This window comes from Electrona antarctica, assembly GCF_951216825.1.
Source record: "Electrona antarctica genome assembly, chromosome: 2".
In the NCBI taxonomy this organism is placed as follows: domain Eukaryota; kingdom Metazoa; phylum Chordata; class Actinopteri; order Myctophiformes; family Myctophidae; genus Electrona; species Electrona antarctica.
This window is the reverse complement of record NC_136807.1, coordinates 47,606,223-47,750,401: the sequence shown is the minus strand read 5'-3', so window position 1 is coordinate 47,750,401 and position 144,179 is coordinate 47,606,223. Positions and strand designations below refer to the sequence as shown.

General features: G+C 43.0%; 5 protein-coding genes across 5 annotated transcripts; 1 reads left to right on the top strand and 4 right to left on the bottom strand.

Annotated features, from left to right (window-relative positions):
- Nucleotides 1–25,829: 25,829 nt before the first annotated feature.
- LOC306933636 (uncharacterized protein) lies at nucleotides 25,830–37,855 on the bottom strand (the record flags this gene model as incomplete). The annotated part of the gene is made up of 3 exons (XM_079515952.1): nucleotides 25,830–25,836; nucleotides 31,986–32,557; nucleotides 37,322–37,855. The coding sequence occupies 3 exons, from the start codon at nucleotides 37,853–37,855 to the stop codon at nucleotides 25,830–25,832; spliced, it is 1,113 nt and encodes a 370-aa protein (XP_079372078.1).
- Nucleotides 37,856–39,010: 1,155 nt separating this feature from the next.
- LOC306933625 (uncharacterized protein) lies at nucleotides 39,011–65,017 on the bottom strand (the record flags this gene model as incomplete). The annotated part of the gene is made up of 4 exons (XM_079515942.1): nucleotides 39,011–39,017; nucleotides 53,949–54,145; nucleotides 59,309–59,779; nucleotides 64,505–65,017. The coding sequence occupies 4 exons, from the start codon at nucleotides 65,015–65,017 to the stop codon at nucleotides 39,011–39,013; spliced, it is 1,188 nt and encodes a 395-aa protein (XP_079372068.1).
- Nucleotides 65,018–66,172: 1,155 nt separating this feature from the next.
- Nucleotides 66,173–70,271, bottom strand: LOC306933614 (histone H1-like; the record flags this gene model as incomplete). The annotated part of the gene is made up of 2 exons (XM_079515932.1): nucleotides 66,173–66,179; nucleotides 69,700–70,271. 2 exons carry the CDS (start codon nucleotides 70,269–70,271, stop codon nucleotides 66,173–66,175), a joined length of 579 nt encoding a protein of 192 aa, XP_079372058.1.
- A 1,166-nt stretch (nucleotides 70,272–71,437) lies between these two features.
- LOC306933611 (uncharacterized protein) lies at nucleotides 71,438–82,542 on the bottom strand (the record flags this gene model as incomplete). Its single annotated transcript, XM_079515925.1, has 4 exons — nucleotides 71,438–71,476; nucleotides 74,956–75,137; nucleotides 80,114–80,654; nucleotides 82,249–82,542. 4 exons carry the CDS (start codon nucleotides 82,540–82,542, stop codon nucleotides 71,438–71,440), a joined length of 1,056 nt encoding a protein of 351 aa, XP_079372051.1.
- Nucleotides 82,543–101,522: 18,980 nt separating this feature from the next.
- Nucleotides 101,523–113,420, top strand: ddx20 (DEAD (Asp-Glu-Ala-Asp) box polypeptide 20). The gene is made up of 12 exons (XM_079490295.1): nucleotides 101,523–101,808; nucleotides 102,741–102,835; nucleotides 105,180–105,348; nucleotides 105,957–106,071; nucleotides 106,200–106,342; nucleotides 106,599–106,737; nucleotides 107,131–107,189; nucleotides 107,516–107,598; nucleotides 108,443–108,548; nucleotides 110,079–110,180; nucleotides 111,106–111,305; nucleotides 111,825–113,420. Exons 1-12 carry the CDS (start codon nucleotides 101,610–101,612, stop codon nucleotides 112,917–112,919), a joined length of 2,505 nt encoding a protein of 834 aa, XP_079346421.1. The 5' UTR covers nucleotides 101,523–101,609; the 3' UTR covers nucleotides 112,920–113,420.
- Nucleotides 113,421–144,179: the final 30,759 nt, after the last annotated feature.

Sequence of the window (144,179 nt, the reverse complement as noted above, 5' to 3'; positions counted from 1 at the left end):
CCAAACACAATGATGTCATCCAAGTAAACTAAACACGTAGTCCACTGTAAATCAGCAAGGATTAGGTCCATTAACCTCTGAAAAGTGCTAGGTGCATTACAAAGGCCAAAACTCAAAACATTAAACTCGAACAATCCCTGACGGGTGGCAAAGGCAGTCTTAGCTCGATCCTCTGGCTCTACCTCCACCTGCCAATAACCGCTAGCCAAATCCAAAGTAGAAAACCAACGAGCATGTGACAGACTATCTAGGGCATCATCAATCCTAGGCAGGGGATATGCATCTTTTTTAGTAACCTCGTTGAGTTTCCTATAATCAACACAGAACCGGAGGCCACCCCCCTTCTTTTTCACAAGCACAACTGGGGCTGCCCATGGACTACAGGAAGGACGGATTATCCCATTAGCCAACATGTGTGTCAAATTATTTGTTACTTCCTGCTGTAAGTGAAGGGGAACCCGTCGAGGATGCAACTTAATGGGTTGTGCATTCCCAGTGTCAATTTTATGTGATGTTAAATGTGTTCTGCCCAAATCTGCATCTCCCCGACTGAACACATCCATGTATTTGTGGAAATACTGCCTAATTGCTCTCATCTCATCTGGGGCAAAACCTCTCTCCCCTACCCCAAAATGATCCATAAGTGTGTTAACAGTCCAAGGTGGCAATAAGGTTCCTCCCTCCCCGTCCTCACACTGCTCTGTCGTCTCTTCTCCCACTTCAATGTCAGTAAACAGTGTGCCTATTTTCATGCCGCTCTTTAGTGGTAGGCCGTCATTAGTTACATTAATAACTCGCACTGGTAGTTTACCCTGCTGTACACTGCAAACCACTCTGGCTACCAAAACATCACTCTGTTTAGAAATGGAGGTGGACGGTTCTAACATCGCTTCTGCATAATCCCCCCACCCACTCTGGACCTGTCCCCAAACAATGGCCTCACTGCGGGGGGGTACCACTGTATCTGTGTAGACAACAACTATCTGGGGCTCTAATGAGGGATTAAGATCAACCAAGGGAAATTGTTTGCCCATTATCTGACACCGTTTCTTCCCCAGATCAACAACAGCCCCATACTTGGCTAGAAAATCAAAGCCGAGCAAAACCTCTGTGGAGGGGATATCAGAGACTAGAAACTCAGCGACAAGTGCAAGTGAATCGAATTGACATACAGTCTGCCAGGACCCCAAAATATGCATCCCCCCACCATTGGCTGCTGTAGCTCTGCCAATATAATTAGCTAGGTCACTTCCTCCACTTGTAACAGAAAGCCACAGTTGCTTAGGAATAATGGAGCATGAGGCTCCTGTATCAACCAACACATAACAATCCAACCCACCTATTTTAGCTTTCAAATATCCAGAACCACCAGGGGCCACGGTTGACATAGAATCGGGGGCGGGCATTGGGCCCTCTGTGCACACCCCCTCTAGTTTCCCTGTAAATAAGGACAGTCCCGTCGAATGTGGCGAGTACACCCACACTCCCAGCATCCCTTGTTCCGCTCAGCTTCCCGTTTGAATAGGGAGGGTGCTTGAACTGAGCGTCCATAAGGAACCGATACCGCTGGTGTGGTTGTAGGAGCAATTTTACTTGGGTGGCCTATTGCCTGTACTGTCGATTGCAGGGATTTGACTTCTTGTCGTAGGCCCTCTACCACCCCAAGCAGGGATTCTATCCGCTCGTCACTGGTAGATTTATCAACAACCCCGCGCACCTTAGCATCAGTCATTGGGCCCCCTCCCTCTAGACCCCTAATGAGTTCAAGCTCTGCAGCCAGGTTAATTGCTTCCTCCAATGTGGCTGGTTTGGCACTGCGGAGGTTAATACGCAAATCCCCATTTCCCACATGTGCAATAAAATGATCTTTTGCCAACACATCCTGGGTATTAAGATCTATTGTAGGGTATGCTTTAGTGACCAACCGGCGAAGTGCAATGCCAAATTCTCTTACAGTCTCATTATGTAACCTCCTACGTGACGAGAAGCTGGCCCTGTTCCAGTCCTCACTATCACATGGGTCTAAACATCTCCCCATTGCAGTCTTTAACGAGGCATAATTAGCTTTAGCTGCTGCAGACAACCCGCTATACACTTCCCGAGCTCGGCCAGATAAAAGTAGACTCATAAACTTTAATCTCAGAGATTCATCCCAATTATTAACATCAGCTGCCATTTCGAACTGTTCAGCCCAATCAGCCCATTCTCGCCCCGTGCCCGTGAATGTTTCTGGCATAAAGACTGGCCGTGGAGTTGCAGCTAAATTGTTAACCCGGCCAACACCGTTGTTACTGGGGCCCGCTTCATGATCAGAGACTGACATTTCGATAGATCCCACCACTGCCACCAGTGTAATAAATGTGAGTTCTATCGTCCCCCAAACTGTAGGGGTAAACATCAGCCCTGGAAGCACCACAGACAAGGATGTACAAATGAGCGACCTTTATTATAATGCTCGACAAGTACATAGAATTAGTATAGTATGCGGAATAAGTATGAATTACAGTATATTAACATAACAACACCAGTAAAACCAGGTATAAACTACAGGCCTATATAAATACAATGTCTCTTAAATAATCAGTGCAACATACAGGAAATACACAATACAATGTCTCTTAAATAATCAGTGCATCCATGCCGGCAATACACGATACAATGTCTCTTAAATAATCAGTGCATCCATGCCGGCAATACACGATACAATGTCTCTTTATTCGGGTACTTAACTCGCCGTGGTGGCGGACCCTCCCCCGGGGTCTTTGCTTGTGACGCCGTCCAACTCCCCGGGGAGCTGCGTGTCGGACGACGTGACGTGCGGACAGTTAACCAGTCCTTCTCAGATCGCAGTACTGCGGAGGAGCAATGTGAGCACACACTCTCTAAGCCCCCTCTATCTAACTACAGGAGACCGCAGGTGTAGTCTCCCCTCCTGCTGACTTCAGACAACTAGCTCCCCCTCACTACCTGTCTTCACCGCCGGCAAGACTAATACTTGCGAACGGCCACCTCCCGCACCCAGAGTGCCGCTTCACAAGACGTGGGCTCCAACGACGCACAAACGTCTAAGTGTCACTTTTATACTGGCGTCCTATAGTCACCACCTGAATTCAATGCATGCAATCACTGTCCCCGTTCGTTTAACACGCCTGCCTGCGTGGCGTCATTGATGCGTCCGTGTTCACACGCACGCACATCACAATATGAACAAATGAGTGTGTGTGTGTGTGTGTGTGTGTGTGTGTGTGTGTGTGTGTGTGTGTGTGTGTGTGTGTGTGTGTGTGTGTGTGTGTGTGTGCGTGCGTGCGTGCGTGTATGCATTGATGTAGGCCTATGTATGTGTAAAAGGACCCCCCCTAAAATGAGAAGCTGCATCTCATGCAGAACATTGGGCCACACAACTAATAGTCTTCACGCAATGTCACCCAACACAAGACATTTTGTAAGATGTGTTTATCACTCTTCTACAGTATATAGAAAAACACCAACCTGGGTGTGCTTTTCATTAAAAGCAAATGGCCCATTGATTGATGGCTTCACAAATATTGATGTCAATATTTATTAGGGGTGGGGGGGATTTGCAAAATGTTCTAACTGAATGTATTGATTTGATTACGTGAGTAACTTTGATGTATTAATCTGATGACATGTATTCATTATCTGATGTAATGTAATGCCATGCATTGAATATTGTGTTGTACTGTTTTGGATCAGAGCAATGAGAGCATCATAGATAGGTCAGCAGCAGAAATTATGTTTGCAATACATAATATTAGCAATGAATATTTTAGAAAGGGTCCATATTTTTGCTCGTAAGGCAAAAAAAATGTATACGAAAATGTATTAATATAAAGCCATAAGCTTCCAGTGCCAACATGTGACCATGACGTAAAAAGTGAGGATACTCTTATAAAATAATGTGGTCGGCTCTTAAAAGAGCCTTTTGTGGGTATAAAGATGGAGCAGGCAGTTTACTTCTTTTTGCATTGTATGTACCCTAACCCTATGATGACTGATTATTATCAGAGCTTTCACGTTTTGATTTAACCAAAAACTAACAGACCTTTGAATAAAACTAATTCAATATCGAAAATGTATATGGAGAAACACGGTCCTCGTCCATTTTTTTCAGCAGGTAATCGATCCGCTCCGGGCCGGGCATCTCCTCTGGACAAACATACCACCCGACGGCGCGCTTTGAGTCGGGCGGGGAGAGCTGTTTCTCGGGAGAGAAACAGTTCAGTTTGTCATCACGGTCCAGGATGGAACCGGGCCGCTCTGTGGAGACACGTTCCACGGGGAGACGCGGGCAGAGAGGAGACTCCACGACCACCACACCGGTCAGGCCGGTCATCTCCCGCACCAGGCGCTGGAAGAGCAGCTTGCGGATACGCAGGATCTCCCTCAGAGCCACTGTACCTGGACGGTAACGGTGAGGTTTCTTCACTCCACCGGTTGCCGGCGCGCTCTTACGAGCTGCCTTGGTGGCGAGCTGTTTCCTGGGCGCTTTGCCGCCGGTGGACATACGAGCGGTCTGCTTCTTAGTTCTTGCCATTGTATCTTGTCTTGTTCTCTTCCAAAGAAGTTGAGAATAGAATGCTTATTGCAGCCGCAAACTTCTGCTTTTATTTGCGCTTCTGAGACGCCGTTGTTCTCTGATTGGTCAGTGGTGAGTCCAGGCGATACCCACTCATTAATACCCACTCATCAAAATAATGAAGAGAGCGATTACATTTCAGGACCGCCTAAAATAAAGGTGGTCAATCATAGAGAAAACCTACAGGGATGCCCCCTATGTCAGCTGGTCCAGGGACTATATGCCAGGCGGTAAACCCATTGGATTTAACCAGATTATAAGAAAACAAAAAGAAAGCTATACCTGACGACTGGAAAGAGACTACCAAAAAACATAGCTAAATGGAATGCTATCTATCACTAAAAAGATAATATACATGGCTGAATACCTGAGCACGGTTTGTGTTCCTGTATGCTTTCCGTGTGTGGACATACATAAATTGTTACGTTAAACTGTGTGTGCGTGTGTGTGTGAGTGTGTGTGTGTGTGTGTGTGTGTGTGTGTGTGTGTGTGTGTGTGTGTGTGTGTGTGTGTGTGTGTGTGTGTGTGTGTGTGTGTGTGTGTGTGTGTGTGTGTTAGAGAGAGAGGGGGGGGGAGTGGGAATGTCTCTCTCTCTCTCTCTCTCTCTCTCTCTCTCTCTCGCGACCCTTGATACAATAATAATCAATGTGTTGCGTGCCCTGGCCGTGATAATAAAGTACAAATAAAAACGAGATGATCACCTTTAGGGTAAACATATATGCCCGCCCCTATCCAACCAATCTATAAGTCTACATAAAGTGCTATCTAAGGGGGTAGTGTAAGTGCTACGGGCCATGATGGAGTCTGAAAAGGTGGGTTTTCAGACTATAGCGGAATATTGGGAGTGAGGCTGCAGTTCTGATTGTAATGGGAAGTGCATTCCATAGTTTTGGAACACCATTGCTTGATGTTCTGTGTAAAGCACATTTAATTGACTTGTTGAAATAAAATGGCTTTGCCTTTCATAGTAGCGTGCCCCCCCTCATAGTGTTATTTAGAACAAAAGGAGTCATGCAGAACATTGGGCCACACAACTAATAGTCTTCACGCAATGTCACCCAACACAAGACATTTTGTAAGATGTGTTTATCACTCTTCTACAGTATATAGAAAAACACCAACCTGGGTGTACATGCTTTTCATTAAAAGCAAATGGCCCATTGATTGATGGCTTCAAAAATATTGATGTCAATATGTATTAGGGGTGGGGGGGATTTGCAAAATGTTCTAACTGAATGTATTGATTTGATTACGTGACTAATAAAATGGCTTTGCCTTTCATAGCGTGCCCCCTCATAAGGCAAAAAAAATGTATACGAAAATGTATTAATATAAAGCCATAAGCTTCCAGTGCCAACATGTGACCATGACGTAAAAAGTGAGGATAGTATACTCTTATAAAATAATGTGGTCGGCTCTTAAAAGAGCCTTTTGTGGGTATAAAGATGGAGCAGGCAGTTTACTTCTTTTTGGGAGCGGCCTTCTTTGCTGCCTTGGGTTTGGCAACCTTCTTGGCTGGAGCTTGGACTTATATCGTGTTATGTAGACAACACTAGATTCGAATTGCATTGTATGTACCCTAACCCTATGATGACTGATTATTATCAGAGCTTTCACGTTTTGATTTAACCAAAAACGAACAGACCTTTGAATAAAACTAAAACAATATCGAAAATGTATATGGAGAAACACGGTCCTCGTCCATTCCACTGTTACGTTCTTAGCTTACGCATTTACTACTTTCTATGTGTAGCGGGGAAAATAGGTTAGATATATAAGGTGGGCTCCAAAGCCTTTCCCTGTCACGGTCGTTCTCTGGAGTGTGTATCTGTGCATGTAGCCTCTTAACTCAAACTAGGTTCAGCACAAGTCCCCTCCCTTTCTATATCTAACAGGATAGGTGAGACGCCCCTACTCCAAAGTAAGTGCCCAACCAACCACATGAACTGAGTGATCAAATGAATTTATTCACTGAAATAAACTCGGATCACTCTTTTTAAATGTGAATTAAATGGTAAGTAGCTTTCCCCAAAAACATGAATAAAAATAAAATAATAAAACAATAAACAATTTGAAATGTTGTCTTCACTCCTATTCTAAGTGAACCCAGTATGTAATGTCCAATTCCAAAGTTGCAATTACCAGAATGAATAGGCTAATCGTAGTTCACCTTCACAGTTCAATTTCAATAAACCCAAATGAATAATTGTAATTCACCTTCTTCACAGTTGAGTTCACACTATGACACAAGATAATATTCGACAATTCACATTATCCAACGTTTCCCTTATTTACTATTCTAACACAAAAATGAGTCACAAAATAGTTTCAGAAATAGTCCAGAAATAATCATAAAAATAGAGTTCCAAAAATAGAGTCCCAAAATAGAGTCCAAAAATAGATTATATCCACAAAAGAACTTCAACCGTAGTTTAACGATATGACCTTATTTTCCAGAGTTTGTCACTCTGCTATCAAGTTCAGTAGAACTAAATTAACATACCTCTGTCCCATGGAAAACAAAAGAGAATACCAGTCTGCTGGAGGAGCAGGGATAGATGAGATGAGTCATGAGGAGGTTGCAGTCTGGATGGCAGGGAAACCTTTTGTTCAATTCCCCAGCTGATATCTCACGACAACGGTCTGCCTGTCAATCACGGTCACACACTCGCCTGACGTGAAGACCTCACTTTAGAACTCCTGCCTGGTCCGCAACGAACACCATTCACCTCCTCCTCACGTGACCAATGTCTCTGTATCAGACGCACGTTCTGAATGTTTTTCCCGAAAACTTCTTCCGACTGCAATCTTAGTCTCACACGCGATACGGCCACACCGTGACAAAACTCTTATTAATTAAAGCTGAAAACGTCAATCAGCTCTCAAATTAGTTGTCTCCACTTGTTCTTACGACAGTCACCAAACAGTCTCTCGCGCTGTCTTTGGATACGAGCCCGCTCCAAAACAAACACCGCGACGCAAATGTATTATTATATTATCACCTGCACTCGTCGGTAAAGCGCATCACCGCCCGTCTGTCATTTATCAGCTCAACCTCTCGCCTGTATACTGTCACACTTTTTGAGAGGTATCTCACTGTAGACAGCAAATAATTAGCAGCTTTTCTGCGACAGATAAAACGTGGTGATCCTCTCCTCTCTCTTCCTCCTTCCTCTCTACCTGTCTGTGCACACCTCTTCCTGTCTTCCTCCCATCTGACAGGTCCGTCTGTCGTAACACTGCCCTCTCAGGACAATGCAAGTTTTCAGAATAAAAGCTTGTAAGAATACTTGTACCCCCTTACATTCCCCCCTGCTAAACCCTGCCATACCAGCAACATCTCCAGGGGACTCATCTCTGAAACACAAGAGAACAACATGTCAGCATGTGCATCTTTACATGAACATCCAAATCACATTTTGTTTTGATACAGCTTTCAAATCACAAAAGAAAATCATCCCTGTACCTCACAGGAAGTATACCCCTAGTCTCTCTTCGAGGGCGCCTAGATTGAGATGCATTCCCACCCTCCATATCTGATGCATAAGTGTCTCTGATTGCAGGTGTATTTTCCCCATCAGCGTCTGATACATCTGTGGCCCCTAACTCTTGCTCATCGACTGCTCCTAGGGTGTCAGTGTTCTCTTGCACATCAACTGCTCCTAGGGTGTCAGCATTCTCTAAGTCTAGTTCATCCAATTCCCCATGCCCTGCCCTTGTCTCTGTACTGGCCGTGGCTGGAGTGTAGATAAAACTTGTGCCGTCATTAGTGTCAGTTCCTAAGCGTACTGTGGGCCTGAGTGTACCTGTCTGCTGTCTTTGGGGTGACTGAAAAGTGCAGTGTCTCAACTGTTCCCTGTGTACAACCTTGTCCTGACCTCCCTTCTCTGGTCTGATAGTAAATACAGGTGTGTCTGAATGGTTCTGTTTTACGACTATGTAAGTTATCGACTCCCATTTGTCCTGTATCTTATTCCTGCCCCTATGCTTGTGGTTGCGTAACAACACACGGTCACCAGGTCTGAGTAGAGCCCCGTGGGATTTGCGGTCATAGGTTCTCTTCCGTCTTCTTGAGGTCTCCTGTGCCGTTGAACTGGCAATCTCCACAGCTGTTCTCAGGCGCTCGTGGTGGTCCTTCACCCAATCATCCAAGTTGTCTGCATCACTTTCATTTAGATCCTTTCCACCAAGGAGGTCCATGGGCAGTCTTGCATCTCTGCCGAACATTAGATAGAAAGGTGAATAGCCCGTGGATGAGTGTACGTGACTATTATAAGCCATGACTAGCTCTGGCAGATGTGTCTTCCAGGCCCTCTTCTTCTCAGGTGGCAACGCCCTCAACATGTCATGCATTGTTCTGTTGAATCTCTCGCACTGAGCGTTGCCCTGGGGGTGATAAGGGCTTGTGCGGCTTTTTGCTATGCCATAGACTTTGCAGAGCTCCTTTATCACATTGGCTTCAAAACACCGTCCCTGATCAGAATGCAGACGAGCAGGGCATCCATAGTAACTGAACCAGTGTTTCACCAAAGCATTGGCTGTCGTACTGGCCGTCTGGTTCTTTGTAGGAACAGCGACTGTAAACCTGGTAAACATATCGGTGAGAACCAGCACATTCTCATAGCCTTCTGCCGACCTCTCCAGCAAGGTATAGTCCATTGCAAGGACTTCAAGGGGAGCGGCAACATTACTGCATGTCATAGGGGCTCGGGTCTTTGGGAAAACGTCTCTGGCCAAAGTACACCGCTTGCACTGCTCAATCCATGTCTGAACATCTCTGGTCATTGTTGACCAATAATAACTTCGTCTTAAAAGAGCAAGTGTGCTTCTCTCTCTGAAATGTCCCCCGTGCTCATGCTGGCTTTCATACACCTCTTGGCGCAGGGATTCTGGAACCACCAACTGATAAATTTCTTCTCCATCCCGTGGGTCATAGATATGTCGAAACAGGGCACCTTGACGTATCTTCAGTCGTTCCCACTGTCTGGAGAGACGTTTCAGCTCAGGATCCATGCCACTCCGTTTGTCAGGGCATAGTCTGGTCTTTGACAGCACGGCGCGGTAGACAGGCCCAATGACTGGGTCGTTCCTTTGTTGTTCCCCAACGTCATCCCAGCTATAGCCTCCAACGGATTTCTTCATGTTTGCCCGTAGCATGACTTGTACAGCCTGTTCAACAGGTTCTTTTTCCTCGTTCAAGGCGGCTGGCCACAAGCATGCCCGCACTTCTTCTGAATTAATTTGAATGAAATCTTTGCCAGTGTCTGCTTCCTCTGGTTCTTCCTGACAGGGAATCCTTGAGAGGACGTCCGCATTTGTATTCAGCCGTCCTGGTTTGTAGCAAACCTCAAAGTGGTACTCTGCCAACTGTGCAACCCACCGCTGTTCAACAGCTCCAAGGTTAGCGGTCTCCAAGTAGCGTAGTGGGTTATGATCGGTGATGACTGTAAACTTGGAAAACATGAGGTACTCCCGAAATTTTTCCGTAGCAGCCCATTTCAGTGCAAGGAGTTCCAGTTTGAATGCACTATAGTTTTTGTCATTCCTTTCCGACCCTCTCAAGCCCCGACTCGCATATGCTATAACGCGTTCAACTCCGCCCTGTTTCTGGCTAAGTACAGCCCCCAATCCACGAAGACTGCCATCTGTTGTCAGGATAAAGGGAAGGCTGAAATCAGGATATGCAAGAACTGGTGGAGACATCAAGCAGTGCTTAAGTTCATCCAATGCGGCCTGGCATTCCTCCGTCCAATTCAAGGGTTCAGAGGGTCTTCCTTTATTTCCTTTTCCAACCAGCGCGTGCAGTGGTCTTGCGAGGTGTGCGAAACGTGGCACAAAACGCCTGTAGTAGCTCATAAACCCAAGAGTCTGTCTCACGTCCCTCACGTTCTTGGGTGTAGGCCAGGTGTGTAACACTTGGACTTTGTCCCCATCCACCTGGATGCCTTTAGCAGAGATCACATGGCCCAAGAACTTCACCTCTGACCGTAGAAGGGAACATTTGCTGGGTTTCAGTTTCAAACCGTGCTTCCTCAACCGACTGAAGACCAGTTCCAGTCTCTCACAGTGACTATCAAAGTCTTGGGAGAACACTATGATGTCGTCAAGATAAACGAGAAGGAGGTCAAAGTTCAAGTCGCCAAGTGCCACTCCCATTAATCGCTGAAAAGTGGCCGGAGCGTTACATAGGCCGAACGGCATCCGTGTCCACTCAAACAGTCCGAATGGCGTGGTGACTGCAGTCTTCTCTATATCCTCCTTGCTCATGGCCACCTGGAAGTAGCCTGCCGTTAAATCCAATGTTGAAAAGACTTGGGCTTTGCCCAAGGCGTCCAATGACTCTTCTATTCGTGGCAGTGGATAGGCATCTTTGCGTGTCACCTGATTTAATCTTCTATAGTCACAGCAGAAACGCACGGTTCCATCTTTCTTGATGACTATCACTGCAGGTGAAGCCCATGGACTACAACTCTCCTTGAGAACCCCTTGACTGACCAGATCTTGGACATGCCTTTTGAACTCTTGGAAGACCTGTGGTGGGACTCTACGATGTCTCTGTTTGATTGGAGCTGCATCTCCAGTCGGAATGTTATGAGACACTGTTGCTGTGTAGCCATAGTCCTGTCCATCCTTTGAGAACACATCCCTGTACTTTGTCAGAAGTTCACTAAGTCGTTGGCAGTGCGTTGGCGTGAGCATGTCTGTGTTTACTTGGACCGGGACAGACAATGGTTCCAGCTGGCATTCCTCCGCCTCACTCTCGTTTGACTTTAGCCCTTTTACATGCAACACGCCCTCATCTTCCTCAAACTCCACGACTTCTCCTGGGAGAACTTCCTTTGGATGGCATATAGTGGCTACTCGGGACCTTGGCATCAACTTTACGCTTTTCTTCCCAGTATTCATGATTCGGACAGGAATTTTTCCACCTGTCGTCCTTGCGAGGACATTGGCTACCAGGACCCCTCTGGGGAGACTTGCATTTGACGTAGCCTCAACAAGCACATGGCATTTCAGTTTAGCCGACATCCTGCTGTGTCCTTCGACGACTATTTCACTTAATGGAGGGATGGTTACCGCCTTCCTGCCAGCCAGTTTGACAAAGCCAATCCTACCATCAGGGCCTGAGCACCCTGCTTCTTTCCTTACTCTGGCCAACACCCGACGAATGCTGGCTTCTAGGGGTGTGCATCTCTCCCTTACAAGACGATTCGATACGTATCGATACGCATGGGCTACGATGCGATTCGGGGTCGATACATTTTATATACAGAACGATTCGATTCGATTCGATTCAGTCCAAATCGATACGATTTCGATTTTGTGGAACTTCATGGAATTTGATGCGATGCGATTCGATTCGATACGATACGTTGCGATCTGACACATTTAACCTTCTATAGATTTTTTATTTGAAGCTAGATCTATAAAGAATAGGGTTGGGACTTAATTAAAAAACATCTAATTAATTGGAGGCGTTGTGATTGATTAATTAATCTCAATTAATCACATTTTAATCGCATATCAATAGGCCTATTTGACCTGAGCAGTGAGCTTTTTTTTCAAATGGATTTGGATATGAGTGAATCAATGAATAGTGACTACATAAGCATAGGCAATAAAACAAGTAGTAATAATAATAGTGATAATAATATTATTTATATGCTTCTCTGAGTACTTAAAGACACTTTTCAAGGGGAACATGAGAAAACAAATAAAAACAACTTTATTAGAGAAAAACTAAGACTATGGAATAAAATAAATGAAAGCTATAGCAATATTCCAGAGGTGGGTTTGAATTTATAGGTGGTGGCATGTCTCTGAGTTTTGGAAGTGCATAGTTTGACAGGTCTGACTGCCTGCTGTGGACAGTGAAACCCTGACCATTAAACACGGGCAGACGCAACGATACAGTCTATCATTCATTGTTAAAGCTCCAAATGATATTCCCATTCGTCTTTGTGTCTGCCCGTGTAAACGCAGCAGCGAGTGTGAGGGGTTGGGGAACGGATGGAAAGTATAGTGTTATTAAGGAGGACTCCTTCTAACTATATGGAAGTTAAACTAACGTTAGCTCCCATGCTAGCTACTAGCTAGTAGCTTCCCTCGTCAGACAACAGAACACCACCACAGATCGGGTGGAAGCTGTTGATATCACTGCTTGTGCCCGTGGATGGGAAATAAGATTTAAAAGGCTATGGAAGCGTGGATGAAAGCACAGATGTGTGCAATAAAGTTGTGTCGGATCTGCCTGTGCACCCCGTCTGCTGCTCGTGTGTTGTGACTGTCGCTGGTGCAAAGTTAAAGAGCGTCATAAGCATGCGCCCTTCCTGCGCTGGAAGTAGCAGATCTACAAGTTATCTACCCGTCGCAATGCACAGCGCTGTGGGCTTGTACATCTGTGTTTTTCCCGCAGTTAGTTGAATTATATCGATTCACAACTTTAGGATCGATCCAACGTCCGATCCAGACGCTAATTTGACCGATCCAGACACACGTGCATCGATGTAGTCGTATCGTTAATGTTAAAATCGATTATCGATTCATATCGATATTTTTTGACACCACTACTGGCTTCCCCTTCTAGTGGGATGTATTTGTCCATCTTTTTGAGCTCGTCGTTAGTCATGTAGCGTGCCTCAAACTCCTCAATCACATTCATTCCTACAATGCCTGGGAGCCCATTCATCTTTTTCACGTCCGGGTGGTCATCAGTGAGCACTAGGATGCACCTTCTTCCAATTGTCTTTCCTAGGCATTCCACTTCTGCTTCTATACATCCGAGCAGAGGAATGTCCAGTCCATTTGCTGCAGTGAGTTCAACCCAACTAGCAGACATCATCTCCTTTTCTCCAAAATGTTCCCTGAAATGGGACTCGGTAATAGTAGTCACCATTGAGCCTGTGTCCCATAGACATGTGGTTTTCACACCGGCTATTGTCAATTCCACGGTCCGGCAGCTGCCAAAAGCACTTCTCTGCAGTGTTTCATCCACTTCATTAACGATAAACTCTGCTGTTTGGCTCCCAATGTAGGGTTTATGGCCGTCTGGCTGCTTCTCTGCAGAATTGTTTCCTGCTGGCTCTGTTGCTCCCGAATAATGCATGGGCGGCCCATTTGTGGCTCTTGCATCTCCTTTAGAAGGGCAGCGTCTGCTTGTATGTCCTGCTTCTCCGCAGGTGTAGCAAATATATCTCCCTCTATCATCTTTCAGTGGTGCTCTTCTTGGAGACTCATTTTGCTGCCCTTTAATCCTTTCTTGGTTGTGAAATGCTTGGTATAGCTCTTCCTGACGAGCGGCTATCTTCTTTATCTCATCGTGAAGCATTTCCATTGTCAATTTCGATTCTGGCTTCTCTGCCGCTGCAGCAGCATTTACTACACCTCGAGCACGAGCACTGGTCCCGGTGGCACCAGTTTGGACTTCTTCCTCTTCAGACCAGGTAATGGCTTCTAGCATTAGCTCAATAAATGTCAAGCCTCTTTCCTCCTTGGCTCTCTTTTTCATTTCACGTCTCAAGAAATCATCTCTGAGACCCAACACCAGCTGTTCTTTAAGGGCATTGTCAGCGTCAGGGACACGGCTTGGATCTTTATGCTGGATTTGACTCAGTTTCCCTTGGAGGTCATATGCATAAGAGCGTATAGTTTCTCCCTGCATCTGCCTTCTTTCATAAAACTCCTTGAGCTTTGTACCAATGGGGACCTTATCACCGTAAGTATGTAAAAGAACAGTGAATATATCTTTAACACAGCGTTCTTTCCCTTCCAGCATGAACTTCACTGTGGCTTTAGCTTCATCTTTCAGATGCTGTTTGACAAGTTCAATGCAGTCCAAGTCTGATGCTTTTGTGACTTGGATAGCAGACTTCATTGCTGCCACCCATTCTTCGACACTTAGGTCATTGGGCTTGCTTTTGCCTCCGCTAAAATCTTGGAGTTTGCGTTCTCTTTCAATATAGATGGCAGGTGGGGCCTTTAAGGCAGCAGTTTGTTGATCCAAAACAGCTTTTGCCAGTGACAGAGCATCTCTTTGGTCTGTCCGGGACTGTTGCAGGGCTTCTGCCTGCTGGTCGAGCCTTATCTGTAGCTCAGCAAAATCCTTTTTTAGGTCTTCCAGTTCCGTCATCTTTAGGCTGGCAGACCTGGGACCTCTACACTGTAACTATAATTAAATAAGTAAGATCCTGTTCGTGAGACGCCAAATTATGTAGCGGGGAAAATAGGTTAGATATATAAGGTGGGCTCCAAAGCCTTTCCCTGTCACGGTCGTTCTCTGGAGTGTGTATCTGTGCATGTAGCCTCTTAACTCAAACTAGGTTCAGCACAAGTCCCCTCCCTTTCTATATCTAACAGGATAGGTGAGACGCCCCTACTCCAAAGTAAGTGCCCAACCAACCACATGAACTGAGTGATCAAATGAATTTATTCACTGAAATAAACTCGGATCACTCTTTTTAAATGTGAATTAAATGGTAAGTAGCTTTCCCCAAAAACATGAATAAAAATAAAATAATAAAACAATAAACAATTTGAAATGTTGTCTTCACTCCTATTCTAAGTGAACCCAGTATGTAATGTCCAATTCCAAAGTTGCAATTACCAGAATGAATAGGCTAATCGTAGTTCACCTTCACAGTTCAATTTCAATAAACCCAAATGAATAATTGTAATTCATCTTCTTCACAGTTGAGTTCACACTATGACACAAGATGATATTCGACAATTCACATTATCCAACGTTTCCCTTATTTACTATTCTAACACAAAAATGAGTCACAAAATAGTTTCAGAAATAGTCCAGAAATAATCATAAAAATAGAGTTCCAAAAATAGAGTCCCAAAATAGAGTCCAAAAATAGATTATATCCACAAAAGAACTTCAACCGTAGTTTAACGATATGACCTTATTTTCCAGAGTTTGTCACTCTGCTATCAAGTTCAGTAGAACTAAATTAACATACCTCTGTCCCATGGAAAACAAAAGAGAATACCAGTCTGCTGGAAGAGCAGGGATAGATGAGATGAGTCATGAGGAGGTTGCAGTCTGGATGGCAGGGAAACCTTTTGTTCAATTCCCCAGCTGATATCTCACGACAACGGTCTGCCTGTCAATCACGGTCACACACTCGCCTGACGTGAAGACCTCACTTTAGAACTCCTGCCTGGTCCGCAACGAACACCATTCACCTCCTCCTCACGTGACCAATGTCTCTGTATCAGACGCACGTTCTGAATGTTTTTCCCGAAAACTTCTTCCGACTGCAATCTTAGTCTCACACGCGATACGGCCACACCGTGACAAAACTCTTATTAATTAAAGCTGAAAACGTCAATCAGCTCTCAAATTAGTTGTCTCCACTTGTTCTTACGACAGTCACCAAACAGTCTCTCGCGCTGTCTTTGGATACGAGCCCGCTCCAAAACAAACACCGCGACGCAAATGTATTATTATATTATCACCTGCACTCGTCGGTAAAGCGCATCACCGCCCGTCTGTCATTTATCAGCTCAACCTCTCGCCTGTATACTGTCACACTTTTTGAGAGGTATCTCACTGTAGACAGCAAATAATTAGCAGCTTTTCTGCGACAGATAAAACGTGGTGATCCTCTCCTCTCTCTTCCTCCTTCCTCTCTACCTGTCTGTGCACACCTCTTCCTGTCTTCCTCCCATCTGACAGGTCCGTCTGTCGTAACACTGCCCTCTCAGGACAATGCAAGTTTTCAGAATAAAAGCTTGTAAGAATACTTGTACCCCCTTACATATGTATGTGATGTATTGCCATGCTTTTTGTAAATTTAATGTAAATCGCTCGCTCTGTACATTTGCTTTGCAGCATGGCACATAATGAAGTATCTTAGCTTGGCTAAGAAGCTCGCTGCTGCGGGCTTCTTAGCCACTTTCTTGGGGCTCTTGGCGGCCTTCTTCGGGCTTTTAGCTGCTACTTTCTTGGCGGCAGGCTTCTTGGCTTTCTTGGGTGATTTCTTGGCGGCTGCGGGCTTCTTTGCTGCCACCTTCTTGGGCTTCTTAGCTGCTGCGGGTTTCTTGACTGAAGCAGGCTTCTTTGCTTTAACTGCTTTCTTAGCAATAGGTTTCTTTACCTTCACCGCTTCTGCCTTGTTCATCTTGAAAGAGCCAGAAGCCCCGGTGCCTTTGAGCTGGACCAGGGTGCCTTTAGCGACCAGGCTCTTGACGGCGATCTTAACGCGGGACTTGTTCTTCTCAACATCGTAGCCGCCGGCAGCCAGAGCCTTCTTGACCGCAGCCAGGGACACACCGCTCCGCTCCTTGGAGGCGGACACGGCCTTGACGACCAGCTCAGCGACGCTGGGGCCGGTGTTCTTGGGTCGGGGTGGTGCCTTCTTCTTGGCGGCCTTGGCCAGTGACGGAGCTGGTGCTGGTGCGACTTCTGCCATTATTGTCTCGGATAGTAGATTGCTGTTCCTTCTCTCAAGTAAACTCTCACAGACTGATGCTGAACGCTCTGAAGGGGCTGGACTTAAACACCACATGAGAACCATGTAGAGTCAACACACAAAGGCCCTCTTCTCTCTTGTGCCACTTGTGTTTTCTCCTCGATTAAAACAAGTTATAACAAACTACTGTGTATATTATTTAATGCGACAAAGAGCTGACACACATGTGCCTTTCTATCATGAATGTATATCTAAGATGAAAGCAGTGCACTCCTTTTTAGTAATAACCTCAAAACATCACCTGTCTAGAGTCAGATCAAAGTGTTGCCTTTGTCATTTTTCTTCTAAAATATTGTAAACTATGTTCTAATAACAACAATACTCACAATCAATTTAGTAGACATTCCTGGTGACGTGATACCATAAACTATGATTTTGTTATGTCATCCGTTTTGCTATAAATATAATGTTTTCTGAACGCAGTAAACACACTCCTGTTCAAGGAAAGCATGATGGTGGAGTTGATCCCAACTTCCAATGACAGAATGCCAGCTGTTGGAAAACTTGGTTAATTTTAATTTGGACAAATAACTCACTGTGATCAGAAAACTAAGAGTGTTTAAATCTTCTATAAACTGTATGTATATTTGATTATGGAGACACTTCTCAGGTAGGCCTAGATACTTCTAGCCTGGTTAATAAACCAGACCGAATCAGCCGTTGGCAAAAAAAGAAAAGCCTGCCAGTGTTGTGTGATATTAGTCTGGCTTATTAGCCAGGCTAAGAAAGGGGAGGCATTGTTTCATTGTATTGAACTCAACAAGATGCTTCACACCAAAACCAGCAGTTGTTCACACTTCATCGTCCTGGAATGGGTGCGGAATGAGACTCTTCTGTACCAAGCAAGTCTAGAGTTTTGGTTTAAATCTAATCTACATGTCTAGTATCAGTGGCTTCTCAAAGCGCGTGGGGGTTGAGGACGCTGTCATTGTACAGCTGCACAACTCCTGAATCCAGTCACCAGGAGTTAATCTGCAATAAAATGTAGTCCAATCTCCCATTTGATGCCCCGTACTGAGTTCAAAGGTTATCTAAAGTCCAATAAACATAACTCATGGGACCTTAAAGAAATTTAATTTTTTAATGATTACCACCGGGATACATATCCCAAAACGAATGGGTCAGCGTGATATGAACAAATGAGTGTGTGTGTGTGTGTGTGTGTGTGTGTGTGTGTGTGTGTGTGTGTGTGTGTGTGTGTGTGTGTGTGTGTGTGTGTGTGTGTGTGTGTGTGTGTGTGTGTGTGTGTGTGTGTGTGTGTGTGTGTGTGTGTGTGTGCGTGCGTGCGTGCGTGCGTGCGTGCGTGTATGCATTGATGTAGGCCTATGTATGTGTAAAAGGACCCCCCCTAAAATGAGAAGCTGCATCTCATGCAGAACATTGGGCCACACAACTAATAGTCTTCACGCAATGTCACCCAACACAAGACATTTTGTAAGATGTGTTTATCACTCTTCTACAGTATATAGAAAAACACCAACCTGGGTGTGCTTTTCATTAAAAGCAAATGGCCCATTGATTGATGGCTTCACAAATATTGATGTCAATATTTATTAGGGGTGGGGGGGATTTGCAAAATGTTCTAACTGAATGTATTGATTTGATTACGTGAGTAACTTTGATGTATTAATCTGATGACATGTATTCATTATCTGATGTAATGTAATGCCATGCATTGAATATTGTGTTGTACTGTTTTGGATCAGAGCAATGAGAGCATCATAGATAGGTCAGCAGCAGAAATTATGTTTGCAATACATAATATTAGCAATGAATATTTTAGAAAGGGTCCATATTTTTGCTCGTAAGGCAAAAAAAATGTATACGAAAATGTATTAATATAAAGCCATAAGCTTCCAGTGCCAACATGTGACCATGACGTAAAAAGTGAGGATACTCTTATAAAATAATGTGGTCGGCTCTTAAAAGAGCCTTTTGTGGGTATAAAGATGGAGCAGGCAGTTTACTTCTTTTTGCATTGTATGTACCCTAACCCTATGATGACTGATTATTATCAGAGCTTTCACGTTTTGATTTAACCAAAAACTAACAGACCTTTGAATAAAACTAATTCAATATCGAAAATGTATATGGAGAAACACGGTCCTCGTCCATTTTTTTCAGCAGGTAATCGATCCGCTCCGGGCCGGGCATCTCCTCTGGACAAACATACCACCCGACGGCGCGCTTTGAGTCGGGCGGGGAGAGCTGTTTCTCTGGAGAGAAACAGTTCAGTTTGTCATCACGGTCCAGGATGGAACCGGGCCGCTCTGTGGAGACACGTTCCACGGGGAGACGCGGGCAGAGAGGAGACTCCACGACCACCACACCGGTCAGGCCGGTCATCTCCCGCACCAGGCGCTGGAAGAGCAGCTTGCGGATAAGCAGGATCTCCCTCAGAGCCACTGTACCTGGACGGTAACGGTGAGGTTTCTTCACTCCACCGGTTGCCGGCGCGCTCTTACGAGCTGCCTTGGTGGCGAGCTGTTTCCTGGGCGCTTTGCCGCCGGTGGACATACGAGCGGTCTGCTTCTTAGTTCTTGCCATTGTATCTTGTCTTGTTCTCTTCCAAAGAAGTTGAGAATAGAATGCTTATTGCAGCCGCAAACTTCTGCTTTTATTTGCGCTTCTGAGACGCCGTTGTTCTCTGATTGGTCAGTGGTGAGTCCAGGCGATACCCACTCATTAATACCCACTCATCAAAATAATGAAGAGAGCGATTACATTTCAGGACCGCCTAAAATAAAGGTGGTCAATCATAGAGAAAACCTACAGGGATGCCCCCTATGTCAGCTGGTCCAGGGACTATATGCCAGGCGGTAAACCCATTGGATTTAACCAGATTATAAGAAAACAAAAAGAAAGCTATACCTGACGACTGGAAAGAGACTACCAAAAAACATAGCTAAATGGAATGCTATCTATCACTAAAAAGATAATATACATGGCTGAATACCTGAGCACGGTTTGTGTTCCTGTATGCTTTCCGTGTGTGGACATACATAAATTGTTACGTTAAACTGTGTGTGCGTGTGTGTGTGTGTGTGTGTGTGTGTGTGTGTGTGTGTGTGTGTGTGTGTGTGTGTGTGTGTGTGTGTGTGTGTGTGTGTGTGTGTGTGTGTGTGTGTGTTAGAGAGAGAGGGGGGGGGAGTGGGAATGTCTCTCTCTCTCTCTCTCTCTCTCTCTCTCTCTCTCTCGCGACCCTTGATACAATAATAATCAATGTGTTGCGTGCCCTGGCCGTGATAATAAAGTACAAATAAAAACGAGATGATCACCTTTAGGGTAAACATATATGCCCGCCCCTATCCAACCAATCTATAAGTCTACATAAAGTGCTATCTAAGGGGGTAGTGTAAGTGCTACGGGCCATGATGGAGTCTGAAAAGGTGGGTTTTCAGACTATAGCGGAATATTGGGAGTGAGGCTGCAGTTCTGATTGTAATGGGAAGTGCATTCCATAGTTTTGGAACACCATTGCTTGATGTTCTGTGTAAAGCACATTTAATTGACTTGTTGAAATAAAATGGCTTTGCCTTTCATAGTAGCGTGCCCCCCCTCATAGTGTTATTTAGAACAAAAGGAGTCATGCAGAACATTGGGCCATCTGCAATAAAATGTAGTCCAATCTCCCATTTGATGCCCCGTACTGAGTTCAAAGGTTATCTAAAGTCCAATAAACATAACTCATGGGACCTTAAAGAAATTTAATTTTTTAATGATTACCACCGGGATACATATCCCAAAACGAATGGGTCAGCGTGATATGAACAAATGAGTGTGTGTGTGTGTGTGTGTGTGTGTGTGTGTGTGTGTGTGTGTGTGTGTGTGTGTGTGTGTGTGTGTGTGTGTGTGTGTGTGTGTGTGTGTGTGTGTGTGTGTGTGCGTGCGTGCGTGCGTGTATGCATTGATGTAGGCCTATGTATGTGTAAAAGGACCCCCCCCTAAAATGAGAAGCTGCATCTCATGCAGAACATTGGGCCACACAACTAATAGTCTTCACGCAATGTCACCCAACACAAGACATTTTGTAAGATGTGTTTATCACTCTTCTACAGTATATAGAAAAACACCAACCTGGGTGTGCTTTTCATTAAAAGCAAATGGCCCATTGATTGATGGCTTCACAAATATTGATGTCAATATTTATTAGGGGTGGGGGGGATTTGCAAAATGTTCTAACTGAATGTATTGATTTGATTACGTGAGTAACTTTGATGTATTAATCTGATGACATGTATTCATTATCTGATGTAATGTAATGCCATGCATTGAATATTGTGTTGTACTGTTTTGGATCAGAGCAATGAGAGCATCATAGATAGGTCAGCAGCAGAAATTATGTTTGCAATACATAATATTAGCAATGAATATTTTAGAAAGGGTCCATATTTTTGCTCGTAAGGCAAAAAAAATGTATACGAAAATGTATTAATATAAAGCCATAAGCTTCCAGTGCCAACATGTGACCATGACGTAAAAAGTGAGGATACTCTTATAAAATAATGTGGTCGGCTCTTAAAAGAGCCTTTTGTGGGTATAAAGATGGAGCAGGCAGTTTACTTCTTTTTGCATTGTATGTACCCTAACCCTATGATGACTGATTATTATCAGAGCTTTCACGTTTTGATTTAACCAAAAACTAACAGACCTTTGAATAAAACTAATTCAATATCGAAAATGTATATGGAGAAACACGGTCCTCGTCCATTTTTTTCAGCAGGTAATCGATCCGCTCCGGGCCGGGCATCTCCTCTGGACAAACATACCACCCGACGGCGCGCTTTGAGTCGGGCGGGGAGAGCTGTTTCTCGGGAGAGAAACAGTTCAGTTTGTCATCACGGTCCAGGATGGAACCGGGCCGCTCTGTGGAGACACGTTCCACGGGGAGACGCGGGCAGAGAGGAGACTCCACGACCACCACACCGGTCAGGCCGGTCATCTCCCGCACCAGGCGCTGGAAGAGCAGCTTGCGGATACGCAGGATCTCCCTCAGAGCCACTGTACCTGGACGGTAACGGTGAGGTTTCTTCACTCCACCGGTTGCCGGCGCGCTCTTACGAGCTGCCTTGGTGGCGAGCTGTTTCCTGGGCGCTTTGCCGCCGGTGGACATACGAGCGGTCTGCTTCTTAGTTCTTGCCATTGTATCTTGTCTTGTTCTCTTCCAAAGAAGTTGAGAATAGAATGCTTATTGCAGCCGCAAACTTCTGCTTTTATTTGCGCTTCTGAGACGCCGTTGTTCTCTGATTGGTCAGTGGTGAGTCCAGGCGATACCCACTCATTAATACCCACTCATCAAAATAATGAAGAGAGCGATTACATTTCAGGACCGCCTAAAATAAAGGTGGTCAATCATAGAGAAAACCTACAGGGATGCCCCCTATGTCAGCTGGTCCAGGGACTATATGCCAGGCGGTAAACCCATTGGATTTAACCAGATTATAAGAAAACAAAAAGAAAGCTATACCTGACGACTGGAAAGAGACTACCAAAAAACATAGCTAAATGGAATGCTATCTATCACTAAAAAGATAATATACATGGCTGAATACCTGAGCACGGTTTGTGTTCCTGTATGCTTTCCGTGTGTGGACATACATAAATTGTTACGTTAAACTGTGTGTGCGTGTGTGTGTGTGTGTGTGTGTGTGTGTGTGTGTGTGTGTGTGTGTGTGTGTGTGTGTGTGTGTGTGTGTGTGTGTGTGTGTGTGTGTGTGTGTGTGTGTGTGTGTGTGTGTGTGTGTTAGAGAGAGAGGGGGGGGGGAGTGGGAATGTCTCTCTCTCTCTCTCTCTCTCTCTCTCTCTCTCTCGCGACCCTTGATACAATAATAATCAATGTGTTGCGTGCCCTGGCCGTGATAATAAAGTACAAATAAAAACGAGATGATCACCTTTAGGGTAAACATATATGCCCGCCCCTATCCAACCAATCTATAAGTCTACATAAAGTGCTATCTAAGTGCTACGGGCCATGATGGAGTCTGAAAAGGTGGGTTTTCAGACTATAGCGGAATATTGGGAGTGAGGCTGCAGTTCTGATTGTAATGGGAAGTGCATTCCATAGTTTTGGAACACCATTGCTTGATGTTCTGTGTAAAGCACATTTAATTGACTTGTTGAAATAAAATGGCTTTGCCTTTCATAGTAGCGTGCCCCCCCTCATAGTGTTATTTAGAACAAAAGGAGTCATGCAGAACATTGGGCCACACAACTAATAGTCTTCACGCAATGTCACCCAACACAAGACATTTTGTAAGATGTGTTTATCACTCTTCTACAGTATATAGAAAAACACCAACCTGGGTGTACATGCTTTTCATTAAAAGCAAATGGCCCATTGATTGATGGCTTCAAAAATATTGATGTCAATATGTATTAGGGGTGGGGGGGATTTGCAAAATGTTCTAACTGAATGTATTGATTTGATTACGTGACTAATAAAATGGCTTTGCCTTTCATAGCGTGCCCCCTAGTGTTATTTAGAACAAAAGGAGTCATAAGGCAAAAAAAATGTATACGAAAATGTATTAATATAAAGCCATAAGCTTCCAGTGCCAACATGTGACCATGACGTAAAAAGTGAGGATAGTATACTCTTATAAAATAATGTGGTCGGCTCTTAAAAGAGCCTTTTGTGGGTATAAAGATGGAGCAGGCAGTTTACTTCTTTTTGGGAGCGGCCTTCTTTGCTGCCTTGGGTTTGGCAACCTTCTTGGCTGGAGCTTGGACTTATATCGTGTTATGTAGACAACACTAGATTCGAATTGCATTGTATGTACCCTAACCCTATGATGACTGATTATTATCAGAGCTTTCACGTTTTGATTTAACCAAAAACGAACAGACCTTTGAATAAAACTAAAACAATATCGAAAATGTATATGGAGAAACACGGTCCTCGTCCATTCCACTGTTACGTTCTTAGCTTACGCATTTACTACTTTCTATGTATGTGATGTATTGCCATGCTTTTTGTAAATTTAATGTAAATCGCTCGCTCTGTACATTTGCTTTGCAGCATGGCACATAATGAAGTATCTTAGCTTGGCTAAGAAGCCCGCTGCTGCGGGCTTCTTAGCCACTTTCTTGGGGCTCTTGGCGGCCTTCTTCGGGCTTTTAGCTGCTACTTTCTTGGCGGCAGGCTTCTTGGATTTCTTGGGTGATTTCTTGGCGGCTGCGGGCTTCTTTGCTGCCACCTTCTTGGGCTTCTTAGCTGCTGCGGGTTTCTTGACTGAAGCAGGCTTCTTTGCTTTAACTGCTTTCTTAGCAATAGGTTTCTTTACCTTCACCGCTTCTGCCTTGTTCATCTTGAAAGAGCCAGAAGCCCCGGTGCCTTTGAGCTGGACCAGGGTGCCTTTAGCGACCAGGCTCTTGACGGCGATCTTAACGCGGGACTTGTTCTTCTCAACATCGTAGCCGCCGGCAGCCAGAGCCTTCTTGACCGCAGCCAGGGACACACCGCTCCGCTCCTTGGAGGCGGACACGGCCTTGACGACCAGCTCAGCGACGCTGGGGCCGGTGTTCTTGGGTCGGGGTGGTGCCTTCTTCTTGGCGGCCTTGGCCAGTGACGGAGCTGGTGCTGGTGCGACTTCTGCCATTATTGTCTCGGATAGTAGATTGCTGTTCCTTCTCTCAAGTAAACTCTCACAGACTGATGCTGAACGCTCTGAAGGGGCTGGACTTAAACACCACATGAGAACCATGTAGAGTCAACACACAAAGGCCCTCTTCTCTCTTGTGCCACTTGTGTTTTCTCCTCGATTAAAACAAGTTATAACAAACTACTGTGTATATTATTTAATGCGACAAAGAGCTGACACACATGTGCCTTTCTATCATGAATGTATATCTAAGATGAAAGCAGTGCACTCCTTTTTAGTAATAACCTCAAAACATCACCTGTCTAGAGTCAGATCAAAGTGTTGCCTTTGTCATTTTTCTTCTAAAATATTGTAAACTATGTTCTAATAACAACAATACTCACAATCAATTTAGTAGACATTCCTGGTGACGTGATACCATAAACTATGATTTTGTTATGTCATCCGTTTTGCTATAAATATAATGTTTTCTGAACGCAGTAAACACACTCCTGTTCAAGGAAAGCATGATGGTGGAGTTGATCCCAACTTCCAATGACAGAATGCCAGCTGTTGGAAAACTTGGTTAATTTTAATTTGGACAAATAACTCACTGTGATCAGAAAACTAAGAGTGTTTAAATCTTCTATAAACTGTATGTATATTTGATTATGGAGACACTTCTCAGGTAGGCCTAGATACTTCTAGCCTGGTTAATAAACCAGACCGAATCAGCCGTTGGCAAAAAAAGAAAAGCCTGCCAGTGTTGTGTGATATTAGTCTGGCTTATTAGCCAGGCTAAGATACTTCATTATGTGCCATGCTGCAAAGCAAATGTACTCATTGTACTCTGTATAAAATACAAATATATATAGGCATACTTCTTCCCTAGTGCCATTTCACACATTTCCATTACAATTACAATTACAATGTATGCGTTTAGCAGACACTCTTAATCCAGAGCGATTTACATTAAATTTACAAAAAGCATGGCAATACATCACATACATAGAAAGGGGAGGCATTGTTTCATTGTATTGAACTCAACAAGATGCTTCACACCAAAACCAGCAGTTGTTCACACTTCATCGTCCTGGAATGGGTGCGGAATGAGACTCTTCTGTACCAAGCAAGTCTAGAGTTTTGGTTAAAATCTAATCTACATGTCTAGTATCAGTGGCTTCTCAAAGCGCGTGGGGGTTGAGGACGCTGTCATTGTACAGCTGCACAACTCCTGAATCCAGTCACCAGGAGTTAATCTGCAATAAAATGTAGTCCAATCTCCCATTTGATGCCCCGTACTGAGTTCAAAGGTTATCTAAAGTCCAATAAACATAACTCATGGACCTTAAAGAAATTTAATTTTTTAATGATTACCACCGGGATACATATCCCAAAACGAATGGGTCAGCGTGATATGAACAAATGAGTGTGTGTGTGTGTGTGTGTGTGTGTGTGTGTGTGTGTGTGTGTGTGTGTGTGTGTGTGTGTGTGTGTGTGTGTGTGTGTGTGTGTGTGTGTGTGTGTGTGTGTGTGTGTGTGTGTGTGTGTGCGTGCGTGCGTGCGTGTATGCATTGATGTAGGCCTATGTATGTGTAAAAGGACCCCCCCTAAAATGAGAAGCTGCATCTCATGCAGAACATTGGGCCACACAACTAATAGTCTTCACGCAATGTCACCCAACACAAGACATTTTGTAAGATGTGTTTATCACTCTTCTACAGTATATAGAAAAACACCAACCTGGGTGTGCTTTTCATTAAAAGCAAATGGCCCATTGATTGATGGCTTCACAAATATTGATGTCAATATTTATTAGGGGTGGGGGGGATTTGCAAAATGTTCTAACTGAATGTATTGATTTGATTACGTGAGTAACTTTGATGTATTAATCTGATGACATGTATTCATTATCTGATGTAATGTAATGCCATGCATTGAATATTGTGTTGTACTGTTTTGGATCAGAGCAATGAGAGCATCATAGATAGGTCAGCAGCAGAAATTATGTTTGCAATACATAATATTAGCAATGAATATTTTAGAAAGGGTCCATATTTTTGCTCGTAAGGCAAAAAAAATGTATACGAAAATGTATTAATATAAAGCCATAAGCTTCCAGTGCCAACATGTGACCATGACGTAAAAAGTGAGGATACTCTTATAAAATAATGTGGTCGGCTCTTAAAAGAGCCTTTTGTGGGTATAAAGATGGAGCAGGCAGTTTACTTCTTTTTGCATTGTATGTACCCTAACCCTATGATGACTGATTATTATCAGAGCTTTCACGTTTTGATTTAACCAAAAACTAACAGACCTTTGAATAAAACTAATTCAATATCGAAAATGTATATGGAGAAACACGGTCCTCGTCCATTTTTTTCAGCAGGTAATCGATCCGCTCCGGGCCGGGCATCTCCTCTGGACAAACATACCACCCGACGGCGCGCTTTGAGTCGGGCGGGGAGAGCTGTTTCTCTGGAGAGAAACAGTTCAGTTTGTCATCACGGTCCAGGATGGAACCGGGCCGCTCTGTGGAGACACGTTCCACGGGGAGACGCGGGCAGAGAGGAGACTCCACGACCACCACACCGGTCAGGCCGGTCATCTCCCGCACCAGGCGCTGGAAGAGCAGCTTGCGGATAAGCAGGATCTCCCTCAGAGCCACTGTACCTGGACGGTAACGGTGAGGTTTCTTCACTCCACCGGTTGCCGGCGCGCTCTTACGAGCTGCCTTGGTGGCGAGCTGTTTCCTGGGCGCTTTGCCGCCGGTGGACATACGAGCGGTCTGCTTCTTAGTTCTTGCCATTGTATCTTGTCTTGTTCTCTTCCAAAGAAGTTGAGAATAGAATGCTTATTGCAGCCGCAAACTTCTGCTTTTATTTGCGCTTCTGAGACGCCGTTGTTCTCTGATTGGTCAGTGGTGAGTCCAGGCGATACCCACTCATTAATACCCACTCATCAAAATAATGAAGAGAGCGATTACATTTCAGGACCGCCTAAAATAAAGGTGGTCAATCATAGAGAAAACCTACAGGGATGCCCCCTATGTCAGCTGGTCCAGGGACTATATGCCAGGCGGTAAACCCATTGGATTTAACCAGATTATAAGAAAACAAAAAGAAAGCTATACCTGACGACTGGAAAGAGACTACCAAAAAACATAGCTAAATGGAATGCTATCTATCACTAAAAAGATAATATACATGGCTGAATACCTGAGCACGGTTTGTGTTCCTGTATGCTTTCCGTGTGTGGACATACATAAATTGTTACGTTAAACTGTGTGTGCGTGTGTGTGTGTGTGTGTGTGTGTGTGTGTGTGTGTGTGTGTGTGTGTGTGTGTGTGTGTGTGTGTGTGTGTGTGTGTGTGTGTGTGTGTGTGTGTGTGTGTGTGTGTGTGTGTGTTAGAGAGAGAGGGGGGGGGAGTGGGAATGTCTCTCTCTCTCTCTCTCTCTCTCTCTCTCTCTCTCTCGCGACCCTTGATACAATAATAATCAATGTGTTGCGTGCCCTGGCCGTGATAATAAAGTACAAATAAAAACGAGATGATCACCTTTAGGGTAAACATATATGCCCGCCCCTATCCAACCAATCTATAAGTCTACATAAAGTGCTATCTAAGGGGGTAGTGTAAGTGCTACGGGCCATGATGGAGTCTGAAAAGGTGGGTTTTCAGACTATAGCGGAATATTGGGAGTGAGGCTGCAGTTCTGATTGTAATGGGAAGTGCATTCCATAGTTTTGGAACACCATTGCTTGATGTTCTGTGTAAAGCACATTTAATTGACTTGTTGAAATAAAATGGCTTTGCCTTTCATAGTAGCGTGCCCCCCCTCATAGTGTTATTTAGAACAAAAGGAGTCATGCAGAACATTGGGCCATCTGCAATAAAATGTAGTCCAATCTCCCATTTGATGCCCCGTACTGAGTTCAAAGGTTATCTAAAGTCCAATAAACATAACTCATGGGACCTTAAAGAAATTTAATTTTTTAATGATTACCACCGGGATACATATCCCAAAACGAATGGGTCAGCGTGATATGAACAAATGAGTGTGTGTGTGTGTGTGTGTGTGTGTGTGTGTGTGTGTGTGTGTGTGTGTGTGTGTGTGTGTGTGTGTGTGTGTGTGTGTGTGTGTGTGTGTGTGTGTGTGTGTGTGTGTGTGCGTGCGTGCGTGCGTGTATGCATTGATGTAGGCCTATGTATGTGTAAAAGGACCCCCCCCTAAAATGAGAAGCTGCATCTCATGCAGAACATTGGGCCACACAACTAATAGTCTTCACGCAATGTCACCCAACACAAGACATTTTGTAAGATGTGTTTATCACTCTTCTACAGTATATAGAAAAACACCAACCTGGGTGTGCTTTTCATTAAAAGCAAATGGCCCATTGATTGATGGCTTCACAAATATTGATGTCAATATTTATTAGGGGTGGGGGGGATTTGCAAAATGTTCTAACTGAATGTATTGATTTGATTACGTGAGTAACTTTGATGTATTAATCTGATGACATGTATTCATTATCTGATGTAATGTAATGCCATGCATTGAATATTGTGTTGTACTGTTTTGGATCAGAGCAATGAGAGCATCATAGATAGGTCAGCAGCAGAAATTATGTTTGCAATACATAATATTAGCAATGAATATTTTAGAAAGGGTCCATATTTTTGCTCGTAAGGCAAAAAAAATTTATACGAAAATGTATTAATATAAAGCCATAAGCTTCCAGTGCCAACATGTGACCATGACGTAAAAAGTGAGGATACTCTTATAAAATAATGTGGTCGGCTCTTAAAAGAGCCTTTTGTGGGTATAAAGATGGAGCAGGCAGTTTACTTCTTTTTGCATTGTATGTACCCTAACCCTATGATGACTGATTATTATCAGAGCTTTCACGTTTTGATTTAACCAAAAACTAACAGACCTTTGAATAAAACTAATTCAATATCGAAAATGTATATGGAGAAACACGGTCCTCGTCCATTTTTTTCAGCAGGTAATCGATCCGCTCCGGGCCGGGCATCTCCTCTGGACAAACATACCACCCGACGGCGCGCTTTGAGTCGGGCGGGGAGAGCTGTTTCTCGGGAGAGAAACAGTTCAGTTTGTCATCACGGTCCAGGATGGAACCGGGCCGCTCTGTGGAGACACGTTCCACGGGGAGACGCGGGCAGAGAGGAGACTCCACGACCACCACACCGGTCAGGCCGGTCATCTCCCGCACCAGGCGCTGGAAGAGCAGCTTGCGGATACGCAGGATCTCCCTCAGAGCCACTGTACCTGGACGGTAACGGTGAGGTTTCTTCACTCCACCGGTTGCCGGCGCGCTCTTACGAGCTGCCTTGGTGGCGAGCTGTTTCCTGGGCGCTTTGCCGCCGGTGGACATACGAGCGGTCTGCTTCTTAGTTCTTGCCATTGTATCTTGTCTTGTTCTCTTCCAAAGAAGTTGAGAATAGAATGCTTATTGCAGCCGCAAACTTCTGCTTTTATTTGCGCTTCTGAGACGCCGTTGTTCTCTGATTGGTCAGTGGTGAGTCCAGGCGATACCCACTCATTAATACCCACTCATCAAAATAATGAAGAGAGCGATTACATTTCAGGACCGCCTAAAATAAAGGTGGTCAATCATAGAGAAAACCTACAGGGATGCCCCCTATGTCAGCTGGTCCAGGGACTATATGCCAGGCGGTAAACCCATTGGATTTAACCAGATTATAAGAAAACAAAAAGAAAGCTATACCTGACGACTGGAAAGAGACTACCAAAAAACATAGCTAAATGGAATGCTATCTATCACTAAAAAGATAATATACATGGCTGAATACCTGAGCACGGTTTGTGTTCCTGTATGCTTTCCGTGTGTGGACATACATAAATTGTTACGTTAAACTGTGTGTGCGTGTGTGTGTGTGTGTGTGTGTGTGTGTGTGTGTGTGTGTGTGTGTGTGTGTGTGTGTGTGTGTGTGTGTGTGTGTGTGTGTGTGTGTGTGTGTGTGTGTGTGTGTGTGTGTGTGTGTGTGTGTGTTAGAGAGAGAGGGGGGGGAGTGGGAATGTCTCTCTCTCTCTCTCTCTCTCTCTCTCTCTCTCTCGCGACCCTTGATACAATAATAATCAATGTGTTGCGTGCCCTGGCCGTGATAATAAAGTACAAATAAAAACGAGATGATCACCTTTAGGGTAAACATATATGCCCGCCCCTATCCAACCAATCTATAAGTCTACATAAAGTGCTATCTAAGGGGGTAGTGTAAGTGCTACGGGCCATGATGGAGTCTGAAAAGGTGGGTTTTCAGACTATAGCGGAATATTGGGAGTGAGGCTGCAGTTCTGATTGTAATGGGAAGTGCATTCCATAGTTTTGGAACACCATTGCTTGATGTTCTGTGTAAAGCACATTTAATTGACTTGTTGAAATAAAATGGCTTTGCCTTTCATAGTAGCGTGCCCCCCCTCATAGTGTTATTTAGAACAAAAGGAGTCATGCAGAACATTGGGCCACACAACTAATAGTCTTCACGCAATGTCACCCAACACAAGACATTTTGTAAGATGTGTTTATCACTCTTCTACAGTATATAGAAAAACACCAACCTGGGTGTACATGCTTTTCATTAAAAGCAAATGGCCCATTGATTGATGGCTTCAAAAATATTGATGTCAATATGTATTAGGGGTGGGGGGGATTTGCAAAATGTTCTAACTGAATGTATTGATTTGATTACGTGACTAATAAAATGGCTTTGCCTTTCATAGCGTGCCCCCTAGTGTTATTTAGAACAAAAGGAGTCATAAGGCAAAAAAAATGTATACGAAAATGTATTAATATAAAGCCATAAGCTTCCAGTGCCAACATGTGACCATGACGTAAAAAGTGAGGATAGTATACTCTTATAAAATAATGTGGTCGGCTCTTAAAAGAGCCTTTTGTGGGTATAAAGATGGAGCAGGCAGTTTACTTCTTTTTGGGAGCGGCCTTCTTTGCTGCCTTGGGTTTGGCAACCTTCTTGGCTGGAGCTTGGACTTATATCGTGTTATGTAGACAACACTAGATTCGAATTGCATTGTATGTACCCTAACCCTATGATGACTGATTATTATCAGAGCTTTCACGTTTTGATTTAACCAAAAACGAACAGACCTTTGAATAAAACTAAAACAATATCGAAAATGTATATGGAGAAACACGGTCCTCGTCCATTCCACTGTTACGTTCTTAGCTTACGCATTTACTACTTTCTATGTATGTGATGTATTGCCATGCTTTTTGTAAATTTAATGTAAATCGCTCGCTCTGTACATTTGCTTTGCAGCATGGCACATAATGAAGTATCTTAGCTTGGCTAAGAAGCCCGCTGCTGCGGGCTTCTTAGCCACTTTCTTGGGGCTCTTGGCGGCCTTCTTCGGGCTTTTAGCTGCTACTTTCTTGGCGGCAGGCTTCTTGGATTTCTTGGGTGATTTCTTGGCGGCTGCGGGCTTCTTTGCTGCCACCTTCTTGGGCTTCTTAGCTGCTGCGGGTTTCTTGACTGAAGCAGGCTTCTTTGCTTTAACTGCTTTCTTAGCAATAGGTTTCTTTACCTTCACCGCTTCTGCCTTGTTCATCTTGAAAGAGCCAGAAGCCCCGGTGCCTTTGAGCTGGACCAGGGTGCCTTTAGCGACCAGGCTCTTGACGGCGATCTTAACGCGGGACTTGTTCTTCTCAACATCGTAGCCGCCGGCAGCCAGAGCCTTCTTGACCGCAGCCAGGGACACACCGCTCCGCTCCTTGGAGGCGGACACGGCCTTGACGACCAGCTCAGCGACGCTGGGGCCGGTGTTCTTGGGTCGGGGTGGTGCCTTCTTCTTGGCGGCCTTGGCCAGTGACGGAGCTGGTGCTGGTGCGACTTCTGCCATTATTGTCTCGGATAGTAGATTGCTGTTCCTTCTCTCAAGTAAACTCTCACAGACTGATGCTGAACGCTCTGAAGGGGCTGGACTTAAACACCACATGAGAACCATGTAGAGTCAACACACAAAGGCCCTCTTCTCTCTTGTGCCACTTGTGTTTTCTCCTCGATTAAAACAAGTTATAACAAACTACTGTGTATATTATTTAATGCGACAAAGAGCTGACACACATGTGCCTTTCTATCATGAATGTATATCTAAGATGAAAGCAGTGCACTCCTTTTTAGTAATAACCTCAAAACATCACCTGTCTAGAGTCAGATCAAAGTGTTGCCTTTGTCATTTTTCTTCTAAAATATTGTAAACTATGTTCTAATAACAACAATACTCACAATCAATTTAGTAGACATTCCTGGTGACGTGATACCATAAACTATGATTTTGTTATGTCATCCGTTTTGCTATAAATATAATGTTTTCTGAACGCAGTAAACACACTCCTGTTCAAGGAAAGCATGATGGTGGAGTTGATCCCAACTTCCAATGACAGAATGCCAGCTGTTGGAAAACTTGGTTAATTTTAATTTGGACAAATAACTCACTGTGATCAGAAAACTAAGAGTGTTTAAATCTTCTATAAACTGTATGTATATTTGATTATGGAGACACTTCTCAGGTAGGCCTAGATACTTCTAGCCTGGTTAATAAACCAGACCGAATCAGCCGTTGGCAAAAAAAGAAAAGCCTGCCAGTGTTGTGTGATATTAGTCTGGCTTATTAGCCAGGCTAAGATACTTCATTATGTGCCATGCTGCAAAGCAAATGTACTCATTGTACTCTGTATAAAATACAAATATATATAGGCATACTTCTTCCCTAGTGCCATTTCACACATTTCCATTACAATTACAATTACAATGTATGCGTTTAGCAGACACTCTTAATCCAGAGCGATTTACATTAAATTTACAAAAAGCATGGCAATACATCACATACATAGAAAGGGGAGGCATTGTTTCATTGTATTGAACTCAACAAGATGCTTCACACCAAAACCAGCAGTTGTTCACACTTCATCGTCCTGGAATGGGTGCGGAATGAGACTCTTCTGTACCAAGCAAGTCTAGAGTTTTGGTTAAAATCTAATCTACATGTCTAGTATCAGTGGCTTCTCAAAGCGCGTGGGGGTTGAGGACGCTGTCATTGTACAGCTGCACAACTCCTGAATCCAGTCACCAGGAGTTAATCTGCAATAAAATGTAGTCCAATCTCCCATTTGATGCCCCGTACTGAGTTCAAAGGTTATCTAAAGTCCAATAAACATAACTCATGGACCTTAAAGAAATTAAATTTTTTAATGATTACCACCGGGATACATATCCCAAAACGAATGGGTCAGCGTGATATGAACAAATGAGTGTGTGTGTGTGTGTGTGTGTGTGTGTGTGTGTGTGTGTGTGTGTGTGTGTGTGTGTGTGTGTGTGTGTGTGTGTGTGTGTGTGTGTGTGTGTGTGTGTGTGTGTGTGTGTGTGTGTGTGTGTGTGTGTGTGTGTGCGTGCGTGCGTGTATGCATTGATGTAGGCCTATGTATGTGTAAAAGGACCCCCCCTAAAATGAGAAGCTGCATCTCATGCAGAACATTGGGCCACACAACTAATAGTCTTCACGCAATGTCACCCAACACAAGACATTTTGTAAGATGTGTTTATCACTCTTCTACAGTATATAGAAAAACACCAACCTGGGTGTGCTTTTCATTAAAAGCAAATGGCCCATTGATTGATGGCTTCACAAATATTGATGTCAATATTTATTAGGGGTGGGGGGGATTTGCAAAATGTTCTAACTGAATGTATTGATTTGATTACGTGAGTAACTTTGATGTATTAATCTGATGACATGTATTCATTATCTGATGTAATGTAATGCCATGCATTGAATATTGTGTTGTACTGTTTTGGATCAGAGCAATGAGAGCATCATAGATAGGTCAGCAGCAGAAATTATGTTTGCAATACATAATATTAGCAATGAATATTTTAGAAAGGGTCCATATTTTTGCTCGTAAGGCAAAAAAAATGTATACGAAAATGTATTAATATAAAGCCATAAGCTTCCAGTGCCAACATGTGACCATGACGTAAAAAGTGAGGATACTCTTATAAAATAATGTGGTCGGCTCTTAAAAGAGCCTTTTGTGGGTATAAAGATGGAGCAGGCAGTTTACTTCTTTTTGCATTGTATGTACCCTAACCCTATGATGACTGATTATTATCAGAGCTTTCACGTTTTGATTTAACCAAAAACTAACAGACCTTTGAATAAAACTAATTCAATATCGAAAATGTATATGGAGAAACACGGTCCTCGTCCATTTTTTTCAGCAGGTAATCGATCCGCTCCGGGCCGGGCATCTCCTCTGGACAAACATACCACCCGACGGCGCGCTTTGAGTCGGGCGGGGAGAGCTGTTTCTCGGGAGAGAAACAGTTCAGTTTGTCATCACGGTCCAGGATGGAACCGGGCCGCTCTGTGGAGACACGTTCCACGGGGAGACGCGGGCAGAGAGGAGACTCCACGACCACCACACCGGTCAGGCCGGTCATCTCCCGCACCAGGCGCTGGAAGAGCAGCTTGCGGATACGCAGGATCTCCCTCAGAGCCACTGTACCTGGACGGTAACGGTGAGGTTTCTTCACTCCACCGGTTGCCGGCGCGCTCTTACGAGCTGCCTTGGTGGCGAGCTGTTTCCTGGGCGCTTTGCCGCCGGTGGACATACGAGCGGTCTGCTTCTTAGTTCTTGCCATTGTATCTTGTCTTGTTCTCTTCCAAAGAAGTTGAGAATAGAATGCTTATTGCAGCCGCAAACTTCTGCTTTTATTTGCGCTTCTGAGACGCCGTTGTTCTCTGATTGGTCAGTGGTGAGTCCAGGCGATACCCACTCATTAATACCCACTCATCAAAATAATGAAGAGAGCGATTACATTTCAGGACCGCCTAAAATAAAGGTGGTCAATCATAGAGAAAACCTACAGGGATGCCCCCTATGTCAGCTGGTCCAGGGACTATATGCCAGGCGGTAAACCCATTGGATTTAACCAGATTATAAGAAAACAAAAAGAAAGCTATACCTGACGACTGGAAAGAGACTACCAAAAAACATAGCTAAATGGAATGCTATCTATCACTAAAAAGATAATATACATGGCTGAATACCTGAGCACGGTTTGTGTTCCTGTATGCTTTCCGTGTGTGGACATACATAAATTGTTACGTTAAACTGTGTGTGCGTGTGTGTGTGTGTGTGTGTGTGTGTGTGTGTGTGTGTATGTGTGTGTGTGTGTGTGTGTGTGTGTGTGTGTGTGTGTGTGTGTGTGTGTGTGTGTGTGTGTGTGTGTGTGTGTGTGTGTGTGTGTGTGTGTGTGTGTGTGTGTGTTAGAGAGAGAGGGGGGGGGGGAGTGGGAATGTCTCTCTCTCTCTCTCTCTCTCTCTCTCTCTCTCTCGCGACCCTTGATACAATAATAATCAATGTGTTGCGTGCCCTGGCCGTGATAATAAAGTACAAATAAAAACGAGATGATCACCTTTAGGGTAAACATATATGCCCGCCCCTATCCAACCAATCTATAAGTCTACATAAAGTGCTATCTAAGGGGGTAGTGTAAGTGCTACGGGCCATGATGGAGTCTGAAAAGGTGGGTTTTCAGACTATAGCGGAATATTGGGAGTGAGGCTGCAGTTCTGATTGTAATGGGAAGTGCATTCCATAGTTTTGGAACACCATTGCTTGATGTTCTGTGTAAAGCACATTTAATTGACTTGTTGAAATAAAATGGCTTTGCCTTTCATAGTAGCGTGCCCCCCCTCATAGTGTTATTTAGAACAAAAGGAGTCATGCAGAACATTGGGCCACACAACTAATAGTCTTCACGCAATGTCACCCAACACAAGACATTTTGTAAGATGTGTTTATCACTCTTCTACAGTATATAGAAAAACACCAACCTGGGTGTACATGCTTTTCATTAAAAGCAAATGGCCCATTGATTGATGGCTTCAAAAATATTGATGTCAATATGTATTAGGGGTGGGGGGGATTTGCAAAATGTTCTAACTGAATGTATTGATTTGATTACGTGACTAATAAAATGGCTTTGCCTTTCATAGCGTGCCCCCTAGTGTTATTTAGAACAAAAGGAGTCATAAGGCAAAAAAAATGTATACGAAAATGTATTAATATAAAGCCATAAGCTTCCAGTGCCAACATGTGACCATGACGTAAAAAGTGAGGATAGTATACTCTTATAAAATAATGTGGTCGGCTCTTAAAAGAGCCTTTTGTGGGTATAAAGATGGAGCAGGCAGTTTACTTCTTTTTGGGAGCGGCCTTCTTTGCTGCCTTGGGTTTGGCAACCTTCTTGGCTGGAGCTTGGACTTATATCGTGTTATGTAGACAACACTAGATTCGAATTGCATTGTATGTACCCTAACCCTATGATGACTGATTATTATCAGAGCTTTCACGTTTTGATTTAACCAAAAACGAACAGACCTTTGAATAAAACTAAAACAATATCGAAAATGTATATGGAGAAACACGGTCCTCGTCCATTCCACTGTTACGTTCTTAGCTTACGCATTTACTACTTTCTATGTATGTGATGTATTGCCATGCTTTTTGTAAATTTAATGTAAATCGCTCGCTCTGTACATTTGCTTTGCAGCATGGCACATAATGAAGTATCTTAGCTTGGCTAAGAAGCCCGCTGCTGCGGGCTTCTTAGCCACTTTCTTGGGGCTCTTGGCGGCCTTCTTCGGGCTTTTAGCTGCTACTTTCTTGGCGGCAGGCTTCTTGGCTTTCTTGGGTGATTTCTTGGCGGCTGCGGGCTTCTTTGCTGCCACCTTCTTGGGCTTCTTAGCTGCTGCGGGTTTCTTGACTGAAGCAGGCTTCTTTGCTTTAACTGCTTTCTTAGCAATAGGTTTCTTTACCTTCACCGCTTCTGCCTTGTTCATCTTGAAAGAGCCAGAAGCCCCGGTGCCTTTGAGCTGGACCAGGGTGCCTTTAGCGACCAGGCTCTTGACGGCGATCTTAACGCGGGACTTGTTCTTCTCAACATCGTAGCCGCCGGCAGCCAGAGCCTTCTTGACCGCAGCCAGGGACACACCGCTCCGCTCCTTGGAGGCGGACACGGCCTTGACGACCAGCTCAGCGACGCTGGGGCCGGTGTTCTTGGGTCGGGGTGGTGCCTTCTTCTTGGCGGCCTTGGCCAGTGACGGAGCTGGTGCTGGTGCGACTTCTGCCATTATTGTCTCGGATAGTAGATTGCTGTTCCTTCTCTCAAGTAAACTCTCACAGACTGATGCTGAACGCTCTGAAGGGGCTGGACTTAAACACCACATGAGAACCATGTAGAGTCAACACACAAAGGCCCTCTTCTCTCTTGTGCCACTTGTGTTTTCTCCTCGATTAAAACAAGTTATAACAAACTACTGTGTATATTATTTAATGCGACAAAGAGCTGACACACATGTGCCTTTCTATCATGAATGTATATCTAAGATGAAAGCAGTGCACTCCTTTTTAGTAATAACCTCAAAACATCACCTGTCTAGAGTCAGATCAAAGTGTTGCCTTTGTCATTTTTCTTCTAAAATATTGTAAACTATGTTCTAATAACAACAATACTCACAATCAATTTAGTAGACATTCCTGGTGACGTGATACCATAAACTATGATTTTGTTATGTCATCCGTTTTGCTATAAATATAATGTTTTCTGAACGCAGTAAACACACTCCTGTTCAAGGAAAGCATGATGGTGGAGTTGATCCCAACTTCCAATGACAGAATGCCAGCTGTTGGAAAACTTGGTTAATTTTAATTTGGACAAATAACTCACTGTGATCAGAAAACTAAGAGTGTTTAAATCTTCTATAAACTGTATGTATATTTGATTATGGAGACACTTCTCAGGTAGGCCTAGATACTTCTAGCCTGGTTAATAAACCAGACCGAATCAGCCGTTGGCAAAAAAAGAAAAGCCTGCCAGTGTTGTGTGATATTAGTCTGGCTTATTAGCCAGGCTAAGATACTTCATTATGTGCCATGCTGCAAAGCAAATGTACTCATTGTACTCTGTATAAAATACAAATATATATAGGCATACTTCTTCCCTAGTGCCATTTCACACATTTCCATTACAATTACAATTACAATGTATGCGTTTAGCAGACACTCTTAATCCAGAGCGATTTACATTAAATTTACAAAAAGCATGGCAATACATCACATACATAGAAAGGGGAGGCATTGTTTCATTGTATTGAACTCAACAAGATGCTTCACACCAAAACCAGCAGTTGTTCACACTTCATCGTCCTGGAATGGGTGCGGAATGAGACTCTTCTGTACCAAGCAAGTCTAGAGTTTTGGTTAAAATCTAATCTACATGTCTAGTATCAGTGGCTTCTCAAAGCGCGTGGGGGTTGAGGACGCTGTCATTGTACAGCTGCACAACTCCTGAATCCAGTCACCAGGAGTTAATCTGCAATAAAATGTAGTCCAATCTCCCATTTGATGCCCCGTACTGAGTTCAAAGGTTATCTAAAGTCCAATAAACATAACTCATGGACCTTAAAGAAATTTAATTTTTTAATGATTACCACCGGGATACATATCCCAAAACGAATGGGTCAGCGTGATATGAACAAATGAGTGTGTGTGTGTGTGTGTGTGTGTGTGTGTGTGTGTGTGTGTGTGTGTGTGTGTGTGTGTGTGTGTGCACTGGTTTTTATATCTTTGTGGGGACACAAATCTGTTTACACAGTCACGTCATGGGGACCAGTTACGGTATGGGGACAAAAAACCTAGTCCCCATGAGGGAAACCGTTAAAAAACCAACCCAGGAGATGCTTTATATGTGCCTGTGAGGTTTTTAGCCTTGGCCCATAAGGGACGTTTTTTGATCATCGTGTGTGTGTAAGTGGTGCTCAGTATCTCCCCCTAAGGGTTTTAGCTGCTATTGCACTCATTACATTCTCACACACACTTTTGTGGCCGCACCCACATCATTATGTGGCCCCACCCACCCTGTTCCCCACAAGGAGGGATTATACCATCAAATTGAGTGTTAACAGAACAGGAGATTCCAGAACAAGGCAGTGAAGATGGAAGCAAAAGCAAAACACAAGGTAAGCTATTTTTTTCTGAATGAACAATTAATAAAAACAGTGCTCAACCACAGATATTTGAAAGATCACTATAACCAGTATTTGACCATAACATTTTGTGAATTAGCTCTGATTATTAAGATAGCTCAGTTAGCTAAGTTAGCTCATAACATTTTGTGAATTAGCTCTGATTATTAAGCTAGCTCAGTTAGCTAAGTTAGCTCAAATGGCTCACATGGGCTGAAGACAGTTTAGATCAGTTAGAGGGATTGCTTTTCCTGTACTTTCAGGTTAGTAATGACCTTAAAACTACTGTTTTGTAACACAAATAATTTTGTGATGAAGTTAAGATACTTAGCTTCAGTTTAGCTTCAGATATAAGGATGATGTTGTTTGGTGGTAATTTCATGTAATGTAATCCAATGTGGGCTCCTGAAACGTTTTTTTTTGCTATTATTTTCTGTGAAAATAGTCAGAATGGGTATACAATTTCGTTTTTGTGTTAGGACTTTCTACTGTATAAAGTATATATGTTGAGTTTGGTCCAGTTTGTAGTGTTGTAGCATTAGCTTCCTTTAGCTGCTGTCTTTCTGTGTAGCACTGTAGCAGTGCAGCCAGTGACTCTGCAATGATGTGATATTAAAGAAAATGGTAATAGGCAGAATAATTGAAACATTAGAAGACGTCCCCATGATGCACATTAGCACGGGGTCCCCAATATGCATGTTTTAAGATGTGTGTGTGTGTGTGTATTTATGCAAGCTTGAAGGCAAAATAATTGAAACTTCAGAAGACGTCCCCGTGATGCACATTTAGCACGGAGTCCCCAAGATGCATGTTTTAAGATGTGTGTGTGTGTTTGTTTGTGTGTGTATTTATATGTCCCCGTGATGCACATTAGCTTAAAGTGTGTTAAATGTCCCCATATATCACAAAACTGAAAGTGTGTTCTAAATACCTACTATCTATCTACTATTTAGTATGACTGTCCGTTCTCTCACACACTCACTCTGTATAATTATGTCAATTTAAAGGGTAAGACCACTTTTGTAGAGGTTTGGGATGTGTAGTTACCTTGCCATGATGTAACTCCAAATGTGGACAAGAAATCAAAAATAATTTCTCCAGTGATTAGAAATTGATAATTCAAAATATGCTCCTCATTGACTTACATTGTACGCTGAAACAGCTCTCAAAGTCACTCTTTTAGTACGTAAACAAACACAAACAAAGTTGTTTCAGACAATATAGAGCAACACCAAAACTCATGTGGTTTTATTTCTTCATAAAAATGGTAACTTCCTGTTGATTTTACTATATGAAGATCTGGATCCGGATCCATGGATCCAATCCGGGTTTTCTTCTGAATAAAAATGGACAAATCAACAGGAAGTTACCATTTTTATGAAGAAATAAAACCACATGAGTTTTGGTGTTGCTCTATATTGTCTGAAACAACTTTGTTTGTGTTTGTTTACGTACTAAAAGAGTGACTTTGAGAGCTGTTTCAGCGTACAATGTAAGTCAATGAGGAGCATATTTTGAATTATCAATTTCTAATCACTGGAGAAATTATTTTTGATTTCTTGTCCACATTTGGAGTTACATCATGGCAAGGTAACTACACAACCCAAACCTCTACAAAAGTGGTCTTACCCTTTAACAACATAGCCGCAGCCAACTGGTGGTGTTTTTTCCTTTACTGGGGCTTATCAGACTTAACATTATGGTAATGTTTCGGGCCGGGCTAAGCCTTGGGTTTGACCAGTTCGGGTCCAGGCTTTAATTGTCAGGACCGTTGAGAACTCGAACAGCATGTATGTCCCCGTGACGCACATTAGCCTAAAGTAAAGGGCATTAAAAGTCTAAATATTGTAGATCACATAATAGGCAGAATAATTGAAACATCAGAAGACGACCCCATGATGCACGTTAGCACGGGGTCCCCAATATGCATGTTTTAAGATGTGTGTGTGTGTGTGTGTGTATTTATGCAAGCTTGAAGGCAAAATATTGAAACTTCAGAAGATGTCCCCATGATACACATTTAGCACGGAGTCCCCAAGATGCATGTTTTAAGATGTGTGTGTGTTTGTTTGTGTGTATGTATTTATATGTCCCCGTGATGCACATTAGCTTAAAGTGTGTTAAAGGTCCCCATATATCACAGAACTGAAAGTGTGTTCTAAATACCTACTATGTAACAAAATGGTATATTGGACTACATCAGGATGTTGTAATACTAGTAACATTATCTTACATGAGTTATTTCGAACTCGCTTTTATCCAAAGCAACTTCCAATAAGTGCATTCAACATTGATAGTCAAGTGCACTACTTTCACATGCCTAACTCTTTTAAATATTCAATGAATCTTATTCTAAACAGATGTTGAATGACATGCCTGCAACAGGGGGTGGAGACTCCCCCACAGACACACATGGCTCCAGCAGTTGCCAAGACATCCACTTCCATTGAAAAGGTAAATGGGGAGAGCACACCTTACAAGGATGTTGTGTAATGTCCTAATGTCTAGTATGACTGTCCGTTCTCTCACACACTCACTCGGTATAATGATGTAAATTTAACAACATAGCCGCAGCCAATTGGTGGTGTTTTTTCCTTTACTGGGGCTTATCAGACTTAACATTATGTTAATGTTTCGGGCCGGGCCAAGTCTTGGGTTGGACCAGTTCGGGTCCAGGCTTTATTGTCAGGCCCGTTGAGAACTCTAACAGCATGTATGTCCCCGTGACGCACATTAGCCTAAAGTAAAGGGCATTAAAAGTCTAAATATTGTAGATCACATAATAGGCAGAATAATTGAAACATCAGAAGACGACCCCATGATGCACATTAGCACGGGGTCCCCAATATGCATGTTTTAAGATGTGTGTGTGTGTGTGTATTTATGCAAGCTTGAAGGCAAAATAATTGAAACTTCAGAAGACGTCCCCGTGATGCACATTTAGCACGGAGTCCCCAAGATGCATGTTTTAAGATGTGTGTGTGTGTTGGTTTGTGTGTGTATTTATATGTCCCCGTGATGCACATTAGCTTAAAGTGTGTTAAATGTCCCCATATATCACAAAACTGAAAGTGTGTTCTAAATACCTACAATCTATCTACTATTTAGTATGACTGTCCGTTCTCTCACACACTCACTCGGTATAATTATTTCAATTTAACAACATAGCTGCAGCCAACTGGTGGTGTTTTTTCCTTTACTGGGGCTTATCAGACTTAACATTATAGTAATGTTTCGGGCCGGGCTAAGCCTTGGGTTTGACCAGTTCGGGTCCAGGCTTTAATTGTCAGGCCCGTTGAGAACTCTAACAGCATGTATGTCCCCGTGACGCACATTAGCCTAAAGTAAAGGGCATTAAAAGTCTAAATATTGTAGATCACATAATAGGCAGAATAATTGAAACATCAGAAGACGACCCCATGATGCACATTAGCACGGGGTCCCCAATATGCATGTTTTAAGATGTGTGTGTGTGTGTGTGTGCGTGTGTATTTATGCAAGCTTGAAGGCAAAATATTGAAACTTCAGAAGACGTCCCCATGATGCACATTTAGCACGGAGTCCCCAAGATGCATGTTTTAAGATGTGTGTGTGTTTGTTTGTGTGTGTGTATTTATATGTCCCCGTGATGCACATTAGCTTAAAGTGTGTTAAATGTCCCCATATATCACAGAACTGAAAGTGTGTTCTAAATACCTACTATGTAACAAAATGGTATATTGGACTACATCAGGATGTTGTAATACTAGTAACATTATCTTACATGAGTTATTTCGAACTCGCTTTTATCCAAAGCAACTTCCAATAAGTGCATTCAACATTGATAGTCAAGTGCACTACTTTCACATGCCTAACTCTTTTAAATATTCAATGAATCTTATTCTAAACAGATGTTGAATGGCATGCCTGCAACAGGGGGTGGAGACTCCCCCACAGACACACATGGCTCCAGCAGTTGCCAAGACATCCACTTCCATTGAAAAGGTAAATGGGGAGAGCACACCTTACAATGATGTTGTGTAATGTCCTAATGTCTAGTATGACTGTCCGTTCTCTCACACACTCACTCGGTATAATGATGTAAATTTAACAACATAGCCGCAGCCAACTGGTGGTGTTTTTTCCTTTACTGGGGCTTATCAGACTTAACATTATGGTAATGTTTCGGGCCAGGCCAAGCCTTGGGTTGGACCAGTTCGGGTCCAGGCTTTATTGTCAGGCCCGTTGAGAACTCTAACAGCATGTATGTCCCCGTGACGCACATTAGCCTAATGTAAAGGGCATTAAAAGTCTAAATATTGTAGATCACATAATAGGCAGAATAATTGAAACATCAGAAGACGACCCCATGATGCACATTAGCACGGGGTACCCAATATGCATGTTTTAAGATGTGTGTGTGTATTTATGCAAGCTTGAAGGCAAAATAATTGAAACTTCAGAAGACGTCCCCATGATGCACATTTAGCACGGAGTCCCCAAGATGCATGTTTTAAGATATGTGTGTGTTTGTTTGTGTGTGTGTATTTATATGTCCCCGTGATGCACATTAGCTTAGAGTGTGTTAAATGTCCCCATATATCACAGAACTGAAAGTGTGTTCTAAATACCTACTATGTAACAAAATGGTATATTGGACTACATCAGGATGTTGTAATACTAGTAACATTATCTTACATGAGTTATTTCGAACTCGCTTTTATCCAAAGCAACTTCCAATAAGTGCATTCAACATTGATAGTCAAGTGCACTACTTTCACATGCCTAACTCTTTTAAATATTCAATGAATCTTATTCTAAACAGATGTTGAATGACATGACTGCAACAGGGGGTGGAGACTCCCCCACAGACACACATGGCTCCAGCAGTTGCCAAGACATCCACTTCCATTGAAAAGGTAAATGGGGAGAGCACACCTTACAAGGATGTTGTGTAATGTCCTAATGTCTAGTATGACTGTCCGTTCTCTCACACACTCACTCGGTATAATGATGTAAATTTAACAACATAGCCGCAGCCAATTAGTGGTGTTTTTTCCTTTACTGGGGCTTATCAGACTTAACATTATGTTAATGTTTCGGGCCGGGCCAAGTCTTGGGTTGGACCAGTTCGGGTCCAGGCTTTATTGTCAGGCCCGTTGAGAACTCTAACAGCATGTATGTCCCCGTGACGCACATTAGCCTAAAGTAAAGGGCATTAAAAGTCTAAATATTGTAGATCACATAATAGGCAGAATAATTGAAACATCAGAAGACGACCCCATGATGCACATTAGCACGGGGTCCCCAATATGCATGTTTTAAGATGTGTGTGTGTGTGTGTATTTATGCAAGCTTGAAGGCAAAATAATTGAAACTTCAGAAGACGTCCCCGTGATGCACATTTAGCACGGAGTCCCCAAGATGCATGTTTTAAGATGTGTGTGTGTGTGTTGGTTTGTGTGTGTATTTATATGTCCCCGTGATGCACATTAGCTTAAAGTGTGTTAAATGTCCCCATATATCACAAAACTGAAAGTGTGTTCTAAATACCTACAATCTATCTACTATTTAGTATGACTGTCCGTTCTCTCACACACTCACTCGGTATAATTATTTCAATTTAACAACATAGCTGCAGCCAACTGGTGGTGTTTTTTCCTTTACTGGGGCTTATCAGACTTAACATTATAGTAATGTTTCGGGCCGGGCTAAGCCTTGGGTTTGACCAGTTCGGGTCCAGGCTTTAATTGTCAGGCCCGTTGAGAACTCTAACAGCATGTATGTCCCCGTGACGCACATTAGCCTAAAGTAAAGGGCATTAAAAGTCTAAATATTGTAGATCACATAATAGGCAGAATAATTGAAACATCAGAAGACGACCCCATGATGCACATTAGCACGGGGTCCCCAATATGCATGTTTTAAGATGTGTGTGTGTGTGTGTGTGTATTTATGCAAGCTTGAAGGCAAAATATTGAAACTTCAGAAGACGTCCCCATGATGCACATTTAGCACGGAGTCCCCAAGATGCATGTTTTAAGATGTGTGTGTGTTTGTTTGTGTGTGTGTATTTATATGTCCCCGTGATGCACATTAGCTTAAAGTGTGTTAAATGTCCCCATATATCACAGAACTGAAAGTGTGTTCTAAATACCTACTATGTAACAAAATGGTATATTGGACTACATCAGGATGTTGTAATACTAGTAACATTATCTTACATGAGTTATTTCGAACTCGCTTTTATCCAAAGCAACTTCCAATAAGTGCATTCAACATTGATAGTCAAGTGCACTACTTTCACATGCCTAACTCTTTTAAATATTCAATGAATCTTATTCTAAACAGATGTTGAATGGCATGCCTGCAACAGGGGTTGGAGACTCCCCCACAGACACACATGGCTCCAGCAGTTGCCAAGACATCCACTTCCATTGAAAAGGTAAATGGGGAGAGCACACCTTACAATGATGTTGTGTAATGTCCTAATGTCTAGTATGACTGTCCGTTCTCTCACACACTCACTCGGTATAATGATGTAAATTTAACAACATAGCCGCAGCCAACTGGTGGTGTTTTTTCCTTTACTGGGGCTTATCAGACTTAACATTATGGTAATGTTTCGGGCCAGGCCAAGCCTTGGGTTGGACCAGTTCGGGTCCAGGCTTTATTGTCAGGCCCGTTGAGAACTCTAACAGCATGTATGTCCCCGTGACGCACATTAGCCTAATGTAAAGGGCATTAAAAGTCTAAATATTGTAGATCACATAATAGGCAGAATAATTGAAACATCAGAAGACGACCCCATGATGCACATTAGCACGGGGTACCCAATATGCATGTTTTAAGATGTGTGTGTGTATTTATGCAAGCTTGAAGGCAAAATAATTGAAACTTCAGAAGACGTCCCCATGATGCACATTTAGCACGGAGTCCCCAAGATGCATGTTTTAAGATATGTGTGTGTTTGTTTGTGTGTGTGTATTTATATGTCCCCGTGATGCACATTAGCTTAGAGTGTGTTAAATGTCCCCATATATCACAGAACTGAAAGTGTGTTCTAAATACCTACTATGTAACAAAATGGTATATTGGACTACATCAGGATGTTGTAATACTAGTAACATTATCTTACATGAGTTATTTCGAACTCGCTTTTATCCAAAGCAACTTCCAATAAGTGCATTCAACATTGATAGTCAAGTGCACTACTTTCACATGCCTAACTCTTTTAAATATTCAATGAATCTTATTCTAAACAGATGTTGAATGGCATGCCTGCAACAGGGGGTGGAGACTCCCCCACAGACACACATGGCTCCAGCAGTTGCCAAGACATCCACTTCCATTGAAAAGGTAAATGGGGAGAGCACACCTTACAAGGATGTTGTGTAATGTCCTAATGTCTAGTATGACTGTCCGTTCTCTCACACACTCACTCGGTATAATGATGTAAATTTAACAACATAGCCGCAGCCAACTGGTGGTGTTTTTTCCTTTACTGGGGCTTATCAGACTTAACATTATGGTAATGTTTCGGGCCGGGCCAAGCCTTGGGTTGGACCAGTTCGGGTCCAGGCTTTATTGTCAGGCCCGTTGAGAACTCTAACAGCATGTATGTCCCCGTGACGCACATTAGCCTAATGTAAAGGGCATTAAAAGTCTAAATATTGTAGATCACATAATAGGCAGAATAATTGAAACATCAGAAGACGACCCCATGATGCACATTAGCACGGGGTACCCAATATGCATGTTTTAAGATGTGTGTGTGTATTTATGCAAGCTTGAAGGCAAAATAATTGAAACTTCAGAAGACGTCCCCATGATGCACATTTAGCACGGAGTCCCCAAGATGCATGTTTTAAGATATGTGTGTGTTTGTTTGTGTGTGTGTATTTATATGTCCCCGTGATGCACATTAGCTTAAAGTGTGTTAAATGTCCCCATATATCACAGAACTGAAAGTGTGTTCTAAATACCTACTATGTAACAAAATGGTATATTGGACTACATCAGGATGTTGTAATACTAGTAACATTATCTTACATGAGTTATTTCGAACTCGCTTTTATCCAAAGCAACTTCCAATAAGTGCATTCAACATTGATAGTCAAGTGCACTACTTTCACATGCCTAACTCTTTTAAATATTCAATGAATCTTATTCTAAACAGATGTTGAATGGCATGCCTGCAACAGGGGGTGGAGACTCCCCCACAGACACACATGGCTCCAGCAGTTGCCAAGACATCCACTTCCATTGAAAAGGTAAATGGGGAGAGCACACCTTACAAGGATGTTGTGTAATGTCCTAATGTCTAGTATGACTGTCCGTTCTCTCACACACTCACTCGGTATAATGATGTAAATTTAACAACATAGCCGCAGCCAACTGGTGGTGTTTTTTCCTTTACTGGGGCTTATCAGACTTAACATTATGGTAATGTTTCGGGCCGGGCCAAGCCTTGGGTTGGACCAGTTCGGGTCCAGGCTTTATTGTCAGGCCCGTTGAGAACTCTAACAGCATGTATGTCCCCGTGACGCACATTAGCCTAATGTAAAGGGCATTAAAAGTCTAAATATTGTAGATCACATAATAGGCAGAATAATTGAAATATCAGAAGACGACCCCATGATGCACATTAGCACGGGGTACCCAATATGCATGTTTTAAGATGTGTGTGTGTATTTATGCAAGCTTGAAGGCAAAATAATTGAAACTTCAGAAGACGTCCCCATGATGCACATTTAGCACGGAGTCCCCAAGATGCATGTTTTAAGATGTGTGTGTTTGTTTGTGTGTGTGTATTTATATGTCCCCGTGATGCACATTAGCTTAAAGTGTGTTAAATGTCCCCATATATCACAGAACTGAAAGTGTGTTCTAAATACCTACTATGTAACAAAATGGTATATTGGACTACATCAGGATGTTGTAATACTAGTAACATTATCTTACATGAGTTATTTCGAACTCGCTTTTATCCAAAGCAACTTCCAATAAGTGCATTCAACATTGATAGTCAAGTGCACTACTTTCACATGCCTAACTCTTTTAAATATTCAATGAATCTTATTCTAAACAGATGTTGAATGGCATGCCTGCAACAGGGGGTGGAGACTCCCCCACAGACACACATGGCTCCAGCAGTTGCCAAGACATCCACTTCCATTGAAAAGGTAAATGGGGAGAGCACACCTTACAAGGATGTTGTGTAATGTCCTAATGTCTAGTATGACTGTCCGTTCTCTCACACACTCACTCGGTATAATGATGTAAATTTAACAACATAGCCGCAGCCAACTGGTGGTGGTTTTTCCTTTACTGGGGCTTATCAGACTTAACATTATGGTAATGTTTCGGGCCGGGCCAAGCCTTGGGTTGGACCAGTTCGGGTCCAGGCTTTATTGTCAGGCCCGTTGAGAACTCTAACAGCATGTATGTCCCCGTGACGCACATTAGCCTAATGTAAAGGGCATTAAAAGTCTAAATATTGTAGATCACATAATAGGCAGAATAATTGAAACATCAGAAGACGTCCCCATGATGCACATTAGCACGGGGTACCCAATATGCATGTTTTAAGATGTGTGTGTGTATTTATGCAAGCTTGAAGGCAAAATAATTGAAACTTCAGAAGACGTCCCCATGATGCACATTTAGCACGGAGTCCCCAAGATGCATGTTTTAAGATGTGTGTTTGTTTGTTTGTTTGTGTGTGTGTTTTTATATGGCCCTGTGATGCACATTAGCTTAAAGTGTGTTAAATGTCCCCATATATCACAGAACTGAAAGTGTGTTCTAAATACCTACTATCTATCTACTATTTAGTATGACTGTCTTTTATTGGTTTGGGTTTTATTGGTGTGTATTTGTTAACCCCCTGCACTGCATGTTTTGTATTGATTTTATTGTTGTATTGCACAAGTTGTTTTTCGTGCTAGGCCTGTCCCCTTTCTTTCCCCAAATGTATTTGAGCTAATTATATACTTTTCACTTTATTATCTTATCTGCCTCACTGATGTATTGCCCTAACCTTTTAATATATACTGTGTAGTTATATATAAATAAAGTTGTTACATTTTCCACAAATGCCTCTCGTACATTGTTCCTGTTAAAGGGGAAGTTGGTCAAAGTTTACACTCTAGGGGTTCCTCCTGCCCCCTCAACAAGCGGGAGGTGGCGTAGTCAGGATATTAGTACCAATTTGTTCGCTTGTACAATTAAAATTGTTGTTCTACAATTTATGTGTCATTTATTTATGTCAACATTGTGCATTATCTATGTCAGGGTTGGGCAACTTTGATCATGGAGAGGGCCACTATATTTTCAGTCACTCCAGGGGGTCACAATGCATATACTGTCAAAAATAGCAGTCTACAAGCTCAAAATGTGTTGTGCACAAATCATCACATCAGAAGACGAGTCTACCTAGCCAAAGATCTTTAACGTCAGACATTACGTCAGACCACAGCTGATCATGCTATATAAAACCTTACACCACTCAGTTCACACGGGTGTGATTTTTTAATTGGAAAACTGAATTATGTTTTAGCTATTTTTGAATTGGTTATGGTTTTGAATTATTATTATTATTATTATTTTCCCAAATGGATTCATATGGTATGTTACCTTAATAACTTAATTACAAATTAATTGGACATGAAAGAAGGCAATAACATTTTAATACTAGTATTAAGTCATTAAGGGCGTTTTACTAGTTAGTAATTACACTTGTTGCAAGGTCCCCATTAATCACATTAGAGCGGACCTTGTGTGAATTATTTAAATGATATTCAAATGAGGTCCCCATCAACCATGTTAACCAGATTTTTCACAAGTCCCCATATGGCATGGTCCAGCAATTACTTCATCAATTCTGATATTTAAAGTCGTGTATAAGCTTACAAAGCCATAGTTGTTATACCTGATTTTTGTCATAGCTGTATAACCTTTAGAAAGGGTGGTCCCCACGAGGGATGAAAAAAATGTTGGTCCCCACAAACCACAAAAACCAGTATGTGTGTGTGTGTGTGTGTGTGTGTGTGTGTGTGTGTGTGTGTGTGTGTGTGTGCGTGCGTGCGTGCGTGTATGCATTGATGTAGGCCTATGTATGTGTAAAAGGACCCCCCCTAAAATGAGAAGCTGCATCTCATGCAGAACATTGGGCCACACAACTAATAGTCTTCACGCAATGTCACCCAACACAAGACATTTTGTAAGATGTGTTTATCACTCTTCTACAGTATATAGAAAAACACCAACCTGGGTGTGCTTTTCATTAAAAGCAAATGGCCCATTGATTGATGGCTTCACAAATATTGATGTCAATATTTATTAGGGGTGGGGGGGATTTGCAAAATGTTCTAACTGAATGTATTGATTTGATTACGTGAGTAACTTTGATGTATTAATCTGATGACATGTATTCATTATCTGATGTAATGTAATGCCATGCATTGAATATTGTGTTGTACTGTTTTGGATCAGAGCAATGAGAGCATCATAGATAGGTCAGCAGCAGAAATTATGTTTGCAATACATAATATTAGCAATGAATATTTTAGAAAGGGTCCATATTTTTGCTCGTAAGGCAAAAAAAATGTATACGAAAATGTATTAATATAAAGCCATAAGCTTCCAGTGCCAACATGTGACCATGACGTAAAAAGTGAGGATACTCTTATAAAATAATGTGGTCGGCTCTTAAAAGAGCCTTTTGTGGGTATAAAGATGGAGCAGGCAGTTTACTTCTTTTTGCATTGTATGTACCCTAACCCTATGATGACTGATTATTATCAGAGCTTTCACGTTTTGATTTAACCAAAAACTAACAGACCTTTGAATAAAACTAATTCAATATCGAAAATGTATATGGAGAAACACGGTCCTCGTCCATTTTTTTCAGCAGGTAATCGATCCGCTCCGGGCCGGGCATCTCCTCTGGACAAACATACCACCCGACGGCGCGCTTTGAGTCGGGCGGGGAGAGCTGTTTCTCTGGAGAGAAACAGTTCAGTTTGTCATCACGGTCCAGGATGGAACCGGGCCGCTCTGTGGAGACACGTTCCACGGGGAGACGCGGGCAGAGAGGAGACTCCACGACCACCACACCGGTCAGGCCGGTCATCTCCCGCACCAGGCGCTGGAAGAGCAGCTTGCGGATAAGCAGGATCTCCCTCAGAGCCACTGTACCTGGACGGTAACGGTGAGGTTTCTTCACTCCACCGGTTGCCGGCGCGCTCTTACGAGCTGCCTTGGTGGCGAGCAGTTTCCTGGGCGCTTTGCCGCCGGTGGACATACGAGCGGTCTGCTTCTTAGTTCTTGCCATTGTATCTTGTCTTGTTCTCTTCCAAAGAAGTTGAGAATAGAATGCTTATTGCAGCCGCAAACTTCTGCTTTTATTTGTGCTTCTGAGACGCCGTTGTTCTCTGATTGGTCAGTGGTGAGTCCAGGCGATACCCACTCATTAATACCCACTCATCAAAATAATGAAGAGAGCGATTACATTTCAGGACCGCCTAAAATAAAGGTGGTCAATCATAGAGAAAACCTACAGGGATGCCCCCTATGTCAGCTGGTCCAGGGACTATATGCCAGGCGGTAAACCCATTGGATTTAACCAGATTATAAGAAAACAAAAAGAAAGCTATACCTGACGACTGGAAAGAGACTACCAAAAAACATAGCTAAATGGAATGCTATCTATCACTAAAAAGATAATATACATGGCTGAATACCTGAGCACGGTTTGTGTTCCTGTATGCTTTCCGTGTGTGGACATACATAAATTGTTACGTTAAACTGTGTGTGCGTGTGTGTGTGTGTGTGTGTGTGTGTGTGTGTGTGTGTGTGTGTGTGTGTGTGTGTGTGTGTGTGTGTGTGTGTGTGTGTGTGTGTGTTAGAGAGAGAGGGGGGGGAGTGGGAATGTCTCTCTCTCTCTCTCTCTCTCTCTCTCTCTCTCTCTCGCGACCCTTGATACAATAATAATCAATGTGTTGCGTGCCCTGGCCGTGATAATAAAGTACAAATAAAAACGAGATGATCACCTTTAGGGTAAACATATATGCCCGCCCCTATCCAACCAATCTATAAGTCTACATAAAGTGCTATCTAAGGGGGTAGTGTAAGTGCTACGGGCCATGATGGAGTCTGAAAAGGTGGGTTTTCAGACTATAGCGGAATATTGGGAGTGAGGCTGCAGTTCTGATTGTAATGGGAAGTGCATTCCATAGTTTTGGAACACCATTGCTTGATGTTCTGTGTAAAGCACATTTAATTGACTTGTTGAAATAAAATGGCTTTGCCTTTCATAGTAGCGTGCCCCCCCTCATAGTGTTATTTAGAACAAAAGGAGTCATGCAGAACATTGGGCCACACAACTAATAGTCTTCACGCAATGTCACCCAACACAAGACATTTTGTAAGATGTGTTTATCACTCTTCTACAGTATATAGAAAAACACCAACCTGGGTGTACATGCTTTTCATTAAAAGCAAATGGCCCATTGATTGATGGCTTCAAAAATATTGATGTCAATATGTATTAGGGGTGGGGGGGATTTGCAAAATGTTCTAACTGAATGTATTGATTTGATTACGTGACTAATAAAATGGCTTTGCCTTTCATAGCGTGCCCCCTAGTGTTATTTAGAACAAAAGGAGTCATAAGGCAAAAAAAATGTATACGAAAATGTATTAATATAAAGCCATAAGCTTCCAGTGCCAACATGTGACCATGACGTAAAAAGTGAGGATAGTATACTCTTATAAAATAATGTGGTCGGCTCTTAAAAGAGCCTTTTGTGGGTATAAAGATGGAGCAGGCAGTTTACTTCTTTTTGGGAGCGGCCTTCTTTGCTGCCTTGGGTTTGGCAACCTTCTTGGCTGGAGCTTGGACTTATATCGTGTTATGTAGACAACACTAGATTCGAATTGCATTGTATGTACCCTAACCCTATGATGACTGATTATTATCAGAGCTTTCACGTTTTGATTTAACCAAAAACGAACAGACCTTTGAATAAAACTAAAACAATATCGAAAATGTATATGGAGAAACACGGTCCTCGTCCATTCCACTGTTACGTTCTTAGCTTACGCATGTACTACTTTCTATGTATGTGATGTATTGCCATGCTTTTTGTAAATTTAATGTAAATCGCTCGCTCTGTACATTTGCTTTGCAGCATGGCACATAATGAAGTATCTTAGCTTGGCTAAGAAGCCCGCTGCTGCGGGCTTCTTAGCCACTTTCTTGGGGCTCTTGGCGGCCTTCTTCGGGCTTTTAGCTGCTACTTTCTTGGCGGCAGGCTTCTTGGCTTTCTTGGGTGATTTATTGGCGGCTGCGGGCTTCTTTGCTGCCACCTTCTTGGGCTTCTTAGCTGCTGCGGGTTTCTTGACTGAAGCAGGCTTCTTTGCTTTAACTGCTTTCTTAGCAATAGGTTTCTTTACCTTCACCGCTTCTGCCTTGTTCATCTTGAAAGAGCCAGAAGCCCCGGTGCCTTTGAGCTGGACCAGGGTGCCTTTAGCGACCAGGCTCTTGACGGCGATCTTAACGCGGGACTTGTTCTTCTCAACATCGTAGCCGCCGGCAGCCAGAGCCTTCTTGACCGCAGCCAGGGACACACCGCTCCGCTCCTTGGAGGCGGACACGGCCTTGACGACCAGCTCAGCGACGCTGGGGCCGGTGTTCTTGGGTCGGGGTGGTGCCTTCTTCTTGGCGGCCTTGGCCAGTGACGGAGCTGGTGCTGGTGCGACTTCTGCCATTATTGTCTCGGATAGTAGATTGCTGTTCCTTCTCTCAAGTAAACTCTCACAGACTGATGCTGAACGCTCTGAAGGGGCTGGACTTAAACACCACATGAGAACCATGTAGAGTCAACACACAAAGGCCCTCTTCTCTCTTGTGCCACTTGTGTTTTCTCCTCGATTAAAACAAGTTATAACAAACTACTGTGTATATTATTTAATGCGACAAAGAGCTGACACACATGTGCCTTTCTATCATGAATGTATATCTAAGATGAAAGCAGTGCACTCCTTTTTAGTAATAACCTCAAAACATCACCTGTCTAGAGTCAGATCAAAGTGTTGCCTTTGTCATTTTTCTTCTAAAATATTGTAAACTATGTTCTAATAACAACAATACTCACAATCAATTTAGTAGACATTCCTGGTGACGTGATACCATAAACTATGATTTTGTTATGTCATCCGTTTTGCTATAAATATAATGTTTTCGCAGTAAACACACTCCTGTTCAAGGAAAGCATGATGGTGGAGTTGATCCCAACTTCCAATGACAGAATGCCAGCTGTTGGAAAACTTGGTTAATTTTAATTTGGACAAATAACTCACTGTGATCAGAAAACTAAGAGTGTTTAAATCTTCTATAAACTGTATGTATATTTGATTATGGAGACACTTCTCAGGTAGGCCTAGATACTTCTAGCCTGGTTAATAAACCAGACCGAATCAGCCGTTGGCAAAAAAAGAAAAGCCTGCCAGTGTTGTGTGATATTAGTCTGGCTTATTAGCCAGGCTAAGATACTTCATTATGTGCCATGCTGCAAAGCAAATGTACTCATTGTACTCTGTATAAAATACAAATATATATAGGCATACTTCTTCCCTAGTGCCATTTCACACATTTCCATTACAATTACAATTACAATGTATGCGTTTAGCAGACACTCTTAATCCAGAGCGATTTACATTAAATTTACAAAAAGCATGGCAATACATCACATACATAGAAAGGGGAGGCATTGTTTCATTGTATTGAACTCAACAAGATGCTTCACACCAAAACCAGCAGTTGTTCACACTTCATCGTCCTGGAATGGGTGCGGAATGAGACTCTTCTGTACCAAGCAAGTCTAGAGTTTTGGTTTAAATCTAATCTACATGTCTAGTATCAGTGGCTTCTCAAAGCGCGTGGGGGTTGAGGACGCTGTCATTGTACAGCTGCACAACTCCTGAATCCAGTCACCAGGAGTTAATCTGCAATAAAATGTAGTCCAATCTCCCATTTGATGCCCCGTACTGAGTTCAAAGGTTATCTAAAGTCCAATAAACATAACTCATGGGACCTTAAAGAAATTTATTTTTTTAATGATTACCACCGGGATACATATCCCAAAACGAATGGGTCAGCGTGATATGAACAAATGAGTGTGTGTGTGTGTGTGTGTGTGTGTGTGTGTGTGTGTGTGTGTGTGTGTGTGTGTGTGTGTGTGTGTGTGTGTGTGTGTGTGTGTGTGTGTGTGTGTGTGTGTGTGTGTGTGTGTGTGTGTGTGTGTGTGTGTGTGTGCGTGCGTGCGTGCGTGTATGCATTGATGTAGGCCTATGTATGTGTAAAAGGACCCCCCCTAAAATGAGAAGCTGCATCTCATGCAGAACATTGGGCCACACAACTAATAGTCTTCACGCAATGTCACCCAACACAAGACATTTTGTAAGATGTGTTTATCACTCTTCTACAGTATATAGAAAAACACCAACCTGGGTGTGCTTTTCATTAAAAGCAAATGGCCCATTGATTGATGGCTTCACAAATATTGATGTCAATATTTATTAGGGGTGGGGGGGATTTGCAAAATGTTCTAACTGAATGTATTGATTTGATTACGTGAGTAACTTTGATGTATTAATCTGATGACATGTATTCATTATCTGATGTAATGTAATGCCATGCATTGAATATTGTGTTGTACTGTTTTGGATCAGAGCAATGAGAGCATCATAGATAGGTCAGCAGCAGAAATTATGTTTGCAATACATAATATTAGCAATGAATATTTTAGAAAGGGTCCATATTTTTGCTCGTAAGGCAAAAAAAATGTATACGAAAATGTATTAATATAAAGCCATAAGCTTCCAGTGCCAACATGTGACCATGACGTAAAAAGTGAGGATACTCTTATAAAATAATGTGGTCGGCTCTTCAAAGAGCCTTTTGTGGGTATAAAGATGGAGCAGGCAGTTTACTTCTTTTTGCATTGTATGTACCCTAACCCTATGATGACTGATTATTATCAGAGCTTTCACGTTTTGATTTAACCAAAAACTAACAGACCTTTGAATAAAACTAATTCAATATCGAAAATGTATATGGAGAAACACGGTCCTCGTCCATTTTTTTCAGCAGGTAATCGATCCGCTCCGGGCCGGGCATCTCCTCTGGACAAACATACCACCCGACGGCGCGCTTTGAGTCGGGCGGGGAGAGCTGTTTCTCGGGAGAGAAACAGTTCAGTTTGTCATCACGGTCCAGGATGGAACCGGGCCGCTCTGTGGAGACACGTTCCACGGGGAGACGCGGGCAGAGAGGAGACTCCACGACCACCACACCGGTCAGGCCGGTCATCTCCCGCACCAGGCGCTGGAAGAGCAGCTTGCGGATAAGCAGGATCTCCCTCAGAGCCACTGTACCTGGACGGTAACGGTGAGGTTTCTTCACTCCACCGGTTGCCGGCGCGCTCTTACGAGCTGCCTTGGTGGCGAGCAGTTTCCTGGGCGCTTTGCCGCCGGTGGACATACGAGCGGTCTGCTTCTTAGTTCTTGCCATTGTATCTTGTCTTGTTCTCTTCCAAAGAAGTTGAGAATAGAATGCTTATTGCAGCCGCAAACTTCTGCTTTTATTTGCGCTTCTGAGACGCCGTTGTTCTCTGATTGGTCAGTGGTGAGTCCAGGCGATACCCACTCATTAATACCCACTCATCAAAATAATGAAGAGAGCGATTACATTTCAGGACCGCCTAAAATAAAGGTGGTCAATCATAGAGAAAACCTACAGGGATGCCCCCTATGTCAGCTGGTCCAGGGACTATATGCCAGGCGGTAAACCCATTGGATTTAACCAGATTATAAGAAAACAAAAAGAAAGCTATACCTGACGACTGGAAAGAGACTACCAAAAAACATAGCTAAATGGAATGCTATCTATCACTAAAAAGATAATATACATGGCTGAATACCTGAGCACGGTTTGTGTTCCTGTATGCTTTCCGTGTGTGGACATACATAAATTGTTACGTTAAACTGTGTGTGCGTGTGTGTGTGTGTGTGTGTGTGTGTGTGGGTGTGTGTGTGTGTGTGTGTGTGTGTGTGTGTGTGTGTGTGTGTGTGTGTGTGTGTGTGTGTGTGTGTGTGTGTGTGTGTGTGTGTGTTAGAGAGAGAGGGGGGGGAGTGGGAATGTCTCTCTCTCTCTCTCTCTCTCTCTCTCTCTCTCTCTCTCTCTCGCGACCCTTGATACAATAATAATCAATGTGTTGCGTGCCCTGGCCGTGATAATAAAGTACAAATAAAAACGAGATGATCACCTTTAGGGTAAACATATATGCCCGCCCCTATCCAACCAATCTATAAGTCTACATAAAGTGCTATCTAAGGGGGTAGTGTAAGTGCTACGGGCCATGATGGAGTCTGAAAAGGTGGGTTTTCAGACTATAGCGGAATATTGGGAGTGAGGCTGCAGTTCTGATTGTAATGGGAAGTGCATTCCATAGTTTTGGAACACCATTGCTTGATGTTCTGTGTAAAGCACATTTAATTGACTTGTTGAAATAAAATGGCTTTGCCTTTCATAGTAGCGTGCCCCCCCTCATAGTGTTATTTAGAACAAAAGGAGTCATGCAGAACATTGGGCCACACAACTAATAGTCTTCACGCAATGTCACCCAACACAAGACATTTTGTAAGATGTGTTTATCACTCTTCTACAGTATATAGAAAAACACCAACCTGGGTGTACATGCTTTTCATTAAAAGCAAATGGCCCATTGATTGATGGCTTCAAAAATATTGATGTCAATATGTATTAGGGGTGGGGGGGATTTGCAAAATGTTCTAACTGAATGTATTGATTTGATTACGTGACTAATAAAATGGCTTTGCCTTTCATAGCGTGCCCCCTAGTGTTATTTAGAACAAAAGGAGTCATAAGGCAAAAAAAATGTATACGAAAATGTATTAATATAAAGCCATAAGCTTCCAGTGCCAACATGTGACCATGACGTAAAAAGTGAGGATAGTATACTCTTATAAAATAATGTGGTCGGCTCTTAAAAGAGCCTTTTGTGGGTATAAAGATGGAGCAGGCAGTTTACTTCTTTTTGGGAGCGGCCTTCTTTGCTGCCTTGGGTTTGGCAACCTTCTTGGCTGGAGCTTGGACTTATATCGTGTTATGTAGACAACACTAGATTCGAATTGCATTGTATGTACCCTAACCCTATGATGACTGATTATTATCAGAGCTTTCACGTTTTGATTTAACCAAAAACGAACAGACCTTTGAATAAAACTAAAACAATATCGAAAATGTATATGGAGAAACACGGTCCTCGTCCATTCCACTGTTACGTTCTTAGCTTACGCATTTACTACTTTCTATGTATGTGATGTATTGCCATGCTTTTTGTAAATTTAATGTAAATCGCTCGCTCTGTACATTTGCTTTGCAGCATGGCACATAATGAAGTATCTTAGCCTGGCTAAGAAGCCCGCTGTTGCGGGCTTCTTAGCCACTTTCTTGGGGCTCTTGGCGGCCTTCTTCGGGCTTTTAGCTGCTACTTTCTTGGCGGCAGGCTTCTTGGCTTTCTTGGGTGATTTCTTGGCGGCTGCGGGCTTCTTTGCTGCCACCTTCTTGGGCTTCTTAGCTGCTGCGGGTTTCTTGACTGAAGCAGGCTTCTTTGCTTTAACTGCTTTCTTAGCAATAGGTTTCTTTACCTTCACCGCTTCTGCCTTGTTCATCTTGAAAGAGCCAGAAGCCCCGGTGCCTTTGAGCTGGACCAGGGTGCCTTTAGCGACCAGGCTCTTGACGGCGATCTTAACGCGGGACTTGTTCTTCTCAACATCGTAGCCGCCGGCAGCCAGAGCCTTCTTGACCGCAGCCAGGGACACACCGCTCCGCTCCTTGGAGGCGGACACGGCCTTGACGACCAGCTCAGCGACGCTGGGGCCGGTGTTCTTGGGTCGGGGTGGTGCCTTCTTCTTGGCGGCCTTGGCCAGTGACGGAGCTGGTGCTGGTGCGACTTCTGCCATTATTGTCTCGGATAGTAGATTGCTGTTCCTTCTCTCAAGTAAACTCTCACAGACTGATGCTGAACGCTCTGAAGGGGCTGGACTTAAACACCACATGAGAACCATGTAGAGTCAACACACAAAGGCCCTCTTCTCTCTTGTGCCACTTGTGTTTTCTCCTCGATTAAAACAAGTTATAACAAACTACTGTGTATATTATTTAATGCGACAAAGAGCTGACACACATGTGCCTTTCTATCATGAATGTATATCTAAGATGAAAGCAGTGCACTCCTTTTTAGTAATAACCTCAAAACATCACCTGTCTAGAGTCAGATCAAAGTGTTGCCTTTGTCATTTTTCTTCTAAAATATTGTAAACTATGTTCTAATAACAACAATACTCACAATCAATTTAGTAGACATTCCTGGTGACGTGATACCATAAACTATGATTTTGTTATGTCATCCGTTTTGCTATAAATATAATGTTTTCTGAACGCAGTAAACACACTCCTGTTCAAGGAAAGCATGATGGTGGAGTTGATCCCAACTTCCAATGACAGAATGCCAGCTGTTGGAAAACTTGGTTAATTTTAATTTGGACAAATAACTCACTGTGATCAGAAAACTAAGAGTGTTTAAATCTTCTATAAACTGTATGTATATTTGATTATGGAGACACTTCTCAGGTAGGCCTAGATACTTCTAGCCTGGTTAATAAACCAGACCGAATCAGCCGTTGGCAAAAAAAGAAAAGCCTGCCAGTGTTGTGTGATATTAGTCTGGCTTATTAGCCAGGCTAAGATACTTCATTATGTGCCATGCTGCAAAGCAAATGTACTCATTGTACTCTGTATAAAATACAAATATATATAGGCATACTTCTTCCCTAGTGCCATTTCACACATTTCCATTACAATTACAATTACAATGTATGCGTTTAGCAGACACTCTTAATCCAGAGCGATTTACATTAAATTTACAAAAAGCATGGCAATACATCACATACATAGAAAGGGGAGGCATTGTTTCATTGTATTGAACTCAACAAGATGCTTCACACCAAAACCAGCAGTTGTTCACACTTCATCGTCCTGGAATGGGTGCGGAATGAGACTCTTCTGTACCAAGCAAGTCTAGAGTTTTGGTTTAAATCTAATCTACATGTCTAGTATCAGTGGCTTCTCAAAGCGCGTGGGGGTTGAGGACGCTGTCATTGTACAGCTGCACAACTCCTGAATCCAGTCACCAGGAGTTAATCTGCAATAAAATGTAGTCCAATCTCCCATTTGATGCCCCGTACTGAGTTCAAAGGTTATCTAAAGTCCAATAAACATAACTCATGGGACCTTAAAGAAATTTAATTTTTTAATGATTACCACCGGGATACATATCCCAAAACGAATGGGTCAGCGTGATATGAACAAATGAGTGTGTGTGTGTGTGTGTGTGTGTGTGTGTGTGTGTGTGTGTGTGTGTGTGTGTGTGTGTGTGTGTGTGTGTGTGTGTGTGTGTGTGCGTGCGTGCGTGCGTGTATGCATTGATGTAGGCCTATGTATGTGTAAAAGGACCCCCCCTAAAATGAGAAGCTGCATCTCATGCAGAACATTGGGCCACACAACTAATAGTCTTCACGCAATGTCACCCAACACAAGACATTTTGTAAGATGTGTTTATCACTCTTCTACAGTATATAGAAAAACACCAACCTGGGTGTGCTTTTCATTAAAAGCAAATGGCCCATTGATTGATGGCTTCACAAATATTGATGTCAATATTTATTAGGGGTGGGGGGGATTTGCAAAATGTTCTAACTGAATGTATTGATTTGATTACGTGAGTAACTTTGATGTATTAATCTGATGACATGTATTCATTATCTGATGTAATGTAATGCCATGCATTGAATATTGTGTTGTACTGTTTTGGATCAGAGCAATGAGAGCATCATAGATAGGTCAGCAGCAGAAATTATGTTTGCAATACATAATATTAGCAATGAATATTTTAGAAAGGGTCCATATTTTTGCTCGTAAGGCAAAAAAAATGTATACGAAAATGTATTAATATAAAGCCATAAGCTTCCAGTGCCAACATGTGACCATGACGTAAAAAGTGAGGATACTTTATTATAAAATAATGTGGTCGGCTCTTCAAAGAGCCTTTTGTGGGTATAAAGATGGAGCAGGCAGTTTACTTCTTTTTGCATTGTATGTACCCTAACCCTATGATGACTGATTATTATCAGAGCTTTCACGTTTTGATTTAACCAAAAACTAACAGACCTTTGAATAAAACTAATTCAATATCGAAAATGTATATGGAGAAACACGGTCCTCGTCCATTTTTTTCAGCAGGTAATCGATCCGCTCCGGGCCGGGCATCTCCTCTGGACAAACATACCACCCGACGGCGCGCTTTGAGTCGGGCGGGGAGAGCTGTTTCTCGGGAGAGAAACAGTTCAGTTTGTCATCACGGTCCAGGATGGAACCGGGCCGCTCTGTGGAGACACGTTCCACGGGGAGACGCGGGCAGAGAGGAGACTCCACGACCACCACACCGGTCAGGCCGGTCATCTCCCGCACCAGGCGCTGGAAGAGCAGCTTGCGGATAAGCAGGATCTCCCTCAGAGCCACTGTACCTGGACGGTAACGGTGAGGTTTCTTCACTCCACCGGTTGCCGGCGCGCTCTTACGAGCTGCCTTGGTGGCGAGCAGTTTCCTGGGCGCTTTGCCGCCGGTGGACATACGAGCGGTCTGCTTCTTAGTTCTTGCCATTGTATCTTGTCTTGTTCTCTTCCAAAGAAGTTGAGAATAGAATGCTTATTGCAGCCGCAAACTTCTGCTTTTATTTGCGCTTCTGAGACGCCGTTGTTCTCTGATTGGTCAGTGGTGAGTCCAGGCGATACCCACTCATTAATACCCACTCATCAAAATAATGAAGAGAGCGATTACATTTCAGGACCGCCTAAAATAAAGGTGGTCAATCATAGAGAAAACCTACAGGGATGCCCCCTATGTCAGCTGGTCCAGGGACTATATGCCAGGCGGTAAACCCATTGGATTTAACCAGATTATAAGAAAACAAAAAGAAAGCTATACCTGACGACTGGAAAGAGACTACCAAAAAACATAGCTAAATGGAATGCTATCTATCACTAAAAAGATAATATACATGGCTGAATACCTGAGCACGGTTTGTGTTCCTGTATGCTTTCCGTGTGTGGACATACATAAATTGTTACGTTAAACTGTGTGTGCGTGTGTGTGTGTGTGTGTGTGTGTGTGTGTGGGTGTGTGTGTGTGTGTGTGTGTGTGTGTGTGTGTGTGTGTGTGTGTGTGTGTGTGTGTGTGTGTGTGTGTGTGTGTGTGTGTGTGTGTGTGTGTGTGTGTGTGTGTGTGTGTGTTAGAGAGAGAGGGGGGGAGTGGGAATGTCTCTCTCTCTCTCTCTCTCTCTCTCTCTCTCTCTCTCTCTCTCGCGACCCTTGATACAATAATAATCAATGTGTTGCGTGCCCTGGCCGTGATAATAAAGTACAAATAAAAACGAGATGATCACCTTTAGGGTAAACATATATGCCCGCCCCTATCCAACCAATCTATAAGTCTACATAAAGTGCTATCTAAGGGGGTAGTGTAAGTGCTACGGGCCATGATGGAGTCTGAAAAGGTGGGTTTTCAGACTATAGCGGAATATTGGGAGTGAGGCTGCAGTTCTGATTGTAATGGGAAGTGCATTCCATAGTTTTGGAACACCATTGCTTGATGTTCTGTGTAAAGCACATTTAATTGACTTGTTGAAATAAAATGGCTTTGCCTTTCATAGTAGCGTGCCCCCCCTCATAGTGTTATTTAGAACAAAAGGAGTCATGCAGAACATTGGGCCACACAACTAATAGTCTTCACGCAATGTCACCCAACACAAGACATTTTGTAAGATGTGTTTATCACTCTTCTACAGTATATAGAAAAACACCAACCTGGGTGTACATGCTTTTCATTAAAAGCAAATGGCCCATTGATTGATGGCTTCAAAAATATTGATGTCAATATGTATTAGGGGTGGGGGGGATTTGCAAAATGTTCTAACTGAATGTATTGATTTGATTACGTGACTAATAAAATGGCTTTGCCTTTCATAGCGTGCCCCCTAGTGTTATTTAGAACAAAAGGAGTCATAAGGCAAAAATGTATACGAAAATGTATTAATATAAAGCCATAAGCTTCCAGTGCCAACATGTGACCATGACGTAAAAAGTGAGGATAGTATACTCTTATAAAATAATGTGGTCGGCTCTTAAAAGAGCCTTTTGTGGGTATAAAGATGGAGCAGGCAGTTTACTTCTTTTTGGGAGCGGCCTTCTTTGCTGCCTTGGGTTTGGCAACCTTCTTGGCTGGAGCTTGGACTTATATCGTGTTATGTAGACAACACTAGATTCGAATTGCATTGTATGTACCCTAACCCTATGATGACTGATTATTATCAGAGCTTTCACGTTTTGATTTAACCAAAAACGAACAGACCTTTGAATAAAACTAAAACAATATCGAAAATGTATATGGAGAAACACGGTCCTCGTCCATTCCACTGTTACGTTCTTAGCTTACGCATTTACTACTTTCTATGTATGTGATGTATTGCCATGCTTTTTGTAAATTTAATGTAAATCGCTCGCTCTGTACATTTGCTTTGCAGCATGGCACATAATGAAGTATCTTAGCCTGGCTAAGAACTTAGCCACTTTCTTGGGGCTCTTGGCGGCCTTCTTCGGGCTTTTAGCTGCTACTTTCTTGGCGGCAGGCTTCTTGGCTTTCTTGGGTGATTTCTTGGCGGCTGCGGGCTTCTTTGCTGCCACCTTCTTGGGCTTCTTAGCTGCTGCGGGTTTCTTGACTGAAGCAGGCTTCTTTGCTTTAACTGCTTTCTTAGCAATAGGTTTCTTTACCTTCACCGCTTCTGCCTTGTTCATCTTGAAAGAGCCAGAAGCCCCGGTGCCTTTGAGCTGGACCAGGGTGCCTTTAGCGACCAGGCTCTTGACGGCGATCTTAACGCGGGACTTGTTCTTCTCAACATCGTAGCCGCCGGCAGCCAGAGCCTTCTTGACCGCAGCCAGGGACACACCGCTCCGCTCCTTGGAGGCGGACACGGCCTTGACGACCAGCTCAGCGACGCTGGGGCCGGTGTTCTTGGGTCGGGGTGGTGCCTTCTTCTTGGCGGCCTTGGCCAGTGACGGAGCTGGTGCTGGTGCGACTTCTGCCATTATTGTCTCGGATAGTAGATTGCTGTTCCTTCTCTCAAGTAAACTCTCACAGACTGATGCTGAACGCTCTGAAGGGGCTGGACTTAAACACCACATGAGAACCATGTAGAGTCAACACACAAAGGCCCTCTTCTCTCTTGTGCCACTTGTGTTTTCTCCTCGATTAAAACAAGTTATAACAAACTACTGTGTATATTATTTAATGCGACAAAGAGCTGACACACATGTGCCTTTCTATCATGAATGTATATCTAAGATGAAAGCAGTGCACTCCTTTTTAGTAATAACCTCAAAACATCACCTGTCTAGAGTCAGATCAAAGTGTTGCCTTTGTCATTTTTCTTCTAAAATATTGTAAACTATGTTCTAATAACAACAATACTCACAATCAATTTAGTAGACATTCCTGGTGACGTGATACCATAAACTATGATTTTGTTATGTCATCCGTTTTGCTATAAATATAATGTTTTCTGAACGCAGTAAACACACTCCTGTTCAAGGAAAGCATGATGGTGGAGTTGATCCCAACTTCCAATGACAGAATGCCAGCTGTTGGAAAACTTGGTTAATTTTAATTTGGACAAATAACTCACTGTGATCAGAAAACTAAGAGTGTTTAAATCTTCTATAAACTGTATGTATATTTGATTATGGAGACACTTCTCAGGTAGGCCTAGATACTTCTAGCCTGGTTAATAAACCAGACCGAATCAGCCGTTGGCAAAAAAAGAAAAGCCTGCCAGTGTTGTGTGATATTAGTCTGGCTTATTAGCCAGGCTAAGATACTTCATTATGTGCCATGCTGCAAAGCAAATGTACTCATTGTACTCTGTATAAAATACAAATATATATAGGCATACTTCTTCCCTAGTGCCATTTCACACATTTCCATTACAATTACAATTACAATGTATGCGTTTAGCAGACACTCTTAATCCAGAGCGATTTACATTACATTTACAAAAAGCATGGCAATACATCACATACATAGAAAGGGGAGGCATTGTTTCATTGTATTGAACTCAACAAGATGCTTCACACCAAAACCAGCAGTTGTTCACACTTCATCGTCCTGGAATGGGTGCGGAATGAGACTCTTCTGTACCAAGCAAGTCTAGAGTTTTGGTTTAAATCTAATCTACATGTCTAGTATCAGTGGCTTCTCAAAGCGCGTGGGGGTTGAGGACGCTGTCATTGTACAGCTGCACAACTCCTGAATCCAGTCACCAGGAGTTAATCTGCAATAAAATGTAGTCCAATCTCCCATTTGATGCCCCGTACTGAGTTCAAAGGTTATCTAAAGTCCAATAAACATAACTCATGGACCTTAAAGAAATTTAATTTTTTAATGATTACCACCGGGATACATATCCCAAAACGAATGGGTCAGCGTGATATGAACAAATGAGTGTGTGTGTGTGTGTGTGTGTGTGTGTGTGTGTGTGTGTGTGTGTGTGTGTGTGTGTGTGTGTGTGTGTGTGTGTGTGTGTGTGTGTGTGTGTGTGCGTGCGTGCGTGCGTGTATGCATTGATGTAGGCCTATGTATGTGTAAAAGGACCCCCCCTAAAATGAGAAGCTGCATCTCATGCAGAACATTGGGCCACACAACTAATAGTCTTCACGCAATGTCACCCAACACAAGACATTTTGTAAGATGTGTTTATCACTCTTCTACAGTATATAGAAAAACACCAACCTGGGTGTGCTTTTCATTAAAAGCAAATGGCCCATTGATTGATGGCTTCACAAATATTGATGTCAATATTTATTAGGGGTGGGGGGGATTTGCAAAATGTTCTAACTGAATGTATTGATTTGATTACGTGAGTAACTTTGATGTATTAATCTGATGACATGTATTCATTATCTGATGTAATGTAATGCCATGCATTGAATATTGTGTTGTACTGTTTTGGATCAGAGCAATGAGAGCATCATAGATAGGTCAGCAGCAGAAATTATGTTTGCAATACATAATATTAGCAATGAATATTTTAGAAAGGGTCCATATTTTTGCTCGTAAGGCAAAAAAAATGTATACGAAAATGTATTAATATAAAGCCATAAGCTTCCAGTGCCAACATGTGACCATGACGTAAAAAGTGAGGATACTCTTATAAAATAATGTGGTCGGCTCTTAAAAGAGCCTTTTGTGGGTATAAAGATGGAGCAGGCAGTTTACTTCTTTTTGCATTGTATGTACCCTAACCCTATGATGACTGATTATTATCAGAGCTTTCACGTTTTGATTTAACCAAAAACTAACAGACCTTTGAATAAAACTAATTCAATATCGAAAATGTATATGGAGAAACACGGTCCTCGTCCATTTTTTTCAGCAGGTAATCGATCCGCTCCGGGCCGGGCATCTCCTCTGGACAAACATACCACCCGACGGCGCGCTTTGAGTCGGGCGGGGAGAGCTGTTTCTCTGGAGAGAAACAGTTCAGTTTGTCATCACGGTCCAGGATGGAACCGGGCCGCTCTGTGGAGACACGTTCCACGGGGAGACGCGGGCAGAGAGGAGACTCCACGACCACCACACCGGTCAGGCCGGTCATCTCCCGCACCAGGCGCTGGAAGAGCAGCTTGCGGATAAGCAGGATCTCCCTCAGAGCCACTGTACCTGGACGGTAACGGTGAGGTTTCTTCACTCCACCGGTTGCCGGCGCGCTCTTACGAGCTGCCTTGGTGGCGAGCAGTTTCCTGGGCGCTTTGCCGCCGGTGGACATACGAGCGGTCTGCTTCTTAGTTCTTGCCATTGTATCTTGTCTTGTTCTCTTCCAAAGAAGTTGAGAATAGAATGCTTATTGCAGCCGCAAACTTCTGCTTTTATTTGCGCTTCTGAGACGCCGTTGTTCTCTGATTGGTCAGTGGTGAGTCCAGGCGATACCCACTCATTAATACCCACTCATCAAAATAATGAAGAGAGCGATTACATTTCAGGACCGCCTAAAATAAAGGTGGTCAATCATAGAGAAAACCTACAGGGATGCCCCCTATGTCAGCTGGTCCAGGGACTATATGCCAGGCGGTAAACCCATTGGATTTAACCAGATTATAAGAAAACAAAAAGAAAGCTATACCTGACGACTGGAAAGAGACTACCAAAAAACATAGCTAAATGGAATGCTATCTATCACTAAAAAGATAATATACATGGCTGAATACCTGAGCACGGTTTGTGTTCCTGTATGCTTTCCGTGTGTGGACATACATAAATTGTTACGTTAAACTGTGTGTGCGTGTGTGTGTGTGTGTGTGTGTGTGTGTGTGGGTGTGTGTGTGTGTGTGTGTGTGTGTGTGTGTGTGTGTGTGTGTGTGTGTGTGTGTGTGTGTGTGTGTGTGTGTGTGTGTGTGTGTGTGTGTGTGTGTGTGTGTTAGAGAGAGAGGGGGGGGAGTGGGAATGTCTCTCTCTCTCTCTCTCTCTCTCTCTCTCTCTCTCTCTCTCTCGCGACCCTTGATACAATAATAATCAATGTGTTGCGTGCCCTGGCCGTGATAATAAAGTACAAATAAAAACGAGATGATCACCTTTAGGGTAAACATATATGCCCGCCCCTATCCAACCAATCTATAAGTCTACATAAAGTGCTATCTAAGGGGGTAGTGTAAGTGCTACGGGCCATGATGGAGTCTGAAAAGGTGGGTTTTCAGACTATAGCGGAATATTGGGAGTGAGGCTGCAGTTCTGATTGTAATGGGAAGTGCATTCCATAGTTTTGGAACACCATTGCTTGATGTTCTGTGTAAAGCACATTTAATTGACTTGTTGAAATAAAATGGCTTTGCCTTTCATAGTAGCGTGCCCCCCCTCATAGTGTTATTTAGAACAAAAGGAGTCATGCAGAACATTGGGCCACACAACTAATAGTCTTCACGCAATGTCACCCAACACAAGACATTTTGTAAGATGTGTTTATCACTCTTCTACAGTATATAGAAAAACACCAACCTGGGTGTACATGCTTTTCATTAAAAGCAAATGGCCCATTGATTGATGGCTTCAAAAATATTGATGTCAATATGTATTAGGGGTGGGGGGGATTTGCAAAATGTTCTAACTGAATGTATTGATTTGATTACGTGACTAATAAAATGGCTTTGCCTTTCATAGCGTGCCCCCTAGTGTTATTTAGAACAAAAGGAGTCATAAGGCAAAAATGTATACGAAAATGTATTAATATAAAGCCATAAGCTTCCAGTGCCAACATGTGACCATGACGTAAAAAGTGAGGATAGTATACTCTTATAAAATAATGTGGTCGGCTCTTAAAAGAGCCTTTTGTGGGTATAAAGATGGAGCAGGCAGTTTACTTCTTTTTGGGAGCGGCCTTCTTTGCTGCCTTGGGTTTGGCAACCTTCTTGGCTGGAGCTTGGACTTATATCGTGTTATGTAGACAACACTAGATTCGAATTGCATTGTATGTACCCTAACCCTATGATGACTGATTATTATCAGAGCTTTCACGTTTTGATTTAACCAAAAACGAACAGACCTTTGAATAAAACTAAAACAATATCGAAAATGTATATGGAGAAACACGGTCCTCGTCCATTCCACTGTTACGTTCTTAGCTTACGCATTTACTACTTTCTATGTATGTGATGTATTGCCATGCTTTTTGTAAATTTAATGTAAATCGCTCGCTCTGTACATTTGCTTTGCAGCATGGCACATAATGAAGTATCTTAGCCTGGCTAAGAAGCCCGCTGTTGCGGGCTTCTTAGCCACTTTCTTGGGGCTCTTGGCGGCCTTCTTCGGGCTTTTAGCTGCTACTTTCTTGGCGGCAGGCTTCTTGGCTTTCTTGGGTGATTTCTTGGCGGCTGCGGGCTTCTTTGCTGCCACCTTCTTGGGCTTCTTAGCTGCTGCGGGTTTCTTGACTGAAGCAGGCTTCTTTGCTTTAACTGCTTTCTTAGCAATAGGTTTCTTTACCTTCACCGCTTCTGCCTTGTTCATCTTGAAAGAGCCAGAAGCCCCGGTGCCTTTGAGCTGGACCAGGGTGCCTTTAGCGACCAGGCTCTTGACGGCGATCTTAACGCGGGACTTGTTCTTCTCAACATCGTAGCCGCCGGCAGCCAGAGCCTTCTTGACCGCAGCCAGGGACACACCGCTCCGCTCCTTGGAGGCGGACACGGCCTTGACGACCAGCTCAGCGACGCTGGGGCCGGTGTTCTTGGGTCGGGGTGGTGCCTTCTTCTTGGCGGCCTTGGCCAGTGACGGAGCTGGTGCTGGTGCGACTTCTGCCATTATTGTCTCGGATAGTAGATTGCTGTTCCTTCTCTCAAGTAAACTCTCACAGACTGATGCTGAACGCTCTGAAGGGGCTGGACTTAAACACCACATGAGAACCATGTAGAGTCAACACACAAAGGCCCTCTTCTCTCTTGTGCCACTTGTGTTTTCTCCTCGATTAAAACAAGTTATAACAAACTACTGTGTATATTATTTAATGCGACAAAGAGCTGACACACATGTGCCTTTCTATCATGAATGTATATCTAAGATGAAAGCAGTGCACTCCTTTTTAGTAATAACCTCAAAACATCACCTGTCTAGAGTCAGATCAAAGTGTTGCCTTTGTCATTTTTCTTCTAAAATATTGTAAACTATGTTCTAATAACAACAATACTCACAATCAATTTAGTAGACATTCCTGGTGACGTGATACCATAAACTATGATTTTGTTATGTCATCCGTTTTGCTATAAATATAATGTTTTCTGAACGCAGTAAACACACTCCTGTTCAAGGAAAGCATGATGGTGGAGTTGATCCCAACTTCCAATGACAGAATGCCAGCTGTTGGAAAACTTGGTTAATTTTAATTTGGACAAATAACTCACTGTGATCAGAAAACTAAGAGTGTTTAAATCTTCTATAAACTGTATGTATATTTGATTATGGAGACACTTCTCAGGTAGGCCTAGATACTTCTAGCCTGGTTAATAAACCAGACCGAATCAGCCGTTGGCAAAAAAAGAAAAGCCTGCCAGTGTTGTGTGATATTAGTCTGGCTTATTAGCCAGGCTAAGATACTTCATTATGTGCCATGCTGCAAAGCAAATGTACTCATTGTACTCTGTATAAAATACAAATATATATAGGCATACTTCTTCCCTAGTGCCATTTCACACATTTCCATTACAATTACAATTACAATGTATGCGTTTAGCAGACACTCTTAATCCAGAGCGATTTACATTACATTTACAAAAAGCATGGCAATACATCACATACATAGAAAGGGGAGGCATTGTTTCATTGTATTGAACTCAACAAGATGCTTCACACCAAAACCAGCAGTTGTTCACACTTCATCGTCCTGGAATGGGTGCGGAATGAGACTCTTCTGTACCAAGCAAGTCTAGAGTTTTGGTTTAAATCTAATCTACATGTCTAGTATCAGTGGCTTCTCAAAGCGCGTGGGGGTTGAGGACGCTGTCATTGTACAGCTGCACAACTCCTGAATCCAGTCACCAGGAGTTAATCTGCAATAAAATGTAGTCCAATCTCCCATTTGATGCCCCGTACTGAGTTCAAAGGTTATCTAAAGTCCAATAAACATAACTCATGGACCTTAAAGAAATTTAATTTTTTAATGATTACCACCGGGATACATATCCCAAAACGAATGGGTCAGCGTGATATGAACAAATGAGTGTGTGTGTGTGTGTGTGTGTGTGTGTGTGTGTGTGTGTGTGTGTGTGTGTGTGTGTGTGTGTGTGTGTGTGTGTGTGTGTGTGTGTGTGTGTGTGTGTGTGTGTGTGTGTGTGTGCGTGCGTGCGTGCGTGTATGCATTGATGTAGGCCTATGTATGTGTAAAAGGACCCCCCCTAAAATGAGAAGCTGCATCTCATGCAGAACATTGGGCCACACAACTAATAGTCTTCACGCAATGTCACCCAACACAAGACATTTTGTAAGATGTGTTTATCACTCTTCTACAGTATATAGAAAAACACCAACCTGGGTGTGCTTTTCATTAAAAGCAAATGGCCCATTGATTGATGGCTTCACAAATATTGATGTCAATATTTATTAGGGGTGGGGGGGATTTGCAAAATGTTCTAACTGAATGTATTGATTTGATTACGTGAGTAACTTTGATGTATTAATCTGATGACATGTATTCATTATCTGATGTAATGTAATGCCATGCATTGAATATTGTGTTGTACTGTTTTGGATCAGAGCAATGAGAGCATCATAGATAGGTCAGCAGCAGAAATTATGTTTGCAATACATAATATTAGCAATGAATATTTTAGAAAGGGTCCATATTTTTGCTCGTAAGGCAAAAAAAATGTATACGAAAATGTATTAATATAAAGCCATAAGCTTCCAGTGCCAACATGTGACCATGACGTAAAAAGTGAGGATACTCTTATAAAATAATGTGGTCGGCTCTTAAAAGAGCCTTTTGTGGGTATAAAGATGGAGCAGGCAGTTTACTTCTTTTTGCATTGTATGTACCCTAACCCTATGATGACTGATTATTATCAGAGCTTTCACGTTTTGATTTAACCAAAAACTAACAGACCTTTGAATAAAACTAATTCAATATCGAAAATGTATATGGAGAAACACGGTCCTCGTCCATTTTTTTCAGCAGGTAATCGATCCGCTCCGGGCCGGGCATCTCCTCTGGACAAACATACCACCCGACGGCGCGCTTTGAGTCGGGCGGGGAGAGCTGTTTCTCTGGAGAGAAACAGTTCAGTTTGTCATCACGGTCCAGGATGGAACCGGGCCGCTCTGTGGAGACACGTTCCACGGGGAGACGCGGGCAGAGAGGAGACTCCACGACCACCACACCGGTCAGGCCGGTCATCTCCCGCACCAGGCGCTGGAAGAGCAGCTTGCGGATAAGCAGGATCTCCCTCAGAGCCACTGTACCTGGACGGTAACGGTGAGGTTTCTTCACTCCACCGGTTGCCGGCGCGCTCTTACGAGCTGCCTTGGTGGCGAGCAGTTTCCTGGGCGCTTTGCCGCCGGTGGACATACGAGCGGTCTGCTTCTTAGTTCTTGCCATTGTATCTTGTCTTGTTCTCTTCCAAAGAAGTTGAGAATAGAATGCTTATTGCAGCCGCAAACTTCTGCTTTTATTTGCGCTTCTGAGACGCCGTTGTTCTCTGATTGGTCAGTGGTGAGTCCAGGCGATACCCACTCATTAATACCCACTCATCAAAATAATGAAGAGAGCGATTACATTTCAGGACCGCCTAAAATAAAGGTGGTCAATCATAGAGAAAACCTACAGGGATGCCCCCTATGTCAGCTGGTCCAGGGACTATATGCCAGGCGGTAAACCCATTGGATTTAACCAGATTATAAGAAAACAAAAAGAAAGCTATACCTGACGACTGGAAAGAGACTACCAAAAAACATAGCTAAATGGAATGCTATCTATCACTAAAAAGATAATATACATGGCTGAATACCTGAGCACGGTTTGTGTTCCTGTATGCTTTCCGTGTGTGGACATACATAAATTGTTACGTTAAACTGTGTGTGCGTGTGTGTGTGTGTGTGTGTGTGTGTGTGTGTGTGTGTGTGTGTGTGTGTGTGTGTGTGTGTGTGTGTGTGTGTGTGTGTGTGTGTGTGTGTTAGAGAGAGAGGGGGGGGAGTGGGAATGTCTCTCTCTCTCTCTCTCTCTCTCTCTCTCTCTCTCTCTCTCTCGCGACCCTTGATACAATAATAATCAATGTGTTGCGTGCCCTGGCCGTGATAATAAAGTACAAATAAAAACGAGATGATCACCTTTAGGGTAAACATATATGCCCGCCCCTATCCAACCAATCTATAAGTCTACATAAAGTGCTATCTAAGGGGGTAGTGTAAGTGCTACGGGCCATGATGGAGTCTGAAAAGGTGGGTTTTCAGACTATAGCGGAATATTGGGAGTGAGGCTGCAGTTCTGATTGTAATGGGAAGTGCATTCCATAGTTTTGGAACACCATTGCTTGATGTTCTGTGTAAAGCACATTTAATTGACTTGTTGAAATAAAATGGCTTTGCCTTTCATAGTAGCGTGCCCCCCCTCATAGTGTTATTTAGAACAAAAGGAGTCATGCAGAACATTGGGCCACACAACTAATAGTCTTCACGCAATGTCACCCAACACAAGACATTTTGTAAGATGTGTTTATCACTCTTCTACAGTATATAGAAAAACACCAACCTGGGTGTACATGCTTTTCATTAAAAGCAAATGGCCCATTGATTGATGGCTTCAAAAATATTGATGTCAATATGTATTAGGGGTGGGGGGGATTTGCAAAATGTTCTAACTGAATGTATTGATTTGATTACGTGACTAATAAAATGGCTTTGCCTTTCATAGCGTGCCCCCTAGTGTTATTTAGAACAAAAGGAGTCATAAGGCAAAAAAAATGTATACGAAAATGTATTAATATAAAGCCATAAGCTTCCAGTGCCAACATGTGACCATGACGTAAAAAGTGAGGATAGTATACTCTTATAAAATAATGTGGTCGGCTCTTAAAAGAGCCTTTTGTGGGTATAAAGATGGAGCAGGCAGTTTACTTCTTTTTGGGAGCGGCCTTCTTTGCTGCCTTGGGTTTGGCAACCTTCTTGGCTGGAGCTTGGACTTATATCGTGTTATGTAGACAACACTAGATTCGAATTGCATTGTATGTACCCTAACCCTATGATGACTGATTATTATCAGAGCTTTCACGTTTTGATTTAACCAAAAACGAACAGACCTTTGAATAAAACTAAAACAATATCGAAAATGTATATGGAGAAACACGGTCCTCGTCCATTCCACTGTTACGTTCTTAGCTTACGCATTTACTACTTTCTATGTATGTGATGTATTGCCATGCTTTTTGTAAATTTAATGTAAATCGCTCGCTCTGTACATTTGCTTTGCAGCATGGCACATAATGAAGTATCTTAGCCTGGCTAAGAAGCCCGCTGCTGCGGGCTTCTTAGCCACTTTCTTGGGGCTCTTGGCGGCCTTCTTCGGGCTTTTAGCTGCTACTTTCTTGGCGGCAGGCTTCTTGGCTTTCTTGGGTGATTTCTTGGCGGCTGCGGGCTTCTTTGCTGCCACCTTCTTGGGCTTCTTAGCTGCTGCGGGTTTCTTGACTGAAGCAGGCTTCTTTGCTTTAACTGCTTTCTTAGCAATAGGTTTCTTTACCTTCACCGCTTCTGCCTTGTTCATCTTGAAAGAGCCAGAAGCCCCGGTGCCTTTGAGCTGGACCAGGGTGCCTTTAGCGACCAGGCTCTTGACGGCGATCTTAACGCGGGACTTGTTCTTCTCAACATCGTAGCCGCCGGCAGCCAGAGCCTTCTTGACCGCAGCCAGGGACACACCGCTCCGCTCCTTGGAGGCGGACACGGCCTTGACGACCAGCTCAGCGACGCTGGGGCCGGTGTTCTTGGGTCGGGGTGGTGCCTTCTTCTTGGCGGCCTTGGCCAGTGACGGAGCTGGTGCTGGTGCGACTTCTGCCATTATTGTCTCGGATAGTAGATTGCTGTTCCTTCTCTCAAGTAAACTCTCACAGACTGATGCTGAACGCTCTGAAGGGGCTGGACTTAAACACCACATGAGAACCATGTAGAGTCAACACACAAAGGCCCTCTTCTCTCTTGTGCCACTTGTGTTTTCTCCTCGATTAAAACAAGTTATAACAAACTACTGTGTATATTATTTAATGCGACAAAGAGCTGACACACATGTGCCTTTCTATCATGAATGTATATCTAAGATGAAAGCAGTGCACTCCTTTTTAGTAATAACCTCAAAACATCACCTGTCTAGAGTCAGATCAAAGTGTTGCCTTTGTCATTTTTCTTCTAAAATATTGTAAACTATGTTCTAATAACAACAATACTCACAATCAATTTAGTAGACATTCCTGGTGACGTGATACCATAAACTATGATTTTGTTATGTCATCCGTTTTGCTATAAATATAATGTTTTCTGAACGCAGTAAACACACTCCTGTTCAAGGAAAGCATGATGGTGGAGTTGATCCCAACTTCCAATGACAGAATGCCAGCTGTTGGAAAACTTGGTTAATTTTAATTTGGACAAATAACTCACTGTGATCAGAAAACTAAGAGTGTTTAAATCTTCTATAAACTGTATGTATATTTGATTATGGAGACACTTCTCAGGTAGGCCTAGATACTTCTAGCCTGGTTAATAAACCAGACCGAATCAGCCGTTGGCAAAAAAAGAAAAGCCTGCCAGTGTTGTGTGATATTAGTCTGGCTTATTAGCCAGGCTAAGATACTTCATTATGTGCCATGCTGCAAAGCAAATGTACTCATTGTACTCTGTATAAAATACAAATATATATAGGCATACTTCTTCCCTAGTGCCATTTCACACATTTCCATTACAATTACAATTACAATGTATGCGTTTAGCAGACACTCTTAATCCAGAGCGATTTACATTAAATTTACAAAAAGCATGGCAATACATCACATACATAGAAAGGGGAGGCATTGTTTCATTGTATTGAACTCAACAAGATGCTTCACACCAAAACCAGCAGTTGTTCACACTTCATCGTCCTGGAATGGGTGCGGAATGAGACTCTTCTGTACCAAGCAAGTCTAGAGTTTTGGTTTAAATCTAATCTACATGTCTAGTATCAGTGGCTTCTCAAAGCGCGTGGGGGTTGAGGACGCTGTCATTGTACAGCTGCACAACTCCTGAATCCAGTCACCAGGAGTTAATCTGCAATAAAATGTAGTCCAATCTCCCATTTGATGCCCCGTACTGAGTTCAAAGGTTATCTAAAGTCCAATAAACATAACTCATGGGACCTTAAAGAAATTTAATTTTTTAATGATTACCACCGGGATACATATCCCAAAACGAATGGGTCAGCGTGATATGAACAAATGAGTGTGTGTGTGTGTGTGTGTGTGTGTGTGTGTGTGTGTGTGTGTGTGTGTGTGTGTGTGTGTGTGTGTGTGTGTGTGTGTGTGTGTGTGTGTGTGTGTGTGTGTGTGTGTGTGTGCGTGCGTGCGTGTATGCATTGATGTAGGCCTATGTATGTGTAAAAGGACCCCCCCTAAAATGAGAAGCTGCATCTCATGCAGAACATTGGGCCACACAACTAATAGTCTTCACGCAATGTCACCCAACACAAGACATTTTGTAAGATGTGTTTATCACTCTTCTACAGTATATAGAAAAACACCAACCTGGGTGTGCTTTTCATTAAAAGCAAATGGCCCATTGATTGATGGCTTCACAAATATTGATGTCAATATTTATTAGGGGTGGGGGGGATTTGCAAAATGTTCTAACTGAATGTATTGATTTGATTACGTGAGTAACTTTGATGTATTAATCTGATGACATGTATTCATTATCTGATGTAATGTAATGCCATGCATTGAATATTGTGTTGTACTGTTTTGGATCAGAGCAATGAGAGCATCATAGATAGGTCAGCAGCAGAAATTATGTTTGCAATACATAATATTAGCAATGAATATTTTAGAAAGGGTCCATATTTTTGCTCGTAAGGCAAAAAAAATTTATACGAAAATGTATTAATATAAAGCCATAAGCTTCCAGTGCCAACATGTGACCATGACGTAAAAAGTGAGGATACTCTTATAAAATAATGTGGTCGGCTCTTAAAAGAGCCTTTTGTGGGTATAAAGATGGAGCAGGCAGTTTACTTCTTTTTGCATTGTATGTACCCTAACCCTATGATGACTGATTATTATCAGAGCTTTCACGTTTTGATTTAACCAAAAACTAACAGACCTTTGAATAAAACTAATTCAATATCGAAAATGTATATGGAGAAACACGGTCCTCGTCCATTTTTTTCAGCAGGTAATCGATCCGCTCCGGGCCGGGCATCTCCTCTGGACAAACATACCACCCGACGGCGCGCTTTGAGTCGGGCGGGGAGAGCTGTTTCTCTGGAGAGAAACAGTGCAGTTTGTCATCACGGTCCAGGATGGAACCGGGCCGCTCTGTGGAGACACGTTCCACGGGGAGACGCGGGCAGAGAGGAGACTCCACGACCACCACACCGGTCAGGCCGGTCATCTCCCGCACCAGGCGCTGGAAGAGCAGCTTGCGGATAAGCAGGATCTCCCTCAGAGCCACTGTACCTGGACGGTAACGGTGAGGTTTCTTCACTCCACCGGTTGCCGGCGCGCTCTTACGAGCTGCCTTGGTGGCGAGCTGTTTCCTGGGCGCTTTGCCGCCGGTGGACATACGAGCGGTCTGCTTCTTAGTTCTTGCCATTGTATCTTGTCTTGTTCTCTTCCAAAGAAGTTGAGAATAGAATGCTTATTGCAGCCGCAAACTTCTGCTTTTATTTGCGCTTCTGAGACGCCGTTGTTCTCTGATTGGTCAGTGGTGAGTCCAGGCGATACCCACTCATTAATACCCACTCATCAAAATAATGAAGAGAGCGATTACATTTCAGGACCGCCTAAAATAAAGGTGGTCAATCATAGAGAAAACCTACAGGGATGCCCCCTATGTCAGCTGGTCCAGGGACTATATGCCAGGCGGTAAACCCATTGGATTTAACCAGATTATAAGAAAACAAAAAGAAAGCTATACCTGACGACTGGAAAGAGACTACCAAAAAACATAGCTAAATGGAATGCTATCTATCACTAAAAAGATAATATACATGGCTGAATACCTGAGCACGGTTTGTGTTCCTGTATGCTTTCCGTGTGTGGACATACATAAATTGTTACGTTAAACTGTGTGTGCGTGTGTGTGTGTGTGAGTGTGTGTGTGTGTGTGTGTGTGTGTGTGTGTGTGTGTGTGTGTGTGTGTGTGTGTGTGTGTGTGTGTGTGTGTGTGTGTGTGTGTGTGTGTGTGTGTGTGTGTGTGTGTGTGTGTGTGTGTGTGTGAGATGATCACCTTTAGGGTAAACATATATGCCCGCCCATATATGCCCGCCCCTATCCAACCAATCTATAAGTCTACATAAAGTGCTATCTAAGGGGGTAGTGTAAGTGCTACGGGCCATGATGGAGTCTGAAAAGGTGGGTTTTCAGACTATAGCGGAATATTGGGAGTGAGGCTGCAGTTCTGATTGTAATGGGAAGTGCATTCCATAGTTTTGGAACACCATTGCTTGATGTTCTGTGTAAAGCACATTTAATTGACTTGTTGAAATAAAATGGCTTTGCCTTTCATAGTAGCGTGCCCCCCCTCATAGTGTTATTTAGAACAAAAGGAGTCATGCAGAACATTGGGCCACACAACTAATAGTCTTCACGCAATGTCACCCAACACAAGACATTTTGTAAGATGTGTTTATCACTCTTCTACAGTATATAGAAAAACACCAACCTGGGTGTACATGCTTTTCATTAAAAGCAAATGGCCCATTGATTGATGGCTTCAAAAATATTGATGTCAATATGTATTAGGGGTGGGGGGGATTTGCAAAATGTTCTAACTGAATGTATTGATTTGATTACGTGACTAATAAAATGGCTTTGCCTTTCATAGCGTGCCCCCTAGTGTTATTTAGAACAAAAGGAGTCATAAGGCAAAAAAAATGTATACGAAAATGTATTAATATAAAGCCATAAGCTTCCAGTGCCAACATGTGACCATGACGTAAAAAGTGAGGATAGTATACTCTTATAAAATAATGTGGTCGGCTCTTAAAAGAGCCTTTTGTGGGTATAAAGATGGAGCAGGCAGTTTACTTCTTTTTGGGAGCGGCCTTCTTTGCTGCCTTGGGTTTGGCAACCTTCTTGGCTGGAGCTTGGACTTATATCGTGTTATGTAGACAACACTAGATTCGAATTGCATTGTATGTACCCTAACCCTATGATGACTGATTATTATCAGAGCTTTCACGTTTTGATTTAACCAAAAACGAACAGACCTTTGAATAAAACTAAAACAATATCGAAAATGTATATGGAGAAACACGGTCCTCGTCCATTCCACTGTTACGTTCTTAGCTTACGCATTTACTACTTTCTATGTATGTGATGTATTGCCATGCTTTTTGTAAATTTAATGTAAATCGCTCGCTCTGTACATTTGCTTTGCAGCATGGCACATAATGAAGTATCTTAGCCTGGCTAAGAAGCCCGCTGCTGCGGGCTTCTTAGCCACTTTCTTGGGGCTCTTGGCGGCCTTCTTCGGGCTTTTAGCTGCTACTTTCTTGGCGGCAGGCTTCTTGGCTTTCTTGGGTGATTTCTTGGCGGCTGCGGGCTTCTTTGCTGCCACCTTCTTGGGCTTCTTAGCTGCTGCGGGTTTCTTGACTGAAGCAGGCTTCTTTGCTTTAACTGCTTTCTTAGCAATAGGTTTCTTTACCTTCACCGCTTCTGCCTTGTTCATCTTGAAAGAGCCAGAAGCCCCGGTGCCTTTGAGCTGGACCAGGGTGCCTTTAGCGACCAGGCTCTTGACGGCGATCTTAACGCGGGACTTGTTCTTCTCAACATCGTAGCCGCCGGCAGCCAGAGCCTTCTTGACCGCAGCCAGGGACACACCGCTCCGCTCCTTGGAGGCGGACACGGCCTTGACGACCAGCTCAGCGACGCTGGGGCCGGTGTTCTTGGGTCGGGGTGGTGCCTTCTTCTTGGCGGCCTTGGCCAGTGACGGAGCTGGTGCTGGTGCGACTTCTGCCATTATTGTCTCGGATAGTAGATTGCTGTTCCTTCTCTCAAGTAAACTCTCACAGACTGATGCTGAACGCTCTGAAGGGGCTGGACTTAAACACCACATGAGAACCATGTAGAGTCAACACACAAAGGCCCTCTTCTCTCTTGTGCCACTTGTGTTTTCTCCTCGATTAAAACAAGTTATAACAAACTACTGTGTATATTATTTAATGCGACAAAGAGCTGACACACATGTGCCTTTCTATCATGAATGTATATCTAAGATGAAAGCAGTGCACTCCTTTTTAGTAATAACCTCAAAACATCACCTGTCTAGAGTCAGATCAAAGTGTTGCCTTTGTCATTTTTCTTCTAAAATATTGTAAACTATGTTCTAATAACAACAATACTCACAATCAATTTAGTAGACATTCCTGGTGACGTGATACCATAAACTATGATTTTGTTATGTCATCCGTTTTGCTATAAATATAATGTTTTCTGAACGCAGTAAACACACTCCTGTTCAAGGAAAGCATGATGGTGGAGTTGATCCCAACTTCCAATGACAGAATGCCAGCTGTTGGAAAACTTGGTTAATTTTAATTTGGACAAATAACTCACTGTGATCAGAAAACTAAGAGTGTTTAAATCTTCTATAAACTGTATGTATATTTGATTATGGAGACACTTCTCAGGTAGGCCTAGATACTTCTAGCCTGGTTAATAAACCAGACCGAATCAGCCGTTGGCAAAAAAAGAAAAGCCTGCCAGTGTTGTGTGATATTAGTCTGGCTTATTAGCCAGGCTAAGATACTTCATTATGTGCCATGCTGCAAAGCAAATGTACTCATTGTACTCTGTATAAAATACAAATATATATAGGCATACTTCTTCCCTAGTGCCATTTCACACATTTCCATTACAATTACAATTACAATGTATGCGTTTAGCAGACACTCTTAATCCAGAGCGATTTACATTAAATTTACAAAAAGCATGGCAATACATCACATACATAGAAAGGGGAGGCATTGTTTCATTGTATTGAACTCAACAAGATGCTTCACACCAAAACCAGCAGTTGTTCACACTTCATCGTCCTGGAATGGGTGCGGAATGAGACTCTTCTGTACCAAGCAAGTCTAGAGTTTTGGTTTAAATCTAATCTACATGTCTAGTATCAGTGGCTTCTCAAAGCGCGTGGGGGTTGAGGACGCTGTCATTGTACAGCTGCACAACTCCTGAATCCAGTCACCAGGAGTTAATCTGCAATAAAATGTAGTCCAATCTCCCATTTGATGCCCCGTACTGAGTTCAAAGGTTATCTAAAGTCCAATAAACATCACTCATGGGACCTTAAAGAAATTTATTTTTTTAATGATTACCACCGGGATACATATCCCAAAACGAATGGGTCAGCGTGATATGAACAAATGAGTGTGTGTGTGTGTGTGTGTGTGTGTGTGTGTGTGTGTGTGTGTGTGTGTGTGTGTGTGTGTGTGTGTGTGTGTGTGTGTGTGTGTGTGTGTGTGTGTGTGTGCGTGCGTGTATGCATTGATGTAGGCCTATGTCTACATCAAGGCCTATGTCTATGTTACCTTCACCGCTTCTGCCTTGTTCATCTTGAAAGAGCCAGAAGCCCCGGTGCCTTTGAGCTGGACCAGGGTGCCTTTAGCGACCAGGCTCTTGACGGCGATCTTAACGCGGGACTTGTTCTTCTCAACATCGTAGCCGCCGGCAGCCAGAGCCTTCTTGACCGCAGCCAGGGACACACCGCTCCGCTCCTTGGAGGCGGACACGGCCTTGACGACCAGCTCAGCGACGCTGGGGCCGGTGTTCTTGGGTCGGGGTGGTGCCTTCTTCTTGGCGGCCTTGGCCAGTGACGGAGCTGGTGCTGGTGCGACTTCTGCCATTATTGTCTCGGATAGTAGATTGCTGTTCCTTCTCTCAAGTAAACTCTCACAGACTGATGCTGAACGCTCTGAAGGGGCTGGACTTAAACACCACATGAGAACCATGTAGAGTCAACACACAAAGGCCCTCTTCTCTCTTGTGCCACTTGTGTTTTCTCCTCGATTAAAACAAGTTATAACAAACTACTGTGTATATTATTTAATGCGACAAAGAGCTGACACACATGTGCCTTTCTATCATGAATGTATATCTAAGATGAAAGCAGTGCACTCCTTTTTAGTAATAACCTCAAAACATCACCTGTCTAGAGTCAGATCAAAGTGTTGCCTTTGTCATTTTTCTTCTAAAATATTGTAAACTATGTTCTAATAACAACAATACTCACAATCAATTTAGTAGACATTCCTGGTGACGTGATACCATAAACTATGATTTTGTTATGTCATCCGTTTTGCTATAAATATAATGTTTTCTGAACGCAGTAAACACACTCCTGTTCAAGGAAAGCATGATGGTGGAGTTGATCCCAACTTCCAATGACAGAATGCCAGCTGTTGGAAAACTTGGTTAATTTTAATTTGGACAAATAACTCACTGTGATCAGAAAACTAAGAGTGTTTAAATCTTCTATAAACTGTATGTATATTTGATTATGGAGACACTTCTCAGGTAGGCCTAGATACTTCTAGCCTGGTTAATAAACCAGACCGAATCAGCCGTTGGCAAAAAAAGAAAAGCCTGCCAGTGTTGTGTGATATTAGTCTGGCTTATTAGCCAGGCTAAGATACTTCATTATGTGCCATGCTGCAAAGCAAATGTACTCATTGTACTCTGTATAAAATACAAATATATATAGGCATACTTCTTCCCTAGTGCCATTTCACACATTTCCATTACAATTACAATTACAATGTATGCGTTTAGCAGACACTCTTAATCCAGAGCGATTTACATTAAATTTACAAAAAGCATGGCAATACATCACATACATAGAAAGGGGAGGCATTGTTTCATTGTATTGAACTCAACAAGATGCTTCACACCAAAACCAGCAGTTGTTCACACTTCATCGTCCTGGAATGGGTGCGGAATGAGACTCTTCTGTACCAAGCAAGTCTAGAGTTTTGGTTTAAATCTAATCTACATGTCTAGTATCAGTGGCTTCTCAAAGCGCGTGGGGGTTGAGGACGCTGTCATTGTACAGCTGCACAACTCCTGAATCCAGTCACCAGGAGTTAATCTGCAATAAAATGTAGTCCAATCTCCCATTTGATGCCCCGTACTGAGTTCAAAGGTTATCTAAAGTCCAATAAACATAACTCATGGGACCTTAAAGAAATTTATTTTTTTAATGATTACCACCGGGATACATATCCCAAAACGAATGGGTCAGCGTGATATGAACAAATGAGTGTGTGTGTGTGTGTGTGTGTGTGTGTGTGTGTGTGTGTGTGTGTGTGTGTGTGTGTGTGTGTGTGTGTGTGTGTGTGTGTGTGTGTGTGTGTGTGTGTGTGTGTGTGTGTGTGTGTGTGTGTGCGTGCGTGCGTGTATGCATTGATGTAGGCCTATGTATGTGTAAAAGGACCCCCCCTAAAATGAGAAGCTGCATCTCATGCAGAACATTGGGCCACACAACTAATAGTCTTCACGCAATGTCACCCAACACAAGACATTTTGTAAGATGTGTTTATCACTCTTCTACAGTATATAGAAAAACACCAACCTGGGTGTGCTTTTCATTAAAAGCAAATGGCCCATTGATTGATGGCTTCACAAATATTGATGTCAATATTTATTAGGGGTGGGGGGGATTTGCAAAATGTTCTAACTGAATGTATTGATTTGATTACGTGAGTAACTTTGATGTATTAATCTGATGACATGTATTCATTATCTGATGTAATGTAATGCCATGCATTGAATATTGTGTTGTACTGTTTTGGATCAGAGCAATGAGAGCATCATAGATAGGTCAGCAGCAGAAATTATGTTTGCAATACATAATATTAGCAATGAATATTTTAGAAAGGGTCCATATTTTTGCTCGTAAGGCAAAAAAAATGTATACGAAAATGTATTAATATAAAGCCATAAGCTTCCAGTGCCAACATGTGACCATGACGTAAAAAGTGAGGATACTCTTATAAAATAATGTGGTCGGCTCTTAAAAGAGCCTTTTGTGGGTATAAAGATGGAGCAGGCAGTTTACTTCTTTTTGCATTGTATGTACCCTAACCCTATGATGACTGATTATTATCAGAGCTTTCACGTTTTGATTTAACCAAAAACTAACAGACCTTTGAATAAAACTAATTCAATATCGAAAATGTATATGGAGAAACACGGTCCTCGTCCATTTTTTTCAGCAGGTAATCGATCCGCTCCGGGCCGGGCATCTCCTCTGGACAAACATACCACCCGACGGCGCGCTTTGAGTCGGGCGGGGAGAGCTGTTTCTCTGGAGAGAAACAGTGCAGTTTGTCATCACGGTCCAGGATGGAACCGGGCCGCTCTGTGGAGACACGTTCCACGGGGAGACGCGGGCAGAGAGGAGACTCCACGACCACCACACCGGTCAGGCCGGTCATCTCCCGCACCAGGCGCTGGAAGAGCAGCTTGCGGATAAGCAGGATCTCCCTCAGAGCCACTGTACCTGGACGGTAACGGTGAGGTTTCTTCACTCCACCGGTTGCCGGCGCGCTCTTACGAGCTGCCTTGGTGGCGAGCTGTTTCCTGGGCGCTTTGCCGCCGGTGGACATACGAGCGGTCTGCTTCTTAGTTCTTGCCATTGTATCTTGTCTTGTTCTCTTCCAAAGAAGTTGAGAATAGAATGCTTATTGCAGCCGCAAACTTCTGCTTTTATTTGCGCTTCTGAGACGCCGTTGTTCTCTGATTGGTCAGTGGTGAGTCCAGGCGATACCCACTCATTAATACCCACTCATCAAAATAATGAAGAGAGCGATTACATTTCAGGACCGCCTAAAATAAAGGTGGTCAATCATAGAGAAAACCTACAGGGATGCCACCTATGTCAGCTGGTCCAGGGACTATATGCCAGGCGGTAAACCCATTGGATTTAACCAGATTATAAGAAAACAAAAAGAAAGCTATACCTGACGACTGGAAAGAGACTACCAAAAAACATAGCTAAATGGAATGCTATCTATCACTAAAAAGATAATATACATGGCTGAATACCTGAGCACGGTTTGTGTTCCTGTATGCTTTCCGTGTGTGGACATACATAAATTGTTACGTTAAACTGTGTGTGTGTGTGTGTGTGAGAGTGTGTGTGTGTGTGTGTGTGTGTGTGTGTGTGTGTGTGTGTGTGTGTGTGTGTGTGTGTGTGTGTGTGTGTGTGTGTGTGTGTGTGTGTGTGTGTGTGTGTATGTTAGAGAGAGAGGGGGGGGGGAGTGGGAATGTCTCTCTCTCTCTCTCTCTCTCTCTCTCTCTCTCTCTCTCTCTCTCTCTCTCTCTCTCTCTCTCTCTCTCTCTCTCTCTCTCGCGACCCTTGATACAATAATAATCAATGTGTTGCGTGCCCTGGCCGTGATAATAAAGTACAAATAAAAACGAGATGATCACCTTTAGGGTAAACATATATGCCCGCCCCTATCCAACCAATCTATAAGTCTACATAAAGTGCTATCTAAGGGGATAGCGGAATATTGGGAGTGAGGCTGCAGTTCTGATTGTAATGGGAAGTGCATTCCATAGTTTTGGAACACCATTGCTTGATGTTCTGTGTAAAGCACATTTAATTGACTTGTTGAAATAAAATGGCTTTGCCTTTCATAGTAGCGTGCCCCCCCTCATAGTGTTATTTAGAACAAAAGGAGTCATGCAGAACATTGGGCCGCCGCCACACAACTAATAGTCTTCACGCAATGTCACCCAACACAAGACATTTTGTAAGATGTGTTTATCACTCTTCTACAGTATATAGAAAAACACCAACCTGGGTGTACATGCTTTTCATTAAAAGCAAATGGCCCATTGATTGATGGCTTCAAAAATATTGATGTCAATATGTATTAGGGGTGGGGGGGATTTGCAAAATGTTCTAACTGAATGTATTGATTTGATTACGTGACTAATAAAATGGCTTTGCCTTTCACCCCGGTGAGATGTCTTTACTTTCCGGGGTGAGCTGTCTTCACTTTCTGACATTGCGGGGTGAGTTGTCTGTACTTTCCGTGGCACCCATTACAGTAGGCATAATTCAATTTCGGATCTAACTATCGGTTCCTACAGACGTGCGCAGTCACGGCTAATTATTTATTTATTTAACAGTAAAATCCGGTGAAACACTTGTAAGGAGTAGAGCGTCTCTCTCTCTCTCTCTCTCTCTCTCTCTCTCTCTATGCAGCATTGAGGAGGGGGGGGGGGGTCGTTTGTGGATAATGTTTGCGCTTCAAAGGCAGAGTCTGACGGCTGTACAAAGTTGCTAATTAGGTCACATTCCCACCTAATACTTCGGTAGACTCGATGCGAATGGGAGGAGAATTGGGACTTCTTGCATATTTAATTTGCTGCGGTTTGCCTTCACACTGTCATCCGCAGCTATTGGAAACGCAGCAGGGGGGACCTTTATCAATGTGTTCCATTCATAAACTATAGCCTACACAGTGAAATCTATGGTGATCAAAATTTCAAATTATACTCATAACGTGCATGTGTCGTGCCGTCTGGGACTGGAAACACCCCCCCCCCCCCCCTCTCTCTCTCCCTCTCTCTCTATACGCACGCAGCCACAGCCACGCACTGTTCTTTTGGGCATGGAAGGAACAGCGCTGAGCGCACTGATATAACACCAGCGCAAAATGTTTACAAGTTTATCGAGATGAAAGTCCCTACTCCCCAGTCCCCACACAGTGACAGCACTCCATGTTTACGGCACGCACAGACAGACAGACAGAATATTCTGTAGTGTAGGCTATAATACACTGCAGTGTTTGTATATGTGTTTCCTTAAGCAATTGATTAATGTACTCGTCCTAATTTAATTTCGATCAGGGCTTCAGTATCCTCATTCGACCACGTCTATCCACGGTAACGGGACATCTTTGCGCTGCGTAAAATATGCCTTCTCCGTCTCCAACTGTGTTCAGCTCCTCACCCGCCACATTGTTTGCTTCATTTCCTTTATTTACTGCGGATTGCATTCACACCTCCACCGAATCGTAATCAAGTGCGATTGGAAGCGAAGTGAAACCCCCGTTTTTGCGGGTTCTTTGATACGCATTAGGATTCAAATGAGCCTTCACACCTGCCAAACGAAGTGCACTTTCTGACAATGCGCAGCAGGATTCGTTTTAATCGCAGCAAAGCTTTCTGGTGTGAATGTCACCTTAGACGCACAACGGACGCATGATCAATCAAAGCATGACTTGGAAAGGAACGATCTGACCATCATGGACATGCTAACTCTCGCTTCTGAAGTGAATGCCCCAGTGTGGAGATGAGCACACTGCACTGCACAACTTTTGACCAAAATGGGACAGCACACTGCACTGCACACAGCACAACTTTTTTCTTTCTTTTTGTAGATATGACAACTTTTTAGTGCACAACTTTTGACCAAAATGGGACAGCACACTGCACACTGCACTGCACACAGCACAACTTTTTTCTTTATTTTTGTAGATATGACAACTTTTTAGTGTTTTTGTAGCAAACTGATGTTTTTTTTTTTTTTATGACAACTTTTTACTATATTTTTTAGTTTACATTTTTTCTATACTTAACTTTTTTCTATATTTTTTTGTACAAACTGATGTTTTTCTAAACTTTTGATGTTTACCTTTTTTTTATATTTTTTGTACAAACTGCTGTTTGAACTTTGTTTACAATGTTTCTATATTTAAATAAACTACATTACATTTGACCGTACATTTGACTCTTGTGTTATATTCTTGTGAAATATTCAGTAAAGTATAGCTCAAAGGCTACATATTCAGTCAGACTTTTGGTGAGTTGTCCTGACAACTCACCCCTAAACGTGAAGACATCTCACCCCGAAAGTGGCCAAAAGTGAAGACATCTCACCCCGGAAAGTGAAGACATCTCACCCCTAAAAAAGCAGGGGTGAGATGTCTTCACGTTTAGGGGTGAGTTGTCTGGACAACTCACCAAAAGTGGCTTTAGGGGTGAGTTGTCTTGTTACCCCTGATACCATCAAGGTGATTTTATCACTTTTCACAACCAGGTTATTTTCTGTAAGACGACCGGTACACTGGTATTCACCACTGTCCCTTGTGCTGTATGACGTTGTTTGAATTAATACAAAAGGATTCTGACCAGAGTAGCTGTAAAAGGAAGCTTTATCTTTGCCTATTGTATAAGACCAGTCACTCTGCTCTCCTTCTCTCATGTCACATGTGAACGTAACAGTCTCTCCAGTAAATGCTGGGTTGGGCAGAACGGTCAGAACAGCTGGAGGTCTCTCTACACAAACACATGGATCAATAATGTATTATGAATCTACAGCAACACATTGTGGAATAAAGTGGGATGTAGTGTAGTTGTGAAATAGTGTTTATAACTCACCAGAGACAGTGATAGAAATTGAGTTGCTGTACTGTGTGTAGTATGGTGGGTCTCCTCTCCCTCCTCGACACCGGTATTGTCCACTCTCTGAGACACTGGTGGGCCTGAATGTGTAGGTTGATCCATCGGTCACCTTCACTGGTATAGACTTTCTGTCCCAGTAGATGTTCCATGAAGCTGTGCTGTCTTCCACAGTACAGGCGAGAGTCACACTGTCAGATACCAGTACACTGGTTCTGTCTGATACCAGTGTAGACGTTGGTTTAGCTGTGTGGTTTATGACAGAGAAAGAAAATCACACTAGCGTGAAGTGAGGGGCACTCTTATCATCATCCATCATCACATTCCGTGCTCAGCCAATCAAATCATCATATTCCGTGGTACAAAGCCACAAAGCTGTGCATAGGAGGGCCCTCAAAAAAACGAAATAAATATTATTTATTTCACAAAAAAATACAATCTCAGGACAAGTGTTTTTTTTTAAAAACACGCACGCACGCACGCACGCACGCACGCACAATACCACCCCCTCTGCCCTGAAGCACTGCTGATTATCAAGTCCCATTTCCCATCCTTACATTCATCTCTTTATGGCTACAGTCCCATAGTTAAACCATCATATTAATGTTGTAAATGATCATGAACATAATGCCAGTGAGTAAGTGATGATCTGACTTACCTGATACCATCAAGGTGATTTTATCACTTTTCACAACCAGGTTATTCTCTGTAAGACGACCGGTACACTGGTATTCACCACTGTCCCTTGTGATGGTTGGCGTTATTTTAAATACATAAGGATTCTGACCAGTGTAGCTGTTAAAGTTAGCACCATTTCTGTCTATTGCTGCTTTGCATAAGACCAAAGCTTGCTTTCTCCCATGTCACATGTGAACGTAACAGTCTCTCCAGTAATTGCTGGGTTGGGCAGAACGGTCAGAACAGCTGGAGGTCTCTCTACACTGGACCATGCAGTGGAATATAGTGGAACATAGCAGTGGGTGTGGTTTTCTGGTTCCACTGAAAAACCGACCATTCATTTTTCCCATAGAGATTTACACATTAATGTGTGTGACATTTAATAAAGACAATAGACAATAGAATAAATTAATCTTCACCTTGACTGAGTCCACAGGAGAGGAAGCTGCTCAGCACTGAAACACATTTGATGAGACAATATAAAGCTCTGCATAAAATATTTTTTAAGTTTAATGAGTCATAAATAATGAACACCAACATAGACCTGCAAGTTCAATAAGAACAGAGTAGCAATAACTTAAAGTGATATTTGACTTTAAAACACTTCTGGGGCCATTTTAATCCAGTCTGGCTTTTGTGTTCACCCCAGACAGTTTTCAAGTTGCTTGCTAAGTCCTGCCCGATGCGGGAGCTAACTATTTCCGTAGACAACGCCCTGGTAACGTCTGTCCCAACAGCCAGGAACCTTGGTGTTGTCCTGGACAGTCAGCTCTCGTTCAAAACTCACATCACAGCTGTCACTCGATCCTGTAGGTTCACACTCTATAACATACGACGAATTAGACCGTTCCTCACCCAGGAATCATCCCAGCTCCTAATCCAGACAACAGTCCTGTCAAAACTTGACTATTGTAACTCTCTCCTTACTGGCCTACCGGCATGTGCACTGAAGCCTCTCCAACTGATCCAAAATGCCGCAGCTCGCTTGGTCTTCAACCAGCCAAAATTCTCACATGTCTCCCCCCTGCTCCGCTCCCTGCACTGGCTCCCGGTCGCTGCCCGCACAGAATACAAAACTCTGATGTTGGCATTTAAAGCAACCAAAGGTATGGCTCCCCCATATCTTGCCAGCATGATTGAACCCTACAAACCCTCCCGCGCACTCAGATCAGCCAACGCAGGGAAGCTGGAAGTACCCTCACTAAAAACGCCGGGACAACGCTCCACACGTCCCAAACTCTTCTCCCTTCTGGCCCCAAAACTGTGGAATGCACTTCCCGTTGCAATCAGAACTGCAGCATCACTCCCGATCTTCCGCCGTAGTCTGAAAACCCACCTTTTCAGACTCCATCATGGCCCATAGCACTTACCCTACCCCCCTTAGACAGCACTTCTTAGACTTATATAGCATTTGAAACAGACTTATAGCATGTCATGTAGACAGCACAATAAGTGCATTGTATGTAGTCATAGCACTTCATAGTATATAGTGTATAGTAGTCATAGCACTTCATAGTATATATGTACAGCATAGTATAGCATATATGTGTAGTTTATATGTATAGTGTCATTATATAGATATGTTCTAGTTATAGTTTATATGTATAGTGTCATTATATAGATATGTTCTAGTCACGTTCTTAGCTTACGCATGTTTCGCGATAAATGCTTTTTTACATATGTGATGTATTCCCATGCTTTTTGTTCTTGCTTATTGTAAGTCGCTCTGGATTAAGAGCGTCTGCTAAATGCCTAAATTGTAAATTGTAAATTGATTCAATATTTAGATATTTTATATTGATTTAATCAGATCTTATCAATGGACTGTCATGTTGAGGAGTACCCATAGAGTGCTACTTTCACTAGCTACTACATATCATATTACCCACTCCTATTACCCTTAGGAGAGATAACAGGCAAACATTCACAACATTCTCTAATTGTGTAGACTTTATGTAGTGATGACTGCAGATGTTTAACCCATTCTGCGGGATCCTCTTTTGGTGTTTTAACTAAGCATTATGTTATACTTTAGCTATTGAAAAATAGCAGATCTACAAGCTCGTAGCGCGCCACCGAGTGGCGCGCTACGAGCTTGTAGGTCTGCTATTTTTGAAAAATCGTGAAAATGCGGCACAAATCTTTGAATATATATTCTTTCAGAGCGAACCTTTTTTTATTTCGACGTCAGGCCTGAATGGGTTAACAAGGGTCCATTTGGTTTGGTTTCATGTTACGCTCTCAAGAGTTAAAGATCTAATAATAACCAGGGTCAATTTGGTTTCCAGCTACCATCATTGACAGCTGGGGACCACCTGGAACCCCCTCAAGGACCACTGGTAGAAAACCACTGTGTCTCTGTGCTGTACAGAGACACAAAAAATACCTTTTTTTATCCAAGGCACCCTGAATGACATTGTTACATTATAGATGGAACCTTACATACGAGGACAACTTGATAGTAGTTTCCATTATGACAGAAAATAACGTCATACTTGACATTTAACCACTTGAACCCCAGCGTCCTTTTTCTGGAGGGAAAATTCACCAAAAATAGCAGATCTACAAGCTCAGTGTAGATCGGCTGGTTTTGTCGAGGGGTTTTGGTGGTCCGTTTTACTAATTAAAGCGGTTAAACCAAAGAGATATTATTGATTAATTACAAATATTATCAAAGTGTGCTGAGGCAGCCCTGGATTGCGTCACGGCACTCACTTTAAGAACCACTGATCTATCCATTGATTATGGTATACAATAGAGGAAGAGACTAGATGGTGTCTCTGTACTGTACAGTTACATCATCGCTGATTACTTTGGCCTGTTGTTTAGGTTTTTATATAGAGTAAATTAAAATGTAGAAATGATAAATATTTTCACGATTTTTCAAAAATAGCAGACATACGAGCTTGTAGATCTGCTATTTTTCAATAGCTAAATTATAACATAATGTTTAAAACACCAAAAGGGGTTCCCGCCCAGAAGTAAAGATTTACAAATAGCACTAATTTCTAAAGTGCAGCCACATCAATGGAGTGGTTCAAATAGTAGTTCAATTGAGCCACTAGTAATAATATAATATAAATGATTAACCCTTTTTATAAAATTATAAAAATATAAACCCTGAGCTGGAGTCGAACCCCGATCTCCAACTCAGGGTGCTAAACGTTACAATACTCACAGAGGAGAATGCAGGGCAGATTAGGCTCCATTTTCTGCTGTGATGGACAGCTCTGAATAACCTTATTCGTGCTGTTCACAGTACACTGAGAGAGAGAGAGAGAGAGAGAGAGAGAGAGGGAGGGAGAAAGAGAGAGAGTCTTGCATGTCATGCCATGAGCTCAGCATGTTATTTTAACTTAAAGAACTCAGATGAGTGGGGAAGTGAACGGCCACAACGTACAACAACTATTACGCAAAATGTCCGTTGACTCACTGACGAAAACTAAATAAAAAACTAAATGAAATCCGAGCCACCATGACTACAACTAAATATATTGACAATTTCGTCAACTAAAAAACAGGTTAAAAGGATGGACTATAGTGTAGAAGAGATTCAATAGAACTAAGACAAGTTATTTTATGGTATTTTGCATACTGAAAATAGCATGTTTTCAACAAGCAACCAAGTGTAAAATCCAACTGTAAGATCAGCCATTACAACTTCATCAAGGCCCGAGGACGGTGGTAAAGGCTCTGTCTCTCTCTCTCTGTCTGTCTGTCTGTCTGTCTGTCTGTCTGTCTGTCTGTCTGTCTGTCTGTCTGTCTGTCTGTCTGTCTGTCTGTCTGTCTGTCTGTCTGTCTGTCTGTCTGTCTGTCTGTCTCTCTCTCTCTCTCTATATATATATATATATATATATATATCTCACTCTCTCTCTCTCTGTCTGTCTCTATATCTCTCTCTCTCTCTCTCTCTCTCTCTCTCTCTCTCTATATATATATATATATATATATATATATATCTGTCTGTCTCTATATCTCTCTCTATCTCTCTCTCTCTCTCTCTATCTCTCTCTCTCTCTCTCTCTCTCTCTCTCTCGACTAAAGACTATGCATTTCCTGTACTATCCAATAATCTACATTTCCAATAAGTGTAAAATGTGGTTCACTGTGGAAGGTAAAGGGGAGACACTTTGTTGTGAAGGGCCCTTCACGGTGCCTGCCGGTCAGAGAGAGTTACTGGTCAAATAGCCTTCATCAGGACCTGTTGTCTGTCACTACGTTAACGTCACTGGAAAGAAAGATGGCTCACCATGCGGTGTAGCTACTGTAGGGCCTGACAACTTAAAGGGGATGTGGTTTTGTAAATAAAATTACATAGTTATAGTTTATATGTATAGTGTCATTATATAGATATGTTCTAGTCACGTTCTTAGCTTACACATGTTTCGCGATAAATGCATTTTACATATGTGATGTATTCCCATGCTTTTTGTTCTTGCTTAATGTAAGTCGCTCTGGATTAAGAGCGTCTGCTAAATGCCTAAATTGTAAATTGTAATTGTAAATTGTGGTTGTGTTAATGAATTGTGTTTGAGGTGGTTTCCTGCCTCTCTTTTGTAATGCTAAAAGGAACAGAAAAGCAACAAAAAGTGTATTAGACAAAGTGATGAAGTAAAATGATCACTTGTACGATGTAGGTAAATATGAATAGAAACATATATATTGTATGTTGTAGGATTGGTGGACTGAAGTTGAGTATAATGTTATATATACAGTATACATAAGTGCAGTGGTAAGCAACAGTATTTGGGTAGAGGAAGTGACGCAGGAGACATTTTAGAGTAGACTATATATGACATTTATATAACCAGTTTAATGACCAGATGTGTGTCAGAACATCTGAACAGTTAGTTAAAGTATGAAGGAGCACATCTGCAGGAAGCAGTAACATAGTGCAGGGTTTCTCTAAGTGGCTGCCGTGGCACCCTAGGCTGACCAATCAGAGCCCACTGGAATCTGTTTGTAAACGCCCCTTAGAAATACATCTTCCACACCGAAGTTCTATGCATTAGTCTAAAGTTGTTATGCTCAGTAGATCAAATGGCGACCAAAAGCTCACCTCTTTCTATTTGGCAGGTGAAGTCTTAGAGGTTGTAAAAAAATACTTGGGGCACATAATCAGGGAAGATCTATATGTGATGATGATGATGATGTGCAGCGCCAGTGCTGTAAGCTATATGGGCAAGCCAACATGCTGGCACAAAAGTTTCATATGTGTACAGACAATGTTAAAATAGCACTTTTTAAAAACTACTGCACTACTGCTTTTAGAATCTTCCTGAAACTCCCAAGATGGACCAGTGCAAGTGAAATGTTTGTGACTAGTAATGTACCCACCTTTCATGCTGTACTGAGGAATGTCATGTTTAGATTCATGTGTAGACTGAAGGAATCAAATAATGTATTAATTATGGCCTTAACAGGGATCACACAATTTACAATTACAATTTAGGCATTTAGCAGACGCTCTTAATCCAGAGCGACTTACATTTAGCAAGAAGTCACAGAGTCATACAATATTTTCCTCATGTTTCTGGAAACACTGGAGGCAATGTTTATATGTTTTATATGTAAGGACTGTCTGGAGTGAAAATAGAGAACCCCCCATTGGAGCATTGGAGTCTAGACGCTGGTGGTGGCAGCTGAGCAGATGAACCTCCTTCCTTCTCGACACTAGATGACAAGGTGGAGTTGGGGATGGAGGTGGGTTGCCTGTTAAAAACTGAAAAGAGAATGGCAAGTGTCAGAGGCAGTGATATTTAAAGGCAGAGTCAAATCACCTGCTGCAAAGTGCTTGGATTTGTGAACGGATTTTGACAGTGTGGGAACAGAAATGACGAGCTATGATAGTGCTGAAAGGCCGAATGAAAGCGTTGGTTTAGATCTTCCTTATTGAGCCTTCGCTAAAAGCTACATATCGAGATGGAGTCCCAGTCGGTCTGCAGCAGTGGGCCGCAACCTTTTCATGCCGTGACCCTTCCAGACTAATCATAATTATGTGAACTGGGGACCCTCCAAAATAATCATATTTGAACTGGGGACCCCCCCAAAATAATCATATTTGAAATGGGGACCCTCCAAAATAATCATATTTGAACTGGGGACCCCCAAAAATAATCATATTCGAACTGGGGACCCCCCAAAATAATCATATTTCAAAGTCAAAGTCGTACGATTTGTCACACACGTTACCGCAGTAAAATGTGTTCTCCTATCTGGTTTGAACTGGTGGCCCTCCAAAATAATCACATTTGAACTGGGGACCCCCCAAAATAATCATATGTGAACTGGGGACCCCCCAAAATAATCATATTTGAACTGGGGACCCCCCAAAATAATCATATTTGAACTGGGGACCCCCCAACATAATCATATTTTAACTGGGGACCCCCCAAAATAATCATATTTTAACTGGAGACGAATTTGAAGTTCTCGAGTTACGTGGATTACAGACATTACAATACGTAGTACTTACCGGTATTTGATGCATTCTTTGTAAGATAAGGAGTCATGTTGTTAGAGGGTGGTCTTTAGAGGAGACTCATGGCATGCTAAAACAAACCAGTAACAATTAGAGTAAATCGACGATCAAAATGCTGATTAAAGACTATTAACGGGTTAATAATCTAGTGGTGATTACAAGTATTTGAGGAGTTTCGCTTCTTTATATAGAATCTCTTTGGTCTTACTGAAACAGACATGTAAAGTAAGTGAGCCCAGTGTCCATGACATCATGGACACTTTTGATTAAAAAAAAGAACAGGAAAGTTCTTCTCGTCTCCCAAACGCAAAATGGGTGAAGTGTCCCTTTAATGCTTTGTACAACACCATGAAGTCCCTTGTGGTCCATTTTGAAGAAGCTTTTGCACCCCTCTGTGGAGAATCAATGCTACTACATGGAACAGTGTTACCATGTAAAATCAAATCACACCCATTCACATTGTTTCAATACAACACCATGATAGTTCCCATAACTCATACACTGACACAACATAAGACAGGAACGCCCATAAACGTCACATCCGGTGTTAGCCTGGGGTAAGAATTTGCTATGGCTGCCAATGCAACTTGGTCCAATCCTTAATCACATACGGACAAACATCTATGCCGATGCTATCTAATTTGCGGAGGTAGCGTGCCTTGTCCAAGGGCAACAGATCTTTCAACGTATGGCATTGCAAATACGTTTGATAATTGCTACTCTGCTCAATATTGTTTTGAAAATGCCGCAAATTGCATTGCAGTGAACGAGAGCAAATCACAACTTCCCCCGGGGGTGGGCGGAGTCACAGCTTTTTAAGCTGATTACGCAGTGGTGTCAGTGTATATAGCATGTTGGTTAACAATAGCTGTTTTAAAAGTAAATTTACTTTCAGTACAATCTTGAGATATGTGTACTTTACACTAGTATTTCCAATTTCCCATACTTTCATTTCTGGTCCACTACATCTCTAGTCTACTGGAAATTCCATGAACCCAGAAATGGTGATTAATGTAAACTTTTATGATAGAAATGTTATCTATAGGCCTAATGGATGAAATTCAGCTTGGTTGCTAAAAGTTGCACGTTGAGCAATTTGAGTTATTAATTAGCATAATATGTGACCATACCATTAATTTTCATAATATGTTACCATACCAGTATGGTCACATATTATGCTAATAACTCAAATTGCTCATCGTGCAACTTTTAGCAAACAAGCTAAAGTTTACATTAAACAACATGTCTGGGTCTAACATGGGACCTATGGGGGCTTCCAGTAGACTACTCGGATACAAATATTGTACTTTTACTCCACCTCATTTATTTGAAAACTTTAGTTACTAGTTAGTAGATTTGGATTATTATTACAAAACATACATTAACCACTTCAGCCCTATATACATTTCGGCTATTTATTTGAAAACTTGAAATGAGACATTCTGCATAATGAGTAATTTTTATTTCGGTTCTACTAAGTACATTTGATGCCAATACTGTTGTACTTTTACTCAAGTACATTCTGAATTCCTGACTTTTAACTTGTAACATAATATTTCTATATTGCAGTATTGGTACTGACCGTACTGTCACGTCTTCCTCCCCTTCTTTCTAACCTATCCTCTAATTATAGGAGTGCAGACAGAGGTGCAGGAGAGGAGGCAGAGGCAACCAATCAGCACAACTATAAAGCCAGGTTCAACCCTTCACGCCCTGCCAGATCATCCGTCTCTGTTGGACCTAGTCAGTCATGTTCCACCCGGGCTAGCAGCATCATTCTATCTCAGTGTGCTATTCTGAAATACTTACATTTATTCTCCTGTCTTCACAGTGACCTTGAACCACTCTGGAACTGGACGCTTGCCTGCCTCACCTGCCTCTGCTCACTCAGCTCTGCTCCTCATGTCAGAAGTATAATAAATCTATATTCTAAAACTGCAACTCCATCTTGTCTGTCTCCTGTCTGTATCTGGGTTCAAGCAATCATATGACAGGTATGACAAGTACTTTTCAAAATACTTTGCTGTAAGTTGTAACTCACAAGTTGTAACAGTACACAGCTGCTTGTCATTAATGCATATATCTTTATCAGATGTCCAGGTTAACTGAAATAATGTGAGGCTGTAGCTTGTGTGACCTCTGCTTCAGACATTTCACATACTATTATTATTATACTAGAAATAATATTTTATGGTGTTACACTTATCTATACTATATTATCTTTTTTCCAGATTTTGTTTAATGTTTGTTCTTATCTTTAGTCATTTAAACATATGGAGATACTTTTTTTTTACTTTCTCAGGGACATTGCAACAAAAATAAATCTAATACTGAGAGGGACGAGACTAATATAATTGCAGTGGTATTAGAATCGCTACGCGAGGCTAGACATGTATAACCTCAGTACTGGGCCTGAGCAATTTGAGCAATTTTTACCTGGAACTGCATTATGAAGTATCAACGGACGGTGGAAAAGTTGAAAAATAAATTTCTCACAACAGAGACAATTATCAAATGAAACTCAATGTCATAAATGCAACAGAGTCACATACTCAACTGGCCTGTGAACCTGGCTGTGCCATATCACAATGCAATGCATACATTGTACATGAAGACATATGACCTGAAATATGTAGTATGCACACTTGCACAGTCACATATATATATTGTACCTTTTACTCCTACCTTTTACCTTTTACTCCACTATACAATTATTTGAAAACTTTAGTTACTATAGTTACTATGAAGATTTTGAATATTATTACAAAACATACATTAACCAGTGTCCCTGGCCTATATACTTTGGCTTTTTACTAACGAACTCTGATGCTTTAATTAATAAAAAAGTGCAGCTTGCAAGCATAAGTGAACATTCAATACGTTGCGCAGAAAGGCACTTCTCTGTTTGTGATGCCTTATTGTAATTTAGAAGCATGTTATTGCATTTAGACAGATGCTAGGTTCATTGATTACCTGGTATCCTGCTGTTTCAATGGACAGATTGTTTTTTTTTGAGTGGTGTAAACCACTCCTACAACTGGCTTTTGTGTGCAGAAAAAAATGAGCATGGTTGCTATGTTCAAAATAATTTCTGACGTAATTAAATCACACCCGGGTGAACTGGATGACCGTAGCAACCATGGTCATTTTTTATGCACAAAAAAAGCCAGTTGTGAAATCACATCCGGGTGTGATTTCATTACGTCAGATCAGAGCTGATCAGGCTATATAATACCTTACCTTATATAATACCTCACATCGGACGTCAGACATTACGTCAGACCACAGCTGATCATGCTATATAAAACCTTACACCACTCAGTTCACACGGGTGTGATTTTTTTATAGTGTATTGTTTACATTGGGGGTCTTATATGTTTTTCAGGCCAAGGACCACTTAGCTGAGATGAAGTTCAACAAACGACGTGCAACGCGGATTCCGCTCAACCTAAAATGTGGAAAGCCCTGCAATGGAGCCTGGAATGGCTGCAATTTGAAACTGGCCCCTGTATATAAAAAAAGCTGAGTCTCCCCCCATACCCATTTTCCCCTACTATAGCCTACATGTTTTTCCCTTTTTTAGTTTTTCTTTTACTTATGATGATTTCCTGTTTTTCTTTTAAATAGAAGTGTATATTTAAGTGGTGAATTGAAAATGGAGGACCCATGATGTAAACAAGTCTTTGTACTTTTCATGGTTTTTGTATTGACTTGTGCTTTTGTTTGAAATGTACCCATTCTACATACTGTGAAATAAATATTTCAATCAATCAATGAAGCAGGGACCCCCCACTACATACAACATATTGTATGAATTGTGTTGCAGATTAAATTTCCACAGATTTTGTTTTGTTGGTTACGGTATTTGTTTCTCGTTATAATGTGTGGGATTCATGTTATTGTGTATTTTCAGACATTTGCCCACTTAAACCCTATAAATACTAAACTTGACCTTTGGCACAGTACTTGGTCTGGTCTTTTTTCCCCTCCACACCAACCTTTCTAAACAATTGCAAAAAGGTTGAGCTGCGATGCATTGTGAGCTTGTAGCTCTGCTATTTTTGACAAATGATCCCATCAGAATAGGGATTCTAGGGACGGGTTCATGTGGTTAAAGCTATAGCTATAACGTTTTCAATAAAACAAAAGTTCAATTTCGCATGAGCTCTTAAAGGGGTATTTCACTTTCAAAATAACTTTTGGTCATTTTATCATACTTATGTGAACACCCCAGACAGTTTTTAAGTTGCTTCATTCAGTATTTAGATTTATTTAGTATTTGATATTAATTTTAGCTGCATGCCCTACCCCCTTCCTATACGAACCCATTGTAACTTCAAACTCCACTTTAACCATGTTAAACTTAAAGGAGAATTCCATGCTAGAAGGCTTTCTTACCTTTCTTTGTAGTCGTTACGTCCCCACCAAAGAGGTCCAGGTGTTTTTTTGTGCAAAAACTCCTTATTGGCTATTTCCCCTACCATAAGCCCTAAATGAATTGCATTGAATGGAATGGGAATTGAATGGGGCTATGGGGTGTTAAGTAGCGAAGTGTGCCGCTTGGGATATTATTTACATTATGAAGAGAGGATATATACAAAAAATATATAATTTTGAGCGATGGAAATAAGCGAATTAGCACAACACCCCATAGCCCCATTCAATTCAATGCAATTAATTTAGGGCTTATGGTAGGGGATATAGCCAATAAGGCGCTTTTGCACAAAATAACACCTGGACCTCTTTGGTGGGGACGTAACAACTACAAAGAAAGGTAAGAAAGCCTTTTAGTATGGAATTCTCCTTTAAGGTGACTGTTTCAGCACCATGGACAGTGCAAGGTCCCTAGAAAATTAGGAACAATTTAACCATTTTAACCCTAATTTATTTATACTCCAGCAATTTAAATATAGCTGATCCACAAGCTGAGCTCACAAGGTGAGGCTGTACACTGGCAGTTTTTTTTATAATTTGAATTATACATTTGAGTTTAGAAATGAGAAAAATTAAACAAGCAATAAAATCTTGAACATTTGACAAAACACGTCATGCATTTTAAACAGTTTTGTAGATATCTCTATGAATTACTACATCTAGAAGGTTACGATATCACAACTATTAGAAACAAGTTCTGTGGACCACAAGTTCAAGTTCACATCTCTCTATAAGTCTCTAACTAACTCCTGTACACTAGATGGCGGCAAAGAGAGGGTTTCTTATATCAGCACCAAACCTCAACATCTCAAACTCGTTGACTCAGAGCGCCTGCTTTTGATTGGTCACCTAGCAACACAGTCAGACGGACGGTCATCATTGTTGTCCTGCAGACAGTGAAACATGGCTGCTTCCATCAGGAGAGCTGCCCACGACATCGAGACGCGGAGCCGCACGGACGACGTGTTGCTGTCGGACGGAGGCATCGACTTCACGTCGCTGCTGCTGTCCCAGCCCGTCCTGCAGGGCCTGTCCGCGGCGGGCTTCCACAAGCCCTCTCCCATCCAGCTCAAAGCCATCCCGCTGGGACGATGTGGACTCGGTGAGTCGAGTCGCGACTCCTTTGAGTTTGACAGTTTGACACTCATTCATTCATTCAGCAGTGGTGGAAAAAGTACTCACAATTTGTACTTGAGTACAGTACTTGAGAGTAAATGTATTGAGTTACTTGACACCACCGAAAGACATTCCTAATTTCCTACCTGATTGTATAAAACCAGTGGGGTTTCAAACTTTTTCATGGCCTGTTTTTCTGTAAGTTGCTTGCAAATATAATAGACTCCTTTCTAAAGTGTAGTTTTTTGGGCTAGCTGTACTCTGCCATAGCTAACGCTGCCCTAGGAATTGCTAATGTCTGTGATCTTACATTATTCATGTATTGTATTCCCAAATACACAACACACACAGCTAGCCATCGGTCCCATCCGCGCGTGGCGTGGTTAGCAGAGAGTGACATGCACGGCATAGCCTACATCTTCTCCGTACGGCGTTGTACAATGTACTCACCCAATAATGAATTCCTCAGACTTGGAGTCAGATATGTCCTCTATAGTTTAATTTCAAAGTTCTGGCAGAAAGCTGCACAAGGACGAAATTATGTCAGGACGAGGGGCCCTGAATGACTCCAGGACTTAATATATCAAAACTTCCTTTGGGAACAGGTGCGGGTAATTAATCACACTTCCTGCTCAATTTGTGATGTCGTCTGTGCTGTGGTTAAACTGATTTTGATGCTATATAAATTATTTTACCGGGGGACCCCTAGAACCCCCTCCCCCAACGACACCCTGGGGGGCTTTGAGACTGTATTAAACGATGATAAACTGGGAGCGTACTACCGTACTATTGCACCTCTATACCTTGACAGCTTGGGTTATCCTATTCAAAATTAATAGAATCAAATCCTGTGCATGATTCAATTTTGTGTGTGCGTGCGCGTGTGTGCAAAATACTAACTTCATCCATTTGTTCCAGATTTGATAGTACAAGCCAAGTCTGGCACGGGGAAGACATGTGTGTTCTCCACCATCGCACTGGACTCTCTGGTTCTGGAGAACGCCACAACACAGGTGAGGTCAACAACTGTAAGGATATTCATTAAATCATGACCGATTGTCATAAATGGTAGCTCATCAGCAGCAGTTAAGTGGTTCAGTGTCTTGCTCAAGGACACTTTGACACTGACACAGGCGGCGGAGTCGGGGATTGAACCGGGAACCTTCTGATTCCCGTTTGAAGAACGAGAGGAGGAATTGAGCAAGAATAATGTTGATTGAGTTACTCTGCTGCCCATCAGAAGTTGTGTTAGAAATAATATGTATAAACATGATGGTTACGTACAGTAAGTACTAACATAGTGGAGCTGTGATGGCCTGCTTAGTAGGTGAAACGAGAATGTCTTGTTTACAGTTTGATATGCCTGTCAAATTGTCTATTTCCAAACCCAATAGCTTCATCGTTGTTATTAAGGTTGCAGATTGGCACACTGTAGTCTGTACACTACACCACTGTACAGACTGCTAGCAATGTAATAAACCAAAAGAGTACAATGATGAACTGTAAAGTGATTGTTCTTGCATTGCTCTGGCTCATAATACAGTACATGACTGAAAGAGAAAAAACTCACACTGTCTCAGTGATGTAAATAGGTTTTCAATGTAATGGGTCCCGGGATGCACAGGTGGTCATTCAAATGAGTCCCAAAAAAATCTTATGAGTCCCAAAAAAAAATCACACCTGTGTGAAGTGAGTGGTGCAACTCCGTGAGGGGGTTCGCGGGGGGGGTGGGGGGGGGGTGGGGGGGTTCCAGGGGGCCGGGCCGGTTCCGGCGTGCCGTGCCGCGTCCGAAACGGTTGAGAATGACAGTTACCGTGTGGCGGTCCCCCTACTGTACTGTCACTGTAATGTATTGGCACCCCCCAAAAGCATCATATATACAGTTAATACGTGCGTGTGTGTTTGTGTGTGCGTTAGGTTGCGCACAGATGGTGAAAAACAACCATGCTATTTTTGTGCTCATACCCAGACACACACATAGCTCCGTAAGGGAGTGGTTGCACCACTCAAAAATAATAATAAAACATTTTTTATAAAATATATATATAAAAATATCAAATAGGCCTATACAGTATATATTTTTATGTAGGCTAGTAGTATTAGCAAGCACAACTCAGTAAGAAATACTAATAGTGGGCAACAGTGGATTTAACATCTTAATAGCTTAATATACCAACCAAAAGTTGCAGTTGCAATTATTGTACTTAGCCAAAATGCAAATAGGTTTGCCATTGTGGATGTAAAATAATTTATTTGGAAAAGTGGAACTTAGAAGTCACTTGAGTCCCTGTCTACGGGGAAGAATGGCAGCTGCAAAAAAGACAGATTCACAAGCTCGCGCGTTGAGAACCTGCAGATGCGCCTGTCTCTGCAGCGCCGTTTACAACGTGTTGAGAGCTTGTAGATCAACGTGAACGAACCCTGACACCAGCGCTGCAAAAACAAGCGCGTTGAGAACCCGCAGATGTGCCCATCTCTGCAGCGCCGTTTGCATCACGTTGAGAGCTTGTAGATCTGTCTGTTTTTGCAGCGCTGGTGTCAGGATTCGTTCACGTTACAGGCGGACATGAAGTGAAGTTCAATCAGTGCGTTGAATCAGCAGCAGCAACAAGCTAATAGCCAACACCACCACCACCACCAGTCTGTTAGCATAGCTTGTTGCTAACGATTTGTCACTCCGTCTTTTTCTTTTCTCTCTTTTATTATTTCCCCCCCCGACTTCACGGGTCGCGCATAGGGTTGTGATGAGACCCGATGTTGCAGCCTGTGTGTGACCGAAGTGCTAGACTTCCACGTATAACAGTGTGTGACCGAAAGAGTGCTAGACTTCCACGTAGAACAGTGTGTGACCGAGAGAGTGCCATAGTCTTCAGTGCAGTCCACAGGATGCAGAGGCTGATGGTTTATTGCGTCCCATAACTATAAAGTGCGTTTTGGGACGCAAAACGCACCCTATTTACATCACTGCTGTCTTCAAATGCAAGAAGAAATGTAACAAATTATTTAATGGGCGGCTGTGGCTCAGGAGAAATGTAACACATTATTTATATGTAATGGGCGGCTGTGGCTCAGGATGTAGAGCAGGTCGTCCAATGATCCATGGGTCGGCTGTTCGAATCCCGGCTCCTCCTGGCTACATGTCGAAGTGTCCTTGGGCAAGACACTGAACCCCAAATTGCTCCCGATGTGCTGGTTGGTACCTTGCATGGCTTCCGCCGCCATCGGTGTATGAATGTGTGTGTGAATGGGTGGATGTAATGCACAATTTATGTAAAGCGCCTTGGATAAAGGCGCTATATGAATGCACCAGTTACCAATGGTAATATATTAAAGGTTCGGTATTCTTTTCACCTGTAGGTCCTAGTGCTGGCGCCTACGCGCGAGATAGCCGTGCAGATCCATGCGGTGGTGATGGCCATAGGGAGATGCATGGAGGGGCTGCAGTGTCACGTCTTCATAGGGGGAACTGCAGTGAGTCAGGACAAAATCAACCTGAAGAAGTGTCACGTGGCTGTGGGATCTCCAGGTCAGTGTTTGGACATGGATGGATACAGCATTCGGACGTGTCACAATTATTACGTAGTCGTCTGATCTGAGTTATTTGAGACAATCTAAATAGAGTACCGAAGTCCTGACGTCACTCGCTCATCCCCCTGGGGCACAGAAGTAATTTAATTAATGGCATAAAACACTGTCTTAGAATTATCTCGTACAAGAATTGTGGTCCAAAAATAAATGAACTGTCCCAGCGATGTGAGGTACATTTCTCGTATCGTTTACAATAGTCAGTCACTCATATTTGTTTTGGTTTCTTTTCGCTGTCAGTTGATGCTTCATATCCATATGAGTCAAACGGCCTGTTTTGATCATAGTACATTATTTATTTTGATCATTGTCAGTCATTCCTACTGTATATGTGTTTGTGATTTCTGCCCTGTGCAATCTTCGTTTACAAATCCTAAAACACAAAAAATGATGTATTGTTCTCCATCAAGTCATTAATCACAATTATTTGTATGACAATCAGAATGTCGTGATCGGGACAGCCCCTAGCAACATTCACATTGACTTTGCTGCTAAAACCTGTTGCTGAATGTTTCATAGCGTTGGTGTTTGTCCTGGTTTTGTTTTCAGGGCGTATCAAGCAGCTGATTGAGTTGGGGATGTTGTCTACAGCCAGCATCAGAATGTTTGTCTTGGATGAAGCAGATAAACTGTTGGAAGAGGGCAGTTTCCAGGAACAGATCAAGTATGACGCACACTTTTTAGCATGATTTTATTTTTGTTAACTGGTACCCTATGGCACACGCGCATGCACACACACACACACACACACACACACACACACACACACACTAATGCACCATTTCTCTCCAGTTGGATCTTCTCTTCGCTGCCAGCGAACAAACAGATGCTTGCACTCTCCGCCACCTACCCAGAATCCCTTGCTCAGCACCTTGCTCGGTACATGAGAGAACCTACCTTTGTCAGACTCAACCCCAGTGACCCAGGACTCAAAGGTAACGGCCATTCCACGGTCAGATGTACATGTCCTCATAATAAAGTGTCTGGGGACCTCTGAGGGCCCTTGAGGTGGTTCCAGGGGGTCCCCATCGAAATGAATGAATATAACATCAAAATCAGTTTAACCACTTCAACCCCATGTTATACAGGGGGACCCTGGCACAAAATCCTTTCCGTGGCCAATTGAGGGTCATTGATGTATTCATGAGTTTGCTTGAATGGAGATTGTATTTGTTATGTTTCCCCTACTAGGTTTGAAGCAGTATTACAAGCTGGTGCAGTCCCATGGCCTACCTCATAAAGTATTCGAAGAGAAGGTGATGCATTTGCTGGAGCTGTTCAGTAAAATACCGTTCAACCAAGCCCTCGTCTTCTCCAACTTACACTCAAGGTGACGCTGTTCATTCCATCTCATACTTTACAGAAATATTGTATTGTCTTGTAAAGAAAGTGATAAACCGAGACATTTGTTTTGACTTGGAATGGGTATATGTTGAATTAATACAGTGTACAAATGTACTACAAAAATGTGCCTTTCACACAGAGATTTAGCTTATACATAATACATAGCAAATATAATTTCCCTGCCATTTAACACCATCTGGCCACCTAGCCCTGGCAACAGTAAAAGAAGTGGAGATATAGAACGAAAAGCAGGTGCTTTTCTGGATACTTCCCTCAGTCGTAAACCACAAATGGAGATTATGTCAGATGTGTTTGCGAAAAAGGTCGATTCGTTCATATATAAATTAATAATAATCCCATATTTGTTGTGTTCTCACAGAGCTCAGCACCTGGCAGACATCCTCTCCTCTAAAGGCCTACCTGCTGTCTGTATTTCAGGTGTGTGTGTGTGTGTGTGTGTGTGTGTGTGTGTGTGTGTGCGTGTGTGCGTGTGCGTGCGCACACTGATGTTGCTTGCTTTTAGCATTTGGGGACTTCTCGTTACTTTTCAGAAAATTGTGTGTATTCCAATGGAGCCAATGTAGTTATTATTTAATGATGTTGCTTGCTTTTTGCATTTGAGGACTTCTCATTACTTTTCAGAAATCTGTGTGTATTCCTATGGAGCCAATGTAGTTATTATTTAGTCACAAGCTCTTCTTAATCCTTTTCATTGGTTCAATATATTTATATAACGTGTGAATATATTGACATGGTCCGTACAGGAGGCCTGAGTCAGGACCAGAGACTGGAGGCCATGTCCAAACTGAAACAGTACCAGTGCAGAGTGCTCATCTCCACTGACCTGGTGAGAGAGAGAGACACACACACACACACACACACACACACACACACACACACACACACACATCCTGCATTACATCACAAAGAGAAGTCTAACGATAAAATAAAAGCGCTCCCTCATTTTACCACATCTAGATTTTAATATTATTATTCCATCCATCATTATGGTCAGTGCCAAAAAAATAGCTGAACAGTGCCTCCCGGTGGCTCACCTGGTAAGAGCACCTACTGTACCACATAAATAAGATTATAATCCTTCTTGCAGTTGGCCCAGGGTCCTTCACTGTCTCTCTGTTCACTGTCTCTATTGTAAATGAATTCCTGAATGAATTCCTGTTCTGTTCTTTGGCTATAGAAGTGTCTATCTGTACGTCTCTAAATGTTTTGATGAATTGAACAAGGTGGACCCTCTTGTAAACAAGTGTAATGCTTTATTGGGTCGTCCACTCACAGTTAACAGTCTTTGTATTGAGTTGTGCTTGAAGTGTACTGTACTTCTGCAAACTGTTAATAAATATTCCAATCAATCAATAAAAAAGTAAAAAAAAACTACAGTAAATTTGAAATATTTTTGGGGTAGAAAATTAGATTTTCTTAAGCCATTAAAACCGCCATAGAATAGCCATTAGCACTGGCTATTCAGAAATAGCAGATATACAAGCTCACAGCGCGCCACTACTGATTTAGAAGGCATTTGTAGAATCAGAAATGTATTCACGGCGCATAATATTTTGGTCCCTATGTTTTGTGAAACACGTACTGCCCTAAACCACGTACTGTACCCTTCGTCAGCCCCCTTCACTCCAGTGCTTCAACTACACTTTGATCTCTGCTGTTCTCTCCCCCAGACTGCCAGGGGCATCGATGCAGAGAAGGTCAACCTGGTCATTAACCTGGACGTGCCAAAGGACTGGGAGACGTACATGCACCGCATCGGACGGGCCGGCCGCTTTGGTCAGTCAAGATGTTTTTCTTTGTTGTATTTGTGCAATGACAAGTGAAGGCATTCTGATTCAGTCCTACGTGCCTGTTGATGATTTTCAAAGTTTTTATTTCAAGGAACCCCGGTTTGTATTAACCCATTAAAACTTGAGGCCGATTCTAGAAATGCCTTCTAAATCAATAAAAATAGCAAAAGTTGCAGATCTACAAGCTCAAAACACGTTGTTTTGTGCGATGTTATGAGCTTGTAGATCTGCTACTTTTGATGCTTTTGTGTGACACTGTAGTATCAAGTAGGGCGTCGATATACGAAAAAGTCAAAATATGGAGATAAGAGGTTTCTGCAACAGCAATGATATGCTTTGCTCATGAGAGTCTATAGTTATTTAATTAAATGGTGAATTTATATAGCTCTTTTATCCAATAAAGCGCTATACATAGATTGTGCATTACATTCCCCCATTCACACACAAATTCATACACCGATGGCGGCGGAAACCATGCAAGGCACCAACCTGCACACTGGGAGCAATTAGGGGTTCAGAGTCTTGCTCAAGGACACTTCGAAGCCCGGGATCGAACTGGGAACCTTGCTGTTCCCATCTGGCCGCTCTACCAGCCGCTCTACCCCTGAGCCACTGCTAATTCCCCTTAGGGATTAGAGACGGTGTGCTCCGTGCACGTTCTGTCCCAGGCCACCTAATGCATGTCCCCTCCATCAACTGTCTCTGTTCTGTCCCAGGCCACCTAATGCATGTCCCCTCCATCAACTGTCTCTGTTCTGTCCCAGGCCACCTAATGCATGTCCCCTCCATCAACTGTCTCTGTTCTGTCCCGGGCCACCTAATGCATGTCCCCTCCATCAACTGTCTCTGTTCTGTCCCGGGCCACCTAATGCATGTCCCCTCCATCAACTGTCTGTCAAGTTTAGGTTCTAAAATAAAGTGTTGTTTAAGTCTTTGTTGACAGGTACTCAGGGGCTGGCAGTGACCTACTGTTGTTTAACTCTTTGTTGACAGGTACTCAGGGGCTGGCAGTGACCTACTGTTGTTTAACACTTTGACAGGTACTCAGGGGCTGGCAGTGACCTACTGTTGTTTAACACTTTGACAGGTACTCAGGGGCTGGCAGTGACCTACTGTTGTTTAACTCTTTGACAGGTACTCAGGGGCTGGCAGTGACTTACTGTTGTTTAACACTTTGACAGGTACTCAGGGGCTGGCAGTGACCTACTGTTGTTTAACACTTTGACAGGTACTCAGGGGCTGGCAGTGACCTACTGTTGTTTAACACTTTGACAGGTACTCAGGGGCTGGCAGTGACCTACTGTTGTTTAACACTTTGACAGGTACTCAGGGGCTGGCAGTGACCTACTGTTGTTTAACTCTTTGTTGACAGGTACTCAGGGGCTGGCAGTGACCTACTGTTGTTGAACTCTTTGACAGGTACTCAGGGACTGGCAGTGACCTACTGTTGTTTAACTCTTTGTTGACAGGTACTCAGGGGCTGGCAGTGACCTACTGTTGTTGAACTCTTTGACAGGTACTCAGGGGCTGGCAGTGACCTACTGTTGCCACGGCGAGGAGGAGAACCAGATGATGGCCATTGCTCAGAAGTGCAGCCTGCGTCTGTCGCTGCTCCCATGTGAGTCTCTCTGTCTGCGGGACGGTCACATGCTGTCTGTCTGTCCTCTTTAACCCATTCAGGCCTGACCTCGAAATTAAAAAGAAATCTTCTAAATCCTCCAGTTTTCTGAAATAAATATTTTCACGATTTTTCAAAAATAGCAGACCTACAAGCTCGTAGCGCGCCACTCGGTGGCGCGCTATGAGCTTGTAGATCTGCTATTTTTCATTATCTTTCTAAATTATAACAATGTTTAAAACACCAAAAGGGGTTCCCGCCCAAAATGGGTTAACCCATTCAAACGGGAGGCCGATTCTACGAAGGCCTTCTAAATCAGTAGTTCTTAAAAACTTTTTCTTAATTGAAAATTATTCAGCATTTTTCAAACCTTGCTCTGTTACATTCAGTAACAGGAGCCTCTCTGTCTCTCCAGCCATTTTAGTAAAACAGAAACTGAAATCTCTGGTCGGGATACCAATTTTATCAGGAGAAAAGTGAGAATAGAGTCGGGGAGACTCCTGTAATATTATTCAGAATATACAGCTTTAACTTCCCCCCCCCCCCCAAAAAAAAAAACGTTTTGATTTTACCAAAAAACCTTTCAATTATAATTCACTTGAACATTTTCCAATTCAAACAATTATTTTATTTGTATTATTACCGCTGTGAATCTATTTCTCGTGTACATTTAAGGTGGCCTTACACTAGCCGATTTTTTTCAATCTGAAATCTGATAGCACCACACATTAAAGGATAATCGGAGCGGGGCAGAGCAAATATCAAACATTCTTGATGTTGATCGGGCCGATCCCGATCGCGCTTTGAGCGGTCGGGCACCCCCCGAGCGTCAAAAATGCCCGATTATCGGCTAGTGTAAGGCCACCTTTAGACAATTGAATTTCAACGACACCACTGTTCCTCTCTCCCCGTGTCCCCCCCCAAGCCCCCATAGAGCCTGGCCTGATGGAAGAGGTGTGTGACTGGGGAGTCACCGTAGAGGCCTCCACCCCAGGGGACAAGCTGTTCCCCAAAACAGAGAAGAGGAGACGGGCCAAGGCTGAGGTCCTGGGCCCTGTCAGGGACCAGGGAGCCAAGGCTGCCGCCCCCGCCAGGGACCAGGGAACCGTCAATGCTAATCCTGAGGTAGGACTGTCACATTTAGTATACACAATCGCCCGATCGCAGTTATACGAGATAATCACAATTATTTTTGTATTATAGTCAGAATTCGTGTAAATTTATGTATTGAAAAATGAGTAATAATTTTAAAAGAATATGGCTAAAATATCTCATCTTCAAGCTCACAATGCATCGCTGCTGAGCGATGCATGTGCTGTGAGCTTGAAGACGTGTGTGTGTGTGTGTGTGTGTGTGTGTGTGTGTGTGTGTGTGTGTGTGTGTGTGTGTGTGTGTGTGTGTGTGTGTGTGTGTGTGTGTGTGTGTGTGTGTGTGTGTGTGTGTGTGTGTGTGTGTGTGTGTGTGTGTGTGTGTATTTTTTTTAAAAGTTGGAATTGTTGAACATTATTTATTTTCATACTTGCTATTGTCAACTATATGCAATTATTATTGATATGTTCGATGCCAACATTACAATTAAATCATTCATCGCAATCATTTGTGTGACTATTAATTGTCAACTACAATTTGTTGATGGTTACATAGGACCATGGTTCCAGCCAGCCAGCACGGAGTCGTCCTACCCACAATGCAGCAGCGAAGTGCGAGGCCAAACCTCGAAGAGCACCTCCAGCCAAGGACACGCCCTCTGCCGCTGCCCCCCTGCCCCCCACTCGCAAGGAGCTGCAGGACGCACTGCCCAAAATCACTCCGCTCAGCTCCTTCAAGGCTCAGAGGTCGAGGTTCGTGACCTTGGAGGAGGCGGAGCTGGACTTCCAGAGTTTCATCACCACGGGGCTGGGGAGGTCGGTGGAGGTCATCAGGCAGTTCAGAGGTCAAGGTCAAGGAGACGGAAACGGCCCCAACGAGCAGACCGAGACGCACATGCTCCACAATGACGGCGAGCGGCCGCTCACGCGAGTGAGCAAGAATAGCATGCGCCCCCCGCTGCGCGAGAAACACTCCCCTGTAAAGACCACCTCCGATCTTCCAATTCCCGCTGCGGCCTCGAGTTCTTCGAGCTCTTGTTCTGACATGGAAGAGAGCGTATACCAGACCAAAGACGATGGACGCGGAGCGGTCGCGCCACCGCAGACTGAAACGAGCATGGGCAAACCAACCCAGGCAGCTTCCACGAGACCCAAAGACCTTAAACGTTCTTCTGTGCCTGACGTCCGTCATCAGACAGACCCCGCATCGGAGGGGAGAAGCACTTACACCCGACCTGAGAATCGCGACCTTTCTTCATCCAGCTTTGCCCCGAGCGAGCGGAGCGACGCCACGGCTTCGCCACAGACCGCTCGAGCCGAACGGAGGGACGTGAGCGGAGCGACTGCGAGAGAGAGGAAGGTGCTGGAGAAGAGAGGGAATCGACGACGAAGGAAGGGAAGGGATGACGCGGATGACGCGCTGATGGAAGAAGAACTTCAACAAGAGGAAGAGCCTCAGCAGCAGGAGGAAGAGGAGGAGTGGAGTAATGAGAGCTACTGGAGAGCGTACTACAGAGCCTGGGAGGACTGCTACGCCTCCATGGCCTCCTCTCACCACCACGACTATCACAGCTACTACAGCGTAGCTCACAACTGGATGGCAGCCTACCGTATGAATGCCGTCTATATGAAAGAAATGCTCAAACATTAATTCCCTTTGGCACTGGTCCTCGGCGGCAGGTTCCGGCGGGACCACCACCAAGGGGTCCAACTGGACACTGAGCCAGGGTCGGGTCCATTTGGTGCCATTTGTACTCTCTTGGAGTTGAACACTGAGGGTTTTACGGTGTATATTTTGGTGTTCGGGAGATGAGAAATTGTGTCAAATGGAGGTCGGTGGCCCTAATGCATATCAAAGGCATCAAACCATCAAAGCCATCAAACCTTTGCCACTGAATGCATCCAAACCTGTGTTCTTATTACAATTTACTTGCTATTGCTATTGTTTAATTTAGGATATACGTACATATTATAATTTTGTTTATCCATATAGAAACCAATATGCGTGCTTTTGTTTTTTTGTATTTAGCACTGAAATGATAGCTAAACATGCTAATTTTTGCTTTGATCTTTCTGGAATGATCGGGATACAACTCGAGCAAATATGGAGTAAATTTTGATTGAAAATAAATAAACATTTTGTTTTTCCTGATGCAACTCTTAAGATTTCTCAATTTATTGTACATGACTGGAAAATCAAGTAAACTAGAGCTGGCCAACAATGAACGTTCACATGAGCAACGATTAAGTAATCGTTTGATCATCACATACCCATAACACATGTTTGATGTCGTTTACGTGGTCCAACTCACTATTTATGTGGAAAAGGGGATGTAGCCGATGTGTGGTCTCACTATACTGCCCTACAAACCCAAAGTGCACTAACTACGGGAAAAAGATTACTGCCTGTCTTAACCCATTTTAGGCCTGACCTCGAAATTAAAAAAAAAATCTTCTAAATCCTCCAGTTTTCTGAAATAAATATTTTCACGATTTTTCAAAAATAGCAGACCTACAAGCTCGTAGCGCGCCACTCGGTGGCGCGCTATGAGCTTGTAGATCTGCTATTTTTCAATAGCTAAATTATAACAATGTTTAAAACACAAAGGGGTTCACAAGTACTGTGAGAATTCCTGCAGGCAGTGCCTCGTAACCCTGAGTGTGAAAAATGTGTTTTGAAAACATTTTGAGAACACATCTTGTATGGGGGGGGGGGGGGGGGGGGGGGGGTTCAGATGTGGGTGTGACTGGCCAAGTACACTTGAGTTCGGGGGTCTTTTTTTTGTGATCAAGTTTTTATTTTTTGTTAAAGGGGTTTCCCCCACAGCGAACAGATACAAAATTACAATACAGCAAAAAAAATAAAACAAGACGGGTACTTTATCATTGGAAAAAATAAAAGAAGAAAAGAAAATAACAGTCATCGAGATCCTAAGTAGATATGTTGGCATGATTTAAGTTTTTCTAATACTGTGGATAAGATGTCAAGTGTGTTTTCTTGTGCCCCATTGGATCGAGCTATAGAGAGTTCCAGAGAGATCATGTCCATTAATGAGAGGATCCATTGTGAGACCTCAAGTTTATGGGGAGGTTTCCATCTTAGGACGAGCTGTTTTTTTTTGCAGCTGTCAGCCCTAAGAGCAGGAGTCTTCTACGTGGCATTGTCAATGTCAACCCAATCGCTGAATTCGGGGGTCCTTGACATGGAAAAAGTGTATTTATATCGACCACATGGCACCTTACATCGTATTTAGTACCCTAAAAAAACATTAAAGTCAATAGACTTGGCTGGAAAGTGCTCTAAACGAGCATTGTAATATCCTCAAAATCCATAGCCTTGACTTGGCTGGCAAACGATTTACATCAGAAGTGCTCTTCCCATAGACTTGGCTGCCATATGACGTAATCTTCAAAAGCCATATGCACTGGAGGGGCTAGTGCCCGATCCAAAAAGTGTCAGAACCTATGATATACAGTACATGAATCATTAACAGAATATTAAAGCTGCAGCCCCTGAATGCTTCTGTCAGTTTTACAGATGGTTTGCAGATATACTAATACTTCAAAGCTGACGGCTACGTCTGCACACATCAGCTGGCTAATTCCATTTCCACACAGGAGAGATGACATAGTCCTGCGATGTCGCCTCTAAAATGTCTCCCCTCAGCATGCCCATTTGCAGTGGTGTAAATTAAACTAAGTGCAATTACTTAAGTATTGTACTTCCAATACTTTTACTCCTACTTACATCTCAGATCCAAATATTGCACTTTTACGCCACTACATTTGTTTTACAGCCTTAGTTATTTTGTAAATTTGGATTATTATTACAAAATACTAACCACTTCATCTCGTACATCATACATTTCGGCCATTATTTTCAAAATATGGTTATACATTGAAAACCTGAAATGAGTCATTCTGCATATTGACTACTTCCTACTATTGGTATATTTTGACACCAATACGTTTGTACTTTTACTTGAGTCCATTTTGAATTCCGGACATTCACTATAGTGAATATAGTATAGTATTTAGTATATATATACAGTTGGAGGCCATCGATATTGTCCTTTTCTTTTTGCTGAGGTTTGCGTGATCTGCGCAAAACCCCTTTTGGTGTTTTAAACATTATGTTAAAATTTAGCTATTGAAAAATAGCAGATCTACAAGCTCATAGCGCGCCACCGAGTGGCGCGCTACGAGCTTGTAGGTCTGCTATTTTTGAAAAATCGTGAAAATATTTATGTCAGAAAACTGGTGGATTTAGAAGGATTTTTTTTTAATTTTGAGGTCAGGCCTAAATGGGTCAAATGATAAGGGACAATATCGGTGGCACCCAACTGTAGTGAATGTAGTATAGTATTTCTACATTGCAGTATTGATACTTTTACTTAAGAACAAAATGTGAGTCCTTTTTCCCCACCACTGACCATTTGATGCTGCCATCCTGAATGGGAGCATATCAGGTCAATTTGCTGAGGCTGTAGGGGAATCATCATCATCGTGAGAACATGACACTGAGCCTCTCTGGCCCCTGGCGCCCGAATATCCTTTATAGTGTCTGCTAGCAAATGGATGGCAAGAGCTTCTGTCATGTATAAATAAGGCCTAAATGGGCTTCCTAGCTCACAAATCTGATCTCTGTGACATTTTAGGAACAGAAATCACTGCCATTGGTCAATTTGGTCCCATTATACCGTAAGTAACGTTGATGGGAAGAAGAACAAAAGCAGAAATGCATGTTGACGTATTGTACTGTGTGTGTGTGTGTGTGTGTGTGTGTGTGTGTGTGTGTGTGTGTGTGTGTGTGTGTGTGTGTGTGTGTGTGTGTGTGTGTGTGTGTGTGTGTGTGTGTGTGTGTGTGTGTGTGTGTAGGCCTACTAATATATATTATATTGCAGTGTGTGTGTGTGTGTGTGTGTGTGTGGGGGGGGGGGGGGCACACATGTCTGCATATAGGCCTATGCATTGCCTGATCGGTGTTCTACATTTCACTTAGTTTGGATATGAAAAATCGCACTTGTGTGAATTGAGGGTGCTGTAAACAAACAATACAAGTCCATAGACTTGGCTGCCACATGACATCAAGTGTAGTGCTCTAAACAAACATCAAACGTCCATGATAGACTTGGCTGCTACTCAATGGTTGTTTAAAGTACTCTAAACAAACATTAAAAGTCCATAGACTTGGCTGCGATATTAAGTAATTCCGAAAGCGAGACATTCTAAAAAAAGATCACACCAGTGTGAACTGAGTGGTGCAAGGTCTTATATAGCCTGATCAGCTGTGGTCTGACGTAATGTCAGTGACGTCACATACTAACCATAGCAACCATGCTCACCCGTACAGGCACAAACACACACGGGTACTAACAAAGCCAGTTGTTGGAGTGGTTTGCACCACTCAAAAAAAGAGGTTGTTGTTGTTGGTTTGAAGCTCGGAGACTAGCTGCCACGAACCGTCTACCCAGCCCACATGAGCTGTCTGTGAGCTTATCAGTAGACAGTGACACATTGAGGTCTTCACAGCTCTCCACGTGTAAACAACTAGCAGACAGAGACAGTACCCTGAGCTCCAGGGGAAACACTCTTCCATAATTCAGTCTGATGACTCGCATTAACCAAAGCATCCGCTTCGCTCGATGCTATTCATAACAGTGTCAGAATTTAGAATCCGGACCCCCCAGCGCAGGAATAACAGGCAGGGGTTGTGAGCCAAAACAGACACAGCTGAACACTATGGGCAATCAACACACACACACAGGATAGGCAATTTCTTTGGTCCGAACAGTCAGACACGCAATAGTCCGACACGTACCCTACCCCAGGTTTTTATGGTTTTTTAACCCTAAAAACCAGAAACCTAACCGCACGCTGAAGCCACGGTCTTAACCGGCCAGTGCACTTATGTGTCCTAACCGACCACGTATGTGTCTTAAAGTTTAAGACACATACGTGGTCGTTTAAGACTTAAACGACCACGTATGTGTCTTAACCGGCCATGTATGTGTCTTAACCGGCCATGTATGTGTCTTAACCGACAACGTATGTGTCTTAACCGACCACGTATGTGTCTTAACCGACCACGTATGTGTCTTAACCGACCACGTATGTGTCTTAACCGGCCATGTATGTCGGAGCCACGCAACATGTATGTCGGACTATTGGTACGTCGGACTAACGTCCGACTAACGTCCGACATACCTAACCCTAGGCTGGGTTAGCCTGGCATGGCCAGACTAATATCACAGCATATACAGTTGGAGGCCATCGATATTGTCCTTTTCTTTTTGCTGAGGTTTGCGTGATCTGCGCAAAAGGACAGTTAACACATTTTGGGCGGGAACCCCTTTTGGTGTTTTAAACATTGTTATAATTTAGCTATTGAAAAATAGCAGATCTACAAGCTCATAGCGCGCCACCGAGTGGCGCGCTACGAGCTTGTAGGTCTGCTATTTTTGAAAAATCGTGAAAATATTTATTTCAGAAAACTGGAGGATTTAGAAGGATTTTTTAAAATTTTGAGGTCAGGCCTAAATGGGTCAAATGATAAGGGACAATATCGGTGGCACCCAACTGTAACCCTAGGCTGGGTTAGCCTGGCCATGTATGCATGTATGATGTAGGCCTATGTATAAAGGATAAGAATGGTGGTTCCTTATTGGCTGTTGATGGTGACGTAACTAAGGTACGTTTCAAGGTTGGTATAAGATAAGGTCAATAACGGGTCTAAAGGATTTAGAACAGCAGGTGTAATAGACATTAGTTAGTAGTAGCAGTACTTGCGCGCTCTGCTTGCGCACAAGTTGGCACCTCGACAGAGTGCATTTCTAGTTTTTGTGATATGGCTAAGTAAGATAAGTGTATCGGATCGGGAAAAATCTGTATTGGCAGATACTCAAAATCAAATGAATGGAATCGGATCGGGAGAAAAAAAAAACGTGATCGGGACATCCCAAATTACTAATAGCCTACTATAATTATTACTGCAAGGTAAAATATTTTATTTTTTATATAGCCTAGAATACCTTTTTTTAAACCTTGCATGATGGTCGAAAAATAATAACATGTGTTAAAGAATGAATTCATGATGAACTATAGTAGGCTAATTTGTTAATAAATAATTATTTATATTTATTTATATTTTCTTTGTTTTACGTCATAATGTACGACGATAAGAGCGCCCCTCACTTCACACGGAAACAACACTAAAACCAGGTGTGAGGATCCTACTAGAATAGATTCTCTTGAGTCTCTCCAGAGTGTGTAGTGACACATTACGGCCACATGGTGGGGCAGTGAGAGCAAGAGTGGAGCCAGGTTCCAGCTGTTGCAGGCTGCTCCAGTCAGTCCACCTTTCAAAGACTCGAGTATTGATTTAGTTTTGGCCATAGTCATCTGAAATGTTTAAGTTTTAGTCGACTCAAAATCAGAAGATTTTAGTCGACTAAATCTACAGTTGATTTAGTCGACTAAAATGTATATTTTGGTGGGCCGTGGTGCTAAAATGTACACTCAGCTGTGTAAATTTGGAAAAAGCAGATCTACAAGCTCACACGTCCCTAACATTTTAGTCTAGTTTTTATTTGTTGACGAAATTGTCAATATAGTCATAGTTTTAGTCATCACAGCTTATTTTTTGTATAGTTTATAGAAATCAGCACTGCTTGAGGTCACATAACACAGCAGAGATTCCCTTCTTGTCTGTGCTTCATAATGATATCCTTGTCATCCTAATGGTGTGTTACTGGAGGACATGGGGGGGGGGGTGGAGGCTATCATGTTACATAATGAGTGTGAGATTACTGGATAACACACACACACACACACACACACACACACACACACACACACACACACACACACACACACACACACACACACACACACACACACACACACACACACACACACACACAGCCACACACAGCCACACATCTGCCATTCTTCCAGCCATTTATCCAGCCGGTCAGCTGTTTGCCAGGCCAGCTATAGCCAGCAGTTGGCTGTTGCACTGCACGCGGAGACAGAGAGACAGAGAGAGAGATAGAGAGAGAGATTTTACATGATAAAAGAGAGAAAGAAAGAAAATCAATTAATTTTAATAATAATAATAATAATGATAATAATAACTGTGACCATAGGTCGCAGATCACTATGAAAACCTGCAAAACCTGTCCGTCCGTCTGTCGACCATATTATGGTCGACGCTCCATATGGCCGTCTCCATCTACATCTATGACTTGACCTCAAACCCGCAAGCAGCGTTCACACGGGCAGACGCAAAGATGCAGTCTACCATTCATTGTCAATGGAAGCCAGCGGCATGACGATGCAAAGACGCAATGATGCATGCATGTAGCTGCTCCAAATGGTACTCCCATCCGTCTTTGCGTCGGCCCGTGTGAACGCAACATATGATGGAGCTGACCTGTTCTGACATTCCATATGTTGATCGGAATACATCAAACCCTGTACACTCAAGACAGTGTACAGGGTTTGTGGGGCAGCGGTGGCCTAAGGGTTAGAGGAGCGCCCTTGTTGCCGAAAGGTTGCCGGTTCGATTCCCCGGACGGGCAGGAAAAATATGGGTGGGGAAGTGATTGTCATCACTCACCCAACACTGCTGAAGTGCCCTTGAGCAAGGCACTGAACCCCCAACTGCTCCCCCTGGAGCTGCTTAGTGGCCAACAGTATAAGACTGTGGTTGTACTGGTCATCTCCCAGGTTTTAATGTGTGTGTGTGTGTGTGTGTGTGTGTGTGTGTGTTTCTATGTGCAGGGCGTTGCTGAAAATGAGCACCTGTGCTCAGCTACTTCCCTGGGTAAAAAAAACACTCAAGACACGCTCCATATATGGCCAGTTACAGAATTCATTCCATAATTATGTTGATCTGACGTAATGTCAGTGACCATAGTAACCATGCTCATTTTCTGGGTCCCACGTACAGGTACACACACGTACAGGTACACACATACATAGACACAAACAGACAAAGCAGGTTGTTGGAGTGGTTTGCACCACTCAAAAAGGTTGTTGTTGGTTGGAAGCTCGGAGACTAGCTGCCACGAACCGTCTACCCAGCCCACATGAGCTGTCTGTGAGCTTATCAGTAGACAGTGACACATTTAGGTCTTCACAGCTCTCCATGTGTAAACAACTAGCAGACAGAGACAGTGCACTGACCTCCAGGGGAAACACTCTTCCATAATTCAGTCTGATGACTCGCATTAACAAAGCAGCCCAGCAGTCTGCGGATGCGTAAAGGCCGAGGTCGCTTCTCTTCCTCTTACTGATAGCAGATCTACAAGCTCATAGCGCGCCACCGAGTGGCGCGCTACGAGCTTGTAGGTCTGCTATTTTTGAAAAATCGAAGAACGACTGACATAGAAACATAGCTTTTTCAGAAAACTGTCAGGATGTAGAAGACATTTTTAGAATCTGATCTCAGGTCAAAATGGGTTAATTGGAAATTCATTCAACATCATTTTCACTTTCACTTCCACTGGGGATGAATATAACCTCCAGAGATATTAATAACCCACGTGCACGGCCAAAGTCTGAAGACATGAGTGTGCACGTAGCTAAAAATAGAGCACTGGCAGCTCTCCAGCAGGGTGATGATGATGATATCACTATAAAAAACATGACCTTTACACTAATCCGCCCGGCGACGACAGCCTGGGTGAATACAATGCATTTGTACCGAGATGGCACACAGGAGAGTTGGCATGATGTGTTTGTTTGGCTGCTTGATGTAATTTGTAAGTTCTGAGGAGAATACAAAGGAGAGTATAGGGATGTTGTGGCGGTTCGCTGATGCCGAAGAGAAGACGATGAGGTTATAGAGCAGTGGTTCTCAACCAGTGGTCCGGGGACCACCAGTGGTCCTTGAGGGGGTTCCAGGTGGTCCCCAGCTAAATGATGGAGGAGAGTTGGTTAGCAAATGGACCCTTATAGATCTTTAACTCTTGAGAGTGTAAAATGAAACCAAATGGACTGGTTTCATTTTACACTCTCCAAGAGTTCAATTATTGTTAAACATCTAATTTACAAGAAGTCTACACAATTAGAGAATGTAGAGGAATTGTTATTCTGATCAACGTTTGCCTGTTATCTCTCCCACGGTACCAACATCAATACAACATGGAAATGTGGACCACATATTCTTTAGTTTTGGGTCAGAGAGGCTAAATGTCATCAAATGGTGCTCCGTGGCTCAAATGCAGAATAAATAATGGACCTTGATATATGAAAAGGGTTGAAAACCACTGGTTTAGAGGAGGTGATGACCTTTGAGATGACGGGGTGGTTGGTCGTGACTCATACCAAATGACACAAATTTGATCAATTTATCTCTCTAGAGACGTCCTTGTCTTTGAAGGCTATAAAGGCCAAGCCAGCTTTATCTTGGTGTAATGGATTCAGATCAATAATAATTCCTCCCCACACACATTTCTGTGTTGCCACTGTTGCATACTACTGACTCACCTGCCAGTGAGGAGCCCCCACCGGGAGGACAGAGTTACGGTGCTGCTATTGTTGTGCATGCTGGCTCACTGGAAACACCATGTGGGTCTCATTCAAAATGTCCTTGAGTGGCTTCCAAATGCTCCCGTACGGGTGTGTGACGACTTATGGGGGTCCTTAAAATTAAAAACTTTGTGAATCCCGTACACTAAACGGAACAGCGCCTTAATTAGTAACATCGGTAACACCTATGTGAAGGAAGTCAGAAGAGGCCCAGAAGTAGGAAGAGTAATTTCCATTTTCCAAAGCCTATAGAGCGTCGCAGTCCCGCCCCCTCGAGAGACCCGGAAAAGAAATCCCCGTTCATTTTCCTCATAGACTTTTTAGAAAGTATTTTTTCAAAGACGTTTACGCCGCGGACAAAGCCAACTCTTGTCGTGACAAATCATGGCAATAAACACAATATTTGGGGCCAAACAAAGAATTAGAAAGTAGAAAAAAACGGCAGGTTACAACACTTTTTGTGTTGTTTTTCTTCTTTGCGGGACTGCGACGCTCTATTCAGGAACTATCCAGGAACAAACAAACAAACCTTTATACTCTGTCCTGCGACACATTCAAACGCTCCGTCAATGAGCGGAAGTGTTGGTGTTGCACACTTGTGCATCTCAATGAAACCACACACCACCATATGACAGCAAGGTGATACCTAGGTGATACTTCCCATAGACAGCCCATTCATCCAAACAGAAAAGTCCTCTCTAATTATATTAAACAACGTCAAAATCACCAACATTGCAGCTGTAGGGAAAGCTTGAATTATCCTCTTTCAGTCTGTAAAGTTTTTGTTTAATAAAAATCCACCGTAGACATGTTGTGAGCTACTTCCTGTCAAGAAATTCCTTGCAGATGAAGTATGAAGTATGGAAGCGCTCGTTATCAGTAAAGCAACCGCCTCCTGCCTCCTGCATTATGTGCAAATTCAAAACAGGTGGTACACATGTCATGTCATGTCAACGAGCGCTTCCAAACTCCAGCACTTAGAAAAAAATCACATGCAAGGAATTTCTTGACAGGAAGTAGCTCATAAAATGTCTATGGTGGATTTTTATTAAACAAAAACTTTACCGATTGAAAGAGGATAATTCAAGCTTTGTCTACAGCTGCAATGTTGGTGATTTTGACGTTGTTTAATATAATTAGATAGGACTTTTCTGTTTGGATGAATGGGCTGTCTATGGTAAGTATATAACCTACTGTAGGTATAGCACCTTGCTGGCAAGATGGCTGCGGTCTGAATATTGCCCATTATTAGCACTTCCGGAACCTCAATTTAAATGGGCAGAATAGGGTTGCCAGGGTTCATGTGGTTAACAACTCTGACCCACATTCTCAGCAGCAACTGGCCTGTCGACCGCACTCTGACACACTTTTACCTCCTTCTCTCGTGTAGGCATCACTACGCACACACATTTATATATATTTATTATTTACTTCAGTGCCCTCTGTGGTTAGAGTGTCCGCCTTTGAGAGTGCGAGGTCGGGGGGTTCAATCACCCGGCTAGTACGTCATACCAAGGGCCATAAAAATGCTACGCAACGCCTGCCTGCTTGGCACTCAGCATCAAAGGGTTACATCGGGGGCATGTCCCCGGGGTGGGGGGGGTATCAATCTGCCTCACGCTACGGAAACACGAGATAGGATCCTGACATATGGGCCACATGGCTCGGAGTCGGGATCCTATAGACAGTATATATAAGCAAGTAAGTAAGTTCATACAACAGCACCTTTGAGAGCATCGCTGATGGGCTGCAACTGCAGGGTGGTACCGAGGGTGTACAACGAGGGTCTACAGAGGGTGTACAACGAGGGTCTACAGAGGGTGTACAACGAGGGTCTACAGAGGGTGTACAACGAGGGTCTACAGAGGGTGTACAACGAGGGTCTACAGAGGGTGCATACAGTACAGGGCATCATAGGAGGTGAGCTTACGTACCTCCTTTCAGGACATATGTGAGAAATGGTGCATATAGCCAGGGCTACGCGGATCATCGAGGACACTCACCACCTCCCAGCCACGATATTTCCTATGCGATTTTAACTATATGTAAACCAGCTTGGTGGACCCCGGCCGAGTCATACCAACGAATCTGAAAAATGGGACCCATGCAGTGCCTCACTACTTGGCACTGCAGCATCAAGGGTTATACTAGCGTCATGTCCAGGGGGTGTACTTGTAACATCAAGCTGCCTCATGCTACAGAAACAGGTGATAGGCTAGCTCGCCCTATGGGCCTCATGGCTCTGCAAGGCTTATGTATCAAAAGCCATACAACCAGACTATGAAAGGTTTCCACCTACAGTTGGAGGCCATCGATATTGTCCTTTTCTTTTTGCTGAGGTTTGCGTGATCTGCGCAAAAGGACAGTTAACCCATTTTGGGCGGGAACCCCTTTTGGTGTTATAATTTAGCTATTGAAAAATAGCAGATCTACAAGCTCATAGCGCGCCACCGAGTGGCGCGCTACGAGCTTGTAGGTCTGCTATTTTTGAAAAATCGTGAAAATATTTATTTCAGAAAACTGGAGGATTTAGAAGGATTTTTTTAAATTTTGAGGTCAGGCCTAAATGGGTCAAATGATAAGGGACAATATCGGTGGCACCCAACTGTACACTACAGCATCAACCATCAGGCTCTTATTGACTATGGCCATGTTATTTACATGCATTCTGCCCCGTCCACCCTTAAACCACTGGATGCAATCTATCACTCTGCCCTCCGGTTTATAACCGGAGATGGGTTTCTCACTCATCACTGTAGGTTTATAACCGGAGATGGGTTCTCACTCATCACTGTAGGTTTATAACCGGAGATGGGTTCTCACTCATCACTGGAGACTTTATGAGAAGGTTGGTTGACCATCATTGGCTATGAGACGAGAACAGCACTGCACTGTTTTTTTATCTATAAGGCCTTACTCAAGAAAGTGCCTAACTATCTTTGCAGCCTATTAGCCTAAAGCAATAGGCCATCATCACATCCGTTCTCAAGACTATTTTCTATTAGAAATTCCTGATATTAATTCTGAATTGGGTAAGACTGCCTTTCAATACTATTCCCCCCACATATGGAACTGTCTACAATCAGTCTTAAAACTGAAGAACTTGAATTGTATGTTATGTACAGCAGGGGTTCTCAACGTTTTTGGTCGGGGACCCCCAGAAATGCTTTGGCAATGTCTCGGGACCCCCGCCCCGCCCCCTCCCGACCCCCAATATAAACTGACTGCTACAATAACCTTAATAATAGAGACAATACACCATAAATAAATACTGAAACCAGATATAATCATTAGGGAAGGTGTATGCATGTACTATGTGTACTATATGTAAACTCTTCATTTCCACTTTCCAGCCATTCAGTTGCAAAAATAATTTGAAAATAATTTGGGGACCCCCCAAAATAATTTGGCGACCCCCCGAGGGGTCGCGACCCACGGGTTGAGAACCCCTGATGTACAGTGTAATCAGGGCGTCATTGTAAAAGAGAGCTGGTTCTCAATTGACTTCCCTGAATAAATAAAGGTGAAAGAAAGAAAGGCTGCTGAACTAGCTCTGAGGGCGGATTCAGACTGGGTTCCATCAATCGTTCCCGAGTACGATTCCCCGCTGGCCAATTCACATTGGCCTTGTCTGTTAGTTCTACTGGATCTCTTCTCCACTAGTCCCTCCCTAACATTTAACCCATTTAGGCCTGACCTCAAAATTTTAAATCATCCAGTTTTCTGAAATAAATATTTTCACGATTTTTCAAAAATAGCAGACCTACAAGCTCGTAGCGCGCCACTCGGTGGCGCGCTATGAGCTTGTAGATCTGCTATTTTTCAATAGCTAAATTATAACATAATGTTTAAAACACCAAAAGGGGTTCCCGCCCAAAATGGGTTAAGTCTAGTTTTTATCTCTTGACGAAATTATCAATACATTTAGTCCTAGTTTTAGTCGTCATAGCTTAGTTTTTATTTAGTTTTTGTCAGTGAAAAAAGAAATCACACCCATGTGAAGTGAGGGGCGCTCTTATCATCATACATCATACATCATCTCATTCTGGCCAATAACAATTTGCGTCCTCACTTTTCCGTCTTCACTTTTATCTTCAATGTTTGTGTTTACACAAACCCGGAAAGCTGGGCATAGGGAGGGCCTAGCGCCTCTCAAAAAGGTAGTCGACGACCATCTTTCGTCATAGTTTTAGTCTATGAATGAGTTCAGGTTAAAGGAGCATTCAGTGATTTGGGTGATTTGGAAAAAACCCTGGTCCACCCGGTAACAAGATGTGCACATGCACACGCTCTACAGTGGGGGAAGTACAACAGACCAACAGCACGTGCACCAAGGCCCGCCCCACTCGATCATGATTGGAGGAAGGCCCCTCTCATCCTGATTGGATGAAGGCTTTGCCACCCAAAGCCCAAACCGAAACTAGGGTTTTTTGACCCCAGGGGCTCACTGGGGACAGGGAGGAACTCCTTATATGGTCAGCACACTCTATAGTAGGGAGGATTATCCAAAAAATAAGAAGAAATAAGTGATATTTGAATTAAGTGAAATCACTGAATATCCCTTTAACAGTGTGTTTACTTGAGAAACCCAAGACAAACAGGCAGGCAAATAAATCAGAACGAGTCTGCGGGTCAAACGATCCGATAAGGGGCTGGCAGGTAACCCAAAAGAAGAAACAGGTAATCAATCCGCGGGGGGGAGGGGGGGGGGGGGGACAATCTGATACGGAGCAAGACATGTACAGTATACACCAAGGTCAGGTGAACAGGCAGGGTCTAAACAGGCAAGCCAGGAAAACCAGAAACAGTATGAGGCTGGAGAACTTGAGTGAAAGTGTAGGCGGCTGTATAGGTGGCTGGGTTACTACTTGCCTATCGGGCCATGGCTCTTTAGCCGATTGGTAACGTACGCGGCTTGTTGATACGAGGTCCCGGGGCCGTCTCCCGGACGAGGCTACAAAAGTATCAATTAGGCATGTAACGATTCACTCAACTCACGGTTCAATCACCCCGGTTCAATCCCAGGCTCCTCCCAGTGTTGCTGTCGAAGTGCCCTTGAGCAGGACACTAAACCCCTAACTGGGGTTTAGTGCCTTATAATGAATTGCATTTTTATAGCGCTTTTCCAAGTGCTCAAAGCGCTTTACAATGGTTCATTCATTCATACATTGGGAGGATGAAGCATGAGCGAACAGTCAACGCCAGCGTCCTCACTTCCCACATTCAGACACCAATGCTGGCAAGCTCACACCGACCAACTCATTGGAGGCAATCAGTGTCACTTCGGCATGTGGACAGGAGGAGCCGGGATTCGAACCGCCGACCCAGGTATCATTGGACGAGTGTGTGTGTGTGTGTGTGTGTGTGTGTGTGTGTGTGTGTGTGTGTGTGTGTGTGTGTGTGTGTGTGTGTGTGTGTGTGTGTGTGTGTGTGTGTGTGTGTGTGTGTGTGTGTGTGTGTGCATGTAAAGAACTTATAAAGTACAAATTGACCATTTATTTACTTGAAACGATACTCATTCAACAATGGTTAGGACACAAGCATGAGAATAACAGGTCATTATAATTCCTCTAAGCGGATGTTGCCATCCGAGCATTCAAAGAAGTGGAGAGAAGGATGTAGAGTTAAAAAGAACATGTTTCGACCAAGAAACGTCTTCATCAGGGAGAGAACTACATTTCCCAACATGCAGCCCCATTAAAGGTATAGTAAGTGATATATTTTGGTTAAAGCAAAAAGTATTTTGTTAAAACATTAAATCACTACATTCTGATAGTAATCATTGCTGCGAGTGTTTGTTCAGTAACAGGGGTCTCCCTGTCTCTCCAGCTCTTTGATAATCAGAAAATACATTTTCAGGTACAGTAGGTGACAAAATTCCAGCCAATCAGGAGAGAGTAGCCATTTATCAGCTTCATTTTATAGTGTTCTAGTTCCAATTTTGTCCTCTCATTGCTTTGTGACATCACTTCCAATTCCACTTGTTTAATCTGTATCCTGACTGCATTTTCTATCCTGATTGGATAAAATGCATTTTCTGTCAAATAAAAAGCTGGAGAGACATGGAGACTCCTGAACAAACACTCTATATAGCAATGGGTACTATCACAATATAAGTATAAGTAACTAGTTTTTTCTCGCCCCCAGTAATTGCATCTTTTGTCCCCAAAAGTCTTGCATTTTCAACATTAGCAGTCCCCCCCCCCTATTCTTCAGTGTTTATTTAACTCTGAAAAGTGTACTGTATAGTGTACACATGATGATAGGTCCATTTGTACACTCATTTGAACCCACACCTTCTTCCCTATGCACAACTTGCAGCGGACATAATGTTCAGCTCGTCTTTATCGCGGACATACTCAAAATAATGTGAATACTTCCAAGTAGTGAATGAAACGCTTTGTGGTGCCGGTGTCTCCTCCACCTTCTCCATGTTTAGTTTGTTTACTTCTCTTGCAGTTTAACAACACGAGTCACACACTAGTTTGTTGTTCCGTGTTCCGGACGGTTTAAGGCCCGCCCTTCTGCATCCGATACTTCACACGTACAGACAAGTGCGCATCGTTTCCGTATCCGCTCTAGAGTCTAGGGCCTCACTCAGACCTTTACAACAGATTGCTGTATGCTTGCTGTATACAAAGGGTGTGACACAGCTTGCCCCAATGCATTTCCAATGGGAGTCACATGGTCTGACACAACACTTGTGTTGTATGAGGGGGAGGGGCGCAGTCGAAACACAGCCGAAAGCCTGCATACAACAGCTTGTAGTCCAAAATGTAGTCCTCAAACCATGTGACTTCCATTGGAAATGCATTGGGGCGGCCATGAAACTCACAGCATTCATACAACAAGCATGCAGCAATGCTGCAAAGGTCTGAGTGAGGCCTAGATCTAGAGCGGATCAGCAGCCTGCAAAGCAACTCCACCCCAACCCAGTCTACCATTATAAATAAACACTCAAACCCACAGTACCACCAAGGCTCGTGAAACATGTTACTTTTGGAAAAAAGTAAATGTAATATTATTACTCAAAATGTGAAAGTAACTAGTTACGTTACTAGTTACTGGGAAAAAAGTAATAATATTACTGAAAGTAATATATTACTTTAGTTACTTGACAACACTGCGCATACCGATGCTGGCTGGCGTATCACCGTGTGCACTAGCTAGACGCTTCTAGACACGGCGTGGCGGACTGCGAGCTAGCTAGGGGACCCAGGGTATAGTTTATAAACTATGGATGAGGAGAGAGCCGCGGAGAGAAGTAGTAGAAGAGATCAGTTGAGGATGATAAGGGTCAACTGTAGGGCTGTAGGTGAGACGATGGCTTTAAACATGGATGAGGAGGAGACAGGATATTGCTAGCACTGCTGCTACTACCATGGAGGGTGACTCACTGTATGCTGTTGGTTATACCAGCATGTACAAGACACCGCGCGCTCATGATTGAGTGTTGATTTCGCAGACTAAAACTACTAGAGTATGTGTAGAGCTCTAAAAGTGCCGGGTAGTGGTTGTTGTGTCTATATAAAAATGCTTTGAAGAAGTTGCAGGTGCCCGGTCTGTAGCCGGCTGGGGGGCGGGGTATCCGGGGGCCTCTGGCCAGTCACTTGGTGGCGGGCTGGAGGTCACCGGAGCTTCTGTCTCCTCGGGGTGCGAGCAAGGGCTGGATGCAGGCCGGGCTCGTGACAATTAATGTTGGATATCTGCTGTATATTATGAGTCATGTCTCCTGCTGTTCCCTGCCTTGCCTTGTACTGTCTGAAAAATGCTGTATTTTTTAAGTTTGTCAAGCTGTTTTTCTGTTTTTCTTTGGATTTCTTTTATTGTCTGTTTTTGTTATGTATTTTTGTTTTCTTGCATTCACATTTCTGTTTGATTTCTGTTTCATTGTTTGTGTTTGTGCTTCATTAAAAAAAAAAAAAAAAAAGAAACTACTAGAGGTGCTCCGATCGATCAGCCAATTTTCACTCCAAATGACTAGATCAGTTTTCCTGTTCAGGAGAAACCGATCTTTTATACCATTTAAGTGGTATTAAGTCAATCAGATATATAGTATAATATGGTTTTGCATCTTTGTGACAGGCCTAAACATTCTCCCCTTCCTCGCCACACACACAGGAAGAGTTTTGACGTGGGTTTGACATATAATATTTTTTTGCAATATTAAAATGTTCCCCTTATGCACAAGATCGGTATCAGCCGATCGTGAGAAAAACAATCGGTGATCGGTCCCAAAAAAACCTTATCGGAGCACCTCTAAAAACGACAGCGAAAAATGTTCGCCGACTACCTTTTATCACTGGCAAAAACGAAATACAAACTAAGCTTGACTAAAACTAAGACAATTTCGTCAACAAAAACTAGACTAAAATGTTAGGGAGGGACGGGAGGGCATAGCAGATCGCAGCAATAGCAGATCTACAAGCTCACAAGGCTGACATGTTGTGAGCTTGTTGATCGGCTATTTTCAGCACGCAATCAAAATCAGACATTACGATGACATCAAGGCCTGCCAAAAATGTTGACAAAATCAACTGTAGATTTAGTTGATGATATTTTGACAAAACGAAATGAAAATGTATTCAAAAGACTAAAGACTAAAACTAAATCAAAATGCTGCGTCAAAATGAACACCGATTTTGTAGACTTTTGTATTGTTCTTAATTGAACTTTTAATCTGTTTTAAATCAATGACCTCTTCCATACAGGAAAGGATTCCAAATAAACCAGCTGGCTTCTTCCTTTCCTTGCATTGTATTTTTGTTCTTTGATATGTATTGTCTATATTTTGTACTATGTGCTAAATAAATAAACCTAAACCTAAAACCTTGTATCATACTATACTGTGGCTGTGCAGATGTGACTTGGTATTAAACGAAAGGCAATCTGGAAGTGTAGGCTTTTCAAAGTGATACTATGAGAAGCTGAGCACGGGTAAAGGGGCCTTAACAGGATTAGTGGACGGTATTGAGTTCTAGGATGTCTGGTCTGTGCTCGACTGAGATCATCTGATATTTAAGTCCTCACACTCTGGGCTGTCCATTCTGTAGCAAAACATGGAAATGATAGTCTCGTTTTGACCTTCACCAGTCAAAGATTTTAATTCACTCTGGTATTGCATGCGCTAACACACAAACAGCGCTCTATGACATCATTCACCTTCTGTCATGTCATCATCACCACATGCACGCCCGTCTTCACGCACCCACACGGTATGAACATGTACACATGCACGCACACACACACGCATTCTAACTGCTCATCAACCTATCCAATAAAACAACAATTTACACAGGGACGGTATAATGGCGTGTAAAAAATAAATTAAAAACCTTTGCCACGTCCAAGACCAAGTCTTTGCCACGGACACATTTTGTCCTTGTCTAATCTTCAGTGTCAATAATGGATGCGTTGCTAATGGAGAGCACGCAAGGCGAGGTCGTTTCCAGTGGATCTAAAGTCAGATTGAAATGATCCATCCATCCCATCCAAAAAACCCAAATCCCAATAAAATCATCCAGGCCTAAAAAGCTTTGTCCCTTAATCCAAGAGTCTCTTGATAGTGTGTGTGTGTGTGTGTGTGTGTGTGTGTGTGTGTGTGTGTGTGTGTGTGTGTGTGTGTGTGTGTGTGTGTGTGTGTGTGTGTGTGTGTGTGTGTGTGTGTGTGTGTGTGTGTGTGTGTGTGTGTGTGTGTGTGTGTGTGTGTGTGTGTGTGACAGCACTGTCACGCAACTCTGGGGTTTTAGTCACAAATCAGCCAATCTGGTTCCTACTCATGTGAACATGCTGTGAACCATCGCGTGGCCAGAGGATTAGAGATCTATAAATACATGATGGGGTTGATACAGGCATGGTGGGGTTGATACAGGCATGGTGGGGTTGATACAGGCATGGTGGGGTTGATACAGGCATGGTGGGGTTGATACAGGCATGGTGGGGTTGATACAGGCATGGTGGGGTTGATACAGGCATGGTGGGGTTGATACAGGCATGGTGGGGTTGATACAGGCATGGTGGGGTTGGTATACAGGCATGGTGGGGTTGGTATACAGGCATGGTGGGGTTGATACAGGCATGGTGGGGTTGATACAGGCATGGTGGGGTTGATACAGGCATGGTGGGGTTGATACAGGCATGGTGGGGTTGATACAGGCATGGTGGGGTTGATACAGGCAGAACTAAAACTATGACGAAGAATGTTGGGTCGACTATACCTTTTTTCACTGACAAAAACTAAATAAAATCTCAACAAAAACTAAGCTATGCAGAGAGAGAGAGAGAGAGAGAGAGAGAGAGGAAAACAATTCCACAAAGGCATACAAATCCAAGTCCAGGTAATCAAGGTGGATACGTAAAAGGCCTTTTAACTAAGCTATGATGACTAAAACTAAGACGAGGGAGTTACTACTGGAGAAGAGATCCAGTAGAACTATTACTAAAGACAAGTCATTGTCTTCGCTGCGACACGCTGTGAGCTTGTAGATCGGCTATTTTCAGCATGCAACCAAGTGTAAAAACACAAAACAGCCATTACGACGCCATCGGCGCCGGACAAAATAATGTTCTGTCAACTAAATCAATTGTAGATTGAGTCGAGTATAATCTTATATTTTGTCAACTAAAACTAAAACTTGTCAGATGACTGAATTACGACTATAACTTAATGAAATTTTATTCAAAAGACTGTCACTAAAATCTATGTAAATCTGAATTTTGCTGTCAGATTTACACTGGTCTGATTGACAAGCAGAGCTGCATCCAGAGTCACATACTGGCCCTGACTGGCTCAGAGAGATTTCAGCTCCCCCATTCTGAGCCATTCTGGTCTACTAAGTCAATACCGGGCCGGGGGGGGGTCAGAGCGCACGATCAGAGCACGAGCACGACCCCCACACACACAAACACACACAGACACAGACACAGACACGCACACGCACACGCACACGCACACACACACACACACACACACACACACACACACACACACACACACACACACACACACACACGCATGCATGCACACACACACACACACACACACACACACACACACACACACACACACACACACACACACACACACACACACACAGCATGATATGATGCATTATGGTGCGATATAATCCACCAAAGCTTGACATTACATGCTTTAAAACTCAGCCGTGGCTTCCCCCTGTGAGGTTAGTAGGGTCAGGTTAGGGTTTGGGGTAGGCCCAGCAGGGTGTCGGACTAATGCCTGGCTGTCAGACTGTTAGTATGACAGCCTGTCTGACCCTCCCGACTGCACCGCTGTGCACGGCAGGGGCGGGCCCACTTCAACCAATGAACTAAAATGTTGAGAAGAATAGAGGGTATGCGCGTGACATCATCATCAAACCAGGAAGTTATGCAGGAAGGCCTACTGAGTGGCAAAACAATACTTTCTGGCCTTGGCAGCCCATACATCCGAACAAAACAATCCTATCTGATTGCATTAAACAACATTAAACAATGTTAAACTCACTTTGCATGTTGCTTTGCCACTCGATGTGCCATTCACTTTAAGCATGCGCATACTCTCTATTGGCACGGCGGTCAAGCAAAATTTAAGCAAGCAGGTGCATCAACAAGTGAACTTCGATTTACTAATAACTAATAACATCACATTCTTGCAGGCAGTGACAGTAACATTACTGTTTTTGGACAGCAGTTGATGATTTTACCTGCGTGAGCCAGCATGAGACTATACCCACCTAATGCCGCAGACTAGGTTCCATGTTTAATGTACTTCCAAAGTGTGTAAATGTTTAAGTCACAGATGCATGGTTTTCATATCGAAAATATATGAACTTTGGCTTGTGTTTAATCCACGTGGGTTCTTGTTTACTACTTGGTTAGGGTGATCGAGCTTTGAAAGGAATCATAACTTGTCATGACAGCTGGGCTACAACCAAAACAGACTTCCTCTTCCTCTTCAAAATAAGAGTCCCAGGGCCCCTGGAGGCCCGGGCCGGGGAACGGACGTACGTCCATCTTCCCCTGCCGCTCCGCCCCTGCATGGGTGTAGGCTACTTAGGATCCTACTGGTGCCAACTCGATTTGCCACTTGATTTGCTACTAGGTGAAATTAGCTGTTGATGGGCCCATAAACTGCTTTATTTCACCGTGGATGCTCCACGGCATGCATGATAAGGACGTATTCAGTCTTGCTGGGGTTTAACTGGAGATAATTGTGACAGTCCCAGTCCTTGCATGGAAGTTAAACATTCTGTTAAAATAGACAGTTTACTGTGATCAGAGTCAGAGAGAGGACACTACGCTGTTGACATTTGTCTTTGTCACGCGCCTGCCTGCCTGCCTGCCTGCCTGCCTGCCTGCCTGCCTGCCTGCCTGCCTGCCTTCCTGCCTGCCTGCCTGCCTGCGTGCGTGCGTGTGTGCGCGCGCACGCATCTCACTGCAGGGTTGACGCTGCATGCAGCGGAAGATCCCTGTCAAGTGCTTAAAGATGCATGAGGAGCTCTCCATCATTAACGAGATGCTTTGATGGAAAGTTCCACCGAGCCAGTCAGAGATATATGTGGAAGAAAAGACAGACAGTCAGATGGAGAAAACAAAGCACGAGTTTTGTGTGACATTGAGAGAGGAATTCACCCATGCCACGTAGTACATTTACTTAGGCTATACTGTACAGTTGGGTGCCACCGATATTGTCCCTTATCATTTGACCCATTTAGGCCTGACCTCAAAATTTAAAAAATTCCTTCTAAATCCTCCAGTTTTCTGAAATAAATATTTTCACGATTTTTCAAAAATAGCAGACCTACAAGCTCGTAGCACGCCACTCGGTGGCGCGCTATGAGCTTGTAGATCTGCTATTTTTCAATAGCTAAATTATGCGCAGATCACGCAAAACTCAGCAAAAAGAAAAGGACAATATCGATGGCCTCCAACTGTACTTAATGAATTCCGGACTTTTACTTACTTTTAACTATACATTTCAGTATTGATATACCATTTCTTAAAGGACCACTTCACCACTTTTCAACCTATCTTCATATACTGTAATAGGTTCTCACTAATACTCATGATAAAATGGCACCATTTTTTTCTACTCAGTCTGTGTCTCATAGGAGGGCTGTGGGCAGTTCAGAAACCCGTCCACCAGTGACATCATCGTTAGGCAGATTTTTTTTTAAACAATATTCTTTTACAAAAAAATTTAGATTTGTATTATCGTGAGAACGATGGCTTCCACTTTCGCATTGCAACTTTTCAGGACTATAAAGCCTGCAGTTTCTATTAGCTTGGATTCCCCATCGATGATGTCACTGGCGGACGGGTTTCTGAACTGCCCACAGCCCTCCTATGAGACACAGACTGAGTAGAAAAAAATGGTGCCATTTTATCATGATTATAAGTGAGGAGTGAGGACCTAGTATATGAAAAATGTATTATTTTATTATTGACTATAGTCCTACTAGAACCCAGGAAATTACATCTGGCCACAAAAGATCACAGGATCTACTGAATGTGAAGGGGGTGACAAACTGACATGTTGAGCCATATAAACACAGTATGGCAGCCCCCTAGTACCCCCCTTCACATTCAGTAGATTCTGTGATCTTTTGTGGACAGTAATTTCCTGGGGTCTAGTAGGACTATAGTAAATAATAAAAAAAAAAATCAATATAAAAAATACAAAAACAAATGTAATGTAAATATTTAGCCCTATGTTCGAATTACATTTTTTGACGGGGACGGGGGCACGTCCCCCTGTCAAAAATTTAAATCACTAAAATGAAAGAAGCAGCAAATGAAAAACATTTAACACTCATCCTTTACTTTCTGTAATAAAAAAAAACTAAAGTTGTCCTTTAAGGTTAAATGGATTAATTAAGAGCTCTGGCTTGTTTAGTTTAGCTCTTTAGTCCCTTGTTTGTGCCGAATCTGGGTTGTACATGGTTCGTTGCACTCTCTCTCACCTCTGGTGTTGTGGGTGTGGACTTCGTTAACATTAAGGAAGTATCTAGACAGGTACATGGGTATCTTGGTGGTGTATCGAATCTTGTGGACCAGACCCATTGCAAGATGCTGTAGCCTACTCTGTCGTCAACCCTAAGCCATTCCAGCCTGTCAAAGTGGGCAGGGGTGAGGTGGGTTCGGGGGGTGTGGCCAAGTAGGAGCCTGACCAGTTGGTTTTGGGAAGTCTGGAGCCTAGTTTTAAGGGTTTTAAGCCTAGTTGAGGTGCTGTGGTACCAGGAGGTGCATGCATAGTCAAAGAAACCTTGAACGAGGGCTCCTGTTAAGGTCTTCAAGGTGTTTTTGTTGACCAGTGAGGAGATCCTGTAAAGGAATCTTGTTCTTTGGTTGACTTTTTTTTATTACGTTGGTGGCCATTTTATCACCGGAAAGATTAGCCTCCAGGATGGAGGGGATGAATGTCAACATAAACAGAGGAAATGTCAACATAAACAGTGGAACAAAGCCAGAGGCAAGGAAACACACCAGCACAATCATATAGTGGCTGATAGAGGAACATTAGGGTTAAAATATTTATATCCATATAAATAGGCTAAATGTTACCTACTACACCTTTAAGTACAGTACCTGCACTCAGTTACCTTACACCGGTGAGTGTGCTGTGCACAGATGCGTGCGTGCGTGTGCACACTGTGCATGCACGTGTTTTGTATCGTATCTGTGTGTCACTCACTGACTGCAGTGTGTTTGTGCATGTATTGATGCGCTGCCTGGGATGTTTAGCATGTTAGTTATTCACACACTCACATGAATCGTCATCTATAATTAATCGTGTTTGGTAACGGATCCTTAGGCCTGATTAATAGTCCATTGCATGACGGCACTGCAGCAGATTTTCAAGGACACATCGCGTATAGACTATAAGGCATCGTTGTCTTAACAGGAAAGACCCATGATTATCACCTTTAAAATCTCTGCTGCTCGGGTTGCCGCCTCCACGGCAGAGTCTCTGGGGGGTTGGAATACACCCATGTGCATCCGGCAGCGTCTAGCAGCGTCGATGCCGCTGGTTCTCTAAGGCTTCACTCACACCTTCGCATCTAGCATACAACATTGTTGGATGCTAGATGTAAACAAAGGGTAAGTGTCATGGCCGCCCCAATGCATTTTCAATGGGAGTCACATGGTTTGACACAACATTTTTGTTGTACGGCTTTCGGCTGTGTTTCGACTGCCCCCCTCCCCCTCATACAACAAAAATGTTGTGTCAAACCATGTGACTCCCATTGGAAATGAATTGCGAGCTTGCATCAGTAAACAAGTCTCATGCATCAGCTATACAACAATCTGTTGTGACCGTGTGAGTGAAGCCTAAGTGGTTTCTTTCTGTGATGGTGGTTCTCTGGGTTTCTGTGATGGTGGTTCTCTAAGTGGGTTCTGTGATGGTGGTTCTCTAAGTAGTTTCTGTGATGGTGGTTCTCTAAGTGGTTTCTGTGATGGTGGTTCTCTAAGTGGTTTCTGTGATGGTGGTTCTCTAAGTGGGTTCTGTGATGGTGGTTCTCTAAGTGGGTTCTGTGATGGTGGTTCTCTAAGTGGGTGCTGCTGTGATGGTGGTTCTCTAAGTGGGTTCTGTGATGGTGGTTCTCTAAGTGGGTTCTGTGTGATGGTGGTTCTCTAAGTGGGTTCTGTGATGGTGGTTCTCTAAGTGGGTTCTGTGATGGTGGTTCTCTAAGTGGGTGCTGTGATGGTGGTTCTCTAAGTGGGTGCTGCTGTGATGGTGGTTCTCTAAGTGGGTTCTGTGATGGTGGTTCTCTAAGTGGGTTCTGTGATGGTGGTTCTCTAAATGGGTTCTGTGATGGTGGTTCTCTAAATGGGTTCTGTGATGGTGGTTCTCTAAATGGGTTCTGTGATGGTGGTTCTCTAAGTGGGTTCTGTGATGGTGGTTCTCTAAGTGGGTTCTGTGATGGTGGTTCTCTAAGTGGGTTCTGTGATGGTGGTTCTCTAAGTGGGTTCTGTGATGGTGGTTCTCTAAATGGGTTATGTGATGGTGGTTCTCTAAGTGGGTGCTGCTGTGATGGTGGTTCTCTAAGTGGGTTCTGTGATGGTGGTTCTCTAAGTGGGTGCTGTGATGGTGGTTCTCTAAGTGGGTTCTGTGATGGTGGTTCTCTAAGTGGGTGCTGTGATGGTGGTTCTCTAAGTGGGTGCTGCTGTGATGGTGGTTCTCTAAGTGGGTTCTGTGATGGTGGTTCTCTAAGTGGGTGCTGTGATGGTGGTTCTCTAAGTGTGTGCTGCTGTGATGGTGGTTCTCTAAGTGGGTTCTGTGATGGTGGTTCTCTAAATGGGTTCTGTGATGGTGGTTCTCTAAGTGGGTTCTGTGATGGTGGTTCTCTAAGTGGGTTCTGTGATGGTGGTTCTCTAAGTGGGTGCTGTGATGGTGGTTCTCTAAATGGGTTCTGTGATGGTGGTTCTCTAAGTGGGTGCTGTGATGGTGGTTCTCTAAGTGGGTTCTGTGATGGTGGTTCTCTAAGTGGGTGCTGTGATGGTGGTTCTCTAAATGGGTTCTGTGATGGTGGTTCTCTAAGTGGGTGCTGTGATGGTGGTTCTCTAAGTGGTTGATGTGATGGTGATTCTCTAAGTGGGTGCTGCTGTGATGCAAGTCCAGGGGTGCCTCAGAAATTCAGAATACTTTGACAATGTTTGGAAGTCATCAATGTCACTTCAGTTTAACCACTTAGACCCCCTTATACCCTCCCGAGTGTGTACTTTGGTTCCATCCTACAGTACACAAGTCTCTTCACCAAAAATAGCCGATCTACAAGCTCACAACTAGTCGTGTTGTGAGGTGTGACCTATGGTTGTGACATGTTGTGAGCTTGTAGATCGGCTATTTTTGGTGAATGTTTCCCCCAGAATAGGAATGCTACAGGGTTAAACAGCAAGTATACAAGTTATTTTCAATATTTTCAATCCTATAATGGAAACAAATATTCTCTCCAATTTTCCTTGTGACATATTGTACAGTACCTTTGGGGTAAATGAGTGCAGTCCCTATAGCTGTGTGTGTGTGTGCGTGCGTGCGTGCGTGCGTGCGTGCGTGCGTGCGTGCGTGCGTGCGTGCGTGTCTGCACTACAATGCATAAAAATGTCTGTGTGTGAGAGTGATCTCTTTTGTTCCTCACCTACATGCGACCTACAGTATGTGGGTGACAGTTCAGTGTGTGAACTCTTCAGTAGCTCCTTCGGTAGCTCTATTTTCACTTTCACTTGTTCCTTATATTTCATACACAACCTCAGTGACCTCCAGGTCTCGTCTTCCTGTTAAAAGCCTGATGTATGTCACATGACTAAAAATAGCCAATCCGTAGTTTGTTTCCCAGACAGCCTCTCGACCAAAAATGGTTAATTTATGAAGACAAAATAGTGTTGATTTTGAAAGGAAATTTTGATTTACTTTAGTCATAGTTTCTCTAGTCATCTGAAATGTTTTTTATAGTTTTAGTAGACTAAATATCATAAGATTTTAGTCGCCATAATCTACAGTTGATTTTGTCGACTAAAATGTATTTCGGCAGGCCTTGATGGCGTCGTCGCAATGGCAGATTTTACACTTGGTTGCATGCTGAAAATCTGCAGCGCAACACCCAAGTGTTTAATGTGGGGTGTTCAGGTGTAGCCTGGCTAATAAACCAGACTTCGGTCTGGCTTATTAGCCAGGCTAGTTCAGGTGTGTATGGAGAGAGTATCAGGTGCAGATATCCTCCATTAGCAGCAGAATGACTATGCAGATCCAAACATAAAATGAATTGTATTTTGAGTTCTACTGGATCCCTTCACCACAAGTCCCTCCCTATAACATTTTAGTTAACTTTTTATTTGTTGACGAAATTGTCAATACATTGTCATAGTTTTAGTCATCATAGCTTCTAGTTTCTATTTAGTTTTTATTTAGTTTTCGTCAATGAAAAAAGGTAGTCGACAAACAATTGCACAACACCCTTCTTTGATTGACACCCGCTTTTCAGTTGTTATTAGCAATTAGCTTTAATGTGGGGTGTTCAGGTGTGTATGGAGAGAGTCTCAGGTGCAGATATCCTCCATTAGCAGCAGAATGACTATGCAGATCCATGTCAACCGGAGAGGGTAATCCTGTTGTCTGGAAGCCTTCCATGAAGTCTCTATGGGCAATGCCTTGCCTTGCCTTGCTTAATTGACCTGCTGATCCACTAGCCACTACATCCACTGTGCGTGCGTGCGTGCGTGCGTGTAAGCATGTGTGTGTGTGTGTGTGTGTGTGTGTGTGTGTGTGTGTGTGTGTGTGTGTGTGTGTGTGTGTGTGTGTGTGTGTGTGTGCGTGTGTGAGAGTGTGTGTGTGTGTGTCCGTGTGTGTGCTACTATAGTTGGACCAAATGTCAACACAAATAGTAGAATTTGAGAAACAAGACATTTTGAGGGTATTGTTTAGGGTAATCGTGATTCACAGTTACGTTGCATGCCAGTGCGTGTCATGCAAGTATAACGATACAAACGTGTGTGTGTGTGTGTGTGTGTGTGTGTGTGTGTGTGTGTGTGTGTGTGTGTGTGTGTGTGTGTGTGTGTGTGTGTGTGTGTGTGTGTGTGTGTGTGTGTGTGTGTGTGTGTGCGTGTGTGTTTGCTCTAGCATTACAGTGAAAGCAGACACAGGCTACTGATAGTAATGAATGATGGATTGTTATATAACTTGGCTGGTCACTGTACCGGTACCAGGGATTTTCCTCCCATTAGGGGAATACCAATGACCGGTGCATGTGATAGAGCTCATTGACTAGTTCCAGACTAGTGGTGGAAAAAGTACTCACATGTGTCAAGTTTCGTTTCATGTTTTTGTAAAAGCATCAATAATGCATTGCAATGTACTGTAGAACTACTCTGTTACAAGTAAAAGTCCATTATTCAACATTTACTTGAGTAAAAGTACAAAGGTATTGGTATCAAAATGTACTTAAAGTACCAAAAGTAGAAAGTACTATACTCATTGTGCAGAATGTCCCATTTCAAGTTTTCCAATGTTTAAAACATCTTTTGAAACCCCTCAATGACCACTGGTGGTCCCCGGGCTACTGGTATGGTTGAAAACCACTGTTCTAGCATATAACACCAGATTAAGGCAAGTAAACAGCTAGTCCGGAATTCAGTTTTACAGTTTTAAAAGTTTTAAAAGTTTAAAGTCTTATATTATGTACACATATGTCTTGTACTGTACCTTCGCCTTTTCTTTTGTGTTTGTCGTTTCTTCATGACTCCAATAAAAAATAAACACTGATTCATGTAGCATGGTGGGCTTGATTTCAGGCTTAAGACTCTTTTCTGAATTATTTATGGAGTAACTTAATATGAAATTGACCTCTGGCACCTGGTCACTGGTCAAAGTGGTCACTGTTCAGCTCTATATTCCCTGCATGCATCCTCCATTTAAAAGGAGTACATCGTCCAAATAATGGCTTATGTTCCATCAACGTACACACCCTAGCTGGGCCCTCATCAAACCCTGTACACTCAAGAGAATGCCCCCCACCGCTACCACCCTTAGATCTCCATATACTGTATGGCGCTGACCTGTTCTGACATTCCATATGTTGATCTGGCCTCATCAAGCCCTGTACACTCAAGACATACTCCTTATATGGCCAGTAAGTTCTCAACAGGCCCACCTGTCCATTCAAACTCTAGACGGGCCTGCCCCAAAGTTATTAGTGCAGCCGCACCCGGCAGCCGGCGAAAAGTAGAGTTCTCAACAGGCCCGAAAATGAAGGCCCGGCCGTATTGGGGCCTTCATCAAACCCTGTACACTCAAGAGAATGTCCCCACTGCTACCACCCTTAGATCTCCATATACTGTATGGATCTGACCTGTTCTGACATTCCATATGTTGATCTGGCCTCATCAAACCCTGTACACTCAAGACAAGCTCTTTCTATGGCCAGTACATAATTCATTCCATGATCTGACCCCCCATGCAAAAGCGCCAGCACTCGCCCAGCAGTCTGCTGTCAACGAGGCGGATGCGTGCACGGTGCACGCGACCTCGCCCTTTAGAGCGAGGTCGCTTCTCGCCCTCAGGCGTCTTAATGGTTATTATTATTTTAGTAAGGTGTATGTTTGTGTGTCACACCCGCGCGGCCGTTGTTTGCGTTCGTTTGCAATGTTCTGTCCGTGGTTCAATGACTGTGTTTTGTTGTGACTTTCCTGCTGTCCGTCCATGCAGTTTATCTCATAACATTAGCAGCTGTTGGCTGTTGTCGCTTCGAGTTGCGGTCGTAGAGTGGCTGGCTGCGCTGCGGTGCGGAAAGCAGCCCTTCCACAGTGCGTGTGTCATAGCTTAGGAGGCAGGCAATGATACGACGCGATTGGCTGGCGGCGGCAGACGAGGCAGCCAATCAGGCTAGGCCGTCAGTATGACTAGGTCTTCTACATTTCATGAACTTTCATTAGTCAGGTGGTTTCACCTGACAATAATGCCAGCCAATACAGGGAGGCTGGCAGAACCTTCACTAAAACAGCCAACGCAACGCTCCGCGCATGGCCCAGACTCTTCTCCCTTCTGGCTCAAAAACTATGGAATGAACTTCAGAACTCCCCATTGCAATCAGAACTGCAGACTCACTCCCAATCTTCCGTCGTAGTCTGAAAACTTTCAGACTTCATCTTAGCCCGTAGCACTTGCACTAGCCTCAACGACCTTAAAGGCTAAACATATGTAATTTATAGCATTTTATATAAACATAGCACTCTTGTATACTCAGTTTCAAAACCGACGTATATCACGTCATCATAACCACCATCAAAGTGATTATAAGCACCACATACTGTACTCTAAAGCCTGATCTGTACTGTTTCACGCTCATGTCGCTTGATCACAAAATAATTCCGGTATAGTACAGTTGTGCAGCTATTTTTGCTACTGTTGTGTGACACTCTAGATCAGGGCTACTCAACTTAAAGGTATATTCAGTGATTTTACTTAATTCAAATATCACTTATTTTTTCTTTTTTGGATAATCCTCCCTACTATAGAGTGTGCTGACCATATAAGGAGTTCCTCCCTGTCCCCAGTGAGCCCCTGGGGTCAAAAAACCCTAGTTTCAGTTTTGGTGGCGGGTGGCAAAGCCTTCATCCAATCAGGATGAGAGGGGCCTTCCTCCAATCATGATCGACTGGGGGCGGGCCTTGGTGCACATGATGTTGGCCTGTTGCACTTCCCCCCACTGTAGAGCGTGCATGTGCACATTTTGTTACCGGGGCGGACTGGGTGGTTTTCCAAATCACTGAATGCTCCTTTAAGATGGCTCAGGGGCCACTCAGTAAAATTCCAAAAGTCCAAGGGCCGCAAGCTAAAAAAGTCAGTATTATTTTTAAAAGTTTACAAATTTATTTTGTAACAGATTACACTATACTAGTCTAAAAATGAAGGAAACGCACAGTACAAAGCCACATTTCCATCTACAGTATAAGGCCAAACCTCAATGAACAAAAACATTGTGATTAATGATGAAATTACAAAATGACAGGATGAAGGGAACATTATCACAGGTGAATAAATAAGTCATTAATACTCAGCTGACATCAGGCCATATCACTTTCTCCTGGAACAAACAATACTATACCCCTATACTACATTCTTGTTCAAAACAATGAACATACTGTAACTAATGATATTTTTATTGGTATGACCATGACGGGCCGCATGTACAGTTGGAGGCCATCGATATTGTCCTTTTCTTTTTGCTGAGGTTTGCGTGATCTGCGCAAAAGGACAGTTAACCCATTTTGGGCGGGAACCCCTTTTGGTGTTTTAAACATTATGTTATAATTTAGCTATTGAAAAATAGCAGATCTACAAGCTCATAGCGCGCCACCGAGTGGCGCGCTACGAGCTTGTAGGTCTGCTATTTTTGAAAAATCGTGAAAATATTTATTTCAGAAAACTGGAGGATTTAGAAGGATTTTTTTTTAATTTTGAGGTCAGGCCTAAATGGGTCAAATGATAAGGGACAATATCGGTGGCACCCAACTGTACATTCAGCGGGGGCCACGGGTTGAGTAGGACTGCTCTAGATGTACGCCAATTATTTACAAAAAAAAACATAGAAAGTCGGTATATGCCCTGTAAATCAGTTTTCTAATCAGTTCAGTTTGAATTTACTGTAAATCATATCATCAGATCAACATTCCCAGCACTTCCTGATTTATCTCATGATATGGAAATAAGATTGTATTAAAACATATCCAAATATGGAATCATTAGTATACCTGACTCTCGGTAGATATCAGAACATATTGGCCTGTAATAATAAGCCTATATGCTTATGTTATAATTCCCTTTGCTACATTTAATCCACAACTGTCTTTGGTTTTCCATCCTTCCATCCTGACAACA

What these genes read in the sequence shown, in the direction of transcription:
- ddx20 (XM_079490295.1), top strand. Translation starts at nt 101,610, where the DNA reads ATGGCTGCTTCCATCAGGAGAGCTGCCCACGACATCGAGACGCGGAGC. An exon ending in CAGTGACCCAGGACTCAAAG is followed by an intron (nt 106,343 to 106,598) that starts GTAACGGCCATT and finishes TTCCCCTACTAG; the next exon opens with GTTTGAAGCAGTATTACAAG. An exon ending in GCGTCTGTCGCTGCTCCCAT is followed by an intron (nt 110,181 to 111,105) that starts GTGAGTCTCTCT and finishes TCCCCCCCCAAG; the next exon opens with CCCCCATAGAGCCTGGCCTG.